We start from the raw sequence: 144,179 nt of genomic DNA on the forward strand, positions 1-144,179 counted from the left end.
CTCGATCTCTGATCTGTAATGGGGAACTAGATATCCTTGGTTTGATCCATCGCTTTTCTGACGCCGGTGACTGCAGCAACCATTATTGGCAAGGTTTCCGGCAACACGCCCTTTGCTTGTGCCTGCTGTCTCACTTTCTGCTTTCCTCGGGCTTTGGTGGATGTAGCATTCGTCTGATAGAAGTTGCTCAAGGCTTGAAAGAAGGAAAGAGCTGCATCGCCATGACCTTGGCTGAGACACTGATAGGCTTGGATTCTGTCTATCCCTGGGAGACGACTAGATTTGCTGGGAGTCCACTGCTGCTGCAGGTAATGTTTCCCACCCAATCTTACATATGTATTTGCTCACATCACTCGGCCCTCAGGCTCGGTTTTTTCTCACAAAACCCTTATCTTACTTTTCTCTCATCGTACACCTCTCTATTCTTTATTCTCTCATTTTTTCATCCCTCTCCCAGGTATGGTTAATGGACAAATTGCAGGTTGTGGACTCTTGCCTGGCCTACTCAGCCCGAGGCTATTTCTTTCAACAGTGCCTAGTCGATGCCCCTGACGAAGGGTGGTGGTTTGACTGGATGTGCAATTTGTCCGCAGATCGCATTGCTTGGCGTTGTCCTTGGCTCAACCTCCCGGCAATGAGCTATAGCATGTCCCGGCTGATCGGGATCCAGTTGATTGGTCTAACCCACTGTATATTCTACTTTCCGTTCCGGTTCTTGCGCCAGTTCGGTCATGATCAGATTTGCCCACCAGAGGGGATTGAGTACCCAGCTGCTTTCCCGGTCCGAGGTGCACAGCTTGCCCGATATGCCACAGCATGGAGGACTAGAGAGCTCCTGGCTCCTGCTCCCACTTTCAATTGCGCTTTGTCTGACGAGTGCTTGGATTGGCTCAACGAGGAGGCACAGGTTGGGCCTAGCTTGGCGTCAGAGGCTTCGACTAGCTCTGGGAGGGGGCGCAGGGATACTTGACTTGACTATGCCCCGAATTTATTGCTTTATTAGTACTTTCAAGTTTTCTTTATGAATGTAATAAAAAGCAACTTCGATTGTATGCAAGAGCAGGAGAACTCTATTTTGAAATCAATGAAATTGAAGATTGTGGTACTGAACATTTTCCGCTTTGGTCCAAAAATGGTCTTAGTTGTAAAGAGATTAATTTGAACAAAGTCAACTTTTATTAAAACTTTTCAAAACCATTTTCGATGTGGATCAGAACTGGACACGCCTAAGATCTATCACTGAGATGCACAACCCCAGATCCCTGCAACTGGAAAGTTGCCCCTAGTTTGAAGAGTACCGTGGCACTGCATGGCAACGGAAAGTTGCCCCTAGTCTGAATCGTACTGCACCGTCGTGGCAACGGAAAGTTGCCCCCAGTCTGAATAGCACTGTACCGGAGATCACGATAAATGCTGATAGATAAAGATGACTGAGATGGTCAAAATGGACAAAGTTGATCGGGGAAAAGTTTATGGCTGAACTTCGAGGTGAAGTTACCTACGTATCCCAAAGATGGGAATCAAGCCTTACGTAGTTCAGGCTTAGGTTCACTCGGGTATTTTCACTCTCCTTTTACGCTCTAACTTTTGCCAAGGTCGCCCTTTGCGAGTTTTCAACCTTGTGAGCTCAGTTTTTATATATTCCAATTTTTTGTGCTCTAACTTTTGCCTAGGTCGCCCTTTCGGGTTTTCGGTCTAGCGAGCCTCTCAGGGGTAATATTTCTTCAACTTGTCCATGTTGATCGGTTGTGAAAACTCTAGGCCATCTAGATCCATCAGAACCACAGCTCCACCTGACCAGATAGCTTTGATGATGTAGGGACCGGTCCAATTGGGTTTGAACTTGCCCCTTGGGTCGTGGATGGGAGCTCGGTTGTCCTTGAGCACCAGATCTCCTTCCTTTAGATTCCTGGACTTAACTTTCTTGTTGAAAGCCCGGGCAATTCTGCGCTGATGGCCTTGAATATGGTACAGTGCTTTCAGTCTTCTCTCGTCAAAAAGCATGAGTTCCTCAAATCTACTCTGCTGCCAATCTGCCTCGGCTATTTGACACTCGGCTAATACTCGTAACGACGGAACCTCAATCTCGATAGGTAGAACAACCCCCATTCCACAAACCAATGAATACGGAGTCGCTCCGGTAGAAGTTGTAATTGAAGTCCTGTAGCCCCACGGAGCAAACGGCAGCTTATCTGGCCAATCTCGGTAGGTTTCCACCATCTTTTGCAGTATGTGTTTGATATTCTTGTTGGCGGCCTCGACTGCTCCGTTGGTTTGCGGCCGGTATGTAGATGACTTATGGAAAGCCACGTTGTATTTCTCCAACAAGTCTATCACTTCCTTCTTGAAGTGGGAGCCATTATCTGAAATTATCTCGTTCGGGACCCCATAACGACAGATGATGTTGTTTCTGATAAACTTTGCAACGTGTGACGCCTTCAACACCGCATACGATTGGGCCTCGACGCATTTCGTGAAATAATCTATCGCAACCAGGATGAACTCATGCCCATTTGACCCCTTCGGAGTGACGGCCCCGATCACATCGATTCCCCAAACTGAAAATGACCATGGCGAAGTCATGTTGTACAACTTCGACGGCGGGGTGTTCATGCGGTTTGCATGAACCTGACACTTGTGGCATTGCCGAACAAAACTAATACAATCCTCCTCCATGGTGGACCAGTAATAACCCTGTCTGAGGATCTTCCGTGCTAGCATTACTCCGTTCATATGCGCACCACATTCTCCTCCATGGATGGCCTCCATCAGGCGCTTCGATTCCTCGGCTTCCACACACAGTTTATGCATTCCCAGATGACCTCTCTTATATAGTTTACCCCCACAGATGATGAACTGAACGGCCATTCTTCTGATTGCCCTCTTATCCTTGGCATTTACCCTTGGCGGGTATGCTTCCTTTTCCAAGAAATTCCAAATGTCATAATACCAGGGGTTTTCGTCCTGAACCTCATCTATAGCAGCAATCGACTCATAGGCTGGCGCAAATTTCTGGTCAATGACGACTGGACGCATCCGGATTCCAAATGGGATGTCTATCATGGAAGATAGAGTTGCTAGAGAATCTGCGAACCTGTTGTTCTCTCTTGGAAGATGAGCAAAGTTTAGCTTTTCAAACCAAGGAATTAACAAGTCCAAGGTCTGGTGGTACATCATCATCTTTTCTTCCTTGACTTTCCAGTCTCCGTTTGCTTGAGATACAACAAGATTTGAATCCCCGATGACGTCCAAACGTCTTGCCCCTAGTTCCAAGGCCGCTTCTAGGCCGGCAATGCACGCTTCATATTCTGCTTCGTTGTTCGAGACTTTGAACCAGAGTTTGAAGGCTAGAGGGATACGGGAATTGTCGGGTGCTATCAGCAACACTCCTATCCCATACCCGTATTGATTTGATGCTCTGTCAAAGTACATCGTCCAATATTCGTCGTCGATGTGCAAAATGGCTTCATCTGGGAACAAGTACTCAACTGCTTCATCTCCTTCGACTGGATGATCGGCCAAGAACTCTACCACTGCTCTTCCTTTGACTGACTTGCGTGTGACATATTTCAGATCGAATTTGGAGAGCAACAGCAGCCAACGAGCTAGCCTACCCGTAAGTGCCGGTTTCTCGAAAAGGTACTTGATGGGATCCAATCGTGAAACCAACATTACGGAGTGAGCTAACAAGTAGTGCCACAGCTTCCTGGTAGCCCATACCAAAGCTAAGCAAGCCTTCTCGAGCGGAGTGTAGCGGGTCTCGTAGTCCAACATCTTCTTGCTCAGATAGTAGATGGCCCTCTCCACCTTATCCTCCGATTCTTGTGCGAGCATGCAGCCCATTGTAGTCTCAGTCATCGAAAGGTACAAAATCAACGGTTTCCCCGGCTCTGGTGGCGACAACACGGGTGGGTTCTGTAGATATTCTTTGATCTGTTCAAACGCAGCTTGGCATCGGCCGTCCCATTGGAATTTCTTGCTTTCTTCAGGAGACCAAAAAGTGGTTCACAAGTCAAAGTTAATTTTGAGATAAACCGTCTTATGAATTACACTTTACCCAGAAAGCCTCGCACCTCCTTTTCAGTCCTTGGTGGTGGCATTTCTAAGATGGCCTTGATCTTTGAAAGGTCGACCTCGATGCCCCTTTGTGTAATCAGAAACCCAAGCATTTTTCTCGTTGTAACACCGAACATGCATTTTTGAGGATTTAGCCGCAACCAGAATTCCCTGATCCTTTGAAAGAACTTTTGCAAGGCGGTGTAGTGGCCCTCTCTTTCCTTGGACTTGACAATCATGTCGTCCACATACACCTCAACCTCTTTGTGGATCATGTCGTGTAATATCGTGGTCGCGGCCCGTTGATAAGTAGCTTCGGCATTCTTCAACCCAAATGGCATTACTCTGTAGCAGTATGTTCCCCACGGGGTGGTAAATGCAGTCTTTTCCCTGTCTTCTGGTGCCATTACTATCTGATTGTACCCTGAGAAGCCGTCCATGAATGAAAGTAAAGCATGCCCTGCTGTGAAGTCCACCAACTCATCAATATGCGGTAAGGGAAAGTCGTCCTTCGGACTAGCTCTGTTCAAATCCCTGAAATCCACGCATACCCGGATCCTGCCATCCTTCTTCGGCACTGGAACGATATTGGCCAACCAAGTCGGGTATTCGGATACCAGCAGGAAGCCTGCGTCGATTTGCTTGGTGACCTTTCTTTGATCTTGAGAGCCCAGTCTGGGCGGATCCTTCGGAGTTTCTGCTTAACAGGTCGGGCTTCAGGGTCAAGGGGGATCCGGTGCTGTACAAACTCAGGATCGATCCCAGGCATGTCTTCGTAGGACCACGCGAAAACATCTTTGAAATCTTTTAATAAAGCGACTAAGCGCTCGCGTTCCTCCGAAGACAGCGTGGACCCGATCTGGACCAGCCGCGGGTCCTCCTCAGTACCAATGTTCACGGTAATGATTTCATCCGTTAAAGGTTTGACAAACCTCTCCTGCTCCTGCTCAATTAAACGTTGTAAAACCGGAGGGATTTCGTCCTCGTCGTTTTCATCAAAGTTTTGAAAGTCTGAATTTATGCAATAAATTAAGGGCACAGAAAAGTACTCAGAAACCACAGTTACTTGATTCTCATTAAGCTCATCCAAATCATCCGAATTCTCGGTTACAACAGACTCAAATGAGAAAGAAAAAGACGACCTAGACACAACTGTGGTATCTGGGTTATCATCCCCAGGATTACCAGACTCAGACTCAGTCGAGCTGGAACTTGACTCCGACTCACAGGACTCGGTGGAATTAGATTCCGGCTCACTACCTGACCCGGTGTTGCTGGACAAAAATCCCTCCTCGTACTGCCAAGTGAGAGAGGGTGCGATAGATGCATCCACGATAGTCGCTGGAAGGCCCGCAGCTGTTTCATCTCCAATCATAGAAACCTAGGAGTTGTCCCCCAAGCACTTTTGGTCTATCGAAGGATCTGAAAGTAGACACGCCAGTGCTACCCCCATCTCAAGTTCGGTGCTCTCAGAATCCACTGCTTTACACTGCTCAACCTCAGCTGATGGGTCTGTCCGCTCTTCAGCAACGTCATCCCCAGGTAGTTGCAAGTCGAAGAAGATCTCGAAACCAGGCACGCGCTTCCTCTCCACGTTCAGCCATGGTTCTGGGAAGCCGCAAAATGGAAAGTCTTCCCCCTCCCGGACGAAGCGTCCGTTTAGGGTACCCCAAATGGGCCTATGCATTAACTCAAAAGGCTTCCCAGCCTTCTTTGCTCTGGCTCTTCCGGCCATCTCTTTACCCTTCCTCACCTAGTCCTCTTTGGTGGGCAGATAACCCAATCCAAAGGTGTGAGGGTTGTGTGGCACTTCGGCCAATGCCGCGACACCTTTCCGGCCGCTTTTTCCCAATCCCATCCTGGGGATGTGTTGTAACTTGTTCATGAGGTAGACAGATTGAGCACTGACGTACACCCCCTCTTTCACAGCCATAACATTTTGTACCACTCGAGCCTCAGCCAAAGTGAACCCTGATAAAAACACATCCTCCGTGCCGTGCTCGATTTCCAAGACATGTGTGGATACTTTCGGCGGCGGATGGATTGATGAATTCCCAAAAACAATTGCTACCCCCTTCCCGTGAGGGTACTTCAGCATCTGATGTAGAGTGGAAGAGACTGCCTTGACCTGGTGCAACCACGGTCGCCCCAAAAGTAGGTTAAAGGTTGTGGGAACGTCCAAGACATGAATTCAATGTTGTGTTGTCCTAGACCAACCTTGGTTTGAATTTTGACAGTCCCCATCACTTCCCTGCTGGTATTATCGTATGCTCTGATTACCTGAGTAGTTGGGACGAAGTCCGCGGGCTTCAACCCGATTGCATACGTTGTTCTGGTCAGGCAGACATTGATAGCAGACCCGGTATCAACAAGTACCACCGGTATCCACTTGTCTCTACATTCCACGAAAATATAGAGGGGTTTGTTATGATTTGTGCCCTAAGGCGGTAGCTCTTTGTCTGAAAAGGTTAATGCCGGGGAACCTCCTCCCGGAAAAACCAGCCCAACCAGCTGCTCTGGTGTAGTATCTATGGAGAGTTTGGACTTGTCCATAGCAGATAGGACAGCTTGCCTATGTACTCGCGATGCCATAAGCAGTCCCCAGATGGAGATGTCTGCTTGTATCTTCTTTAGCTGTTTCAGCACAGCTTCCTCTTCAATCTGCTTCTCTTTCTGTTTCTCCGCTTCTCTATCCTTCCCGGATGCCTCGGGTTGGTCTAGGTGCAGGAGCTTGAAGTACCGCCCGCTTCTTGTCATGTGATCCACCTCATCGAGGTACCAAGTGTCATCCGGTTGATTGCTTCCCCAGTCTTCGTTTGTGTGGGCAAGACATAGGTCATCGTCTTCCCACCACATTCCGCTGGCGTTCAAAAGGCACCCATCAGGTTCGGGCATGTTTGTGCTCACAGCACTTTCAGTCCGCATGCCCACAACATCCTTTGTCCTTGTGCCCGCAACACTTTCGATCCCTTCATGGATCTTGGCTTTTTCGGTTCTCTCAGAACCCCGTGGTTCCACCTACGCCAGTGCAGTTTGTTCAACCTTCGTAATGCTTCCGTCCTGAGCGAAATTCTTCGTACTGGCGCTCTCCGGCAATATAACTTGACTTCCGGCCCTTCCGGCCACAGCTAATACTCTCGCCCCTGCCAGGCCCTATTCTGGTTGGGATTCTCCCATCACATCTGGTTGATCGTCGAGCCATCCAGTGGCCTCTGCCGATTCCTCATAGTCGAACCAGTTGATTGCCGCGTCCCCCGGTTCTTGGTCATCGAAAAATTGCAGGTTGGCAAAGTCCTCCTCTACAGCTGTCAGATCATCTGCCCCTTGTCGAAATCCATCCCCCCGGATCATACAGAGCTCTCTTGTCTCTGGCAATTCTATACCCAGCCCAATCTGGCCTGTTGACAAGATGTACTCGCTTGGATCATAGGCTCCCCCGGCAAAACCCTGTTCAACCCCAGACTCGGCAATCTCATTCTTTCCCGAAGTCTACCCTTCCCCATCTTCGATGGTCACCACCGTCGGCTCTGGTTGGGTTGTGGAGATGTCCAACATGCACAAGGAGTCAGTGCAGTCGGGGAGGAACACCTCCGGCTTAGGTAGGTGGGTGGGAGTAATATAGATGCTAGGATCGTAAGACACGACCCCAGTCTGGATAAGGTTGACTCTTTTGGGAGGTGGAGTTTGGTTGTGTGTAGGGAGGGGGTTGGTTGTGACGTTGGGTTTTTCTGGTGGCAAAATCACATTTTTATCAACGAGGTCTTGAATCTCGTGACGCAGCCTGTAACATTGGTCAGTATCATGGCCGTGCTGCTGGTGATATGCATAGTATTTGGCTGGGCTGTGAGAGGGAGGGAGTGGATTCGGCAATGGCCTCGGCTCTAGGGGTTTTAGGTGCCCCTTCCTGATCAAGACCCCCAGAGCCTTAGACAAAGGCATGTATAGTGGAGTGAAGTTTCTTTGGCCTCTAGGCGGGTATTTAGAGGCTTGAGTATTGCTTCCGGATGCACCGGAGAAGGGTGTGGCTGCCATGGGCCTTGGAAGGGGAGGGGGAATGGTGGTGACCGTACTGACCTCCGAGGCTCTTGCGTTTGTGTAGCACGTCCGCGAGGGACCCCGCGCTACAGTTCGGACTCGATTTGTGTCACGGTTCTTAATCTGAACCAAAGAGTCCAAATCTGGCAAATCGTTTTGAGAAAACAAATTTTAGGAAAGAAGTGCCAAACATGGACTGCTTTGCCAAATACAGAGTCGCCACCTAAATATTTTTTATGGGAAAATTTAGGAAACCCTGACTCGGTGCCGAAGGCCACATGTCCGTCATCACCGGAGTTGTCTCGGCTCGGGAGCTAGGGTACGATCGGGGAAGGTCAGCTATGAGCACCCCCTCTCGCCCGATCCTAAGATCGGCCTCTACTAACCGTGATATCCGTTTTTGAAAACGTTATGTGTTCTTAATCTGGTTATTAGCCTAGAATTACTATGTTGTGTGCACAGCAAACAAGTATAGACCAAACCGCCTAAATTGGAACCAAACATTTCATGCTTGTTTTGAAAATGGTTTGCTACTCGCAAGTAGGCTAAAATGTAGGTTTTGCCACCCTCAAGTGGGTTTTTAGAAAAGATGATTTTGCCACTATCTAGTGGGCTTAAAACTCACAGTTTTAATGAATTATCCTAATTTAAGCAATTCAACCTTCATCCACAAGCATTCAAACAGTTTATCACGTAAGCATCTAGCCACATGGTAAGTATGCTGTCATGATAGCATTCACACGCATGCAATATGCTAAAGCGAAAATACTTACATCGTACTTCGTGCCAAAACAACAAACTAGTTAGCAAACATGCATGTCCTAATTCATGTCAAGTTGACTAATGCAACACATGCAGGATGCAATTAGAGTAGGCTCGGCTAACCTAAATATGGCATGTGAAATGCAACCAATTGATACACGTATTCAATTTGGAATTTGAAATACAAATGCAGTTAGCATGATGTACCGAGCCCGGTGCATGCAGGACAAATGTATGAATGCACGCATGCATCGCATAAGGTATGCTAATTTTAAATATGCCCTAGTCTACCATTATAAGCAGGTAAATAAAAGGGAAGAAAGACGTGAGGTTGGAAGACATGCACACACTCACGCACACTTATTACATAATTGCCCTCACTCGGAGGGGCCAAATGAATATTACAGTCCGAATAATAAACAAATAAATTATTACAGAACTTCTAATTTACTTAATAGGATGAATGTGAAAGGAAGAAATGTGGCCACAGCCCCCTGCCTCAAGATGCGCGTATGATGCATGGTCGAAACCCGGCTCGCCTGGAAAACCCGTACCATACCCCTGCCACCTCTGTTTATACTACCCTGTCTCTCTGAAAATTGCCAAAGCCCTAGGACAGGTTCCTTGCATGCTGCAGAGTACCACCGGCTAGGGGAAATTCCCACCGGCAGTGCAGAATTTCCATCGGCTGTTTTTGGGTTTATCGGCCATTCATCAGTGGCCGGTCGGCACTGAATTATGCCGGTCGGCAAAAGCTTCCTGCAGAAGACAGATTTGACAGCAACAGAGAACAGACAGTATATGGCATGGGATTTCAGGCACATGTGAGCATGGTCATACTTCCCATCATGCTTTGAACTCAGGGAAGCATGGCCCTCGATCCTCGAGCCATCAATGGTGCATGATAGCCCAAGGGATCAAGTTTGCCACTTGATGTAAAGATGCACGCAACACACAAATGAGGACCGAGGCCTTATCATGTTGAAGTCAAAGGCCCCGGTGACCGAGAGTTAAGGCACGTTGCATCACTTATGGTATGAATGCCCCTTAACCCTCACACTTGGTTTGACACCCCAAACCAAGTAATGCAATGCATGTTATACTCACATGGCTCAAAATGCAACATGGTACTAATTATACAAGGCATACTAAATGTCATGCAACTAAGATGGCAAGAATGTAATGTTAGGCATGCAAGATGCCAATGCAATGCAAACATGGACCATTTAAGGAATGGGATCAACATATTACAACACTTAATAAAGCAATCATGCAATGGACATGAGACAAGCATGCAAGAGGGCCTTAAACCGTAAAAGGGCAGACCTTGATCCACCCCAAAACAGTGGCCAAAAGTGTCCAAAAAGTGGACCAAAACTCATGCCAACAAGCAAGCCAATGGCCCTAAGGTTAAGGCACAAAATGAGGCACTTCACTCCCACCAACATGACCACTCATGGCATGACTTGGACAAGCCAAAACAGAATTTTAACATGCAAGAATGGACTACAAAAACCATTAATATGGCAGCTAAAGTGACTCCAAAGAGGTGTGTGCATCAAGGCTCATATCTAGGCATAAAAGGGCACACCCTCAAGGCATAAAAGAAGTCACACATGCACACATATAAACATGATTTATGGACTGAAATGTGGTCCTAAATGATGCCAACTCATGAGGATGATCATGGTTATGCATGCTAGAGGTCAATATGCTCAAAGCTTACAAGCCAAAACATAAAGAGATGACACCAAACAAGGCAAGTATGACTGAAATGAATGGCCAACAGACCTTAAACATGGTGAAATAATGCCAACATCTTCATGGAATCAAGCCAACACATGCAAGAATCATGGTCTAAACACAAGATATAATCCTAGGCTAAATGGAGGAATGTAAAGCAAGTATATTAAGCATGCAAATGGGTACAAATCCGGCCAAAAATAGAGATCACATATGACCTAAAACACCCAAAAAACTTCTGAAATGAGGCAAAAAATGATCAAGCATGCATGTTACCCTTTTAAGCCAAAATACAAGGAAACAAGACAATGAAGGGAGAGGGGTGTCCCTCCCCTATGCAAGACTTCAAACTACCTTCCTCACCACTGAAAATCCACTGGTTTTTAGTGGTGAGAAGACCAAAACACTTAAGCAAACAAAGCCTTACCAAAGAGGCAACAAAAAGGCCAAATCAGGCCTAAGAGGGTGAGTTTGAACTCAAACCATGAAAGACTCTTAATGAAAGTTCTTAAGCATGAAAATACAAGCTTTTTTTATGTTATGCACAAAAACTAAATCAGTAAGTATGATAGGCAAAAAACTAGTGCAAGTTTGGGGAAACTAAAGTAAAATGCTCACCCTTGAAGCACACTTCAAGAACAGCCAAGGTAGCCTCCTTCTTTTGATCAAAAATAGCCCAAAAACTCAAGAATCAACCCTCAAAGTCCTCAATCTCGGAGCAAGGTGTAATAGTGTGTGTATTGGTGCAAAAGTAAGGTAAAATCACACTTTTAGGCCAAGAAACACACACAAAGGAGGAGAGAGAGGGAGATATAGAGATAGGGTGTATCTATAGGTGGAAGCTCTGGTTTTTACCTTCAAAGTTTCTAACCTAGAGCAAAGAGAAGGCCTCTTCTCTTATAGAACTCCCTCTTGCAAAGCTTATACAACAAGCTTGGTTAGAGGGCAATCCCTCCATACACGTGTATGGAGGGAAGCAGAGTTGGTGCCAGTTATCACAGCTGGCACAAAATATCTACATAAAGTAGATGAACAGTGGTCGGTTGCCCAAAAATGTCATTTTGACAAAAAAGAGTGCCGACCGGCAACAAAATGTGCCGACCGGTAGAAAAGATTGCCGATGGAAGCAAAAACCAGCCGGTAGCCTCTAGCCACTGCCGGTGGTATGTGGGGATGCCTCACAAGGCATTCCCTGCCCCTCCAAGGCAAAACACAAGTGTTTGGTGCAAAACTAGACACAAAACGGTCAAGTTTGGAGATCCTGAGGCAGGGCGCGTAGCCGAGACCTCCGGGAACTCCAAACGAACACAAACATGGATGATCACCGAGTGTTCAAGCAGTGACGTCCAAGTCTTGAGGACGGTCAAAAATGGGGTGTCTACAGTTTGCAACGCCACTCGGGCCTACATTGTTGTTACGGTTGAAAGTTCTCCTCAGTTGCTTCCTATCCTGGTCAATCAGACCTTGTTTCATAGCGTCTTCGATTTGCACCCCCCATCTCGTGTAAATCTGAGAAAGTAGGAAAGAGGAGTACAATCATTCTCTGCATCAACTTTGGTTGGAGATTGCGCACAATCATCTGGATTTGGTCCTTATCAGTGGGCCTTAAAGTCATCATCGACGCCTTTGCCCTCCACCGGGTTACAAAGTCTGAGAAGGTTTCCTTGGGCTCCTGCCTTGTCGTTTCGAGTTGTAATCTCGATCTGGGTGTTGTACGAGTATTGCGCGACAAAGGCCTCTGCCATTTCATTCCAACTCTTCTTCACCTCATCTTCTAACTTTGCATACCAGGTGGCGGCCACACCCGACAGGGTTCGGCCGAACAGCGAAAGCTTCTGTGGTCAGGTTAGGCCCATTGGCCGCAGGATGTCTGAGAATACCGAAGATGAACCATGGGGTCCCCGGACCCGTCGAAACGGTCAATTTGCAGCATCTTGAACCTATCGGGCAATGTCACGGCCACGTCGGTATATCCGTCATCGATATCCGGGATAGCCTTTACCCCTTACGATTTCTTGAAGAGTTTCTCAAGTTTGCTCAATTTCAGAGCTGTATGGTCTATCTCGAACTCGAAGGGAGAGTCCGGGTGGTTGACAAGCGTAGGCGCCTTAGACATCTGAGGTAGAATCGAGGGCGGAGCCGGCCCTGCTAGTGCGTCTGTATCTGCTTGAATGTTCTGGGTGTTTGGCAGAGTGTTTTGGGTATTTGGTGTTTGCTCAGGCAGAGGAGCCCCCGGTGGGGGAAGAACTTGATGTGAAGCAGATGCCGCATTCTGCTGTTGCAGTCTGGTAATTAGCTCGGCCTGCTGGGCCATGATTTCGGCCTGTTGCTTGGCGAACTCATCTCGGCGAATAGCATCCTGCTGCATGGCCTGCATGGTTTCTTGCATTTGGCGCATCATCTCCTCAACTCCTGTTGGTGCCGCCATACTGTTTTGATCTATCTGAACTACTGGCAGATCTATCTTTATAGCAACAATGGGGATCTCAATCCGACTGTCCGCTGATTGGGAATACCACTGTTCTGGCGACCTCTGTTCAGACGCACTGCGCTTCCTCGGTTTTCTTCTGACAACGGGGGGTAGAGATTGGAACACTGGCTGTCCGTTGATTAGATCCTCGGATCGATTGAATCGACGACCTCGTGTCCAAAGTGCTTGGGGGGTATCTGCTGGGTTTGAAGCAATTGTGCTAAAACTGCCCTAGCAAAAAGATAAATAAAGCAATAAGGAAATAAATAAACAGATAAACGGACAGCATAACAGCTTAAAATAAATGCATGACACACAGCCGGGCATAACAACACACGGTTGACAAGCTGAATTCGCACTGTCCTCCAACACTGATTATTATCCCTGAATCACTGTCCTCAAAAGTGAATCTGATACCCGCAGATAACTGATTCTCAAATACTGACTGATGCCCGCAGGCCTGATACCCACAATACTGAACTGACGCCCGCAGGCCTGATGCCCGAACCCGGTAAACTGATACATGCATTCGTATGGAGACGCACCCCAAAAGCACATAACAAGTAAGTGAGAACCAAAACACCCCTATGTTGGGGTAGGGTTTCCCTGTCCTATTTTGTCAGGAGCTAGGGTTTCACTACGCACGCAGCGGTTTCAAACAACCTATAAACGGGTAAGCAACCTGTCCTAGTTTGGAATGGTCACTACGGATCCGAATATGCACTAGGTCGAATGGTCAAAAAGGGTGCCCCGGTAAAACCGGGGTTTGTGTTCCCATACTGGCAGAGCCCACAACCGGTCAGCCTTATGGTCATGCCTTGACAAGACAAGCCTCCGGCAAACCGTTCAGGAATAGCAGATGGCAAACACGGTGTTCTAGGCACACCAATGCAAATGCAATGCAAAGAAACATACAAGTGTAGTCAAAAACAGATATCATGAGTTCGAGTCAAGTTCTCTAATCCCCAGCGGAGTCCCCAGACACTGTAGACGTCCCCGAACGCCCCGGGAGGAACGTGCTCCCGTTCTGTTCATTTGGGGTCACTACAGCTCAGGACTCTAAAATTGTCACGGTTCTAAGTCTGAACCAAAGAGTCCAAATCTGGCAAATCGTTTTGAGAAAACAGATTTTTGAAAGAAGTGCCAAACATGGACTGCTTTGCCAGATACAGAGTCGCCACCTAAATATTTTATTTTGGGGAAATTTAGGAAACCCTGACTCGTTTGCCTAAGGCCACGTGTCCGTCATCACCAAAGTTACCTCGGCTCGGGAACTTGGGTACGATTGGGGAAGGTCACTTCGTGAGCACCCCCGCTCGCCCGATCAAAGATCGGCCTCTACTAACCATGATATCAAGTTTTGAAAACATTGTGTGTTCTTATTCCGGTTATTAGCCTAGATTACTATGTGATGCGCACAGCATACAAGTATAGACTGGATCGCCTGAATTGGAACAAAACATTTCCTGTTCGTTTTTGAAAGATGGTTTGCTACTCGCAAGTAGGCTTAGAATGCAGGTTTTGCCACCCTCGGGTGGGCTTAGAAAAGATGGTTTTGCCACTATCTAGTGGGCTTAAAACAAACAGTTGATGATTTATTCCAATCTAAACAACCCAACCTTCACCCACAGGCATTCAAGCAGTTATATCACATAAGCAATTAGCCTCATGGTAAGCATGCTATTCATGGCAGTCACTCACACGCATGCAAGGATGCTAAAGCATAAAACTCACCGAGTACTCCAAGCCAAAACAAAAACTCATTAGAAATCATGCATGAATCCTAAGTATACAGAAATGCCTAATGCAACACATGTAAAAATGCAAACTATAGCAGGCTCGGCTATTCTAAACATGGCATATGGAATGCTACAGCTAACATGTATTCAACTTAGAATTGAAATACAAATGCAGTTAGTATGATGCGCCGAACCCGGTGCATGCAAAACAGATGAATGATGCAAACATGCTATCATACTGTATGCTAATTGAAATATGCCCTAATCTAACCATCATAAGCAGGTAAATAAGAGGGAAGAAAGACGTGGGGTTGGAAGACATACATCACACTCACGCACACTTATTACAACATTGCCCCCCGCGCAGAGGGTTCGAATAAATATACAGTCCCGAATAAAAGAATAGTACAGTCCAAATAAATATTACAGTCCAAATATGTACAAATTCCTAATTAATTAACAAATTAACTAAGAAAGTAAATAAACTGGCATGCAAGCCAAGGACTGCCTTGATTCCATTCCGGATGATGAATGATGCATGCCCGGGTTGCCTTTGCGCGGAAATCCATGACGATGCCCCAATTAGCCTCTGTTTGCACCTATTCTTGAAATGTGTGCCAAGCTCCGAAAAGTTACTGATTCTTCATTTTGCTGCAACAGAGAGCAGGAAAGGGGCATGGCAATGTATTTTCACAAATGTATGCATGTCTCGATCCTCGTGCCACCAATCACGCATATCGATGCATGATGGCCGAGGAGTCGAATTATGCAACTCAATATGGAATGAATGCACACATGAACTCAACTAAAACCTAACTCCATCATGGATAATCCGGAGTGTCGGTGACTGGGGAATTGAGACACGTTCCGTCACTTGGAGTACGAAACGTACCTCGTTTCCCGGGCTCGGGCTAACTCCTATCCTGAACACGATGCAATATGCATGACATGCATGAAATGCAACTAAGATACAATCCTAACATACACAATGTCATGGAATGGCATGCACGCTACACGAGGTAATACACAACCGAGCATACACAATGCTATGGATGAAATGGCATACGCAATGCAATAATGGGCTTACACCAACACGAGAGAGCCTCAGCCACACTCACATAGGAGGCCATCAGATGAAAACAAGACAACTCGAAATGCGTGCACGCGTGCACGCAAACCGAGGATCGACCCTCAGGCACCGAAATGCCACCCTAATGAGGCATGGCAAAGACATGGAATATGGCACACTATAATGCAAAAATCAGAGGTAAAATGAGATGCAAAACAGCCCCAAAACCCGGTAAAATGAAACCCGATGCATGGAACGAGCCCCGAAACATGGATTTTGGTACATGAAATGGCTTATAACTATGCAATACAAACATAATTTGAACATGAGATGAAAATACAGAAGAAAGCCAGCCCCTAGACAAGAATTTTTACAGTTTAAAGCATGGCCAAACAGTGAGCACAAGTTGGGCTAAATTAGCATACAAAAGTGGCTCCGCAAGGGAGGCAATGAAGCAAGTGGTAGATGCAAAGCCCAAACAGAAAAAGACCCTTCTACAACACTGAAGAGGGACCAAAAATATGACTACTTACAGTTTATGGAAGCCCCCAAAACAGCATACAAACATACTCAAAATGCCATGCAAGGTAGGGCCCAAAAGAGGTTATAACACAAAGTATACAAAGAATGCCTCAAACACGAAAAGACTCTTAATGAAACATGACAAGGGGGTCAAAATATTGCCACTTTCAGTTCGGACTAAGGTCCAAAAACAGAGACACAATAGGATAATAAATCATGCAAAAATGGGGACCAAAAAGGGGTATAACGACAAGTGGCACATGGAGGTCCCAAACAGTAATGATCCCTTCTTCAATGTTGAAGAAGGGCTCAAAATAATCTCACTTAAATTTTATAACATGCTCCAAAACAGATTACATATAGGCCAAAAATAACATGCAAGATTAGGTCCTAAAGAAGAGATAAAGAAGGAAGTGCAAGATGGAGACTTCAAATGCCAAAATTCCCTTAATGAAACATGAAATAGAGCTCAAATAAAGGGTATGTTCAGTTTTGGTCGGAGCTCAAAACAGTAAGCAAAATAACTAAAAAAAAGATACAAAGAAAGAGCCAAAAAGAGGGGAAAGGGTGCTTACCCTTGTAGACCAGTCTTTAACAACTTCTTGGACCAAATTTGCTGCCTCTTAGCCTCTGAGAAGACCTCCAAGCTGCTGTAAATGGAAGTGGTGGAGTGGTGCTAGGTGATGGTGTGAAAATGGGGTAGGATTTGGGTGTTTTTTTTCAAGGAAATGAGAGAGGGAGAGGGATATAATGCAAGAGGCTCTTAGGGAAATTTTTGTAACCCTTGGACCAATGCTGGAGGCCAGGTATATAGACCAAAGAGGGGGAGAAATGGAGGGAAAAAGTGGGGGGAAAATGGATCAAGTTTCCCCCCAAAAGTTGTCCCCTCCGGATACAGATTTTTTGGGGGAAAAAAGTATACAGCTGGAATATACACACCCTGAGGAGCAAGGCCGGCCAGTTTTTGGAGCTGCAGGTGGCCGGCCGGCCACCCCCCATGGCCGGTCGGCCAAGGGTCAAAAGGGTCAAAAAGATTTAATGGCCGGCCACCACAAATTGGTGTCCTCCCAGGTGCCCTCAACACAACCCTGTGGTTCAAAATTGTCAACTGTAAAACAGGAGAGAGAATAGGCCATTTTAAGGAAGGGTTCAAAAGGGTCAGGTGGAATTACTGGCCGGCCATCAACTTTTGGTGTCCTCCCATGTGTGTACAACACAAATATGGGGGTTAGGATTGAAGAAAGTGACCATAGGGTGTTCAACATTGGCTTGGAAGTGAGAAAAATGGGCGTCGGAGGGCGCTGGAGGAATATAACTGGTTGCTGAAGCAATTGCTGGCCTCCCACCCTTCTACGGCCTTCCGGGTGATGAAACAGAGGTACCTGCCAAAAATGAACGAAAACCGATGCAAACGAATGTTCAGAGGCCAGAACGCGCAGTTCGGGGCCCCAAAAACTGCCTGTTAAGCACCGAAAGTGGCATTCGACCACGAAGTGGGTCTCTCAGACCTCAGTGTCCCTCAAAAAGGAGCAAATAAGAAGTATGCCGAAAATCGAAGCAAATGGAGGTGGTTAAGCGGTCCCGAAGCGAGGCACACGGCCAACGGCTCCGAAAAACCGGAAACCAGACTCCAAACGGGCAAAATGGCCTACGACCACAAAGCGTAGCCTACGGCCACTGAGAGATGATCTACGAGACCTCTCCCTCCCTTCGCGAAGAGAAAACAGAGAAAACCGAGCCTGGTTTGCAAACCGAGGCAAAGCACAAAAGAGTCCGGAAGTTCGGAGGCAAGGCTCGCAGCCGAGACTCTGAAACTTCTGAACGAGCACAATATGCAACATCACCAAGCGCTCAATCGGTGACATCTGAGTCTTAAGGTCGGTCAAAAATGGGGTGTCTACAACCACCTCTATCACTTCTAAGTTTCTTGATTTTCTTACCAAGTTGATTTTCAACTTCATTCTTATATTGAATGAAAGTTTCCAAAACTTCATCCTTGGTTTGAATTAAATAAACATAACTATATCTAGTATAGTCATCTATAAAAGTGATAAAATATTTTTTCCCACCTCTAGTTTGAATTGATTTAAAATCACAAATGTCACTATGAATTAATTCAAGTGGTTTCGTACTTCTTTTAATTGAATGAAAAGGAGTTTTAGATAATTTTGCCTGAACACAAGTTTCACATTTATGATTTGAATCAATGTCAAATTTAGGTAAACATTCCATATTAATTAATCTACGCAAAGATCCATAATTAACATGTCCTAGTCTACCATGCCATAAATTTGAAGACTCAAGCAAGTAAGAAGAAGATGTAGTATTATTAATAACTGAGAACACAACGGTCATTACATTTAACTTGAAAAGGCTATCAGACATGTAACATTTTCCTACATACATCCCATTCTTAGTAAGTACAAATTTATCACTCTCAAATACTAGCCTAAACCCATTCTTACTCAACAGAGATCCGGAAACAAGATTTTTGCGAATGTCCGGTACATGCAGCACATTGTTGAGAGTGAGTTCCTTTCCTGATGTCATCTTGAGAACAATCTTTCCTTGTCCTTCAACTTTGGAAGTTGAGGAGTTGCCCATAAAAAGTTGTTCACCATTATCCACTGAAGAATAAGATGTGAACATCCTTTTGTCGACACAAATATGGCGAGTAGCACCAGTGTCCACCCACCATTCTTTAGGATTTCCGACAAGATTTGCCTCGGAAACAACTACAGAAAGATTGATGTCATCTACACCATTGGAAATCTTGTCCACTTCAGTCATATGGGCTTGAGCATGCTTCTTGCTTGTTCTTCTTTGGCTTTTGCCTTTGCTACGACAATCTTTGGCCCGATGTCCCTCTTTGTCATAGATGTAACATTTGCCATTAAATTTGTACTTTTTATTTTTTCCCTCTTTAGAGCCTTGTGATGAACTTTCTCTAAAAGACTTTCGTTTCTTGGTTTTTGAAGCATGTTCCACTACATTTGCCTTAGACTCCATAGGATGCTTACCAGCCCCTTTGTCAGAATTACAGTTGTCCTCCTCAATCCTCAAACGCACGATTAATTCTTCCATGGAAATTTCCTTGTGCTTGTGTTTGAGGTAGCTCTTGAATTCCTTTCAGCCTTTTGGTAATTTTTCAATTAAGACTGCAACTTGGAAGGATTCATTGAGAGACATACCTTCTGCGTGAATGTCATGCAGAATGAATTGGAAATCTTGAACTTGGCTGATCACAGTTTTTGAATCAATTATTACAAAATCCAAGAATCTGCCAACCACAAATTTCTTTGAGCTGGCATCTTCCGTTTTGTATTTTTTCTCCAAAGACTCCCAAAGTTCCTTTGTTGTCTTGATAGGACTGTGGACGTTGTATAATGTGTTGTCAAGTTCGTTCAAGATGTAGTTCCGGCAAAGGAAATCGGCATGTTTCTAGGCATCAACCACAGCAACCACTTGCCAGTCGGTTTCATTCTCTTTCAAGATAAGAGCATCTTCACGGACGAAACGAGTCAGGTTCAGAGTTGTAAGATAGAACAACATTTTCTGTTACCATCTTTTAAAGTCAGTTCCTAAGAACTTCTCTGGCTTCTCTCCATGATTTATTGGTACTGTCACCACAGGAGAGGGGGTTGGTGCAATTGCAGCCACCACAGCAGTACTCGTTTGGGCATTAGTTTTCGTAGCCATCAATTCTAATTTATAAAACAAAATTATAATTAAAATTTACACTACACAGAAAATTAAACCAAATTCACAGAATTAAATTCTGTAAAAAATAAAAGAAACACGAATGTAATTTTTATTTTCCAATTAATTTGAAAATAAAATAAAACCTTATTCAACCAAATTAATTCCACACAGAAAATTAAATTCTGTAAAATAAAAGAAATAAGAATATAACTTTTATTTTTCAATTAATTTGGAAATAAAATAAAATTTTATTCAACTAAATTAATTTCACACAGAAAATTTATTTCTGTAACACTTCAATAATTAAAAAACTAAACCAGAATTTTAAGTAATGAAAACTCAAAACATAATTTCTAAAACCGAAAATTAATTTCTAAAAAGATTATACAAAAATATATTATGAATTGTTAATCACACCAGTATCGTACTACTAGTTGTCAAAGAAAATAGACAATATATTACTATTATCTGTCAAATAGCATATAATCACTATTTATTTTTTTAACCAGAATATTATTTTGTAAATCTACAGAAAATAATTTTCTTAAAAGAAGAAAGAGAAAAGGAAATAAACGAAAAATTCTGTAAACAGAATAATTTAAATTTGTCTTAAAATTGTTGCAACAGTTCTGTTCTGTTGTTGATGTTTTGTTGCATAAATGCTGGTTGAGGCTATGGTTGCTGGTTGAAGACATGTATGGTTGTGTTGTCCTATGGCAGTATACAACTAATGTTTGCTGGTGTAAGGGTTGTTGGTGTTTGCTGTTGTTTTTGGCCATAAATTGCTGGTGTTTGTTGGGGTTGGAGTTTGCAGATTTGGAAGCCTGTGGTTGGGTGGTTTTTTTTTTCTCTGTTTTTCGTTATTTTTTTTTGTTTTGAATTGGCTTCTCACCAATCTGTGGGTCTTGTGCTAGTAGATGATTGTGCTTTCTCCTTAGTGTCAACCTAGTTGGGATTGTGGAGTATTAGCTATGATGCTTCTGGCTCTTCCTTCCTTTATTGATGTTACTTGTTTCTTGCTCATCTCATCAATAAAAATTTTTTTTTTTTGCTGATAAAAAAAATGATTATTCAATATTTTTTTAGTGTATATGCGATATTCTAAGAGGATGCAATTTAAACACACTGTAAACTTTATCGTGAACAGCATTCACGTGTAGTCCAAGTTGATGGTCTTTTACTATTAGGATCCTTACAGCTGCTGGTTATATAGATGCATAATAATACATATATATATATATATATATATATATATATATATATATATGTGTATATGAATTTTCTTTTTTCTTTTTTATTTGTAGTTGTACCCCCAATTGAAATACTCCTCGCCAAAAACCTTTTTTTTACTTTGGTCGAATGACATGGATTAATTTCCTTAGAGGCTTCAAGATTTCGTATATATATCAGATTGATTTGATTTTTTTGTGTCAACGATCTACACAAAGTGACTAAAAAGTGAACAATTGAGATAGTCGAAGCGGGACCTGTAGGCTCCATAGGTCCAAATGTGACAATCCAACTCATTTTAATAGATTGTCACCTTATTAGATTTGAAAAATAAATTTAATTTTTGAGTTAAAATAGATTAAAAAAAATTAATGACTAAAATCCTAAAACAAATTAATGATTAATTATTATCTTTTTGGTATCAAATTTTTTGCATAAAAAAATAAACTATTTTGAGTCTATTTATTATTGAAATTTTTGAAATTTTATTGTTAAAAGCCTTATTTTTTTATTTTTCAGGGCGACTTTTTGGCGACTATCTTTACGACGATAGAAATTAGTCCCTAAATGTCTTTTGCAACAAAATTTTCACTTTTAGAGATAAAAAAAATTGGTCTGTAAAACTCTTATATGTTACAGTGTCAGATGGTGAAAATATCATAAAATTAACAAATAATTAAATAACTTAGAAATACAAGAAATGACTTGTCAAAAAATTCTTAGAATATGTTTGGTTTGATTTTTAGAAATTTTTTAAATTTTTTTTAAAAAAATTAAAAATTAATTTGGTTAAGAAATAAAAAATAAAAAATTATTATTGTTTTTATATAATATTATCTTTTGAGTGGTTAGAAATAATTTTTACAAATTAAATATATTTTTTCATATTTATTTTTATTAAATTAGTTTTTTTTTAATTCTGAATTTTTTTCTAAACAATAAATCAAATATGGTTCCAAAAACTTAATTTCGTTTTTCTATCTAACATAATTCTTTTGTAAAATTTGTTGATTTATCAAAGAAATTTCAGCAGGGGCAATATCGTCCATCAATTTATATTTCGGTGATGTCAGTTAACCATTTTTAACGTTTAGTTAATGATAGGGGTTAGATTATTATGTAAATATAAATCTGGAAGGGTAAGATATATTTTTAAAACCTTAGAAAAAATCTATAATTTAGCTAAATCTCAAAAAAAAGTATAGGTAATTGGCCCTTAATTTTAATTTTCCTCCGTCTTTGTCCATTCTTTCATAATAATAGCCGTGCCACTTCTTCTACCTTAAAACAAAGCAAAGAAAAGTGGATTTGGAGAATGTGATGGGCAAACATATGCACCTTAGGTAAAAAGTATATTTTTTTTCACAAAATGTATTAATTTTTTTTTATTGAAAATATATATTTTTTTCTCACAAAATATATAACTTCTCTCATAAATAGTATAATTTTAATTAGGATGTGGCTCCTCTCTAATCCAATACTGTTGGGCTATTTTGGGCCCTAATTTGGATCAATCCGTTCAATATGTAGAGCACATCGAGTACATCATTCCTACAAAAAAATCATGGTGATCAGGTATCAATGGCCACTTGATCAGATCACATTTCTAGAACAATTTATTTGAAAATTATACTTGTCGTTGACGGAAATGTAATATAATGAAATGTCTATCAATATCCAATCAGCATGATTTTAAATAAGGATGATATACTCACCGAGTTCTATACATTGAACGGTTTAGATCATCAAGATAAACCCAACATAGGGCCCACTATAGCTAAACAATACTGTCTAGTCCGATAACGGACTGGAGAGGAACCAGTTCCTTTTAGTTATACATAACTTTTGGGTGCACATCATAATTTTAAAATTCATAACTTTTATCACAAAAATCGTAACTTTCATCTCACAAAATATATACATTCTCTCAAGAAAAGTATTAACTTTTCTTATAATATGCAAGTGCACATTGTAACATCTCTCATAATTTTTCAGAATACCATTGCACTAAAATTATATTTCTTGGAATATAGAAAAATTAATGAAGTCATGATTTGTCTAATATTTCCTGGGTTTTTATTTTTATTTTTTTTGGTTGAAGAAATAGGTAATTAATGATGTTATGGTACGCATCACTTATGTTGCTTCTCTGATCTTGTAGCATTATATTAATATTATGATAGTATTTCATGCCAATAACTTATTGCTGTGTTATTGTAGATTAAGATCTCAGCTCGTAGAGTTGATTAATGAAATAAAGCAGTTAGACAAAACTTCAATGTACTTCATTTAGACATTGTAAAATGGAGTACACCTCTTTTTGAGTACGTCTATAAATTTTTATTTTTTTTTATATTCATTATAAAATGCTATGTACATATAATTTTTATCTTTGGAAAGTCATGTGTGATACATTTCTCTGTTGTGATTCACTAATAGTAAGTCTACTACAATTTTGTTAGGGATTTGAGAGGTAGTAACAGCAACCTAGATAGCCGGGTCATATGCATTTATGATTGGTAAAAGATACCATACGATAGTACCATGTGATATCCCAATATACAATAATTTTTAACATATAAATTGATCATATCCACAATAAATGTGATCCATAAAAATAGTATATATTCTTAAAATAACTTTCCTTGCTTTGTGGTCCATAAAAATAGTATCCGCTAACCAATTTCCACTCTTCCCATAATCGATTTGAAATATGCTAAAATACCAACAACTGGTGCATTTATATACGTGGTCGGCTCAGAGTGTACAAAATCAGCTCGAGAATCGTTATATGAATCATTGATATCAGGGCCTCCAACAATAGCACCTATTAGCAAGTTGGGATTAGGTTGGTTGCTTGCAAAATATGACCTTCCCTCGACACAGTTGATGTGCTCTGGATGTTTATCAATGGAAGGTAATGAGGATCCCCTATGATGGATATACCTAGGGAACTTCTTGCCATATCCCACCATGTATGACATACCTGATGGGTTGTTCCCCAATATATAATCCACCTGCATCAATACATATTGTGTAGATATATTTTCTGAGTACCAACACGTGGCAAGGTGACGCCGACGTGTCAGCCGAGGTGCCACGTGTCCTGGTCGTTATGCCGAGGTTATCTCGGTTAGGTCGAGGTTATCCCCGAAGATATCGGAATCCGAGATAAGCGGATAAAGGATAAGGAACAAAAGTCCTAGAATAAAGAGGAGACTTAGCCAAGATAATGATAAAGCTCTTAGGGAGTTTATCTTTATCTCTTGAGGAGTCCAATGTAAGTACTGAACAGGAATCCATAGAAGTTAGGCTTCTATTGGGATTAGGATTGAGGTAACTATAAAAGAGAGGCACCCCCATGGGTCTAAGGTATGCTTTTTATGCTCAAGCTAGAAAGTTTAGCACTATTGATTATCCTTGAGAGATATTGAGTACTAACTTGATCGTCGGAGTACCCCTGGGTGGCGAACCACCACCGAAGTCTTCTCTTTCTGTTGCAGGTTAGTCAAGTGCCATCTATTCTGCTGGTGCTCTCCAGCTGGATACTAAGATTGCAGTGTGGTCAGAAAATCACTCACACAATTTGGCGCCGTCTGTGGTAAAGAAAGGAGAATAGTTGGCCATCATCATACAAGATCAACGTAGCGGAAACGACGAGTTTAGCAAAGATGGAGAATGTGTCGACATAAACAGAATGAACACCCTTCCAGAAGGGACGCAAAGACAGGGTGCATGAGCGCTCCCAAGGAGATGACATTCGAGTATAGAAGAGCTCAGCCTAAGTGAGCAAATCCCAGATCCCAGATCCTAGAAGACATGATCTCGGCCTAGATGAATAGGTCCGAGAAGAGAAGAGCTCAACCTGAGTGAGCAGATCCAAGATTCCAGAAGACAAGAGCTCGGCACTTAAATCCGAGAAGAGAAGAGTTCAGTGAGCAAAATCTCAGATCTTAGAAGATAAAAAGAAACACACAAAATCTCAGCCTAAGTGAGCAGATCCCAGATTCCAGATCCTGGATCCCGGATCCCAGAAGGCATGATCTCGGCCTAAATAAGTAGGTCCGAGAAGACAAGAGCTCAGCCTAAGTGAGCAGATCTCAGATCCCCGAAGATAAAAAGAAAACATACAAGGTCAGACTACAGTTAGCTAGGTTGAAGACCTTTTATAAGGTCCACAAAAGAGCATGTGAAAGCCATGTAGGGGGCAAAGAGAAGAGAGATTATTGTTTAACACTTGTTGAAATTTGTAGCAATTTACAAGTTGAAGTTAAACCGAGATTATTGTTTAACACTTGTTGAAATTTGTAGCAATTTACAAGTTGAAGTTAAACCGAGATGATGTTTAACGTTTGTTGAAACTTGAGAAAAGTTTACAAGCAGAGTTAAACCGAGATGATGTTTAACGTTTGTTGAAACTTGAGAAAAGTTTACAAGTAGAATTAAACCGAGATGATGTTTAACGCTTGTTGAAACTTGAGAAAAGTTTATAAGCAGAGTTAAACCGAGATGATATTTAACGCTTGTTTAAACTTGAGAAAGGTTTACAAGCAGAGTTAAACCGATATGATGTTTAACGCTTGTTGAAACTTGAGAAAAGTTTACAAGCAGAGTTAACCCGAGATGATGTTTAACGCTTGTCTAAACTTGAGAAAAGTTTACAAGTTAAAGACTAAGGTTTAACACTTGTTTAAACTTGAGAAAAGTTTACAAGTTGAAATTAAGCCGAGATAATGTTTAACACTTGTTTAAACTTGAGAAAAGTTTACAAGCTGAAGTTAAACCGAAACGAAGATTAACACCTGTTGAAATTCTGAGAAAATTTAAAAGTTGAAGTTAAGCCGGAAAAAAAGATTGGTTTAAACACTTGTTGAAATTTTTGATAAAAATTTACAAGTTAAGCCAAGGTTATGTTGAAAGAAGTATCTACATACTTGCCGGGATTACCATATTGCCGAGACTTAGAAGAAATTTAAAGACAGAAGTCTTGCTAAAAATGGAGTATCAAGTTGTAATTAAACACTTGTGAAAATATTATTTTCAAGTGTTAAGCCAAGGCTGGGAAAAACCGATTAGTGGGTACAACCGAGGTATTACACCCCGAGGAGATTGCACAGTTAGAGCGTATTTTGAAGACATGGAAATTATTAAGCCTACAATAGTAAAAAGAAGAACACGCCGGCTTGAAAGGGACTGTGCAACTTATGTTTACATTAGTAGACAGGAAGAAGGAATAAGCAAGGAATGTTAACACTTGTTGAAATTTTTAGCAATTTACAAGTTTGTTATAGCCGAGATTACACCAAAAGACGTTTTCGAAATATAATCATCCAAGATGACCAACTAGCTTGTTAAAAACTCAAAAGGTTGGGAAATGAGAAGCATGTATAAAAGAAGGCAAGTACAAATGAGGAAGCAACACTTGAATACCTCTATTAAAAAGCACACTTGTAGAAATGAAATACCGAGGTTATGTTGATCCGAGGTGTCCACCTGATGATAATTCCGAAGTGATGCTTATCCGAGGTGTACTACCCCGAAGTGATTTGCAGAATATATTCGAAAAAAGTTGAAAAAATTCTAAGTATGGGGAAACATACAGGCAGTCAGCAGAAAAAAACATTCAACATTCAGAAAAACACAAACGTGCATTAGAAAAGGCACTTCGACCTAGTAAAGTGATTCCTTGTTCAAGATCAAAGCAGTAGCACATTGGTCAATGACAGACATTTTTCAGAAGCAAAAAGGTTACATATGCAGAAAAAACAAAAGTACAAAAATGAAGACCCTAAGAACTAGGGACTAAAGCAAGAAAGTCGGAATGATCTGCTTCAACAGTTGACAGTGGTTCAGCCTCGGCAATCAGTTGGAGGAGCTTCTTTACCATTATCTCGGCATCAATTGCAAAAAAGAGACGTGGTTCTAAGACTATACAGAAAACAGAAACGAAGGCAAGAATCTGGAAATACAACAAAAAAAACAAGAAGAGAATATTCAGAATCAAGAAGACAACAAAGTTCAAGAATAAAGCCAAGTGCACAGGCACTAAGTAAGTATGTGAAGAACAAGAAAGTAATGACCCAGACACGATGCTAGCAACAGAAAGTGGATATGGCAAGAACAGTGCCAGGCATTCAAACAATAAACAATTCAAAACTTGAAGACAAACGAAAATAGAAGGCAACAGATGGCAAATAAATAGATTCGAAGTAAAACAGAAGAGTTATGAAAGATTGAGCTTAAAAGCAAGTAAAGAATAGCCAAATTACCAAGTGAAATGAACGCCGATATGAAAATCGCCGGAGTCAAATAGATGACTGGAAATCAGGAGCCCACCAGAGAGTGTGAATGGAGCAGTTGCAAAGCTCTTGGAGTTTACGAATTAATGGAATCAGAACCTCGGTTAGGAGGTACGATCTCAAGCAGCTTGGAAAGCATGAAACTTGATGCTTGACACAAGTGGATAGTAAAGTCCAGGGAACTTTGAGATCGGCGAGTTTGATCTCGGACAGAAGGGCACAAATGGACAAACGATGTAGGTTCCATCACCTCATAATGCCGAGGTAATAGAACCTAGGGGGCAGTTGTGGAGATATATTTTCTGAGTACCAACACATGGCAAGGTGACGCTGACGTGTCAGCCGAGGTGCCACGTATCCTGGTCGTTATGCCGAGGTCATCTCAGTTAGGTCGAGGTTATCTCCGAAGATATCGGAATCTGAGATAAGCGAATAAGGGATAAGGGACAAGAGTCCTAGAATAAAGAGGAGACTTAGCTAAGATAAGGATAAAACTCTTAGGGAGTTTATCTTTATCTCTCGACGAGTCCAAAGTAAGTACTGAATAGGAATCCAAAGAAGTCAGGCTTCTATTGGGATTAGGATTGAGGTAACTATAAAAGAGAGGCACCCCCATGGGTCTAAGGTATGCTTTTTATGCTCAATCTAGAAAGTTTAGCACTATTGATTATCTTTGAGAGCTATTGAGTACTGACTTGATCGTCGAAGTACCCCCGGGTGGCGAAACACCATCGGAGTCTTCTCTTTCTGTTGCAGGTTAGTCAGATGCCATCTATTTTGCCGGTACTCTCCAGCTGAATACTAAGATTGCAGTGTGGTCAAAAAATCACTCACACACATTTATTAACTTTGGTAAGCTTTTTATGTTTGGAAAATTATTTAGTTCTTGCATAGCATCATTGCAACATGAATACGTAGACGAATATGAATGAACACTGCTGGAAAATCGACTTTTAGCAGCGTTTTAAAAACGCCGCTATAGGTACTAAAAACGTCGCTAATTATTTTTGTGACGTTTAGTACCAAACGCTGATGACGCGGCCGTCACTATAGCTTTATGACGTTTGAAAAACGTCGTTATATTAGTATAGGCGGCATTTTTAAAAACGCTGCCAAATGTCCTACCCTAATTGTACTATGACGTCATTATGACATTTAGCGATGTTTTGGAAACGCCGTCATAGACATTTATACATTTTAAAAATCTAACCGTTGGGGTAGGGATATACTGACGTTTAAAAAACGCCGCCATAGCCTTTTTTTAATTTTTTTTTTATTTTTAAAGTTGTGCTAATTTTATATAGTTGAACTAAGAAAATGCCTGTCATAAACAATTATTATGAACTAATAATTGATATTTATTAAAATAATAAATAAACTAAGCTTGAAAACAAAATTAAAAATGAAAAACAATGCAATAAGATGTGATACATGTACAATTACAAGATATATCTAGACACAAAATATATTGGAAATCTGTGAAGATTTATTTACAAAGTTAGCAGGCTTGAAAACTCATGCAGAAAGTAGAAAAGACATCCATATTCCTAATGAAACAATAACGATAGTAGCAAAAGCTTGGCCCAGTTCATAAACAAAATTTTCTTTCTGACTAGGCAAACTTTGCCAATCTGTCCTCCTGCAAAAAGTCACAGTCAGGACCAAATTAGAAAGGTTAATATCAGTACAATAGATTGATACATTAGATTAGAATGGAAAATATTAGATTAAATTAACTTAATGCATCCAAGTGCATACCCCAAATCAGCAATGACGATGCTGACATTATCTTGTGAACGTCGGTCCTGTAATATACATAAATTTGCAGGTTATTAGAACAGCCAAACAATACAAGTATGATCAAGCATTGTGCAAGAAAAATAAACATCTACGCATCCATTAGCAGAGCTGCTCTTCCAAGCGTCTCACAAGCTAACAAAAATCAGAACAAAAGAAGTTAAAACTTTGTAAACCATAACAAAATTAACTGCTTCTAAGCTGAAACAATAGCAAAGTTGACGAGATAATACTCATCTTGTGGTTAATTGAGAAAAATATTAATAAATAACTATCATGCTAATTTAAGATAATTTATAGAATGCAAGTACAAGGTTTAAACAAGAAACCACAAACCTATTCATGTAATCCCATAAGCCATTCGATGCCAATAGTATAAATTCTGCATCTGAGCTAAGAGAAACTTGAAAAATATCAGGAGTTACAGTAACCAAGTCTCCTCTAAATTTTATTCTGGCACAAAACATAATGTGTTTGTTGTCAAAGCAATCTAATACACTCAAAATTAGCTAAGCTGTAAATAGAACTACAAGTCCTGAACTACCCAAGGCAATTGGTTTGTCTTTTGATTGATCTGATACCATTGTATTAGGACAGTAGGAAGATAATAATAAGAGAGTGCACTGCAAATTTATAACCAATGGATTCATGAGGGCATTCTTATGATACAGGAGTGCAAAAAGGATAGATAAACAAAAAATTGAAAATGTTTGAGACAACACACCGAGAAACAAATTTTTGTGACCAGCTCCCTTCCTTAACTCCCTTTGCCAGCATCCTTTTCATGTGAAAACAGAGACAGATCATTAGGAATGTATGTAGTAATGGACCCTCTATTCATTTTAGTAGGAAAGGAAGAGAGAATATACTCATTCTTCTTTGTTTTCAATTTACCTTTGTCAGAAAAGAGCTTCCCACTCTGAACCCTTTCCTGGTCAGCCACTAAGGCCTATGGCTGGCCCGGGATGTAGTCTGATCAAGGTATCAATCCCATGATAATATTAATTGGACAAGTTTGTGTTCATTCCAAAATAAAGCTATACGGTAAAATAAAAAAAAAAGAAAAAAAAAGAGAGAAGAAAAAAGAAGACATTAACAAGTAAAAAAAAGAAAAGAAGGAAATTAAAATCGTTTGCCTATAATAGAACCCAAAAACAACTCTACAACTCATGGAATGGTTGTAAACATCTAAGAGGGTAAGGAGGAAAACTGATCAGTTTGAACAGAATGAAACTGGTGTCTATGTTGCTATGGTTCATCCCCACCAGCAAGTGGAACAGATGGACTAGCTACAGTTATAGTAGCTAGTTCAGATTCCCCTCCTATAGTTGCCACATAAGCAGGAGGTGAATTAGGATGAGAGGAAAACACCGTCAACTGTGGACGACCATGAACAGATGACTGACTCCTTGGGCCATCCCTCCGAGCAATGTGGTGGTGGGCCCTTCCCATTGCAGCAGCAGTAGCCAAGTGCTGGATAATACGCTCTTCAAGTTTAGCATCATTTGCATCAACTGGTAACTGCATTGTAAGAGAACACAAACATAATAAAAAATAGTTATATGAAATTGTGCTTGAAAGTGTGGCAGTTTACGACCTGAACTAGTTGTGCTTGTAACATTCATAAATTTTAGATTACTCAACATTCCATCTGCAAAGTGTTTACCTAAATTTCTTTGTCTATGTCAAGGAAAAAATTCAGATACCACTTTAAATTTCTGTGTCTATGACTTGATACAAGTCCATCGTTTGCTGCATCAGTTAGGAATTGAGCATCATTACTGAAAATAAACCAGAGGTCTTTTGCCAAAACACATCAGGAACTGGAACCAAAACCATAAAGACAACAATATGAACAATGTTAGTCAGCCTAAATCTAGTGTTCTAGAGTAAAGATTAAATTCATTAATAGTGCAATTCTTATCACTGTTATATGTACTTCAAATTAGACGAGTCGCAGTAATTGGACAGTAAAGACATAAGCTTTACAGGGAAGTGTAAATCATGATATATGATTCCGTCTAGGCAAGATAAGTATGTATACTTTCTTTAGATCATTGATTCGTTTCTTGTTCAACTTCAGTCAAGAATTGAATTATGTCTCATCTTAAAAATTTTACGTCAATGTAAAAAAGCCATAAAATATAGATTGCAAAACATAAATGATATAGCAATATACATGTACCAGTTTATGCAATTAGAACATGTGCCTCTTCTGTAGGAAACCCACAAACTGCTGGAGTTGGATGAAGGGAAGACAATACCTCAAACTTGTAACAAAGCAAACTCATGTAAGAGAAACTAAGCAACTAGACATTCATTATCAACATATGAAACATTCAAAATCTAAAGTCAAATAATTATATATATACACACCCACATATAAAACAACATGAATGTTCACAATATATTGGTTCAGGAAGGCAATTTTAGATGGTTATGTAACAAGTTTCCGATACAGAAGACTGTACAGATAAAATTCTGAACTGGAAATCTTATTTATTAAAATAAAAGCTAAACTTAGTTACTAGACATACTGAACTTTACCTCAACATCTTCACTTCTTAACCTCCCCGTCAATCGGGGCCTAAAGATGTTGGACTCTAGGGAGCTTTCGAATTGCCTTCTTTGGTTCAACTGATACCCTGATACATACAGCCTACGAAACAAAATAGAGTCAAAACATAGATGCTGTTCTGGAATTATTCGTGAGGGGTACAAATGATTATAATTTAAGTAGTGAAAAATGCACTAGATTGGCGGTTAGATATTTGTCACGTTGTACACAATATTAGGGAAAGAACTAGAAGAACTGTGAGGGAAAATGAAGGAAGAAAGACCACTCTTTGTTTTTTTATAAAAAATAAAATAAAACTTGAAGAAACAAATCTAGCAACATCTTCTATAGCCAAAACCAAGCTCAGACCCACATTATAAATATGAATGAATAATAGTAAAAACTATTTCTGTGTTCTGAATAGGTTCAAACAACAAACATCACATAAATGCATGGTGACACCATTTGACATAAACTCCAATGCCTCGCTTCAGAATGCAGTAATTCAAAGTAAAAACAAATGAAAAGGAAATACACAAGGACAAAATTTGCAAGATCATTTTGCAAATTTTAAAAAGAAGGCAGTTATTGACATGCCAGATCATTTTGCAAGTTTTCTTCGTACGTATAGCATTACATGCACTTTTTACAGCTCATATCGTTTGGGAACAGGCTAATTTAGTAACTTTTTGGCTATTTGGCTAAAATATGAACTAAAAAAAAACTAGTATGTTTGGGATGACTTTTTGACTTTTTACGAAAAGATGTGCAAAAAGTAGAGACAAAAGAGAATCTTTGACTTTTTGGTATGGGTTGTTGGCTTTTTGACTTTTTTAGCAACTTTTTGGCTTTTTGGCTATACCGGCTAGTCCCCAAACGAGGCCTACAGTTAATAATTTATACCAACAGGAAGAAACCAATGTGTAATGTCACAAGCAAAGATAAATGAATTTTAGTATAATGGTTCAAATAAATAAAACCACTTTCCTCTTTGTCATTTGACGCACTACTATTAGACCTTGAATCAACATCAAGCCAATCCTAAAGAAGTATAGAATCTACTATGGTAAACAACAGAAAAGGGAGACACATATCATTAAGATAAAAGGTACTATATGTAATACCTTGCTCAGAAGATATGCTGTCCAAGTCAACATTGAACCAGTGGTCTCATGCCCAGAAACTAACATTGACAAAAGGTCATCTCGTAATTATATGCTTGATACATGCAACACAGTGGCACAAATGTAGAAACAAAGACCAAAACAATAAGAGCAAAACCTTGCATGTCAATTTAAATGTGAAGAAGCCCATTAAACTGAACAAAATATGTTATCAACCCAGTTAAGCACAAGCATAACCAAATTTGGATGGCAAGATTAACTATTTTTTAGTTTATTTTTGACAAGTATGCCAAGCTTAACTATCAAACATCGCAAAACATGAAATGCTGAAAAATAAGGGCACACTAAAATCAAATGCTTGACTTCATTCCATTTCATTTTTGTCTACTTTGGGGTGTCAAATCTGGGATCAAACAGAAATTTGGGTTTGCTAGCATTACACAGACCTTGTTTTCGTAGTGTTGTGGCTACAAACATAAGTGTTTAGTTATGCTAGAATCTAAAGCACAAGAAACATTTTGCAGTAGTCTTAATTTTAATGAAAAAGAAAATAAATACAAGCCCAGAGAACAGATTATCTGTGCAACTCCTCAAGCATAGGAGACCAACTATTTTCAGCTTGTCATTAGAATTACTACCTCATGTTATTTTAACAGTACATGATTTACGTCTCTGTACAACAACCATCGTCTCTGTTTATTTGTCGTTTCCATCCCCAAGCTTTCATTCATAACATTGCAACAAAAAATAATGGATCCTCCGCAAACCACCTAAATTATAAACGAGTCAGCTTATAAAATGGTGCAACTCCCTTGTTCCCTATAAAATAATGTTCACCATCAAAAAATATGAACACAGAATCACATAGTGTTTAACATATATATATATAGTATGAAGTGAAACCTACTTCTTTAGGTCTTCATATCGACTTAATGCTTCCTCAAATTTAAGCCAAAGAGGACCTGTCTCTTGAAGGTTTATGTTCTTTGGCCCTGCAAGATAAGCCTGAACAACAAACTGTGGGGTCCTTTCCCTGGTTTAGCACCAGATGATAATCATTAAGTCAGTCAAAATATATTCAATCAAAAACACTTGACAAGTAACAGATGGATGGTTTTTGGTAGCAAACAAACTTGCTCCCTTCACATTGTGATAACCAAGCCAAATAGGCAGCGCCGAAGTACAAGGAAACAAAAGGCTTTGTTAGATCATCAACGGACTCTACTATGTAAGCCTGGTGCAGTTTTAAGGAGGCAATGGGATCAAACCATTCCTTTCGGTTCTAGGAAATTTAAAACCAGAACCGGACAGTTAAAACTATGTAACTGAACCATAGAAACTAGTTTGGTTCCACGGTTTTAACCTATTCCAATTCAAAAAAATTTATCAATAGAAGATCAATTAATTGTAGCATAACATAGAAGCAACTATATAAATTTATTACTTAAATACTTGTCAAAAACTAGATTTAAGTCATAATATTTATGTGTATAAGCAAATATTGGTTAAATTAACTTATTAGTGTGAGATTATAACAAATTAAGAACAACTCAGTTGATTGATACCTGTGAAGGTTAAGTTGGAAATCGAAGGTTTGATTTCTCCTCTCAACACCTTAATATTTTTTACTTTACCTACTAAATTTAGCTTATAAAAAATAAAATAAACATAGGGAAAAGTTTGTCTTGGTTGAGTTCACTACGATTCTTTTGAGCCTTAATCCAGGAATCAAACCATAATCAACGGTTCTTGATTATTTAGAATTGGAACCAAATAATCTCCTAAAAAAATTTAGTTTTCTTCTCTTTTGAATTTCCAATCTATTTTTAAAACCAACTTTGTTAACTATTTTTCCTTTTTCTTTTTATGCACCGTTGAAGAGTGCAAAGTGTACTATTATAAAACTTTTCTTCTCCAATTTCTGTTGATGAAATGCAAACTTTTACTTACATAATATTATATTTAAATTTTACACAAAGCATTATATTTTTTGAAATATTTTCACTTGTTTATTATAGTTTAGGCTTATTTTGTGTATATGTTCCAATAAATTTTATTCAAATTAAACTATTATGTAATTTTGTTTTTCGATAAGATCTTATGATCCTTGATCTAATCATGTAAACCCCTTTGTCAATCCAATGTAGCATCCCGATTTTGACAATATGTTCATTACGGCTAGAAAATGGAAAAAAGTATAAAATAAAGTAAGCACGTAAGACCTAAGATCAAAACAACTGTACATTTAAGAAAATGCACCATCATGTAAACCAACAAACAGGAAAACGAAGATACCATGATCACTGAGGAATGAGAAAAGAAAAGAAAAATGCAATTTGAAACATACTTCCATCTCCATCAAACCTATCGTTCTCGATGTGAAATTCTCCAGATTTCAAAAATTCAAGTAAAATGCAGAGGGGGGTAAAAAAAAATCACAAGTAAAACTTGACAACCAAAAAGAAAAACAAGTGATTGCTTTGATCATAAATAGACAAATTAAATTGTATGTATATATGCAGATCTTAAAAGCAAAGAAAGAAAAAAAATCAAATAGAGACAAACTGAAGTGAATCATCGATCATCACCTAATAGTGATTTGAGCAGAACAATAAGCAAAACTAGAAACAAAGAAGATAATGATTAAAGGAAAAAGTGGAAGCAGAGCATAGAAGAAGAGATTCACGGAGCTGAAGAAACATCTAAGAAGACGAAGAGTTCCAAATAGAGCACAGAAGAAATATCTAACCTCTGATCGAAGAAGACGAAGATCACGGATCTGAAGAAGAGTTCCAAATCACGGTGCTCAAAATCAAACATCGAAATCGCAATCACTCTGTGCTCAAGAAGAAGAATCACCGAGTTGAAGAAGAATCACCGACCTGAAGAAGAATCACCGAATCGAGAGAGAGAACTTCATATTGATTCGATCGTCTGAGAGAAAGAGAGTGAGGCAGAGATTCGAACTTTATATGTAAACGGCGGTGCTCAAAATAGGTTTTCAAAATAAAGGTTTGGAGAGACGAGATAGGGTTTGAGGGGAGAGAGGATTTGGAGGTGCTTTTCAAACATCTCCTAGTCACCAAACGGTGCCGTTTTAATTAATAACAATTGCGACGTTTAAAAAATGCCGTTAATTTTTTTAAAAAAAGTGACGTTTAACAAAACGTCGTTAATTACACGCCGTTAAATCTCCGAATTCCTATAGTGGAAACTACTTTTATCTTTTACCATGACCAAAAATTATATAGAATTTGGGGTTAAAATGATATAGAATTTGGGGTTAAAATTATATAGAATTTGAAAAAGTGAGCAACATAGGTAAAACTAACAAAATTTTGAACAGGTCATTATAAGATTATATGAAGTTTGTGGGTTAAGATGCTATCTTCTTTTATAAATACTAAAAATTGTATGGAGACTTAGTGAGATTTTTATTTTTATTTTTATGAAGTCTAGGAGTTCGTAGCTCTGCCTGGACTATCTTATAACTACTAATCTCATTGATTCATGAGTATAATTTTTTATTTATATTTATTTTGATCATCAAAAGTCAATTTTGTGTTAAGTTGGTGCCCTAAAGTCTGTGTTGTGTGAATGGTAATACAATTCTACTACAAACACAATAATCAGTCACATAATCAGACAAAAAACATAAATAATAAATAAACAAGATTTAACAAAATTTGTTCGTGTTTAAAAAAAATTTATCCATCCATATACATTCTCATAAAGTGGCATTGGATACATACTTGGCCTTTCGCAACACGAATGAGCCTAGATGGCTTGACAGCAACATTATCACAATGAACAATAGATATATTGCCATGACCATACAAATAGCGAGAGTAGACGATTAGAAGAAAGGACAGAGTTGTTGCATGTTGCATATTGCTTCCTCCTTGTTTGAACAGAAGTCCACCTATATTACACATATGTTTTCATTCACAAAATATTAAGATAAAAATTCAAAAAACATTTTTCCATGCCATGTGTAATATTAGGTTGTGATGATGGCAATATATTTGAAGAACTTTTTTATCATCGAATGACCCGGAAGACCCTTTTTTTTTTATCTGAATTGACCCAACTGTCAAAATTGACAACTTCATCAAGTAAATTGGTTCCTAAAGGGGCAAATCTAGAGAGCAACAGCTGTGGCAGCATCTGGTTCAGCATCAGCTGCTAGTGGAGTGGCTAGAAGCAAAACTCTGCTTAAAGAGGCTCAGGAAACTATACAAATGGGAAAATTGTTGGGAGTAAACTACAAAGGCAATGAAGAGGAAGTGTTGTCCAAAATTATGGATCTTGAGGCAAAGGATAGAGAAAGAATGGAAGGGGATTTAGTTTCTGCCGCTTAAGTATAGCTTTCAGGGGTCAGTTTTTAGTGTATATAGGTAATGATGAAGCTACTAACATGGAATGTGAGAGATTTGGGAAGGAAGGAAGGAAAAAAGGAGTAAAATAAAGAGTATGTTGAAAGCTAGAAGAACTGATATTGTTCTCTTCTAGGAAACAAAGAAGGCATCTATGTCAGAAAAGGAGATCAAAGAACTCTGGGCTAGGGATAGAATGGAATTCATGACTGTGGATACTGAAGGATCTGCCGGTAGCCTATTATGCATATGGGATCTATGAGTGTTTCAGGTATCAAGTTGCTGCTGTAATAGAAGATTTATTCTTCTCTCTGGTACCTTATTCTTTTCTTTTGATTGTATCTTAATTAATTTGTATGCACCAAATGAAATGAGCCAAAGAGTAAACTATGAGAGTGTCTTTTGAAGCTAAATGAGGAGTTTTCTAATCCCTAGTGTATAGGGGGGATTTTAATGAAATAAGAAATATTGGAGAGAGGAAAAGTTGTTCTAGAAGGGAGAAGGGTATGAAGGAATTGAATGATTTTATTGATAAAAGTGAGGTGAATGACATGCCCTTATTAGGTAGAAGGTACAGATGGTGTAATGCCAGGGAATGGGAGAAATTATGTAGAATTGACATGGTTATGGTGGAACCAAAATGGTTGAAATCTTTTAATCTGAAGTTATGGGGGCTACCTAGAGTAATTTCTGATCATAGTTCTCTACTGTTAATGAAAGATAAGAGAGATTGGGGAATGGTGGAATGGTTGTGGCTTCAAAAATCAAGGCTCAACTGGAATTTGAATGGTGATAAAAACACAAGGTATTTTCATGTGATAGTTAAGTGTAGGCAGGGAAGAAATGAAATTAACTCTCTAACTATTGGGGATGTGGTATTTGATGATCCATGCAAAGTTAAGCAAGAGGTTCAAGCTCATTTTCAAAAACAATTTTCTGAGGATTGGCAATATAGGCCTATATTGGGGGGACCATTCCAGCCAGTAAGGAAAGGCCTTTTTTTGATTTGTTGGAAGCAGAATTCTCTGAGGAAGAGGTATGGTGTGCTGTTAAGGGTTGTGATGGTAATAAGGCTCTAGGTCCATATGGGTTTAACTTGGCTTGTATTCAAAAATTATGGAAGGTAATGAAGACTGATGTGCTTAGTTTCATGACTGAATTTCATAAAAATAGTAAGCTAGTTAAAGGGATTAACAACTCCTTCATCACTTTGGTCCCCAAGAAGGAGAATCCAGTGCGGTTGGCTGACTACAGACCTATCAGTTTGGTTGGGTCATTGTATAAAATCCTTACTAAGGTTTTATCCTCAAGGTTGAAGGCAGTGATTCCTCAGATCATTAGTGAAAACCAATCAACATTTATTGGAGGAAGGAACATTCTTGATGGTGTGTTGGTGGCCAATGAGGTTGTGGATAGTTGGAAGAAATCTAGGAAGAGAGGTTTGATCTTAAAGTTAGATTTTGAGAAAGCTTATGACTCATTGAACTGGGAGTTCCTGCTCTCCATGATGTTAAACTTTGGGTTTGAAGGAAAAGGGATGGAGTAGATTAAGACGTGTATTACTTCTGCTAGATTGTTTGTGCTTGTTAATGGATCTCCAACTGAGGAATTCAGTCCACAAAAAGGGCTTAGACAAGGGGATTCCCTATCCCATTTTTTGTTTAACATAGCTGTCGAGTGTTTGAGCATTTTAATGTCTAGAGCTTTGGATCTGGGGTTGATAAAAGAGGTGAAAATTGGCTCAGATGGGATGGTTCTTACTCACCTTCAGTTTGCAGATGATTCACTAATACTGTGTGAAGCTAATGTATTGGAAGTAAGTAATTTAAAGAAGATACTGAGGTGTTTTGAGATGCTATCAAGTCTGAAGATAAACTACCATAAAAGTGTAGTTAGTGGTGTGGGTGTTCCAGTTGAGGAAATGTATGTGTATGCATCAGTGTTAAATTGTATAGTAAAAATTTTGCCATTTCAGAACCTTGGTCTCCCTTTGGGAGTAAACCCAAGTAGGAAAGCATCATGGAGACCTGTCTTAGACAAATTTAGAAGCAAACTAGATGGCTGGAAAACAAAATTACTATCATATGCTGGGAGACTTACTCTAATTAAATATGTTCTCTACTCTTTGCCCATATACTACTTGTCATTGTATAAATTGCCTCAGGGGGTTGCAAGAGAACTAGACAAGATTCAAGCTTCATTCCTCTGGGGTGGATCTGAATTGAGGAGGATGGTCCACTTAGTAAAATGGAAGGAAGTAGCTAAACCAGTTGAGCGAGGGGGTTTGGGGGTTAAGAAAGTTAAGGAGGTTAACGAATGTCTTTTGTTGAAATGGTGGTGGAGCTTTGGTGTGGAAAACAAAGCTTTGTGGAGAAGAGTCATTTGTAGTAAATATAGGATTGAGGAGGGGAATTGGAGCGCCCTCATGTAAGCCCTAATAATAGGTGTTCTAAAATGTGGAAGGATATATTATTAGATTCTGAACAGAATAGCAGACTGGTGGGGTTTTTTCTAGACAACTGTAAGGTGAAAGTGGGTAATGGCCATAGGATTAAGTTTTGGGTGGATGAGTGGTATGAAAACTTATGTCTCAAAGATGAATTCCCACTCCTGTATAAGTTGGTAGTTGATAAGGGAGAGACTTTATTTGCTATGCTGGCCAGGAAGGAGGAAGCTGGTGAGTGGGTATTCCAGTTTAGAAGGGAATTGTATGATTGGGAAAGAGTGGAGGCAATCAGATATAGGTAGGCCCTGTTATTAGGAACTCCTTAGATGATTCACTAGTTTGGAATGCTTCGAAAACAGGGAGATTTTCAGTTGAATTTGTGTATAAATTTTTGGTAGATGGTTTTAGTAGTTTCAGCCCAATTAGCAAGAGGATTTGGGTAAAATACATTCCACCTAGAGTTCAATTTTTTGGATGGCTTGCATGGAAAGGAAAATTAAAGACTGCAGAATATTTTCTCAGGATTGGTGTTTTGCCTGCTAATACATCTAGAGTCTGCTGCCTATGCAAATCTGGGGATGAATCACTTATCCATGTACTACTATTATGCCCAGTGGCTTGGAGAGTGTGGCTTGCAATGCTAAGGTGGTGAAATGTTCAAGGTGCACTGCCGGTTTCAGTGGAGGCCATTCTTGACTGGTGGGCAAGGGTGAGGCTTAGCAAAAATGAAAGGTTGATGTGGAAAGCTCTCCCTTTAGTTGTAATGTGGTCTCTATGGAATCATCGTAATGAGTGCTTATTTCGGGATGTTGTCCCAAGTGTGGATGGGTTAACAGATCTGATTAAGTTTAGAATTGCTGTTTGGTTTAAGGAAGTATTCAAGGATCATATGTTCTCAGTGCATGACTTCATTTTTAATCTGGAGTGCATCAGATTTTGCTTGAGAGGTGGCTCAAGGGGTGTTCTTTGATGTTACTCAGTGAGTGTGGGTTGGTTGATGTATGTCTGATCATCAAGATTGTGCTAAGGATTGGTGGTGGAATCTGATCTGATGTTGTTGGTCCTATCTGTGGATTAGGGGAGTTGGTGTTAGTCAGTATTGCTGTATGGGGGCCTGCTAGTGAGGGCAGAGATGTAGCTATATGGAATCAGGGCAGAGATGAAGTTCTGTGGCTACCTAGTCTTGGAGTCTTCCTTGAGGTTGTGTGTGTGTGATGGTTAGTCTTTCTGCTAGTCTGCTGATCTACTGACTGATCTGTGGCTGCCTATCTTGGGTTGAAGCTGGTTGCGTATGGCTTGCTCAGCATTGCATTGGCGTAACAATCGAACAAATCTGATCCTGTTGTAATCTGCTCTGCTTCTCTTGGTTGAGCTGATCTGTTAGTTTGTTTTGCTTAACATTGAGGTATGAGAGAAGTTAAGTTGGCCTGCTTCGCCTTGTTCTGCTCAATTGTGGATGCTCTTTTTGGTTGTTTTCCTTGTTGATTTTGTTACTCTTGTTTTGTTTGTTGGTTTCTCACCAACTGGAGCTTGGAGCTTGTGTTAACTCCAAGTTTCTCTTTATTGATGTATTGTATCATATTTAGCATGCTTTCATCAATAAAGATTTTTTTTGCCGATCAAAATAATAATAATAATAATAAAAAAGTGCCCGACAACTTCATAGTGGCCTAAGCCTTTAGTCCAATATGTATATAATTTCACAATTGTCATTTTTTAAAAGACTGCATAGACATTTTTTAGCTTTAAATAAATTCAATTTTGGCTATGTTTGTTTCAAAAGCTTCTTTTTGTTTCTAAAATCTTAATATTTTCTCACCTGATTAGCAATGAATTGCCTTTAAAGATTGTTTTCCAGTAGAATCAAGATTGCTCTTTTTATATATATGGATGTAACCCTTTGGGGCCATTCATTAAATTTTGCAGAACTAATCCTAAAAAATTAATCTACTTAATAATATAACAAACATACATACCTGGAGAATATGTTACGCTTTTGGTCGATGATTTAGGCAATACACTGCGTACAAACTTGTTTGCGTTTGGACGAAACAGACTAGAATCTAACACAAACTGCAACCACAAAAAAATATGAAAGTAAATCAGATTAATCAAAAAATCTTAATTTTGCATACATAAAATGAGTGCATTGACATTGACATGTGTAGGCCCATAAAGGCTATAGCCCACTATGAACAACCCAAGCCTACCATTTAGGGCCCAATGCATAGTTCAACTGATGAGGCCCAACATAGCTGGAAGTCAACATGGCATTAAGAACCAATGATATTCAGACACGCGGTAGGTGAAGGACAAGCCACATAGGCAGATAAAGATCTTGCAAAGTTATTGCCACTGCACATCGCCATTAATGAAGCCCCCTACAGCATTTATTGCGATAACCCCTCTCCGTCGGGACAGAACGACTTCACCATGAACAAGGTGAGCTAGAGCATAGACTTTCGGCCAAGGTGACAGGTCGGAAGGGACAACGAAATGATTACCAGAGGATATAAGAAGACGACGAACACAAGAAGAAGGTTAAGCTTTCTATCTCTAATCCATCCCTACACTTCACTTCTCTTTTCTTTCTAACTTGCTTGTCGGATAGTTCGCTAGGGGACTTCCCGTTTTCCATTGATCTCGTGTGCAGGTCTTCCGGTGGGCTTGGTCATTCGGACGTAAGATTGAGGAGCATGGGTCAGTCCGACCCGTTCCGCCTGGAACGAACAGCATCATCAATTGGCACCATTTGTGGGAAAGTTTTTCTTCCGCGTGCCAGTTGTGTTCATTGTCGCCAGAGACCCTCTCCCTATAACCCCCCCTACCACCTGTGAAGGTGGATGGTCACAACTAGATCCATGGCTTCTCACCCCAATGTTGTCGACCATCAAGCCGACCCTCCCAATCCAAACAACCGACCACAGTATTTCACCAAGCTCACCAACAGCATTAACTGCCTGGCCGAGCAAAACCAAGCCCTGATTAATGCTCTACTCCAAAGAAACCTTCCTATGCCTCCTCCACCACCTCCAGATATCCCACCCAACCAAGAGGGAGCCCCGAGCCATACTATCCAACAGCCTAATCCACCCAACTTGGAAGGCTTGCGACCCTCTCCCCTAGATATAAATCCACCACCCCGAGCCCTACATCCATCGATCCTGACACCAACCCCTGAATGAGAGGCCAGCAGCGTCCAACCCCCGCTGCCCTCCGGTGGTGACAACATTCCTCTCTGGGATACAGAACTCCGAGCCATGAAGCTCCAACTCCAAGGAGTCATGCAGAACATACAGCATAAACCTTCCACGACAGCTAACTCACCATTTGTCGCCTCCATCCGGGACAAACCTCTACCCCCCAAGTTCAAAATGCCCACCATAAACTCTTTGGACGGTACGACGGATCCAGTCTACCACTTGGAGACCTACAGAACCCTCATGATCCTCCATGCATTCCCTGGCGAAATCATGTATCGGGCTTTTCCCGTGACACCCAAGGGGTCAGTTCGACTTTGGTTTAGTCAATTGCCAACAGACTCTGTCTCCACTTTACAGTACCTCAGTGACTCCTTCCTCAGCCATTTCATTGCAGCCCAGCGGTAGGAGCGTCCGGCAACCCAACTCCTCAACATCCGCCAGACCGAGGGGGAGTCGCTGCGCAGTTTCATTACCCGCTTCAACACCGAAGCCTTATAGGTAGCGGAACACGATGACAAGGTCATCCTTACGGCTTTCATGGCTGGTCTACGGTCATCTGACTTCCTTTTCTCCCTCTCTAAAACCCTTCCGACCTCCATGGCAACCTTACTCTCCAAAGCTCAAAAATACATGAACGCCAAAGATTCCCTAGCCGCCCGACAAGATCCTATAACCAAAAACCCGACCCCCGAGAAAAGAGAAAGGATGCAGAAACCAGAAATACCCAGTATAATAACCCAACAAGTCAGTATACCGACCTCCCTTCCTCCCCGAGTAGACCGGTCGGCACCAACCCAACCGCCCGGCCGGTTCGAGCGGTACACACCCCTCAATTCTGCCATGGAACAAGTCCTCAATCAGATCCAGTAGGACTACCCCCTAAAATGGCCCCAACCATCACAGACCCCTTCTAATCGGAGAGACCAGTCCAAATATTGCCGTTTTCACCAGGACCATGGCCATAATACCGAGGAGTGTGTCAACCTCAAAGATCAGGTCGAGGGCTTGATTTGTCAAGGACGTCTCAGTTGATTCACGGATACTCGCCCTCAGCAGAGGCAACAGACTGAACCCATCAGAAACAATCGTCGGCGCACCCCTCCCCGACAACCAGCACAACCTAACCAAGGTCATGATTGCCCTCCACAGCAACCTCGGGCACAAGGTAACCCCGCCCCACCTGTTGGAGAAATCAGAGTTATTTCCGACGGGCATGCTTGTGGAGGACCATCCCGCTCGGCTTAGCGGGCAGAACTCAGAAAAATAAGGTAGGGCTCAGACAAAGAGGTTGCCACATTGGACCGACCCCCCAAACAGCCCAGGCAGTGGACCGAGCCTATCACCTTTATGGAAGCCGACTGCACAGGCATCCGTTACCCCCATGACGACCCTCTCGTCATTTCCGCCCTCCTCTCCAATTACAAGGTCAGATGGGTTCTCGTCGACAACGGCAATTCTTCAGACATCATCTTTCTTAATTGTTTTCGCCAGCTCAAGATCGAAGAAGAAAGTCTGTCTCTTCTCCAAACCCCTTTGGTCGATTTTACTGGCGACCGGGTGACTTCCATCGGCTCCATCGATCTTCCTATCACAATCGGTGAGTACCCGCAACAGACCACAAAGTTGTTCACCTTCCTTGTTGTTGACTACCCCTCTGCCTACAACATCATCCTTGGCTACACCGCTCTAAATGCTTTCTAGGCTATCACATCCACTCACCACCTTGTCATCAAGTTCCCCACCGATCTTGGGGTTGGGACAGTGAGGAGAGAGCAGACCGTGGCCAGAGAATGTTATGTCGCCTCACTTAAAGAAGTCAAGCTGAAGGAGGCTATGATCATTAAAGGACTCGACGTCAGAGACGAGGACGAGCTGGTTAGGCAGGAACCAGTGGAAGAACTTGTCGAGGTCCTCATCGATCCCAACAACCCAGTCAAAACCGCCACGATTGGCAGCCAACTATCCCTCCAGGCCAAGGCCGACCTCACCACCCTCCTGATTGAACACAACGATGTGTTTGCCTGGACTCACTCCGATATGTCGGGTATCGACCCCTCCTTTATTTGCCACCGTCTCAGCATTGAGCCCCATTTCTGACCTATCCGCCAGAAGCAGCGTATTTTTCACCCAGAGCGCAATAACCTTATTGCTTCTGAAGTAGATAAGCTCCTTGAGGCGCAGTTTATCACAAATGTGTACTACCCCAGATGGCTGTTGAATGTGGTTCTGGTTCGTAAAAACAATGGTAAATGGCGGCTCTGTGTTGACTACTCCGACCTCAATCGAGTTTTACCTAAAGACAGCTATCCTCTCCCTCGCATAGATCTGCTAGTTGACGCCACGGCCGGTCATCAAATGCCCAGTTTCATGGATGCCTTCTCTGGATACAACCAAATCCTGATGCACCCGTCTGACCAGGAACACACCTCCTTCATTACCGACTGAAGCACCTACCATTACCCTGTGATGCCATTTGGGTTGAAGAATGCCGAGGCCACTTACCAACGGTTGGTCAATGTTGTCTTCCATCATTAGATAGGCCGTAACATGGAAGTATATGTTGACGACATGCTGGTCAAGAGCAAGCTCTCCACTGATCATCTGGCCGACCTGTGAGAAACCTTCGCCACCCTGCGAAAGTACCAAATGAAGCTCAATCCGGAGAAATGCGCCTTCGACGTAGGATCTGGGAAGTTTTTGGGTTTTATGGTAAGTCAGTGGGGCATTGAAGCTAACCCCGAAAAGATCAAGCCCTTAATCGAAATGCAGTCACCCAGAACAGTTGAGGAGGTTTAGAGGCTTACTGGCCGAGTGGCCGCCCTCAACCGCTTCATTTCCCGAGCAACGGATAAGTGTCTTCCCTTCTTCAAAGTTCTTCGGCAAACTTTTGAATGGACGGCAGAATCCGAAGAGGCCTTTCAGCAGTTGAAACAGTGTATGGCTAACCCCCCCTACTTTCTCATGCAATCACGGGCGAACCCCTCTTTCTCTATCTAGCCGTGTCAAACACTGCAGTCGGTGCAGCACTCATTAGGGAAGACAGCTTTGTCCAATGACCGGTCTATTACATCAGTCGGGCTCTTAAGGGGGTGGAACAGAACTACCCATTGTTAGAAAAAATGTCCTTGGCCTTGGTCACCGCCTCCAGACGACTCCGCCCTTGCTTCCAAGCCCATTCTATAGTGGTCCTCACTGACCAACCATTGAAGAACATAATACAACAACCAAAACTTTCCGGCAGACTTATGCAATGGTCGGTCGAGCTCAGCCAATTTAACATCTCCTACCGGCCTCGAACGGCGATTAAAGGGCAGGCTGTTGCCGATTTCATCCTGGAATTTACTAATCCCACTCCAACCACAGCTCCTCCACCCCCGCCACCCCCTACCGAGCCAGAAGACCCCCACTCTTGGACTCTCAACGTCGACGGATCATCCCGCAAAGAGGGCAGCGAGGCTGGTCTCATCCTCACCGCCCCCGAGGGTGGTTATTTCAAGTGTGCTCTCTGGTTCTTGTTCGATGCAAGCAATAATGAGGCTGAATATGAGGCATTGATAGTAGGTCTCCACCTAGCCCGAGACATTGGTGTCAGCCACATCTGGGTGTTCAGCGATTCCCAGCTTATTATCAGACAAATTATGGGGGAACTCGATGCCAAAGAAGACACAATGTGGCTTATAGGGATATTGCACTCTCCCTTGCTCGACTCTTCAACACCTTCCACATCAAGCACATCCCTCGGACGAAAAACTCCAAGGCAGATGAAATGGCTAAGTTGGCTTCGGCAGACCAGTCAGACCTCAGCCACGGTGTCCTCCTCAAGTACCTAGCCCAACCAGCCATTTCCCCAAACCAGCAGCAAGTCTATTCCCTCCAAAATGAACCCATTCCTTGGGCGGCCGACATCTTTTTATTTCTGACAACGGGGGAACTACCATCCGAAAACAGCAGCCGCCAAAGTGAGGGCCCGGTCGTCCAACTACATTCTTGTCAGCGGCCTCTTGTACAAACGTGGCTTTTCACGCCCGTATTTGCGATGCCTTAATCCAGCTCAAGCAACCTACGTGATGAGGGAAGTCTATGAGGGTATCTGTGGTAATCATTCGGGCGCCCGGTCGCTAGCTCACAAAATACTTTGTACTGGTTATTTCTGGCCTACTCTCAATTAGGATACGACTGACTTTGTGTTCAAATGTGATAAGTGCCAACGCTTTGCCAATATCCCTCATGCTCCTTCTACAGAATTGATCACACTTTGCAGTCCCTACCCATTCGCCAAATGGGAGATCGACCTAGTTGGCCCATTGCCCACTGACCGAGGCCAAACCAAATTCGCCATCGTCGCCATTGATTACTTCACTAAATAGGTGGAGGCAAAACCCCTTGCCACAATTACCGAGCGAAACACAACCAGATTCATCTAGCAGTTGATCATCTACAGATTTGGCATCTCTCAAGCCATCATCTCCGACAACGGCAAACAATTCGACAACGCCAAGTTCCGAAAATTCTGTGCAGAACTTCAAATCCAGCCATGCTTCTCTTCCCCAGGCCATCCCCAAGCCAATGGCCAAGTTGAAGTTACCAACCGTTCTCTTTTGAAGATCATCAAAACTAAGCTGGAAGCCGCTAAGGAACTCTGGGCTGAGGAATTACCAAATGTACTCTGGGTCTACCGTACTACAGCTCGAACCCCCACTAGAGAGACCCCCTTTCGCTTAACATATAGCACTGAGGCAGTCATCCCAGTGGAAATTGGTTTACCTACCCCAAGGGTTCTACATCCTCATCCAGAACTAACTGAAGAGCTGTGTCGGGCAGACCTAGATCTGATCGAAGAGCTCCGAGAAACCGCCGCTATCAGACGGGCCTCATACCAACAGAAAATGAGAACACACTACAACCAAAAAGTCCGACCAAGGGAGTTCGCCGTGGGGGACCTCGTTTTGCGCGAAGCCACTCTTGCTACCAGAAATCCGACAGATGGCAAACTAGCAGCCAAGTGGGAAGGACCTTACGTTGTTAAAGCCAGACCTCGTCCGGGCACTTACCGACTTCAAGACATGGAGGGCCGAGACCTCCCCCATCCGTGGAATGCTGAACACTAGAAGCATTATTTTCAATAAATTCCTATTTTTGTATTGATCAGTTATTGCATTTTCTTTTCGACAATCTACACACTTGAATTTTCTTGTTCTCCTATCACATGATGTAAATTTCTGATCAAATGGGTTGCACCTTACATGACAACAATCTTGTATCTCAATTATCTGTGTGGTATCTCAATAACGTCCTGATCGCAGCACTCAGCTCCAAGCCTCAGCCAGATTGAGCACTACAAGCCTCAGCCAGACTGAGCATTACAAGCCTCAGTCAGACTGAGCACTACATGCCTCAGCCAGACTGAGCATTACAAGCCTCAGCCAGACTGAGCACTACAAGCCTCAACCAGACTGAGCATGAAGAGCTCGGCCAGACCAAATTACTTAAAGTCTCAGCCAAACTCAACATGTAGAGCTCGGCCAGACCGAGTTACTTAAAGTCTCAGCCAGACTGAGCATGAAGAGCTCAGCCAGATTGAGTTACTTAAAGCCTCAGCCAGACTGAGCCACTATTACAACTTTATGATCCTAGCATAGTTGCCATACTTAGTCAAATTCCAGTTTAATGTTTTCCAGATTAGGCTTGCTTCTTGCTGGGTCATGATTCACAACTTCACGTTTTTACACTTCACTTTGCGTTGAGGTTTTATTACATTTTAAACTTCACTTTGCGTTGAGGTTTTCTTACATTTTACACTTCACAATGATTTATACAGAACCCCTGTGCAAGTCATGATTCTCGTTCATTGCAGAATTACAAACATAAAAACAACAGTATGCCAAACATAAGTCATAATTTTATTCATTCACAAACTTGTACATGAGTTTATTACAGTAATTCAAAAAAAAAAAACAAACCACAAGACAAACAAAACACAAAATAACCAAAATTCTAAGTACAAATTTTCTCCACACCACTCACTCCTCTTCATTTGAGGCGAGATCTTCTTCTTCAACGCCCTCGTCTAGGGGGGTCTGGGCCACGTCGTCTTCATCAATCTTGACTCTGCTGAAGTCTAAGTCTGGGAACAGCTCTTCTTCTTTATGCTTGAACATCTTCCACCTGCTGTCCCAAAACTCAGCCATCTCGTGTTTGTAGAAGTCCGACCGCTGGAAGCTCTGGATCACCTCTTCTTCACTCCTGCTCCCAGCAGTCACCCCCGACGGGCCAGCCCCCCCAGCCCCTTCTCTCGCTAGGTTGCTAGCGATCGCAGCATCGATCGCCATCTGAAAGTCAGCAGACCCCTTGAATTGCTCTACTGTTGCGACACACAAATCGAGGTATGCTGCTCTCTCAGAGGCTGACTTGGTTTTCTCTTCCTCCAACTCCTTCTCCAGCATTGCTTTCTCTGCCGCTGCCTTTGGCATGCTCGTCTGCAAGATCCCACTCCAACCCAGCGATTTTTAGGTCTGCTTCTTCCTTTTCTTTGACCCACTGGGCGTACAGATCTTCATTGCTGGTCATGGCCTCTTCAAACCGCTCGTTCGCGATAGTGCAAGCATTTTGGGCATTTTCCAGCTTCTTCTGCTCGCCAGCCAGCTGGAACTCGAGCAACACCACCTTGCGGCATTCGTCCTCCAACTCCAACTTGGCCACGAGCAACTCAGCATGGGCACGATCAGCAACGTTGCTCTGCACCATCGCCAATACCTCCATCTTCTTTGCCTTCTGAGCCTCCTCCAACCCCCTGGCACACGCACTTCGCGCAGCCCTTCTCCAACCTACACTCTCCTTCTTGAAATTTGCAAGTTGGGCCTCCACATGCCCTAACCTCTCCTTCTCCTTCCTCACTTCGCCCTTCACCGCCGCTGCCTTGTTCAGCAGGGCTCCTACCAAGGCGGCTACCTTCATCTGGGTAAAGCATAACCCCTTCATCAGCTCAACCTTAGTAAAACCAGTGACTGAGCGAACGGCTGCGTCTTCCACCACCCCCAAGAGGCGGTCTGCAGCCATTCTGGCTTCTCTCCCTTCTCTTTCTACTTGCCCAGATACCGTAGGGACGTGGTAGAAGGCGGTCTTCAACCTAGGCCCCTCCCCCTCTCCTTGGGGTGTGTAGACGTCCCCGAACGCCCCGGGAGGATGAGTCCCGTTCTGTTCATTTGGGGTTACTACAGTTCGGACTCGACTTGTGTCACGGTTCTTAATCTGAACCAAAGAGTCCAAATCTGGCAAATCGTTTTGAGAAACAGATTTTTGAAAAAGTAGTGCCAAACATGGACTGCTTTGCCTATGCAGAGTCGCCACCTAAATATTTTTAAAATGGGGAAATTTAGGAAACCCTAACTCGGTGCCGAAGGCCACATGTCCGTCATCACCGGAGTTGTCTCGGCTCGGGAGCTTGGGTACGATCGGGGAAGGTCAGCTATGAGCACCCCCTTTCGCCCGGTCCGAAGACCGGCCTCTACTAACCGTGATATCCGTTTTTGAAAACGTTAAGTGTTCTTAAACCAATTATTAGCCTAGAATTACTATGTTATGCGCACAGCAAACAAGTATAGACCAAATTGCCCAAATTGGAACAAAACATTCCATGTTCGTTTTGAAAATGGTTTGCTACTCGCAAGTAGACTAAAATGCAGATTTTGCCACCCTCAAGTGGGTTTTTGGAAAAGACGGTTTTACCACTATCTAGTGGGCTTAAAACAAATATAGTTTTAACGCATTATCCCAATTTAAGCAATTTGACCTCCACCCACAGGCATTCAAGCAATTTATCTCATGTAAACACTTAGCCGCATGGCAAGCATACTATTATGGCAACATTCACACGCATGTTGGATGCTAAAGCATAACCACTTACATTATACTCCGTGCCAAAACAATAAACTAGTTAGCAAATGTGCGTGTCCTAGTTCATGTTACTTTGCCTAATGCGACGCATACAAGATGCAATTTTAGTTAGGCTCGGTTATCCTAAATATGGCATACGATATGCAACCAACTGATTCACGTATTTAATTTTGGAATTTGAAAATACGAATGCGGTTAGTATGATGTACCGAGCCCGGTGCATGTCAACAGATGCATGAATGCACGCATGCATATCATAAGGTATGCTAATTTCAAAAATGCCCTGATCTACCATCATAAGCAGGTAAATAAAAGGGAAGAAAGAAATGGGGATTGGAAGACATACACACACTCACCCACACTTATTACATGTTTACCCTCACTCAGAGGGTCCGAATTAATATTACAGTCCCAAATAATAAACAAATAAAATATTACAAAATTTCCTAATTAATTAAAAGAAAGGAAGCAAAAGAAAGAAGGGGGTGGCCACAGCCTCTGCCTCGGGGTGCACAGATGATGCATGCTCGGAACTTGGCTCGCCCGAAAAACCCGTACCGTACCCCTGCCTCCTCTGTTTGTACTGCCTCGTCTTTCTGAAAATTGCCAAAGCACTGGAGCAAGTTCCCTGCATCCAGCAGAGCACCACCGGCTAGACAGAATTACCACCGGCACTTCTCAATTACCATCGGCACTTTATTGGATTCATTGGCACTCCAGATAGTGCCGGTCGGCACTAAATTCTGCCGGTCGGCAGAAACTTCCTGCAGAAGACAATTTGACAGCAAACAGAGAACAGACAGTGCATGGTATGGAGTTCTTGGACACATGTAAGCATGGTCCTACTTCTTATCATATTTTGAACTCAAAGAAGCATGACCTTCGACCTTTGAGCCATCAATGGTGCATGATGACTCAAGGGATCAAATTTGCCACTTAATGTAAGGATGTATGCAACAAACAACATGAAAACCGAGGCCTTATCAAGTTGGAGTCAAAGGTCCCGATGACCGGGAATCGAGGCACATTGTATCACTTGAAGTATGAATGGTCCTTGATTCCCAAACTTAGTTTGACACCCCAAACCAAGTAAATGCAATTCATGTAATGCTCAACAAGGCTCAAATGTATCATGCCACCAAGATATAAAGCACAACAAGCATTATGCAACCAACATGACAAATGTACAATGCTAAGCATACAAGGTACAAAAATGGTGCAAACGTGGACCAATTTGACCATGGGATTGATAAGCTACAAGGCTTAATGGAACAACTATGCAACAAACATGGAGCAAGCATGCAAGAGGGCTTAAAATGGCAAAGGGGCAGGCCCTCACCCTTCTCAAAACAGTGGCCAAGAGTGCTCAAAATGATGAACAATCAACTCATGGTAACAAGTAAGCTCATGGTCCCAAAGTTAAGGCACAAAAGGAGACAACTCCCCCCCACTAACATGACCTCTCATGGCATGATCAAAACAAGTAAAAAACAGAGTTATTGCATGCAAAATAGGACCCCAAAAACTCCTAATATGGCAGCTAAAGTATCCCCCATGAAACGAATGCGCTAAGGCTCACTCCTAGGCATAAGAGGACACACCCTCAAGGTGTGAAAGAGGCCATGCATGCACACATACAAGCATGATTCTTGGACTAAAATGTGGTCCTTAGATGATGTTAAATCATGAGGATAATCACAAACATACATGTTAGAGGTCAACATGCTCAAAGCTTTTAAGCTAAAATACAAAGCAACCCTAACAAACATGTCAAGCATGACTAAATGGATAACCAATAAACCTTAAGCATGGAAAAACATCACTAAGAACTTCATGGAACTAAACCAACTCTCACAAGAATCATGGCCTAATCATGAGATGTATTTCTAAGCAAGATGGAGCAATACAAAGCAAGTATTACAAGCATACAAGGAGGCCCAAATCCGACCAAAAACAGAGGTTATATATGACCTAAGATGCCTAAAAAAATACTGAAATGAAGCCAAGAAACAACAAGCACACATGCTATCCTTTTGAGCCCAAAAAGCAAGGAAACAAACCATGAAGGGAGAGGGGTGTCCCTCCCCTATGCAAGACTTCAAACCATCCTTTTTTGACACTAAAATACACTGATTTTCAGTGGTCAAAAGACCAAAACACTGAAATGAACAAAACCTTATGAAAGGAGCAACAAAATGGATCAAACAAGACCTATGAGGGTGAGTTTGCACTCAAACCACAAAATGACCTTAATGAAAGTGCTAGAGCAGGAAAATTTAAGCCTTTTTCATGTTATACATAAGAGCTAAAACAGTAAACAAAATAGGTAGAAAACCAATGCAAGTTTGGGAAATAAAAAGGAAGATGCTCACCCTTGAAGAACCCTTGAAGAACAAATGGTCTAGCCTCCTTCTTTGGATCAAAACCAGTCCAAAACTCAAGAAACAACTCCTCCAAGTCCCTCAATCTCGGAGTAAGGTGTAATGGTGTGTGTAATGGTGCAAAAGTAAGGTAAAACACACCTTTTGAGCTAAAAAACACACACAAAGGAGGAGAGGGGGGGGAGGTATAGAGATAATATGTATCTATATTGCTAAGGGCTGGTTTTTGCTTCTGTTTTTCTAACCTAGAACCAAGAGGAAAGCCCCTCTCTTATAGGACTCCCTCTTGCAAAGCTTATACAACAAGCTTGGCTAGAGGGAAATCCCTCCATACACGTGTATGGAGGGGGGAAGAGTTGGTGCCAGCTATCACAGCTGGCACAAAATATCTCCATAAAGTGGATGAACAGTGGTTGGCTGCCCAAAAATGCTATTTCGGAAAAAAACAGTGCCGACCGGCAACATATTATGCCGACCGGCAATAAAGTGTGCCGACCGGCAAACAAAAGTGCCGATGGAAGAAAAAGACCATCCGGTGGCCTCCAGCCACTGCCGGTGGTGTGTGGGGATGCCTCACAAGGCATTCCCTGCCCTTTCAAGGCAAAACACAAGTGTTCGGTGCAAAACCAGACACTAAACGGTCGAGTTCGGGGATCTTGAGGCAAGGCGCGCGAGCCGAGACCTCCGGGAACTCCAAACGAACACAAACAAGGATAATCACCGAGTGTTCAAACGGTGACGTCCAAGTCTTGAGGACGGTCAAAAATGGGGTGTCTACAGGGTGCCAGACCCTCCTTAGGCTGTGGCTCTGCCCTCTTCTCAGTGTCGACCGTGACATTTTGCATTTGTTCCTCAGGGCCAATCGCCCCACTCTTCGCCCCCTTTGCCGCTCCCCCCAACCCCATTTCAGGGGTCCCCTCCGCCGTCACCTCCTTCCTCCTCTTCAAGGCGGGCTCCCCCTCAGTCTGACAAACTCTCTTCTTCTTCTTCAAACCCTCCATCTCCTTTTTGTTCCTCTCCTTCAGAGGATCCACTGGGGGCGGTCGTGGCTCGAAGCTGCCCAGATCCTTCTCCCCCAGTGGCCTGGGGCGCGGTCGGATGCGCTCCCTCGCGATCGGTTTTGGCGCAGTCCCAAGTTGTGTTTCTTTGTACTTGTCCGCTCGGGCAAACAATCTCCTCTTCCACCTTCCTCTGCGCTTCCAGCGCTTCCCTTGCTGGGTCCTCCCCCAACGGTTACGGTCCCAATTTCAAGGCGAACAATGTTGAGGGCAGGACCAGCTCATCCCACCTCACCCCATTCTCTTCTCTCCATTCCCTCACTCTTTTCACTCGATCCTCAGCCGCCTTGTCCAACTTGGGCTCGACCAATTTGGTTGGCACCTTCCACGTTGTGCGAACTCCCTCCCCAGCGTTCGCCGTCACGAAAAACCATCTCGGCCTCCATTCCTTCACCGACGATGGAAGACCTGCCACCAGCCCTCGCCCTGCTACCGCTTGCAAAGTGACCCAAGTCTTCTGCTGACCGGAAGCCTTATAGCAGGAGAAAAACTCCTCTACTATCATTGTTGCCCCTCCGGTCGCCTGAAGCTAGGCACTTGCGTAGGCCATTATTATCTTCCACACGTTCGGCATCAGTTGCCCTAGCGTCGCTTCTAGCTTGTTCAGAATATCCACCACCACTTGGGGGATAGGTAGCCTCGAACCCCCTCGGAATGCCTCATCGTACAAACTGAATTCACCCGGCCACTGTAGACGTCCCCGAACGTCCCAGGAAGGAATCCCGTTTTGTTCATTGGGGCTTACTACAGTTTGGACTCAATGTCACGGTCCTGTATCTAATCTCGCAAAGTGCAATGCAAGACCGATGAATCATCAAAGAGTCTAAATCTGACAAATCGTTTTGAAAAACTAATTTTTAGAAAGAAGTGCCAAACATGGACTCCTTTGCCAGATATAGAGTCGCCACCTAAATATTTTATTTTGGAGAATTTAGGAAACCCTGACTTGTGCCTAAGGCCACGTGTCCGTCATCACCAAAGTTGCCTCGGCTCGAGAATTTGGGTAGGATTGGGGAAGGTCACTTCGTGAGCACCCCCGCTCGCCCAATCAAAGATCGCCCTCTACTAAACATGATATCGAATTTTGAAAACATTATGTGCTCTTATTCCAGTTATTAGCCTAGAATTACTATGTGATGCACACAACATACAAGTATAGACTGGATCGTTTAAGTTAGAACAAAATATTTCATGTTTGTTTATTTGAAAGATGGTTTGATGGTGCTACTCGCAAGTAGGCTAAGACATGGATTTGTCACCCTCAAGTGGGCTGAAGAAAACATGATTTTGTCACTCTCAAGTGGGCTTAAAACTCTCAATTGGTGAATTGTTCCAATTCAAATAACCCAACCTTCACCCACAGGCATTCAGGTAGTTATATCACATAAGCAAATAGCCTCATGGTAAGCATGCTATCATGGCAATCACTCACACGCATACAAGGATGCTAAAGCATAAATACTTACCGAGTACTCCAAGCCAAAGTAAGAAGCTAATTAGAAATCATACATGAATCCTAACTATGCTGAAATGCCTAATGCAACACATGTAAAAATGCAACTAAGATAGGCTCGGCTATTCTAAAATGGCATATGAAATGTAACAACTGATACACGTATTTAACTCGGAATTGAAATACAATGCAGTTAGTATGATGCGCCGAGCCTGGTGCATGCAAGACAGATAAATGGATGCAAACATGCGAGCATAAGTATGCTAATTGAAACGTGCCCTAAACTAACCATCATAAGCTGGTAAATAAAAGGGAGAAAGACGTGGGGTTGAAAGACATGCATCATGCACACATGCACACTTATTACAACATTGCCCTCCTCGGAGGGTCCGAATGAATAGTACAGAATAAACTACCTAACCTAAGCTAATTAAACTAATTATTACACAACATTAATTAATTAACGAATTAACTAAGTAAGTAAGGAAACTAGCATGCAAATTAAACAAAATGGACTGCCTCAGCTCTGTTCCGAATGATAGAGATGCATACATGCTCAAGTCGCCTTGTCGGAAAATCCATCGCGATGCCCCGATTTGCCTCTGTTTGCAACTGGTCCCAGAACACTGTACGAAGCTCCAGAAGGCTGCTGACCAGTTTTTGCTGCTGGTTTCCGGTTTGCTGTAACAGAGAGCGAGAAAGGGACATGGCAAAATATTTTCAACATATGTGTGCATGACCACTCTCTCCATCATTGCACAAGCTCCAGAGAGTGTAGTCCTTGATCCTCGTGCCACCAATCCCGCATCTCGATGCATGATGGCCGAGGAGTCGGACTGCACGACTCGATATAAAATGAATCCACATATAAACACAACAAGGCCTAAACTCCATCATGGATAATCTGGAGTGTCAGCGACCGAGAATCGAGGCACGTTTCGTCACTTGGAGTACGAAACGTCCCTCGTTTCCCGTGTTTGGACTAAACCCTATTCCAAACACAATGCAATATACATGGCATACACAATACGACTAGCATGCAACCCTAAACGCAATGCAACCTAATCATGCTAGCATGCGAGGGATGATATGCAAACATGCAACTAGCATACACAATGTTATGAACTAAGAATGGCATACTCAATGCACATGCACTATATGGCATACGCAATGCACATACGAAGATAGACATGCATGAAGACATGAACAAGGCATACACAATGCGACGATCAAGCATGCGACAACATGGATATGGCATACATAATGCAAGATGGACTTAAACTAAAATGAATGGGCCTCAGTCACACTCAAATCAGTAGCCAAAAATGATGAAATTAGGCAACAAAAACACATGCAAACATGCACAAATGCAAGGGACCAAACCTAAGGCACCAAATGTAACTCTACCAAAGCATGGCAAGGGATGAAATATGGCATACAATCACACATTTTCCAGCTCTGAAATGACATGCTCAATGGCCCCAAAACATGAAAACCCCTCAGTATAAGCATGCAATAGGCTTCAAAACTCTAGGCTAGGCAAGGGTATTACATTACAACCATGCATAGCAAGCATCATTCGACCATGAGGCATAAAAACAGAGCTAAGGCAGTCCAAAGCATGCACAAAATCAGTCTAAGGCATGGCCAAAAAGTGCTAGAATCAAAAACCAAAATAGTATGCAATACAAGCTAGTAAAGAGGGTTTACACTACAAGTATATGAAGCATTCAAGAGGTCACTAAACCAGCAAAATTTAGAGGTATGACATGCCAAATAAAGCCCCAAAACTCATTGAAACATGGTCAATGCATGCAAGAATGACATGCTCCTTTGATAGGCTATGAAGAGGGTTATTCTACACATGCAATATGGACACCCAATATGGAAAAACAAGCTCTGGACAGAGCCTATGCAGGTCCTAAAACTCATCAAAAATGGCCTAAAACATGGCTTGGAAGCATGCAAATAAGGGCTCCTTTGTAAGGCCAGAAATGCTAGAAAACAAAACAAGGAGAGAGAGAGAGGGTCACCCCTCTCTGATTTTGGCACTTAAAACAGCATGCTAGCCACTGAAAATCCGCTTGATTTCAGTGGTCAAAAGGGAAAACAAAGCTCAAAACAAAGGCCTTAATGCATGGCTCAAAGCAAGGTGAAATGAAGCATGCGAGGGGGTAGATGACCCCCAACAGAAAAATGATCTTAAAAAAACTTGTTAAGGACCTCAAAATAAGACTTTTTTCAGTTTACACCAAAGCTCAAAAATGCTTGCAAGTATAGCTAAAAGATGGAGCAAAATAAAACTCAAAAGAGGGAATAGGGTGTTACCTTTGTAGTTCAGCAACTCCAGCAGTTTACAGACCAAAAATGCAGCTCCTTAGGACCTCTCAAGACCCTCCAAGGAGCTTAGGTTGGTGTTGGAGGTGTTAGGCTAACAGGTAGTGTGCAAAGGGGCAAGAACTTAGTACTTTTGAACACAAAAATATAGAGACAATGGGGGGATGTATGTGTATATGCTTCAGCCAAATTCAGAACCCTTGTAAAGGAAGAGGAGGCTTTCCTTTATAGACAAGAGGGACTAAAGCTTCTCCAAGAAGCTTCAAACCAAGGTGGAAGATCCTCCATACACGTGTATGGAAGATCCAGTCTGTGCCTCCCAACTGGCACAGCTGTTATCAACTCACTGAGACAAGACTGGGGGAAGTAGGCCGACCAGTTCAGGTGGTCGGCCGACCAGTTCAAAAGGGTCAACTCAAAGAAAGGTGGTCGGGCAGCCCATTTGGTGGTCTCTCAACTGAATGCAAGCTAGTGGTGTGATGGGAGACCAGCCCCAAAAATGAGGGAGACCAGTTACCTGACAAGAAAATTGGCCGGCGAGGAAAAAGTGGTCTCCAAGGAGAAAATGTGGTCTCCCACCCTTGTACCACCTTCCAAACAATGAAAACAAGGTCCATGCCAAAAATGAACCAAGACGGATGCAAAACGAGGGTTCGGGGGTCAAAACGCGCAGTCGGGTGCCCCGAAAACAGGCTGTTAAGCATCGAAAGTGGCGTACGACCACAAAGGTGGTCTCCCAGGCCACAGTATCCCTCTAGAAAGAGGAAACAAGGTGTGCCAAAAACCGTTCCAAATGGAGAAAGTTAAGCGGTCCCGAACCGAGGCGCGTGGCCAACGGCTCTGAAAATCGAAAACTGGTCTCCAAACGGGAACAGTGGCCTGCGACCACGAAAAGTAGCCTACGACCACTGGGAGATGGTCTACAAGACCTCTTCCTCCCTCCGGGAAGAGAAAGCAAGACCTGGTCCGCAAACCAAGGCAAAGCATAAAAAGGTCCCGAGGTCCGGGGGTAAGGCTCTCAACCGAAATTCCAAAACCTCAGAACGAGAACAACATGCACCATCACCGAGCTCTCAATCGATGACGTCTAAGTCTTAAGGTCGGTCAAAAATGGGATGTCTACAGCCACACATCTGATGCCCTTTCCGTGGTGGTGGGCAATCTCAGCCCTATCTCCAAGGGTATTTAGTGCTTCTTCCTTATTCCCTCAAACTCCTCAGCTGTCAGTACAGATCTATCCGGTTTTGTATGCCAATGGTCTGGCTCCACCTGACTGATAGGCCTCGCGGCCGAAATCATTGTCCTGGGCCGAGGCCACACCGCTTGACTCGCTCCTTCCCCCTCCCTACGCTCCGTTCGGTATTGTTCTGCCAAGTCAACCGCGTCATTGTCGCCTAGGGGATCAACCCTCGCAGTTGTTGCTTCCTCTTGAGCCATCTCTCTCGTATGTCTGCAAATAGCTTCGGATGCAGGCGTAAGAAAATTCAAAAAGTGGTGCAGGGGTGTATCGTTAGCAACGAAGGAGTTTACACTTGGAATGGTTTTGATTTTTTGCAAAAAGGTAGGTAAAACGAATAATACCAAAAGACCAAGGCTTGCCTGTATTTCAAGGGTCACAATTAATTTTCGCCAGTTTGAAAATTTTCTAAATCCGCCCAAACTGTCTTTTCAACACCCTATAATGACCTATCGTTTCACTTCTTGCCCAATGCCTAACCTCCCCCACTGCGAGATCCGGCCACATGTACGACCACGATCCACTGCTCCCTTTCCTCTTCCTTATCTATTCCACTTCGCTTCAGCACGTGTCACGCCGCCTCTCGAGCCCCGCGCCACATCACCCACCCTTAGCGGTCGACCCTCCTCATGATCGGCCCCTCCACTCGGCCACCCTTTGTGATCGGCCCTCCTCACAGTCAGTCCTTCCACTCGGCCAACCTTCGTGGTCGGCCCTCCTCACGGTCGGTCCTTCCACTCGGCTATCTTCACGGTCGGCCCTCCTCATGATCGGCCTCTCCACTCAGCCACCCTTCGTGGTCGGCCCTCCTCATGAGCGGCCTTTCCACTCGACCACCCTTCGCGGTCGACCCTCATCGTGATCGGCCCCTCCATTCGGCCACCCTTCGCGGTCGACCCTCCTCATGGTTGGTCCCTCCACTCGGCCACCCTTCGTAGTCGGCCCCCCTCACGGTCGGTCCTTCCACTCGGCCAACCTTCGCTGTCAGCCCCCCTTTTTTTATTGTCGGTCCCTCCTCTCGGTCGGACCTCACCCTACCGATTTTTTCATTATTCCCTTTGTTTGGCTAAAGCTGCACTTAGGAATGGGGGACTACTGACATGGGTAGGCCCATAAAGGCTATAGCCCACTATGAACAACCCAAGCCTACCATTTAGGGCCCAATGCATAGTTCAACTGATGAGGCCCAACATAGCTGGAAGTCAACATGGCATTAAGAACCAATGATATTCAAACACGTGGTAGGTGAAGGACAAGCCACATAGGTAGACAAAGATCTTCCAAAATTATTGCCACTGCACATCACCATTAACGAAGCCCCTTACAGCATTTATTGCGATAACCTCTCTCCGTCGGGACAGAACGGCTTCACCATGAACAAGGTGAGCTAGAGCATAGACTTTCGGCCAAGGTGACAAGTCGGAAGGGACAACGAAATGATTACCAGAGGATATAAGCAGACGTCGAAGACAGGAAAAAGGTTAAGCTTTCTATCTCTAATCCATCCCTACACTCCACTTCTCTTTCTAACTTGCTCGTCGGAGGGTTCGCGAGGGGACTCCCCGTTCCCCATTGAACTCGTGTGCAAGTCTTCCGGTGGGCTTGGTCATTCGGACGTACAATTGAGGAGCGTGGGTTAGTCCGACCCGTTCCGCCTAGAACGAACAACATCATCAGACATAATTACAAAGAAGTATATTGATTCCAGCGTGATTAGCATCCCATCCAAATTCTGCAAAAACAGAGTCTAAACTATGTATGTTCTGAGTAACATAATTCCAATAGTAAGTTGCTTTAGTGGCATTTGTGTAACTATGCTGCTGCCCATATCAATTCATCCTGTGTTACACATTCTACTTCTTTTAGTAATAAGTCAATTCATAAATGAAAACTTTACTAATTTTTTAATTGTTATTTTTTCAATCATATACAAATTTCATGGGTAAATTATATCAGTAATCCCTGTATTTTGCCCATACTTTTTAATTTTGTATTAATTTAGTCTAATTAATAATGTCAGTTAGAGCTTTTGGCGAAAAATAGTCACTGAGATGGTTAAAGTTGACTTATTTTTTAGTTGAGTGAGCCTATAATTTTATCTTTAAAAACAAAAGGCGTACTATTCATGTGTGCATTTTTTATTTTTTAAAAAAAATGTTAATGGCTATAGTCAATTGGATCAAATAGAGACAAAATAAAAAAATTCAAGATTAAAATCTAGTTAATTGAAATTATATAAATCAAAATGACATAATAGTCAAAATATAGAGACTTGTGATATAATTTACCCAATTTCTTACTTCTTGTATCCATGCATTTTTTGAAACTTTGTAGGATTTTTGCTAATGCTTACCTGATGACCATTGCTACTACAATAAAATGAGCACACTGCTGGCCCAAGACCGTCATTGTAAGATCCTCGAAACTTACCTGCAAATGAAAAAACCTATTCCCCATACAAAGTTAATAGTATTATCAAATTATATAAATTGTCCAGCTTCTCTTCAATTAGGAGTGAGGAATCCCGTCCAATTTGGCTTTGGCAGACCTATAGGCGGTAGGCCGGTCGACGATAAGACCATATAGACTCTCAATTTATTAAAATTTTTTAAAAATTCTTATGGTGGAAAGTCTAAAAACTTTTTAAAAACATTTAGAAAATGTTTGTCTCATTTTCATACTTAGGGCTATTTTGGTAATAATTTAAAATAATTAAAAAGTTATTAAAAAAATTATTTCTTCTTTTTATTTTTGTGCACGGCTTTTTTATAAAAAATTAAAAAATCAACTAAAATAATCAATTTTTAAAGGGTAAATTACAAATACACCTCTTGAAGTTTGTTTAAAATACAAATTACCCCATGTGATTTGAAAAATTATAAATATTTCATTGTCAGAATTTTTTATTTAACAGAAATAATTAAAAAAGTGAAATTTCTAAATGTTCACTTCTACAATAATAAAATTATCTGAATTATTAATTGAAATAAAATGTTAACATTGTTAAAAACTATTAATTAAATTGATGATTTATTAATAAAATGACCTATTTGTTATGAAATTAGAAACTTCAGGAGGCATAATATAATTTCTAAAATCATAAGAATAATTTGTAATTTAAATAAATCTCAAGGGATATTTTTATAATTTATCCATTTTCAAAAAAACCCTTAGTCTGATATCTCCAAAAATCTTCAGCTGCTAATGGGTAGACCCATCATTAAACTCAAATCGATAATTGGATTTTTTATTTTATTTTAAATTTCATTAAATTCAAATTGATTCAATATGTATGTTGACATTATTTCACCATTTTGCCTTTAAAAAATAAACAAATAATATTATCTTAAAAAAACATATATGATAATATTGCCTACAATTATTATACTGATTTGATTATTTCATAAATAATTTACAGAATTTTTTTTATAATAAAATAAATGATTTATCTCAACCCCCCTCCCTCCCCCCTCCCGGCCAAAAAAAAAAAACAAATTTTATTTTTAAAAATGATGCAAAATTTTTTTTTTTTTTGATGTGAGTGGAGATTATTTGTGAAAAAATAAAATTGATTCAATAAATAATCAAATTAATTTATGATATTTATTTGTAAAAAAATAAACTGCCAAATATTAGGATAAATTACAAATATATTTTTGAGATTTATTTAACATACGAATTGTCTCATGTGGTTTAAAAAATTATAAATATTTTCTTGTCAAATTTTTTTATTTAACATAATTAATTGAAAAAAAAAATTAGGTGTTCTCCCATATAAAAAAAAAAAAAAAACATACATGAATTATTAATTAAAATAAATTTCTGATATTATTCAAAATGTTAACTTGATAATTTATTAATAAAATAAGTTGTTTATTATAAAATTAAAAACTTCAAGTGGTGGGATGTAGGTTTTAGAGTCACGAGAGTAATTTATATTTTAAACAAATCTTAAGATATGTTAATAATTTATCCTAAATATTATTTAAAAACTAAACTATCTATTTTTTGATAAACAAATACAATAAATTTACATGATTATGATTATTTAATATGATTTTTATTTTTATTTTTATGAATAATCTAAATAGTGTGATTTAAAAAATTTAATTATTGAAGTGAGATCCATCGTGACCAAACAACATGATTTGAGAGAATCTGGTTCCATAATAATATTATAATTATATCATTCCATGAAAGCAATAAGAGTGTGCTTATTTGGAGGAATTGGAGTGGGGATTGGACGCCGAATGTCTATTAGATCATGGAATCCATTGTTTGGTTGTAAATTCATAGGCTAGATTAGGCGTCTGGATGAACCATCAATCCCACATACGTGGAATTATTATATCCTAGGGAGATATGAGATAGAATTGGTGGGATAACTATCTCATGAGATTAAATGATAAAATGACATATTTGCCCTCCAAGTATTTGATTTAATTATGTATTATATTTAATAAATTTGAATGTCTCAATTTAAAAATAAAATAATTTAATTTAATTTTTATTGATGTTTTATTTATTTAATTTTTTAAGATAATTTTTTATTGAAGTTTTATTTAATTTCATTATTTAAATATGTATTGATGTTTTATTTAATAAATATTATTTTTTAAAATAAATTTATTTAAAAATAACACAAATTTTTATTGATATTTTATTTATTTAATTGAAAAAAATAAATTTATTTACTTTTTAAAAAAATAAAATAAATTTTTATTTAATCTAACCCAAAAAAGTTAAAATATTAATGACATGATATTATTTAGTAAACAATTTAAAATGGCAAAATTGCCTTTTGAACATTTATCCTTCTTTAGAATATCTCAAACAAACATAACATTCAATGGAATAATCATTTCTTTACATCTAATCTCATAACTAAACAAATTTGAGATACACATCTTATCCAACCAAATAGTCCAGGAATTATATATCCTAGGATTAACAATCCCATGGTTTATAATTTCTCCTTATTCAGTTCATCCAAACAAACATGAACGGACTGAATAAGGAATATTGTAATTCACCGGACTGTTAGTCTTAAGATATATTGTCTCTGGACTATTCGGTAAGAAATGATGTGTATCTTATATTTGTTTAGTCATGAGATTAGATGTCTAATTGGACTATTATGTTGAATCATATGTTTGTTTAGTCATGAAATTGTATATCAGGATTGGACTATTCTATTAAATCATATACGTATCATATTTTATTTATTTTTTTACTAGAACTTTTAAAAAAATTAAATAAATAGAACATCAATAAAAATTATATAAATTTATTTTAATTTTTGGTTGAGATTTTTAAATTTTATTTTATTTTACTAGGTATAATTAATATCACATGCTCTCTATTTTAGCAACACAAAAGCACTCACTGGTGGTCTCCCGATCAACTGGTTACTCGACTGGCCAAAAATGTAATTTCAAGTTATCCCAGATTTTATGTCCCACGGTCTTGAAAGAGAACAATTCAACATATTTGTGACTAATAATTCGGATGGTCTATTAATTCGATGCAAAATTTCTAAACCAAATCATAAACTATTTCATCCGCAGAACATGAATCATTTCCCAGGACTGAATCATTCCAAACAAACGTGCTGTAAGTAGAGTAACCCGTTGCTTCAAAACAATTACTAATATTTTATTAACATGGGAACGAATATGAGAGAGAGAGAGAGAGAGAGAGAGTTACATGGAGATCAGAGCCAACAAGAAGAGCGGAGTCCTTTCGCCAAGTGATGCGCTGAGAAGGGGGTAACTTGCCAGACCTTTGTCCTTCAAAGAACAAAAGACTCTTTATCAATGCTTCCCCGTAATCATGTGAATTTGCTACTTTCACTACCATCATCATCACATTTGTTGATACAGTTTATCCCAGTGAATGGAGCGAACTGGTCCAAGCTCCTCATGCCCAAGCCCAAATGATCGAGCCCACCGGATAACCTGCAAACAAGTTCAACGGGGAACGGGGTAGTCCCCCAGTGAACCCTTCGACGAGCAAGTTAGGAAGAGAAGTAGAGTATATGGGGAGAGATTGGAGATAGAAAGCTTAACCTTTTTCTTGTCCTCAACGTTCGCTTATATCCTATGACAATCATTTCGCTATCCCTTCCGACCTGCTCTCCTCGCCGAAAGCCTATGTTGTAGCTTACCTTGCTCAGGGTAAGGGGGTCTTGTTCCGGCGGAGAGGTGTTGTCATAATAAATGCTGTGATGGGCTGCATTAATGGTGATGTGCAGTGGCAATAACTTTGCAGATCTTTGTCTGCTGATGTGGCTCGTCCTTCTCTTGCCGTGTGTCTGAATGTCATTGGCTCTTTATGCCATGTTGGACTCCAGCTGTCCTGGACCTCACCAGCTGGGTTATGCACTGGGCTCCAAGTGATGGGCTTGGATTGTCCATAGGTGATTCGTGGTCTTTATGGGCTTATACATGTCAGTAGTCCCCTATTACCGAGTGCAACTTTAGTCCAACGAAAGGAATATTAATGATGTAGATAAGTGTGTTAGGGATTGGCAGGATGGAGGTCGATCGGAAGGGGTGATCGAGGAGGGTGAACCGACCGGGAGGTGGTCCGACTGCGCAGGGCGACTGAGTGGAAAGGACGATCACGGAGAGGACCGACCACAAGGTTGGCCGAGTGGGATGGTCGACACCAAGGAGGGCCGACCGCGAAGGGTGGGCCGACCGCGGTGGTTGGCCGAGCGGGAGGGCCGACCGTAAGGAGGACCGACCGCGAAGGGTGAGGTGGAGGGGCATGGGGCTCGAGACGCGGCGTGTCACGTGGTGAGTTGAAGTGGAAAAGACAGGGTAAGAGGAGGAGACAGTGGATTGTGGTCGTACACGTGGCAATATCCCGTAGGCGTTGGATCAGAAATGAAACGGTAAGTCATTATGGGTGTTGAAGAGACAGTTTTGGCGGATGATTTTGAAAATTTTTCAAACTGGCAAAAATTAATTGGGATCCTTGGAATATGGGCAAACTGTGGGCTTTTGGCGTTATTCGATTCACCTACTTGCTTACGAAAAATCAAAATATTCCGAGTGTGAATTCCTTTGTTGCTCACAATACACCTCTGTAACACTTTTTTGATTTCCTTGTACCTGCCGCCGAAGCGATTCGCAAACACACCACAAAAATGGTCCAAGAAGGAAATGCGATTGTCAGGGTGGACCCACTTGGAGATAATGATGCAGTGGAGCTAGCGGCGCAGTATAGGACAGAGAGGGTGGGGGAGTCGGTGGTACGATCTCATGGTTCCACCATAATAGCAGCTCCAAAGCCAATCAGACAGGCGGAACCAAATCATTGGCACACGAAGGCTGACAAATCCACGATTACTGCGACGGAGCTGGAGGCTATCCGCGAAAAATACCAGATCCCTGGGGAAGTGGAGTTATTGCTGCTGACATTAACGGAAAGGCCGCTTGACGCCAGGCCAGGAGAGTTTTCCCTTTATGAGGAAGCTTTGAAGGGTGGACTGAGGTTACCACTGCCGCAGGTGGTAGTGGATGTGCTCAACCGTCTGGAGGTAGCACTGGGGCAACTAATGCCCAATGCATGGAAGATCCTGCTGGCCTGTGCAAGTGCGTGGCCGAAGGCGAATGGAGGGGAGGCCATGACGGTAGACGAATTCTTTGCATGTTATAAGGCCTCGGGGCAGCAGGAGACGTGGGTCACTCTGCAGGCAGCAGTGGGGAAAGGGTTGGTGGCAAGGCTGCCGTCGTAGATCAAGGGATGGCGACCACGATGGTTCTACGTGTCTGCCAATGGGGGGCTTCGAGTGCGTACCATTTGCAGTGGGGAAAGGGTTGGTGGCGGGGCTGCCGTCGTCGATCAAGAGATGATGACCACGATGGTTCTACGTGTCTGCCAATGGGGGGCTTAGAGTGCGTACCATTTGGAAAGTGCCCATCAGGTCTATGGAGCCGAAACTGGGAGCAGCCGCGGAGGGGAGGGTGAAGAGGGTGAAGGAGTGGAGGGAGAAAGAAGGGGCCAAATGGGACAAGCTCGTTCAGCCGTCTGCATTTTTGAGGCAGGGTTGGGTCCAAAGCCAAGTAGTGGGGACCTCAACCGAGCAGAGTTGGAGGCGAGGAGAAGGGCTCAAGAGGCGGAGGATCAGGCCATCCTTGTTAAAGCCCAAAAATTCAAAGAGTCCCAGGCTGACCGACCGTCAAAACCGGTTGCGAAGGAGAGGATTTGACCTCGCCCCAAACCCTTGGGAGAGAAAGACTTAGGCAATTTTGTGCCACGGCCGCCCCCAACAGACCCTTTAAAAGAGAGGTCTTTGAAGGAGATGGAGGCGTTGGGCGTGGGGAAGAAGAAGAAGAGGGTGAGGCGGAGTGAGGAAGTGCCTGCCCGGACGAGGAGGGAGACAAGTGTGAAAGACACTAGTGCTGCCAAGGGGGCTGAGGGGGGAGAAGTGGAGGGGACCCTAGGAAGGGTAGGTGGCCCAGAAGCGGTGGATGTTGCTTCAGAGGGCATGAAGGTGGTGCCAGTGGTGGCGGCGATCGCCGCGGGGGTCGCGAGGGCCATCCCGGAAGGACAATGAGAAGATGGGGCAAGCGGCCCTAGCTCAAGAAGAGAAGAGCAACCCCAGGGGGGCCCTACACCCCAAGGAGGGGGAGTTAGTCTGATCACAGCGATCTACCACGCTTGCGCGGTGGCTGGACGGCTGGAGGGAGAAGAAGGCCCAGTTAGGACAGGGGCAAACCACCTGGTGAGAATAGTAGAAGAGGCAGCCCTACGCTCGGCATCCAGATTCAACGAGGCTGAACTGCTGAGGGAGTTATGCTCCACCCAAATGGAGGTAACCACCTTAGCAGGGGCTCTGTTGAGGAAAGCGGGGGCTGCCAAACTCAAGGCAGATGAGGCTAAAGCCCAGCTTGCGAAGTTGGAGAGGGAGAGGGCGAGTTGGAAAGTTGCCCATGCTAATCTGCAGGTAGTTGAGGTAGAGCTGGAGAGCACACGCCGCCAGGTTGTGTCGCTCGAGTTCCAACTTGCTGGCGAGCAGAAGAAGTTGGAGGAGGCCCAAAGAGCCTGCGCCGTCGTGGTCGAGCGACATGAAGAGGCCATAAGTAGTAATGAAGAGCTGGTCAGGCAAAAAGATGAGGCTGATGGCAAAGTGGGCGATCTCCAGAAGGAACTAGAGAGCGAGCGCGCCAAGGTGGTAGAGGAGAAAGGAAGGCTGCAGAAGGAGTTGGAAACAGAGAGAGCGCAGGCGACGACGGAGAAGGAGAGCCTGAAGAAGGAATTTAAGGCGGAAAAGGCAAAGGCTGCGTCGGAAAGGGCAACCTTGCAAAAAGAGCTGGACGAAGAGAGGGTGAAGGCAGCCTCTGAAATGGTGGCTTATCCCAATCTGTGCGTCGTAGCAGTAGAGCAATTCAAAGGGTCTGCCGAATTTCAAATGGCGGTTGATGTCGCGGTCGCGAGCAACCTGACTAGGCAAGAATCTGGGGGGGTAGGCCCATCGAGGACGACTGCTGGAGGCAGAACTGAAGCAGAAGTTATTGAGAGCTTCCAGCAGTCAGACTTTTATAAGCACGAAATAGCTGAGTACTGGGACAGTGGCTGGAAGATGTTCAAACGTAGAGCTGAAGAGCTGCTCCCAGACTTAGACCTTAGTAGTGTAACGATTGGCGAAGACGAAGTGGCCCAAACCCCCCTGGATGAGGGCATTGAAGAAGAAGACCTCCTCTCTAGTGAGGAGGAGTAACTGGGGAGGAGGAGAAGGAGACTGTGCATCGACATTGTTTTTATTGTTTTTTTTTTTTTTTTTTTTGAATTGCTGTAATGAACTTTTGTATAAAGTTGGGGATAAATAAAATTTCAGTTGTGTTGTGCATTTCACTATTTTTGCTTGTGCGTCTGAAATGGATGAAAACATGTGATAAAAACTTGTAGTGAACTTGTGATAAAAGCTGCATTTAGGAATTCCTCAAGACAGAGTGGGATTGAAATTGTAATAAGGACTGGGTAGACTCCTTAAGGCAGAGCGAAATTGGACTTGTAATAAAAACTCAATGCAGAGTAAAGTTAGACTTGTGATAAAAACTCAATGTAGAGTAAGATTAAACTTGTGATAAAAACTCAATGCAGAGTAAAGTTAAACTTGTGATAAAAACTCAATGCAGAGTAAGGTTAAACTTGTGATAAAAACTCAATGCAGAGTAAAGTTAAACTTGTGATAAAAACTCAATGCAGAGTAAAGTTAAAACTTGTAAAATGTAGTAAAATTGCAAGTGTGTGTTTGCCACATTGCTCAAGTAAGTTGGTGGTTCATGGAGGGAGGCATGGTTTGTGAGGAGGAGAGAGCTAACTCGTGAGGGTTTGATTGAAGAGAAAATAACCTGTGTCTGACCCTGGGGCTGTGGCGCTCGGTCTGGCTAAAACTTGTTAGGCAGGCCGAGTGCCTCTTGCTCGGTCTGGCAGAGGCTTTTACTGCTCGGTCTGGGCGAGGTTCTTAGTGCTCGGTCGGGCAGAGGTTTTTGATGCTCAGACTGGCTGAGGCTCTTGTGCTCAGTCTTGTTGAAGCTTTGGATGCTCAAGTGCACATTTGAAATACGCTCGGTCTGGTTGAGGCTTTTGATGCTCAGTCTAGCTGAGGCTTTTGATGCTCAGTCTTGCTGAAGCTTTGGATGCTCAATCTGGCTGAGACTTTTGGTGCTCAGTCTGGCTGAGGCTTTTAGTGCTCAGTCCATTTGAGGCTTTTTCGTGCTCAGTCTGGTTGAGGCTTTTAGTGCTCAGTCTGGCTGAGGCTTTTGATGTTCAATCTGGCTGAGGCTTTTTGGTGCTCAGTCTGGCTGAGGCTTTTAGTGCCTAGTCTGGCTGAGGCTGTTGACGGTCGGTCTAGCTGAGACTTGTAATAAGTGCTGCAAATGAGAATGTTATTGAGACAACACATAAATAGCCAAGGTATAGAATTGTTGTCATGATCAGTGTAATTCAGTCGATATAAGTTTGCATTATGTAACAAAACAAAAAGAAAATACAACAACTGAGCAATACAACAGTAGGGACTTATTGAAAGTAGCGCTTCAGGTGTTCAGCGTTCCAGGGGTGGGGGAGATCTCGACCTTCCATGTCTTGAAGTCGGTAAGTGCCCGGACGCGGTCAGGCCTTCACAACGTAAGGTCCCTCCCATTTGGGTGCCAGTTTACCCTCGGTCGGATTTTTGGTGGCAAGGGTTGCTTCTCTCAAGACAAGGTCTCCTACAGCGAACTCCCTTGGTCAGACTTTGCGGTTGTAGTGTGTTCTCATTTTCTGTTGGTATGAGACCAGTCTGACAGCAGTGGTTTCTCTGAGTTCTTCAATTAGGTCCAGGTCTGCCTGACGGAGCTCTTCCGTTAGTGTTGTATCCGGATGTAAAACTCTAAGGGTAAATAGACCGACTTCTACTGGAATAACCGCCTTAGCGTCATATGTTAAGTGAAAAGGAGTTTTCCCAATGGGAGTCCGTGCTGTAGTTCGGTAAGCCCAAAGTACATTTGGTAGTTCCTCAGCCCAAAGCCCCTTGGCAGCTTCTAGCTTGGTTTTGATGATCTTCAGAAGAGAATGGTTGGTGACCTCAACTTGGCCATTGGCTTGTGGATGTCCGAGGGAAGAAAAACATGGTTGAATTTGGAGGTCCGCACAGAACTTCCTATACTTGGCGTTGTCAAATTGTTTGCCGTTGTCGGAAACAATGGCCTGGGGAATGTCAAATCTGCAAACGATCGACTGCCAGATGAACTTGGTTGTGTTCCGCTCGGTAATGGTGGTAAGGGGTTCTACTTCTACCCACTTAGTAAAATAATTAATGGCGACAATGGCAAATTTGGTCTGGCCTCGGTTGGTGGGTAAGGGGCCAACTAGGTCAATCCCCCACTTGGCGAACGGGTAGGGGCTGCAAAGTGTGATCAATTCGGTAGGAGTGGCACGGGGGATACTGGTAAAACGCTAACACTTATCACATTTGAGCACGAAGTCAGCCGCATCTTGGTTGAGAGTAGGCCAGAAATATCCAATGCGAAGTATCTTGTGGGCCAGGGACCTGCCGCCCGAGTGATTGCTGCAGATACCCTCATGAATTTCTTGCATCACATAAGTTGCTTGAGTCGGATTGAGGCACCGCAGATAAGGGCGTGAGAAATCACATTTGTACAGAATGTCGCTGACGAGGATGTAATTGGACGACCGGGCCCTGACTTTGGCGGCTTGTTGTTGGTCGTCTGGAAGTTCCCCCGTTGTCAGAAATAGAAGGATGTCTGACGCCCAAGGGATGGGCTCATTTTGGAGGAATTACATTTCATGTTGGTCGGGGGAAATGGAGGGGTGGGATAGGTATTCGAGGCGGACACCACTGCTGAGGTCGGAGTGATCTGCGGAAGCCAATTGGGTCATCTCATCTGCCTTAGAGTTCTCCGCCCGAGGAATGTGCTTGATATGGAAGGTATTAAAAAGGCGAACAAGGGGAAGTGTAAGATCCCTGTAAGCCCACATTGTGTCCTCCTTGGCATCGAATTCTCCCATGATTTGTCCGACGATGAGTTGAGAGTCACTGAGCACTCGGATGTGGCTGACACCAATGTCCCTGGCTAGGCGAAGGCCTGCTATCAGTGCCTCCTATTCGGCCTTAGTGCCTGATAAGTACTGCACTGACAGCGGTGTTTGACACAGCTAAGTAGAGGAAGAGGGGCTCGCCCACGATTGCTTGTGAAATGAGGGGAGGGTTGGCCAAGCACTGTTTCAACTGTTGAAAAGCCTCTTCGGATTCAGATGTCCATTCAAAAGTTTGCCGAAGAACTTTGAAAAATGGTAGGCACTTATCTGTGGCGCGGGAAATGAAACGATTGAGGGCTGCAACTTGGCCAGTGAGTCTTTGGACCTCTTTAACCGTTCTGGGTGACTGCATCTCGACCAAGGCCTTGATCTTTTCAGGGTTAGCTTCAATGCCCCGCTGACTGACCATAAAACCCAGAAACTTCTCGGATCCTAAGCCAAAGGCGCACTTCTCTGGGTTGAGCTTCATTTGGTACTTACGTAGGGTGGCGAAGGTCTCCCGCAGGTCGGCCAGATGATCAGTGGAGAGTTTACTCTTGACTAGCATATCGTCGACATATACTTCCATATTCCGACCTATTTGGTAATGGAAGACGGCATTGACCAACCGTTGGTAAGTGGCCCCAGCGTTCTTCAATCCGAATGGCATTACTCGGTAATGGTAGGTACCTCGGTCAGTGATCAAGGATGTATGTTCCCGATCGGACGGGTGCATCAGGATTTGGTTGTAGCCAGAGAAAGCATCCATGAAGCTGAGCATTTGATGACCGGCCGTGGCGTCGACCAGCAAATCTATGCGGGGCAGAGGATAGTTGTCTTTGGGGCAAGCTCGGTTCAAGTCAGAGTAATCGACACAGAGTCGCCATTTGCCATTGTTCTTGCGGACGAGGACTACGTTTGACAACCATTTAGGGTAGTCGACATTTTTGATAAATTGGGCCTCAAGGAGTTTGTCGACCTCTGCGACTATAAGAGTATTGCGCTCCGGATGAAAAATGCGCTGCTTCTGGCGGTAAGGTCGGAAATGAGGTTCAATGCTGAGGTGATGAGTTATGAAAGAAGGGTTGATGCCTGGCATATCTGAATGAGTCCAAGCGAATACATCATTGTGCTCGGTCAGAAGGGCAGTAAGGTCGGCCTTAGCTTGGGGGGATAGTTGGCTGTCGATCTTAGCAGTTTTCATTAGGTTGGTGGAATCGATGGGAATCTCAACGAGCTCCTCCACCGGCTCGCCTCTGACCAGCTCGTCCTCATCTCGGGCGTCAAGTCCTTCGATGATCATGGCCTCCTTCAGTTTGACTTCCTAGAGTGAGGCGACATAACATTCCCTGGCTATGGTCTGCTCTCCTCATACTGTCCCAACGCCTTGGTCGGTGGGAAACTTTATGGCGAGGTGGTAGGTTGAAGTGATAGCTTGAAAAGCGTTGAGGGCGGTGCGACAAAGGATGATGTTGTAGGCAGAGGGACAGTCGACCACAAGGAAAGTGAGCAACTTGGTAACCTGCCGTGGGTATTCACCGATGGTGGTGGGGAGATCGATGGAGCCGATGGAGGTCACCCGGTCACCAGTGAAACTGACCAAGGGGGTTTGGAGGGGAGACAGACTTTCCTCCCCAATTTTGAGCTGGCGGAAGCAGTTGAGGAATATGATGTCTAAAGAACTGCCATTGTCGATGAGAACCCGTCTGACCTTATAGTTGGAGAGAAGGGCAGAAATGACGAGAGGGTCATCATGAGGATAACGGATGCCAGTACAGTCGGCGTCCGTGAAAGTGATGGGCTCTATCCACTACTTGGGCTGTTTGGAGGGTCGGTCTACCGTGTCCACTGCTCTATCCGAGCCTTGCCTTATCTTCCTGAGCTCTGCCCTCTGAGCGGAGTGGGATGGTCCGCCACAAGCAAGGCCGCCAGAAATGACTCGGATTTCACCAACTGGCAGAGGGGGATTACCTGGGGGCCGAGGCTATTGTGGGGGGCATTCATGGCCTTGGTTAGGTTGGGCTGGCTGCCGGGGTGGGGTACGCCGGCGATTGTTTCTGAGGGGCTCGGTTCTTTGTCTCTGTTGTGGGAGGGTGTCCGTGAACCGGCTAAGACGCCCTTGACGAATGAGGGTCTCGACCTGATCCTTGAGGTTGATGCAGTCATCAGTGTTGTGGCCATGGTCCTGGTGGAAACGACAATATTTTGACTGGTCTTTCCGGTTGGAAGGGGTCCGTGAGGGTAGGGGCCATTTGAAGGGGTAATCCCGTTGGATCTGGTGGAGGACTTATTCCATGGGAGAATTAAGGGCGTGTACCACTCGAACCGACCGGGCGGTCGGGCCGTTGCCGACCGGTCAATGCGAGGAGGTCGGTCGGTATATTGGGGTGTTTGGCTGTTATACTGGGTGTTTTTGGGTTCTGAGTCTTTTCTCTTTTCTCTAGAGGTCGGGTTTTTGGATATTGGATCATGCTGAGCGACTAATGAAACTTCGGCATTCATGTATTTCTGGGCTTTGGATAATAGGGCTGCCATGGAGGTCGGGGGGTTTTTGGAGAGGGAGAAGAGGAAATCGGACGATCGTAGCCCGGCCATGAAAGTCGTGAGGATAACCTTATCGTCATTCTCCGCTACTTGTAGGGCTTCGGTGTTGAAGCGGGTAACGAAGCTGCGCAGCGACTCCCCCTCAGTCTGACGGATGTTGAGGAGTTGGGTTGCAGGGCGGGGTTGGCGCTAGGCTCCAATGAAATGGCTGAGGAAAGAGTCACTGAGATGCTGAAAAGTAGAGACAGAGTCCGCTGGTAACTGACTGAACCACAGTCGAGCTGACCCCTTCAGTGTCACGGGGAAAGCCCGACACATGATCTCGTCAGGGAAGGCATGGAGGATCATGAGGGTACGGTAGGTCTCCAGATGGTCGACTGGGTCCGTCGTACAGTCAAAGGAGTCAATGGTGGGCATTTTGAACTTGGCGGGCAAGGGTTTGTCCCGGATGGAGGCAACAAATGGTGAATTTGCCGTGGTAGAGGGCTTATGCTGAATATTCTGCATGACCCCTTGGAGTTGGAGCTTCATTGCTCAGAGGTCAGCGTCCTAGAGGGGAATGTGGTCACCATGGTCAGTCAATGGAGGCTGGACGCTGCTGGCCTCCTCTTCAGGGGCTGGTGCTACGACCGACGGGTGTGGGTGTGGGGGTGGTGGTGGATTTATATGTGGGTGGGGAGGTTGCAAACCTTCCAAGTTAGGTGGATGGAGTTGTGGAGCAGTATGGTTCGGGGCTCTTTCTTGGTTGGAGGGAATATCTGGAGGTGGTGGAGGAGGCATCGAAAGATTTCTTTGGAGTAAAGCATTTATCAAGGCCTGGTTTTGCTCGGCCATGCGGTTAATGCTGTTGGTAAGCTCGATAAAATACTGTGGTGGGTTGTTTGGATTGGGGGATTCGACTTGATGGTCGGCAGCATTATTGTGAGAAGCCATGGATCTAGTCGTGACCATACACTTTGACGCGTAGGAGAAAGAGGTTGTTGGCACGGGGTCTCCGGCGACAGTGAACACAACTGGCGCGAGGAGCAAAGCGTTCCCACAGACGGCGCCAACTGTTGATACAGTTTATCCCAATGAATGGAGCGAACTGGTCCAAGCTCCTCAAGCCCAAGCCCAAATGATCGAGCCCACCGGATAACCTGCAAACAAGTTCAACGGGGAACGGGGTAGTCCCCCAGTGAACCCTCCGACGAGCAAGTTAGGAAGAGAAGTAGAGTATATGGGGAGAGATTGGAGATAGAAAGCTTAACCTTTTTCTTGTCCTCAACGTTCGCTTATATCCTTTGGCAATCATTTCGCTCTCCCTTCCGACCTGCTCTCCTCACCGAAAGCCTATGTTATAGCTTACCTTGCTCAAGGTAAGGGGGTCCTGTTCCGGCGGAGAGGTGTTGTCATAATAAATGCTGTGATGGGCTGCATTAATGGTGATGTGCAGTGGCAATAACTTTGCAGATCTTTGTCTGCTGATGTGGCTCGTCCTTCTCTTGCTGTGTGTCTGAATGTCATTGGCTCTTTATGCCATGCTGGACTCTAGCTGTCCTGGACCTCACCAGCTGAGTTATGCACTAGGCTCCAAGTGATGGGCTTGGATTGTCCATAGGTGATTCGTGGCCTTTATGGGCTTATACATGTCAACATTCATCAATACCACCAACAACATTCTCACTATTTTCCTCATTCTCATCACCATTATCATCTATGCTTTCTCTTCAATATCGCCTTATACATAAATATATATATATATATAGTACTTTGGAAAATGTTAAGCTAAAGAAGGAAATGACATAATAACTATAAAAAAAAATCCTGACTAAGCACAATATGAATCATAATGAAAACAATATCATAATTAAGGAAAAAAATTAGTCATAATTAAAAAAAAATAACATAATTAAAAGTGCACATGATAAAGAGCGTATACATTAGAATTTAACTATCACTTTGTATACACCTCTCTCTCTCTCTCTCTCTTGTTTATGGGGAGGGGAGGGAGATGGATAGTTCACACAAAGATGGAGGCGAGGCGGTGCATGCACTCTCGAAGCCTCAGTGTACGGAATATCAAAAGGTGTGTTCAGTGTACGGAATATCAAAAGGTGTGTTCGGTGTATTTGGCTTAATTCATTTGATTTTTTGTTCGGGTAATATTAGAGATATTAAATTTTTTATTAAATAAATTATCAAATGTCTCACATGAACGTGAGGTTTATATTTTATAGACCCCACACCCGCATAAGAGATTAGATCATTTATTTAATAGAAAATTTAAGACTTATAACATTTTTCTTTTTTATTCATGTGTTCACAAGGATTACTCAAAGGTCCATATTTTTTACTTGCCCTATACCCTTCTTTATTTTGCAGAAATTATTCAATGCTCCTCGAGTCCTACTTTTTTCTACATACAAGTTGACATTTAATATTTTATATTCTAAAATTGTAAAACAAAAGTGGTGAACCCTATAATTTAGACCAATAATTCTTTATTTGGAGCACCATCTAGACTTGCTTCAGAAGCATTGAATAATTTATCTTTTATTACAAAGTGGCATTTTGGAGCATTGAATAATTCTCTTTTATTACAAAGAGGCATTTTGGAAAGTTAGAGCACCTCCACCCGATACTTCAAATATGATGTGACATTCTAACGGTCATATTTTGACATCAAGTATCAATTTCATCTCGTGTGTCAAAAGCTGATGTGACATTTGACATCATCTCTTCATGTCAATTTTGATATATTCCTACTCCATAGCTTTTTTTTAAAATAAAAAAGCTTCCATACAAAATAAAAAAGTTCAAATTTAAAAAATAATAAAACAATATATTTGACATATCGGATGAAACTTCCATATTTCAATTTGCCACTAAAGCCTTCAAAAAAATTTAACATACAAAGTTATGAAGGTTTTGGTGAAGATGCTCTTAGAAATAAACTAGCTTCCTGCTTTATAAGCAAAAAAAACCAACTTTTTTGAGAATATTTGTATTTGGGGAGATAGAAATAAGTCAATCAGTGAAATTGCTGAAATACTCACCTCTTTTTGCATAGTAATTTGGAGAATGTTAGTGGAGGGTAAAATGGTAGTTTCAAAAATATGCACGAGGGTAATATGAGAATTTTACAATTTTTACAAAAGATGTGACATTATATTATTATAATTTCCAGGAAGCAAAAAAACTATTTATATAATACTTTCCAAATGTATTTGTGAAAAAAACAAAAAATAACAAAATAAGCACGCGCGCACAACAAAAAAAAAAAAAAAAAAAAAATGCTCATTTGTCTTTCAAAAAACCCTCAAGCAATGACAATATACAAATAAAAAGGGAATTTTTTTGAATGCACCAAATGAGGTTAATTATAACACACACACACCCAAACTTCCCGATGGCCCTGTTTGGTACAGCTTAATTTCAGCTTATTTCAGTTTTCAGCTTAATTTAAGCTATTTTGATGTATTTGGTTTACCTTATAGCTTATAGCTTATAGCTTTGTGGAAGTCAGAAAACAGCTTATTCTTTGAGTGGGGCAGGAGATGCTTTAAGAATAAGCTGGAAATCAGCTTAAGCTGAAAGTTATAAGCTATAAGCTGTTTAGGCATAAGCTATAAACACTTTCCCACAGCTCTACCAAACAGGACTGATGTGGGAAACCAGCCCACCTTCCCTAGTCAGCAATTGTCTAGGTGAGATTTTCTCGTGGGTCCCGCCTTATTTCCTCATTCGCTCATAATGAGGTTAATTAATCCAACTATCTTTTAAAGTAATAAAGATAATAAATATATGGTTTGTTAGCGAATAAGGTTAATTAATCCAACTATCTTTTAAAGTAATAAAGACAATAAATATATGGTTTGGTTAACAAGTGGAGTAGTTTTATAAATATTAATTAAGCCACATTTGAGAATATATTTTTTTTAGTAATTTTTTAATTTTTTCATTAAAATATGATGTTAAAAAAATTAGTATGTTTGGAATGATTTTTTGATTTTTTACGAAAAATGTGCAACTATCTTTTGGTATAAGTTACAATTTTTTTGATTTTTTTAATAATTTTTTTACTTTAAAACTAAAACAGGCAGTTCCCAAACGAGACCTTAGAGTATTAATTAATACACTAATTAGATAGAATATTAGGTAGGATCATATTAAGTGATGGAAATGTTATATGTACCAATTAGTGTACTAACTAGTGTCATATTGACTCCACCCATTATACAAATTATAAATATCTAAAACTTCTAAAATTATACTATATCATCTGTTAGTACATTAATTGATATACTAATTGGTGAATATAGTATTATTCATTACGAAATAATATTTGTTTTATAGTTTGACTAAAATACACTTTTGACATTTCTCTACATTTTTTATTCTACTTTTTAGGTGACATTTTAATTTTGTTAACATTTTTTTAATTAATAACTTATTAAATCATATGGACAAGACTTTTTGAATAGTTATACAATGAAAAATTATCTCACGATTTATTTAACTAAATAAGTTCAACTTTTTTTTTTAAAAAAAAAAAAAATTCTTTAGATATTATTGAAGTTGCACCAAACAAATTTACATCTTATTTATAAAATTTTTAAGCTAATACAAAAATTTAATTTTTTAATTTATAAATTTCACCGAATGAACTAACTATACAGTCTCATTATCTGGAGCTATTACATGGTCTATGTCAATAAAAAAAATTATTATTGCATTTCGTTAATTTGTGAAAAAATATTATAAAATGTCAAAAAAATAACTTGTAACATGTGTGGAAAATGAAAAAGTCTAGAAAAAGAAAAAAGATAGAAATGTCAAAAGGGTATTTTGGTCTAACTATAAAACAAACATTCTTTAATAGTATACATTTAATATTTTTTTCTACCATCTATAATACTGAGAGGAAGTTAATACTTATTTAATGCATTCACTTGTTAACAAAACCCTCCAAGGCAAATACTAACAAGTGCCCCTAGGTATTCTTTAAGGGAAATGCACTAATAAATCCTAAATGTTAGGATTATGTTCCATATAGTCCCAAAATTTTTCTTGTTTGCCATTTGGTCCTTTTAGTTGTGAATGACACAAGTACCATCTGTGAGAGTGTAGTGAAGCAGAATAGTTGTCTGAGTAATTTGGGGATGTGTGTGTTGGGTAATTTGGGGATGTGTGTGTTGGGTGTCATGTTTTCAAATAGCGCATTAAGGGGTTTATTACTAACCTTTTGTAAGTTGGCGTCTGTTACATGTTTCATAGGGGAGTGTAAAAGTGTCACATTTGAATGAAGTTTACCTAAGGGTTTTTTTATTGCATTCCTTGGGTTGGGACCGGACAAGTGCCATATACAGGCTTGACCCATGTGTACCAACCCATTACGTGATACCAATTTTCCCAAAATTTCCTAAATTGAATGTTGGAAAGCATGTATTGCTAAAAATCCCTAGAATGAAACGATTCCTTGTCCCCTCTGATCGTTTCTTTCATATGTGATTCGGGGGAAATCGTGAGAGATTTCATGAATCATTTGTTTGGTTACATTGCTAAGGGCACATATACGTTGCCCCGGTGTAACGATCTGAATCGAGGTGAAGGACGGCGAAGTTGTGGTGTTACTGTCTCTGATCTCCTGTGCATACCTTGCATCGATGGCAACAAGAGGTAAGCACCATCACATTCTTATTTGTAGTCATATTTTTGGGTTTGTTTGTATTCTAGGGTTTTTGTGTGTTGTCGATTGTGAACTGATGATGTGGCAGTGGTTTATGATTATCATGTTACATTTGTGTCTTGTGGGGGAGGGTTTTGGGGTGTGACATGCAACAAGTATTTGTTTCCCATTGTTGTTATTACGCGTCATTCGTTGTTATTTATTTATTTATTTATTTTTGTTGTTGCCATAATGTAGTATGTATGTGTGTGATGATGTGTGAACTATAGAGGTAGTAGTTTAATTCATAGTAAATACATATGTTGTGGCCCTTGAATGTGACCTTGTTCCCAGATGGGTTTTCATTGTTACCATGTGTATGTGTGTGTCTTTTTGGTCATTACAATGTTTACTTTAGATGCGTGTAGTTAATGTAACAATGTTTACGTGCGTGAGTGTGATGGACAACCCATACAGGGCTGGCCCTGTCCTAAGGCAGGTAAGACTTGTGCCTTAGGTCCTATATTTTGGCCTAAAAATAGGGTTCTCAAATTTAAAAAAATTGTTATAGGTTCAATTTTTTTTTTTTTTTTTTTTAAGATCAATTTAAAGGGCCCCAAATGTTTTATTGGGCCCATGTATAATTTAGCCCATATTTATTTATAAATGTGTTTGGCCCATATTTATTAAAATGAAAATATATAAATAAATAAATAAAAAACAATAGGGCCCTTAAATTTAGTAAAACATATAAACATATAAAACATAGGGCCCCTAAATTTGGCCCAAAAATAGGGCCCCTAAATTTGGTAAAATATTATAGGCTCAATGTTTTTTTTTTTTTTTTGGTTTTAGGATCAATTTAAAGGGGCCCAAAATATTTTTTTGGGTCCATGTATGATTTACTCCATATTTATTTATAAGTGTAGTTTGGTCCATATTTATTAAAATGAAAATATATATTAAAAAAAAAAGTGTTTGGGTTCAAGAAAAATAATACATACAATATATGGGCCCTATTTTTTTTACTTTTTATTTTTTACCGTCTTTATCTATTAGATTTTAGTGGAATAAATAATTTTGCTCAAATTTTTTTACCTAGGTCTTTATCAATTTTAATTGAATAATTTTTTCCTAATTTTTTTGTTCTAATTTTGTTTTATTAAATTGTTTTATTTATAATTTTAATGATTATATGTGTAAGTAAATTTTTTTATGGTTACAAACAAATAAAAAAATTGTAACTTATTGTTTTATTCATGAATTTTTTTTCAATATAAAAGGGCCCCCATTTCCGAAATTCGCCTTAGGCCCCGACAAACTCAGGGCTGACCCTGAACCCATAGCTGTGGGAAAAATTATTGTTTGAAACGGTAATGTAGTGTGTGGAGTAAATAACACATGGAGTGGTTGCATCTCATTACGGGAAGCCCCCCGTGGTGTTAGTTTAGGACCATTGATTGTTTGTGAGACGTATAGGGGATTTTTTTTGTTTTGTAATAATGAACATACTTTACATAGTTCACTGTGTGTCACATTAATTATATATAACTGAGTGCCTTTTTTTAATGTGTCCATATTTTTTTATTCGTTAACTGTGTCGTTCGTTAGGGTGTATGATTATGCATATGCTTATAATGTGATCACCCTTTTCATTTTGTTGTGTAAAAATGTAATAGTCTTAGTTTGCATAAATGACCCGGACTGAGTTGTTGACATATTTTTTGGGTTTATGTTTATGTTTGTGGAACTTAATCATACATGGTCGGCCGGTGTGTGTGTCGTTGATGTATTTTTTGTTATTTGTACTGAATTGTGATTTTAATGGCAATGCAAATGCCAGTAAGAAAGTGAGTTCGTGGACACATTCATGTGAACGGAAATGCCTTAAGGATGCAAGGGTGTCAAAGGCAAACAAAATGCAAGGTTGCATCTTGTTCAAACAAACTAAACTCATTAATCCTGTTGTTTGGCACCAAGTAATAAAGCCCGCCGTCGGTCTGTCATGATAAGCACCCTTGAGGCTGAACTTTCGTTTGAACATGGTAGGCGTTGTTAAGTTAGTCATGACATCAAACTTGAAGGAAGGGCAGTTTTGTAGTTAAAGAGGACCTCTTCTGGATTATGATTGAGGCAATCCAAATCAACCAACTAAACCACAACGAATTCATGAAGTGTGACGAGTTAATTGTGAAAATTATAAGGGCGTACAACCACAAGGATAACATGTTCGACATCGACACATCCAGTATTACTCTTGGCAAAAGTGACACAAGGCTACTGTTCGGAGTCCAATGCGGGAAGAAACATATTGATTTGACCCTCGGCCCAAGGCCTGCCTTCGATTTCATTCAGCGTAAACGAGACCACACGAAAAGAAACTTTCCACCAATGGAACTTATCAGACCAATAGAAAAAACTTCAGACTACTTGAAGTACTTGTTTGTGAGATGAGATTTATTAGTAAATATCACATTGTTTTAATGTTGGGAAGTATATATATATATATACAAATGTCAAAAGGGTATTTTGGTCTAACTTTAAAACAAACATTCTTTAATAGTATAAATTTAATATATTTTCTACCATTTATAATACTGGAGGAAGTTAATACTCATTTAATGTATGCACTTGTTAACAAAACCCTCTTAGGCAAAAATGATAACATGTGCCCCCTACGTATTGTTTAATGTTGGGAAGTATATAAAAAAATATATTTAAAATATGAGAAAATATTAAAAATATATTGATTTTAATAAAAATGCATTGAATTTAGTAAAAAATGTCTTATATTCTTCAATTTTGTTTGTCTTTTACTTATGCCCCAAGGGTGTTAGTAAGACCCTTTTTTTCTAATGTGACTACAATAACCTGATATGTATTTTTTTTTTTTTTTTATCCTTTCACCTCCAGCCCGTGTATTTCTAAATTAATCAATCAAATAGATATTCAATTATTATTTATAATTTTTATATATTTTATTTTAATCTAAACTTAATATTATACTTACATTTCGCTTCAAAATATCCACTTGGTTGTGGTGAAATTTGAGAACAAAAAACTCGGGTTTTCATCACTAAATTGAAAGTTATAAACCATTATAATTATATTATGAAAAATTCAGTAAAGATGTAACAAATCATTTGAAATGAAAAATATTACGAATCAGTTTAATGAAATATTTAAAAATTATAAATATTTGATTGTCAAAAAGTTCATTTTTAAATTTTGGGGAAGTACCAATAAATTTAATTTTCATATCTTAGTAACCAATAAGTCCTCTAAATAATCTAATGAACCCAATAGCTCTGTTTGTGTGAAAATGACCGTATAACCCTACAATTTATACTTGTGAATGCTAGTTAATACTCACAGTTTGAAATTACACATTTGCCTAAAATTTATTGAGGGATTTTTGTACTCTTTTGGAATGTTTGAAAAATTCTACATTTCAAGACATTCGAATTCAAAACTCCACAACTGTACATTTGCTCAAAGTTTATTAAAGGATTTTTGTACTCCTTTTGAAATGTTTGAAAATTTTCATATTTCAAGCCATTCCAAATTAAAACCTCATAGTTTGAAATTATATACTTGTCCAAAACTTACTAAGGGATTTTTGTAATCAAAATCCCACAGTTTTGAAATTACATATTTGCTCAAAACTTATTAAGGGTTTTGTACTACTTTTGAAATGTTTGAAGAGTTTCACATTTCAAATATTCCAAATGAAAAACATTCCCATATCAGGTTGTGTATCATATTTTTTTTCGCACAAAGGAAAAAAAAAAGAAAAAAGGAAACATAATGAAAATAAGGGTATAACCGTAAACTCAATTTTCAAAAGAATATATTAAATCCACATTTTCAAATCAATGGGACTAATTGATTTATAAAAAAAATCTTAATACTGAATGAATCAACATTCCTTAAAAGAGATTTATGATTAAATTTTCCTTACTTTGTCTATGCCAATGAAGATTGTTGGTGTATTGCACCATTAATTGATATTGAATATCTATTTGATTAATTAATTTGAAAAAAAATACACGGTTGGAAAATGAATGGATTGGGAAAAAAATAATAAAAAAGACAAAATGAAGACAAAATATATAAAAAGGTGTGGTAGGAAAGAAACGTGCTATTTAATACAATACACTTATTGCCTTTGTTACTTTCTATTATAATGAGATTAATTAGCTTTACTTAATGTATTCGTTAACAAAATCCATAAAAAAATACAGAATGATATGTCAAATGAATATTTATTCATTTCAAATTAAAAAACTCATAAAAATGACTTAAGATTTTAAGATTTCAATTGATACATCATTTGGATGGGTTTGGGATTGTTGTTGTACGCTATGCACATCAACAATTGTTCCGCACTTAATTGGACCTATTTTATAGCCCAATTTGATAATCTAAACCGTTCACATTTTACAAGATATTAAGCAGAACATACCTACAAAAAATCAAATTAATCAGATATCGACAACCCTTTCATCAAATCACATTTGCATATAGTTTTATATTTTAAATTACATATTTATTTTTTAAAATACAAATGTGATTTAATGAAAAAACTACTAATACTCGATTAACGTAATTTTTTATAAGTATGTTCTACTCGATATTTTATAAAATGTGAATGATTCAGATTATCCAATTGTGCCTTGAAATAAGCCCAATTAGTTGCACAGCAACAACCCCAACTCTCACTCTGATAACCTTATTTGTATAAAAATATAAATTTTGTTTGCAAATTACTTTCTGTGTCTCCCCAACCAATACCCAAAATTATTTTGTTCACTTATAAGGTTGTGAACAAAATATAATTGTGATTAATTAAAATTGTGTGATAGACTCCATAATAGATTCTATTTTATTTAAAGTGGGAGATCTCTCAATTTTAACCCATTACAAATAGAGGTGTAAACAGTTCAATTTGATTAGGGTTGAGAGAAAATTTAGTATTGAGCTGAATGTTCGGTTCTTGTAGAACCTATCACAAAATACCCTTAGAAGGGCTAAGCAGAGCGAAAAGGGTTTTTTCATAAGATGGGAAATGAAAACTATCAGCCCAACACAACGTTTAACATCTAACTGCTTTATATAGCGATCCCGGATTTACCCTTGTTGTATAGTGATCCGGACATGTGTCCGTGGATGTTGGTAGTTGATCATTATCTTGTTTACATCCTTTCTTACTTTGTATTTGAGTTATAGGATGTGTTGGGCAGGTTTGTTACAGGTTGGTTGAGTTTAGAAACCAAAACTAGTTGCCCAGATTTTGGCTTGTCCGCTCGAGCGGGGGTTTTGATGCTCGAGCGGGGAATACACCCATCCAGTGTTTCCTGTGCAGTGTTGGACGCTCGAACGGGGGATTGGCCGCTCGAGCGGAAGGTTGTGAGTGACGCTCGAGCGGGGCTTCGAGCGCTCGAGCGGAGACCTGTTGTGTCGAGATGCTGGGAGAGTGCATCCGGCGCTCGAGCGGGAGTTTGGCCGCTCGAGCGAGAGTCTGTGAGTGACGCTCGAGCGGGGATTTGGACGCTCGAGTGGAGCGACTGGTTTAAGTTCCGAGTTTTGACTTTTCAAATCATTTTTTCACTTTCTCTTCTCTCTCCTACTTTTCCAAAAACACCATTGTTGAGCCTCTCACTCTAGAACTCTACCTTCTCTCTAGGTTTTGATCTAGTAGGAGTGATTTGTTCATCTTTGGCCCTTACAAAAAAGTTGTTGATCGTCGAGGGCTACATTTTAATCTGAAAATTTCGGAATTTAGAGCACGTTGGGTTTTGTCATCTTCTCCCTTGGGGCTCCGGATTTGAGGTAGGGATATCCTACTCCTCTCTATGGATTTTGTCTTTAAATTTTAGTATTTTGAGATGTTGGGGTTGGTTTGGTAATTTTGTGAAAGTTTGGGGCTTTTGTGTAATTTTACGAAAGTTGAGATTTTATTTATAATAAACCTAGATGCATGATTGGCATAGAGAATGGAATAAATGTTGAATCATTGATCAAAATGGAACCTTGAGGGTTGAAATGTTAATTATGGAAAATGCCCTAATTACATTGTTTGATTAATTGGGTTAATTAATCATGAGAAATGAGGTTATGAAATAGGAATGTTGAGATTGGGAATGTATGGGGTTAAAGGGTGTAGTTGAATTATTTATCACTCACCGAAACGAAATGTTGATTGAATATCCGTTTGTGCATTTATTTTCTGTTTAGAAATAACTGCTTTGGACTATCGGTGGAGGATAGTCGTGATTGTTGTAGACAATGCATGATGATTAGGCAAACTAAAACTAATCAATAGAATGTGCCATGAAATTTGACGGTTGATAGAATACATTAACTGTATGTATTGACTGATGGTATATAGAACCAATGTGTTTGTATACGTTATGTGTAGAGGAGGAGATGGCGGATGTACTCCGCGGTTTAGGGGAAGATGGGGGATGTACCTCTAAACCGGATAGTGTTGGGAGGAGATGGGGGATGAACTCCGTAGATACAGCTCATATGCTTGTCTAGAGAAATGAAGATAGAGCTCATATGCTTATCTTTGAGAAGTGTAGATACAGCTCATATGCTTGTCTAGAGAAGTGAAGATAGGGCTAATATGCTTATCTTTGTGAAATGTGGATGTAGCTTATATGCTTATCTGTGAATATGGGATATAGTTCTTATACATATCTGTTGTGATGATGATAGAGCTAATATGCTTATCTGTTGAAAAGGGGAAAATGAAAAGTAACTTGGACTCATAAGTCGTATGACGAAAAAATGTGATTTATGTGGATGTATCAGTGTTGGCCATCTATCAATTGCTAATCTTTTAGTCATTGTTCATGGTTGGTTTAGTGTATTTCTACTGGGCTGTGGCTCACCCGTATGGGAATATCATTTTCAGGTGCAGGTAGCATACCACCTCCAAGGACATAGCTTGGGAGGCTAGATGCGAGCAGATTTTTGCTGTGTAGTTTCTTTGATGTATTACATGTATATTCAAGCCGAGGGCTTAATGTGTAGATGAGTTAGCACTCTTTTGTTGTAACCAAGTGTTAACTTGGAAAGCTGTAAGCCCGTAGGGCACTTTGCTTTTGTTGTTAACATGTAACACTTTTGTAATGAAACTCTGATTAATGGAAGAATGTGGATATTTTGCATGTCAAAGAATGTCTTAATTGATGGTTTAATGTTATTTTTTTGAGGGTGTTACAACTTGGTATCAGAGCATACCGGGTTCGAATACTTTGGGTACGTGGGAAGTGATTAGTATCACAATGGGTTTGTCTCGCTTGGTAGAGACTTAGATGTAGTGTCATATGCTATGTGTTTAATTGATAACATGCTTATGTGTTTATTTGGGTATGGGATTTAATTTCTAGGATGTTGATTGGATCCTTGGGTTTCTAGGAGTCTCGTTGGAAAGGCACTTGATCAATGCCGTTTCTAACCCGAACTCTAGTAACGCCTCAAGACTATCATTATCCGGAAATGAAATTCGTAAGTGCTTATGTGCTTATGTGCTTACGTGGAGTGAATTACAGTTGTCCATGCATTAGGACGTGAGTGTTTAGTTTTGGCACATTTGTGAATGTGCTAACGTTCTGTGCTACCTTTATTAGGATGTCAGGACGAGGAAGAGGTGCTAGGCGTGGTAGACCTGCGAGGCAGGAAGTACCTTTACCGAATGAGATTCCGGCAGTGCAGGAGGGAGTTGGCCAGGCCAATGTGGCCAAGCCAGCGGGTCAGCAGGCCATGGGTGCCTTGGCCAGAGAGATAGCAGGAGCTTTGGGTATTCTTAGAGCTGGGAATCAGGCAGCTGAGGCAGGGCCTTCTTTCTTGAAGAGGGAGTTTTTTCGGTCTAACCCGGATGAGTTTATTGGTGATCCGAAGGAGCTGCTGAAGGCTGATGAGTGGCTAGAGCAAATGAGCAAGACGTTCGAGATGCTTGGCATCGAGGACGGAGCACTGAAAGTGACCTTGGCATCCTTCTAGCTGAAGGGAGATGCGGGTCAATGGTGGAAGTACGAGAAGGCTCGTGTTGGGGGTACATGGGAGGCGTTTGTAAATGCTTTTCAGGAGAGGTTTTTGTTTGCAGCAGCTAGGGAGAAGCTGAGGGATCAGTTTAGCCGGCTTAAACAGCAGGGCTTGTCAGTGGCCGAGTTTGAGGCTACTTTTACCAGTCTGTCCAGGTTTGCACCTGAACTGGTGGCGTCCGAGGAACGCCGTTGCTATGAGTTTGAGCGGAAGTTGAGGCGGGGCCTCAAGTTGAGAGTTGGTGGGTCTTACATCCGAGAGTATAGACACCTGGTAGATGCTGCCGCTCAAATGGAAATTATGATGCAGGAAGAGAAGGAAGAGCAGAGGGGCTCCAAGAGGGGCCAGGATGGCCAGGGTGATGGCAAGAGACAGAGGGGTTATAACCCTCAGCAGCCTCAGGGTGTAGTTTCTAGATCGACCTTTCCAGTGCCGAGTGCAGGCTCGGGGAGAGGCAATCAGGGGGAGTTTGCTTGTTACAAGTGTGGCCAGTTGGGTCACAAGGTTTCAGTTTGCCCGCAGAAGGGTAGGGGTCAGAGAGTTGCTTCCTCTTCAACTAGACCGCAGAGTCAGAGTTTGGGCAGGGGGCAGCCCTTGTCTTGTTATCAGTGTGGACAGCCTGGGCACCTGAAGAGGTTTTGCCCGCAGTTGAGTGCCACTTCGGGAGCGTCTGGTTCCAGGCAAACGCAGAGTTTTCAGCCAGCTCAGTCTGTGCAGGCCTCGAGGGCCAATCCGGGGGCTTCGTCGTCCCAGTCAGTGCAGCAGTCGTATGCTCCTAGAGGTGAGCAGGTAGATCAGGGACCTACAGGGCGCGTGCATGCTGTTACCGCGCAGGATTTAGTACCGGCTCCATCGGTAGTGAGAGGTACATTTCTGTTTTGCAACTCGGTTGCTAGTGTGTTGATTGACACAGGTGCATCTCAATCTTTTGTATCTGCTGCATTTGCATCTGTTTTGGAATTGGAGTTAGCACAGTTAGCATCTCCTATTTGTGTGGTGTCACCTCTTGGGGGTGAACTGATCTTGAAACAAGGTGTTAGAGGTTGTGATATAGAGGTCGCCGACCATAGGCTTCATTTTCCGTTTGTTGTCATGCCCATGAAGGGCTTTGATGTTATTTTGGGTATGGACTGGCTATCGTCATACCGGGCTGTTATCGATTGCTACCGCCAGAGGGTCACGTTATGTACCTTGAGCGGGGAGTGGTTCCATTTCTTGGGAGACCGGGTTGGTAGTGTTTTGCCACCGAGGTTTGATTCGCAAGGGCGAAGTGAGCTTAGTGGTCTACTTGCTAGCTTTGAGAGTGGTGAGACCCAGCTTGTATTGCCGAGGGTGGCTTGTGAGTATTCGGATGTCTTTCCCGAAGACCTTGTTAGTTTGCCACCTCACCGAGAGATAGAGTTCTCTATTGATCTAGTGCCCAGCACGGCGCCGATTTCTATGGCACCTTACCGTTTTGCTCCAGCAGAGTTGATTGAGTTGAAAGTTCAGCTCCAGGAATTGCTAGATAAGGGTTTTGTTCGCCCTAGTGTTTCACCATGGGGAGCACCGACCCTCTTTGCTAAAAAGAAAGATGGTGCCTTGAGATTGTGTATTGACTACCGGAAGTTGAATCGGGCTACGGTCAAGAATAAGTACCCTATGCCCCGTATAGATGATTTGTTTGACCAGTTGAAGGGTTCCCGTTGTTTCTCTAAGATAGACTTGAGATCGGGTTACCACCAGTTGAGGGTCCGGGAGGAGGAGATCCCTAAGACGGCATTCCGAACGCGGTATGGCCATTATGAGTTTCTGGTGATGCCATTTGGGCTTACCAATGCACCGGCAGTCTTTATGGACTTGATGAACCGGATCTTCCGGGAATTCTTAGATCGATTTGTGGTCGTTTTCGTGGACGACATTCTTATCTATTCGCCTTCAGAGGAGGAGCACGAGGAACACTTGAGAGTGGTGCTTGAGTTGCTTAGAGCCCATAGGCTGTATGCCAAGTTTGGGAAGTGTGAGTTCTGGCTAGGAGAGGTGAAATTCTTAGGCCACGTGGTATCCGGGGAAGGAGTGTCTGTTGATACATCCAAGGTAGAGGCAGTGCAAGATTGGGCACAGCCTAAAAGTGTGTTTGAGATCCGCAGTTTTCTGGGATTAGCTAGGTATTACCGTCGGTTTGTGAAGGATTTCTCTAGGCTAGCTTCGCCATTGACTAGATTGACGCGGAAAGGGGTCAAATTTGTGTGGAATGAGACTTGTGAAAAGTCGTTCCAAGAGTTGAAGATTAGATTGACCACTGCTCCGGTTTTGATTATTCTGGAGAGAGGGTTGGGTTATGTGGTTTATTGTGATGCCTCACGAGAGGGTTTGGGTTGTGTGTTGATGCAAGAGGGAAAAGTGGTAGCTTATGGCTCACGTCAGTTGAAAATTCACGAGAAGAATTACCCCACACACGACCTAGAGTTAGCAGCAGTGATCTTTGCCTTGAAGATTTGGAGGCACTACCTTTATGGTGAGAAGTTCGAGGTGTTATCGGACCACAAGAGTTTGAAGTATCTGTTTACACAGAGAGACTTGAATTTGAGGCAGAGGAGATGGATGGAGTTCATTGAGGACTACGACTTTGAGTTGCATTATCACCTGGGAAAGGCCAATGTTGTGGCCGATGCCCTTAGTAGGAAATCCATTAGTGATGTAGCTTGTATTGCCATCTGAGAATGGGAGATGTTGGGAGCTCTTGGCGAGTTTGATTTGCTACTGGACGAATCTGTTGAGGCTGCGACCTTGTTTTCTGTTGTGGCGCAGCCTACACTTGTGGCTAGAGTGTTAGAGGCACAGAGAGGTGACCTTGAGGTAGAGTCCCTCCGAGAGAAAATCTCAGGTGGGAAGGTTGAGAAGGGTTTGACCGTGTATCCCGACCTGAGTGTGAGATACCGAGACCGTTTGTTTGTACCGGAGTCTTGCCGAGAGGGAGTACTCCGAGAATTTCACCATTCACGTCTTGCAGTGCATCCGGGAGGCACTAAGATGTATCGGGATTTGGGTCGCCAGTTTTGGTGGCGGGGTATGAAGAGAGATGTGGCCGTTTTCGTATCGAAGTGCCTTACTTGCCAGCAAGTGAAGGCCGAGCATCAGAGGCCAACGGGTTTGTTGCAACCCTTGCCTATTGCCGAGTGGAAGTGGGAGCATGTCACTATGGACTTCGTTGTAGGTCTTCCGAGGACTCAGCGGGGTAGTGACGCCATTTGGGTGGTTGTAGACAGGTTGACTAAGTCGGCGCACTTCATTCCTATGTGCGTGAGAGATTCGGTAGACCATCTTGCCGACTTGTATATTCGGGACATAGTGAGATTGTATGGGGTCCCAGTGACGATCGTCTCGGATAGAGATCCTCGTTTTACTGCTAGGTTATGGCAGAGTTTGCAGAGTGCCTTGGGTACTAAGTTGACCTTTAGTACGGCTTATCATCCTCAGACTGACGGGCAGTCTGAGCGTACGATTCAAATCCTCGAGGATATGCTTTGGGGTTGTGTCCTGGACTTTAGTGGGACGTGGGAGAGGCACTTACCCTTGGTAGAGTTTGCCTACAACAACAGTTTTCAGTCTAGCATCGGTATGGCACCATTTGAGGCCTTGTATGGCCGACCGTGTAGGTCTCCAGTTTATTGGGCCGAGGTGGGTGATGCACCTTTGTTGGGTCCGGAGTTGGTTAGGGAGACGACGGAGAAAGTTGAACTTATCCGTAGAAGGCTTGTTACAGCCTAGAGTCGTCAGAAATCTTATGCTGACCGTAGGAGGAGGCCTTTGGTGTTTGAGGTAGGTGATCATGTTTTCTTGAAAATATCACCTAGGCAAGGTTTGATGAGGTTTGGGAAGAGCGGAAAGTTATCCCCTCAGTTTATTGGTCCTTTTGAGATCCTTGAGAGGATTGGCGAGGTTGCTTATCGGTTAGCTTTACCGCCGCAGTTGTCCAGAGTTCATGACGTGTTTCATGTGAGTATGCTTCGGAAGTATGAGCCAGATCCATCACATGTATTGGATTGGACCGATTTAGAGGTAGATGAGGATGCCTCGTATGAGGAGAGACCGGTTCGGGTCTTGGATAGGCGGGATCAGGTCCTGCGTGGCAAGACCATTCCTTTGGTGAAAGTCTTGTGGAAACATCACGGAGTGGAGGAAGCCATTTGGGAACGTGAGTTGGAAGTCCGTGAGAAATATCCGAACTTGTTTGTTGATATGTAATCTTGTATTTAGATTTTGAACTATTGTTGAACTTAAGAGCTTTTATATATGTCTTAAGTTGTAAAACATTGAAAATGTTTTGATTTATTGAAAGTATGTTTTGGAACTTGCCTCATATGGAAGTTGAATGTAACATTATATATGTTGAGATATATCGTTGAAATTGGAAAGGAAATGCGTAATGTTGATGCATGTTGAAAGTACATATGTTGCTTACATATTGTGAAATGCCTCTTGATAAGAGATGGGATGACCGGTAATGGGTCGAGTTTTTGAATGTTAAAATGTAACATTGTTAAAAGTGGAGAAAAACCTGTTTTTGAAAACTTGTGTTTAATTTCGGGGACGAAATTCTTTAAGGGGGGGAGGTTATAGCGATCCCGGATTTACCCTTGTTGTATAGTGATCCGGACATGTGTCCGTGGATGTTGGTAGTTGATCATTATCTTGTTTACATCCTTTCTTACTTTGTATTTGAGTTATAAGATGTGTTGGGCAAGTTTGTTACAGGTTGGTTGAGTTTAGAAACCAAAACTAGTTGCCCAGATTTTGGCTTGTCCGCTCGAGCGGGGAATACACCCATCCAGTATTTCCTGTGCAGTGTTGGACACTCGAGCGGGGGATTGGCCGCTCGAGCGGGAGGTTGTGAGTGACGCTCGAGCAGGGCTTCGAGCGCTCGAGCGGAGACCTGTTGTGTCGAGATGCTGGGAGAGTGCATCTGGCGCTCGAGCGGGAGTTTGGCCGCTCGAGCGAGAGTCTGTGAGTGACGCTCGAGCGGGGATTTGGACGCTCGAGCGGGGCGACTGGGTTTAAGTTCCGAGTTTTGACTTTTCAAATCACTTTTTCACTTTCTCTTCTCTTTTCTACTTTTTCAAAAACACCATTGTTGAGCCTCTCACTCTAGAACTCTACCTTCTCTCTAGGTTTTGATCTAGTAGGAGTGATTTGTTCATCTTTGGCTTTTACAAAAAAGTTGTTGATCGTCGAAGGCTACATTTTAATCTGAAAATTTCGGAATTTAGAGCACGTTAGGTTTTGTCATCTTCTCCCTTGGGGCTCCGGGTTTGAGGTAGGGATATCCTACTCCTCTCTATGGATTTTGTCTTTAAATTTTAGTATTTTAAGATGTTGGGGTTGGTTTGATAATTTTGTGAAAGTTTGGGGCTTTTGTGTAATTTTACGAAAGTTGGGGTTTTATTTATAATAAACCTAGATACATGATTGGCATAGAGAAATGGAATAAATGTTGAATCATTGATGAAAATGGGACCTTGAGGGTTGAAATGTTAATTATGGAAAATGCCCTAATTACATTGTTTGATTAATTGGGTTAATTAATCGTGAGAAATGAGGTTATGAAATAGGAATGTTGAGATTGGGAATGTATGGGGTTAAAGGGTGTAGTTGAATTATTTATCACTCACCGAAACGAAATGTTGATTGAATATCCATTTGTGCATTTATTTTCTGTTTAGAAATAACTGCTTTGGACTATCGGTGGAGGATAGTCGTGATTGTTGTAGACAATGCATGATGATTAGGCAAACGAAAACTAATCAATAGAATGTGTCATGGAATTTGACGGTTGATAGAATACATTAACTGTATGTATTGACTGATGGTATATAGAACCAATGTGTTTGTATACGTTATGTGTAGAGGAGGAGATGGCGGATGTACTCCGCGGTTTAGGGGAAGATGGGGGATGTACCTCTAAACCGGATAGTGTTGGGAGGAGATGGGGGAAGAACTCCGTAGATACAGCTCATATGCTTGTCTAGAGAAATGAAGATAGAGCTCATATGCTTATCTTTGAGAAGTGTAGATACAGCTCATATGCTTGTCTAGAGAAGTGAAGATAGGGCTAATATGCTTATCTTTGTGAAATGTGGATGTAGCTTATATGCTTATCTGTGAATGTGGGATATAATTCTTATACATATCTGGTGTGATGATGATAGAGCTAATATGCTTATCTGTTGAAAAGGGGAAAATGAAAAATAACTTGGACTCATAAGTCGTATGACGAAAAAATGTGATTTATATGGATGTATCAGTGTTGGCCATCTATCAATTGCTAATCTTTTAGTCATTGTTCATGGTTGGTTTAGTGTATTTCTACTGGGCTGTGGCTCACCCCTATGGGAATATCATTTTCAGGTGCAGGTAGCATGCCACCTCCAAGGACATAGCTTGGGAGGCTAGATGCGAGCAGATTTTTGCTGTGTAGTTTCTTTGATGTATTACATGTATATTCAAGCCGAGGGCTTAATGTGTAGATGAGTTAGCACTCTTTTGTTGTAACCAAGTGTTAACTTGGAAAGCTGTAAGCCCGTAGGGCACTTTGCTTTTGTTGTTAACATGTAACACTTTTGTAATGAAATTCTGATTAATGGAAGAATGTGGATATTTTGCATGTCAAAGAATGTCTTAATTGATGGTTTAATGTTATTTTTTTGAGGGTGTTACATTTTAGCTCAAGGTCAAAGCTAGCTATCAAAGCCAAGGCAAATAATTAATATCTTTTCATAGTTAGCTTAGTAAATCAGACCTAAATCCCGCAGAAAAAAAAGTCAATCCAGGGGAGAAGGGGTATTAAAAAATGGGAGCATACTTGAGTATAAATGAGTGATTCACATGAGTTTTTAAAAGTAATTGGTAAAGTATTTTTAGCGTGCATGTTTCAATGAAGTATCATTTATATGTACTTCATACTAAATTGAAATCTTTTAAATATTATATTTTATAAATAATTAGTAAACATATATGAATAATTTTGGCATAAGGATATGGGTATGTTGATGTGGCATAGAAGAGACACAAATTTAGAATAAACAGTAATTTTGATACTCTCTCTATATATATATGATATGATGATGATGATATTATTTGAGTAACATTGGCACACAAAGAAAATCTTTATCTTTTACTTTGCACAGTTTTTTTTTTTTACCTCTTGACAATCAATTTAAATGCCATAATATTTAAGATAATCTAAATGTTCTCTGTTTTACTAACTCCTTACATCATTTTCTCATTTTTAAAGATAAAGTAATGATATTTACATTTATAAATACATATGAAACTCACATACTTGTGTCTTGGAGTGAGAAAATAAGATAAGAAATAAGATTATATATAATATTTCTTTAGTAAAAATTGACCGATGATGAATGAGATGTTTTACTTACTATGATAATATCATTTTGTGCGGCATGGTGTAAGAGAAATTGTAATGAAATTTAGCTATCTTAATTATGTGATTTTGTATATTGAAATCATTTGTCTTGACTCTTGACTGATTTTGTGTTGGAAATGGTAGAAAAATTCTGGGTAAAACTAGAATTTTTTCTCAAGTTTGGTCTATTTTTTAAGTGGGCCCCGTGCATCGATTTACACGGTTCAAAGTGGTAACGCGTTCTATGTTGCGTTGTGTTTCACGTGGTATATTTGGTTGCTCAAAACCATTACCAAGTGAATGGGAAATTGAAACCAAAGTGTGCTCCATGGAAATAGAGTTTTGGTGGAAATTCCTTAAGGTTGTAAATTGGCTTGTCCCACATTGATTTGGTGGGAAGTTTTGAAAGGGTTTATAAGGCTTGGGTTAGATACATAGGGTGTGCCCCAAGGGGTACCCAAGTGTTTTAGAGGGAGTGGTTATGGGCAAAATGGGCTAGACCCATTGGACCTAAAAATCACCACGCGCGCCGCCGTTCGTCGGGCTGGGCTGGGCTTGGGTGCGTGGTGTGGGTTGGGCTTGTTCGGCCCGATATTAATCTTTTTGGGTAAAAAACATTTGAATTTAATTTTATTTTTTATTAAAATAAAATTCAGAATTCAAATTAAATTGGTTTGGATTTGCTGTTCATTCAAACAGGGCCCTTCCCGTTTTCAAACAGAATTAAACTGGTTTGGATTTATTGTTCATCCAAACAGAGCCCTTCCCGTTTTTATCTGTTTGAATTATTAACCCAACAGATTCAAAATCTGTTTAAATTCGAAACTAACAGGTTTCATACCTGTTCAATTCAAAACCAAGAGCTACCTTTACATCTATAAATAGACTAGCCTCCCATTTGGATTAATCTCCAATTTTCGTATTCCATCCTCTACTTTAAATCTCTGCATTTGGCTGCATTTTATTTCTGAAAGAAAGAGTGTAAACACTTTGTGTGTTCGACGAACGATTAAATTGTAGTGCTGCTTTTATTCGTTAATAAGATCATTTTATCTTGGGAGATAGACGTCCTAATTCTGAAAGCACCGTAGAGAGGACGAATCTGTCTTAAGGACACAGTGTTAAACACTGGACTTGATCATAAAAGTTATTCAAATAAATTAACCAAGTAAGTTGTTTAATTTTATTCTGTTTTTATTTGTTTATTTAATCAGATTTTATTTTTGTTTTTGTAACAAAATAAAATCTGTGGTTTTATTTATTTATTTATTATTTCGAGTTTGATTTTTGTAATCAAACAAATTCTCTCATTTTCTTTATTTCTTTATATTTTGGTTGTTGTTTAGTACACAACAGAATTTAACTTAATTAAATACAGTGAAGATTGTCCAACAATCTTAAGACAAAATCTTTTTGGTATCTTCATTGTATTTAATTTTCTGTGTTTTCAAAGTAATATTCTGGTTGGAAAAACAAATAGTGATTTATGCTATTTGACAGATAGTAGTAATATACTGTCTCTTTTCTTTGACAACTAGTAGTAATATACTGGTGTCATTAACAATTGCAGAATATTATTTGGTATTACAGAAAATTATTGTGAAATTTTATTTTTCTAGTTTCAGTAACAAAGAAAATAAAATTATTTTGTTGCTATAATTTATTTTCTGGTTTTAGCAACTAGAAAATTAATTTGTGTTTTAATTTTTTCTGATTTTTGTAATCAGAGATTATGGCTACTACAACTGAAACTGCATTTGGCAGTGGTACTCCTATTGTTACACCTACATCGGTCCCTATCCAGAACCATGTTCATGTACCAATCAATCATGAAGAAAAACTGGAAAAATTTAACGGTACCGAGTTTAAGAGATGGCAGCAGAAGATGCTTGTAGACGCGCCCGCGCGGGGCCTCTGCTACAGTTCGGACTCGATTTGTGTCTCGGTTCTTAATCTGAACCAAAGAGTCCAAATCCGGCAAATCGTTTTGAGAAACAGATTTTTTTGAAAAGAAGTGCCAAACATGGACTGCTTTGCCAGATACAGAGTCGCCACCTAAATATTTTTTATGGGGGAATTTAGGAAATCCTGACTCGGTGCCGAAGGCCACATGTCCGTCATCACCAGAGTTGCCTCGGCTCGGGAGCTAGGGTACGATTGGGGAAGGTCAGCTATGAGCACCCCCTTTCGCCCGATCCGAAGATCGGCCTCTACTAACCGTGATATCCGTTTTTGAAAACGTTATGTGTTCTTATTCCAGTTATTAGCTTAGAATTACTATGTTATACGCACAGCAAACAAGTATAGACTAGATTGCCTAATTTGGAAATAAGCATTGCATATCCGTTTGTTTTTGGAAAAATGTTTTGGAATTTGCTACCCGCAAGTAGGCTGAAACACGGATTTCAACGAGTGTTTCCAACTCAGACAATCCAACCTTCACCCACAGACATTCAAACAGTTTATCACATAAGCATCTAGCCACATAGTAAGCATGCTGTCATGATAGCATTCACACGCATGAGATATGCTAAAGCATAAATGCTTACCGAGTACTCCGAGCCAAAACAATAAACTAGTTAGCCAACATGCATGGTCCTAGTTCATGTCAATTTGACTAATGCAACACATGCAGGATGCATTTAGAATAGGCTCGGCGAACCTAAACATGGCATGTGAAAATGCACAAGTAGCATGTATTCAAGTTAGATTTGAAATACTAATGCAGTTAGCATGATACGCCGAGCCCGGTGCATGCAATACTAATGAATGATACACGCATGCATAGCATAAGGTATGCTAAATTAAACATGTCCTATTACTAACCATCAAAGCAGGTAAATAAAAGGGGAAGAAAGACGTGGGGTTGGAAGAAATACACACACTCACGCACACTTATTACATAATTGCCCTCACTCGGAGGGTCCAAATAAATATTACAGTCCGAATAATAAACGCATAAATTATTACAAAATTTCTAATTAATTAACAGAATGAATGCAAAAAGAAAGGTGGCCACAGCCCCCGCCTTGGGATGCGTGAATGATGCATGCTCGAACTCGTCTCGCCCGGAAGGTCCGTACCATACCACTGCCGCCTCTGTTTACACTGCCCTGCTTCTCTGAAAATTGCCAAAGTTCTGGGACAGGTCCTCTGAATACTGTGGAACACCATCGACTGAAGGAAATGTCCACCGGCCATTGAAAATACCCATCGGCTGTTTATGAAGCTATCGCCCCAAAAAGGGTTGCTGGTCGGCACTAAACACCGCCGGTCGGCAGAAACTTCCTGCAGAAGACAGTTTTGACAACAACAGAGGACAGATAGTATATGGCATGGGATTTCAGGCACATGTGAGCATGGTCATGTTCCCCATCATGTATTGAACTTAAGGAAGCATGGCCCTCGATCCTCGAGCCATCAATTGTACATGATAGCCTAAGAGATCAAACTTGCCATTTGATGTAAAAATGCATGCAACACACAAATGAGGACCAAGACCCTATCATGTTGAAGTCAAGGGCCCCGGTGACCGAGAGTTAAGACGCGTTACATCACTTATAGTATGAACGCTCCTTAACCCTCACACTTGGTTTAACACCCCAAACCAAGTAATGCAATGCATGTTATGCAAACATGGCTCAAAGATACAACATGAGATTAAGATGCAAGGCATGCCAAATGCCATGCAACTACCATGGCAAGTATGCGATGCTAGGCATGCAAGATGCAAATGCAATGCAAACATGGACGACTTAAGCAATAGGTTCATCATGTTATAACACCTAATGAAGCAATCATGCAACAAACATGAGACAAGCATGCAATGGTGGACTTAAACCATAAAGGGACAGACCTCAATCCACCTCAAAACAGTGGCCAAAAGTGCCCAAAATAGTGGATAAACACTCATGCCAACATGCAAGCCAATGGACCTAAGGCTAAGGCGCAAAAGGGGGGGCACTTTACTTCTACTAACATGACCATTCATGGCATGAATTAGACAAGCAAAAACAGAATCCTAGCATGCAAAAATGGACTCCAAACCCACTGATATGGCAGCTTAAGTGGCTCCAATGAGATGCATACACCAAAACTCATTTCTAGGCATAAAAGGGCACATCCTCAAAGCATGAAAGAGGTCACATATGCAGACATACAAACATAATTTATGGGCTGAAATATGATCCTAAATGATGCCAAATCATGAGGATGGTCTAAGCTACGTATGCTAGAGGCCAATATATTCAAGGCTTACAAGCCAAAACACAAAAAGATGACACCAAACATGGCAAGCATGGCTGAAACAGATGGCCAACAGGCCTTAAACATGGTAAAGTAATGCCAATACCTTCATGAAATTAGGCTAATACATGCAAGAATTATGACCTAAACACAAGATACATCTCTAGGCCAAATAGAGGAATGTAAAGCAAGTATGTTAAGCATGCAAAAGGGCACAAATCCGACCAAGAACAGAGATAACATGTGACCTAGAGACACCCCAAAACCTCTGAAATAGGGCCAAAATCAATCAAGCATGTATGTCACCCTTTAAGCCAAAAGGCAAGGAAATGAGGCAATGAAGAGAGAGGGGTGTCCCTCCCCTATACAAGACTTCAAACCACCTTCCTCACCACTGAAAATCCACTGGTTTTCAGTGGTGAGAAGACTAAGACACTCAAGCAAACAAAGCCTCACAAAGAAAGTACCAAAAAGACCAAATAAGGCCTAAGAGGATGAGTTTGAACTCAAATCACAAAACACCCTTAATGAAAGTTCTTAAGCATGAAAATATAAGCTTTTTTATGTTATGCACAAAGCCTAAATCAGCAAGCAAGATAGGTAAAAAACTAGTGCAAGTTTGGAGAAACTAAAGCAAAGTGATTACCCTTGAAGAACACCTCAAGAACAGCCAACGCAGCCCTCTTCTTTTGATCAAAATCAGTCCAAAAACTCAAGAATCAACCCTCAAAGCCTCTCAATCTCGGAGCAAGGTGTAATGGTGTGTGTTTTAGTGCAAAAGTAAGGTAAAAATGCACTTTTGGGCTACCAAACACACACTAAGGGAGGAGAGAGAGGGAAATATAGAGAGAGATTATATATCTAGCAGATATATGTATATAAGCTCTGGTTTTTAGGTTTAAAACTCCCAACCTTTAACAATGAAGGAGGAGGGCTCTATATATAGCCTAAGCAAATGGTTCTTGGCTTCTCCAAGAAGCCAAGTGAAAGGGGCAAAGGGTGCAAAGGAGTCTAGGCTTCTTGGAGAAGCTAAAAAAGCTGGCCAAGCTTATCCAAGAAGCTTAGCCAAGGGTTCATCCTTCTAAAAGGAACCAAGGGGTTCAAAGGCTCATACCAGCCAAAACTGCGCGGGGAGGAGTGATGGTGCATTCCAGCTGGCACAGCTGGCATGCACCATGCCTCAAGGGTGCAAAGGAGTCACACCGGCCAGCAAAAGATGTCGCTGGCAAAATAAAGTGCCGGTCGGCAATATATTGTGCCGACCGGCCATTGATTTTAAGAAACCATGGCCGGTGGCACCCCTAAACAGCCGATGATGCTAGGGGAAGGCCGGTGGAATGTGAGGGTGGCCAATAAGCCATTCTCCTCCCTTCAAGGCAAAAACACAAGTGTTTGGTGCCAAAGCCAAACACGGAACAGTCAGGTCGAGAGATCCTGAGGCGAGGCGCGCAGCCAAGACTTCCGAGAACTCAAGACGAACACAAACATAGATAATCACCGAGTGTTCAAACGGTGACGTCCAAGTCTTGAGGACGGTCAAAAATGGGGTGTCTACAATGCTGTTCTATCTTACAACTCTTAATTTGGCCCGGTTTCTCCATGAAGAGGCTCCGGCACTTAAAGAGGGTGAAAGTGATCGGCAAGTTGTTGCCACTGTAGATGCTTGGAAACATTCAAATTTCCTGTGCAGAAACTACATCCTGAATGGCCTTGACAATATGCTGTATAATGTATACAGTCCTCTGAAAACAGCAAAAGAATTGTGGGATTCTTTGGAGAAAAAATACAAGACAGAAGATGCCGGCATGAAGAAATTTGTCGTCGGTAAATTTCTGGATTTTTTTTATGGTAGACTCCCAAACGGTAATATCTCAAGTTCAAAGTTTTCAAATAATTTTGCATGATATTCATTCAGAAGGTATGTCTCTTAGCGAGTCATTCCAAGTCGCTGCTTTAGTGGAAAAGTTACCACCGGTTTGGAAAGATTTCAAAAATTATTTAAAACATAAACGCAAAGAGATGACTATGGATGAATTGATTGTAAGATTAAGAATTGAGGAAGATAACCGAAAGGCTGAAAAGAGGAATGAGAAAAATCTCATTGAGTCCAAGGCTAATGTGGTTGAACAAGTTCATAAACCACATAACAAAAAGAGGAAGTTTACTGGAGATGGTCCTAAACAAGGCGATAGTAGCAAGAAGTTCAAAGGAAAATGCTATAACTGTGGCAAAACTGGACATCGAGCTTCTGACTGCCGTCGCCCTAAGAAGGATCATGGAAGTACAAGTAAGAAGACCACCAATCAGGCCAATGTAACAGAATTGGATTACATCTCTGATGGAGTGAATGACATCAACCTTTCTGCTGTGGTGTCTAAGGCTAACTTGGTTGGAAATCCCAAAGAGTGGTGGGTTGACAATGGAGCAACTTGTCATATATGTGCGGACAAGAAAATGTTCACTACCTACAATGAGGCTGCAAATGGTGAACAACTTTTCATGAGAAATTCTTCTACTTCTACTGTGGCTGGACAAGGAAAAGTTATCTTGAAGATGACATTAGGGAAAGAACTGACCCTCAACAACGTACTGCATGTACCTGACATCCAGAAGAATTTAGTTTCTGGGTCTTTGTTAAGTAAAAATGGTTTTAGACTTGTATTTGAGTCTGATAAATTTGTATTAACAAAGAGTGGTATGTATGTTGGTAAGGGATACATGAGTGATGGTCTCTTTAAGTTGAATGTAATGACAGTTGTACTGAAAGTTGCTATGAATAAGAATAACACATCTTTTATTTATATTCTTGAGTCAAATTTATGGCATGGTAGATTAGGACATGTGAATTTTGATGCTTTGCGTAGATTAATTGGTTTAGATCATATACCAAAGTTTGAAATTAACCCTAATCATAAATGTGAAATTTGTGTAGAAGCGAAATTAACTAAGGCTCCATTTAAATCGGTTGAAAAAAAAACCGAACCTCTAGAATTAATTCATACTGATGTATGTGATTTAAAATTTATTCAAACTAGAGGAGGCAAAAAGTATTTCATAACATTTATCGATGATTGCACAAAATATTGTTATGTTTATTTACTTAGAAGTAAAGATGATGCCTTAGAAATGTTTAAACTCTACAAAACACAAGTTGAAAATCAACTTGGTAAAACCATTAAAATGGTTAGAAGTGATAGGGGTAGTGAATATGATGCACCATTAAATGAATTTTGTGCACAACATGGCATTATTCACCAAACTACAGCCCCTTATTCTCCACAGCAAAACGGAATTGCTGAAAGGAAGAATAGAACCCTAAAAGAAGTGATGAATGCCATGTTACTAAGTTCAGGTTTACCACAGAATTTGTGGGGGGAAGCAATACTGTGTGCTAATTATGTTCTTAATAGAATACCCCACAAGAAAACCAAAAGCATTCCTTATGAATTGTGGAAAGGTCGACCACCTTCCTACAAATACTTAAAAGTGTGGGGGTGTTTGGCAAAAGCTGAAGTACCTGTTCCTAAAAAGACTAAGATTGGACCAAAAATAGTAGATTGTGTGTTTATTGGTTATGCTCAGAATAGTAGTGCATATCGGTTTTTGACTTATAAATCAGAAATACTTGATATAAATGTGAACACTATTATAGAGTCAAGGAATGCTGTATTTTTTGAACATGTCTTTCCTTATAAGAAAGGTCAGGAATTAAGTTCACAGAAAAGAACTTATGATTGTACACAAAGTTAAGAGACCAATGACAATCAAACACAAGAGACTAGTAATGGTCTCGACCAACAGGATTTAATTGATGATGAACCAAGACGAAGTAAGAGAGCGAGAACATCAAAATCCTTTGGTCCAGATTTTCTGACATACTTGTTAGAAAATGAACCTCAAAGCTTTAAGGCAGCAATGACAGGTCCTGAAGCACCTTTGTGGAAAGAGGCTGTTAATAATGAAATTGAGTCCATTATGCAAAATCATACTTGGGAATTGGTGGATCTTCCACCAGGTTCTAAACCTCTTGGATATAAATGGATATTCAAGAGAAAAATGAAAGCAGATGGTTCAATTGACAAGTATAAAGCAAGACTTGTTGTTAAAGGTTACAGACAAAAAGAAGGTCTAGACTATTTTGACACATATTCCCCTGTGACAAGAATAACATCCATTCGCATGCTTATTTCTATAGCAGCGTTGTTTAACTTAGAAATACATCAAATGGATGTTAAGACAACTTTCTTAAACGGTGATCTAAATGAAGAGATCTATATGGAGCAACCCGAAGGGTTTGTAATATCAGGACAAGAAAAGAAAGTTTGTCGACTTGTAAAATCTCTTTATGGATTAAAACAAGCACCTAAGCAATGGCATGAAAAATTTGATCATGCAATGCTGACTAATGGGTTTAAGATAAACGAATGTGACAAATGCGTCTATGTTAAAAACATTGACCAAGGATATGTCATAGTTTGTCTTTATGTGGATGACATGTTGATCATTGGAAGCAGTCAAAACATGATCAAATCAACTAAGCAAATGCTTAACAAAAGATTTAATAGGAAAGATATAGGGGTCGCAGATGTTATATTAGGAATGAAAATTACTAAAACATCTGACGGATATGCATTATCTCAATCTCATTATATTTTGAGAAAATTCTTGATAAATTTTATCAAGGATGATTTGAATTTAGCTAGAACACCTGTAGATATCAGTCTTTATTTATCGAAAAATAAAGGTGATGCAGTGTCTCAGTTAAAATACTCTCAATTCATTGGAAGCCTAATGTACCTAATGAATTGTACTCGTCCTGATATAGCTTATGCTATCAGTAAATTGAGTAGGTACACTAGTAATCCTGTAGAAGACCATTGGAAAGCGATCATTCGGATTCTTAGATATCTAAGATTTACTTGTGATCATGGTTTGAACTTTACTCGATATCCAGCAGTACTCGAAGGTTATTGTGATGCCAATTGGATATCGGATACTAAAGATTCAAAATCCACTAGTGGATATGTCTTTACTCTAGGAGGTGCTGCTGTTTCTTGGAAGTCCACGAAACAAACTTGCATCGCACGATCCACAATGGAATCCGAGTTCATTGCGTTAGACAAAGCAGGTGAAGAAGCAGAATGGCTTCGTCACTTTTTAAAAGACATTCCAATGTGGCCAAAACCTGTGCCAGCTATTTGCATTCATTGTGATAGTCAATCTGCAATAGGCAGGGCACAGAATCACATGTATAACGGTAAGTCACGACATATTCGTTGTCGACATAATACCGTAAGGCAATTGTTGTCAAACGGAATAATCTCAATAGATTATATAAAATCTAAAGAGAATATTGCGGATCCGTTAACAAAAGGTTTGACAAAAGAGCTAGTGTATAGTTCATCAAAGGGGATGAGATTAAAGCCTATTACATAAGAGTTGTCATAATGGTAACCCTACTTATATGACTGGAGATCCCAAGAACTAAGTTCAAAGGGACAACTAAATTATGTATGGCTCTCCAGAAATCACCAACGGATTAAAATTCCTACCCATTCCTATGGTGAGAGTGATATCTGCAACATATGTTGTCTGTAGGGGTATAAGGATAAGCTTTGCTTTTAATGATTACTTATATCTTGATTAAGGCATAAAATCAAGACGAGTATAAGGAGATACTCACAATAAGAATCACCTATATGAGTGTTGAACTGGGGCCGGTTCTATGAGAATGAAAAGGCTAAATTCTCTGGAAACATTTATGAAAACCAGGCGCGTTCAAGGCCAAAATGAACACAACAGTGAGAACCACGATGTGTTAGAAGATATTTTGTGTGAAATCTATTGTCTTGGCTTACACAAATGGCTGAACAATTCAAGGCATTGCGTCCATTGGTTAGCCAGTAAGTCCGATAGGTTATCACTAGGGAAGGTTCAAGGCCGAAAACTACCTATCCTGATGCAAGATATTTTCGACTTATACTCTTTCGTTAAAGTCTGCATATTGTTGCATTTCCGTTGTCATCAAATTACATTCATGTGGGGGATTGTTGGAAATGGTAGAAAAATTCTAGGTAAAACCAGAATTTTTTCTCAAGTTTGGTCTATTTTTTAGATGGGCCCCGTGCATCGATTTACACGGGTCAAAGTAGTAATGCGTCTATGCCGCATTGTGATTCACGTGGTATATTTGGTTGCTCAAAACCATTGCCGAGTGAATGGGAAATTGAAGCCAAAGTGTGTTCCATGGAAATGGAGTTTTGGTGTAAATTCCTTAAGGTTGTAAATTGGCTTGTCCCACATTGATTTGGTGGGAAGTTTTGAAAGGGTTTATAAGGCTTAGGTTAGATACTTGGGGTGTGCCCCAAGGGGTACCCAAGTGTTTTAGAGGGAGAGGTTATTGGCAAAATGGGCTAGACCCATTGGACCCAAAAATCACCACACGCGCGCGCGTGCCACCGCCGCCGTCCGTCCGGTCGGGCTGGGCTGGGCCTGGGCGCGGGTGCGTGGTGTGTGGTTGGGTTGGGTTTGTTCGGCCCGATATTAATCTTTTTGAGTAAAAAATATTTGAATTTAATTTTATTTTTTATTAAAATAAAATCCAAAACTCAAATTAAACTGATTTGGATTTACTGTTCATCCAAACAGGGCCCTTCCTGTTTTCAAACAGAATTAAACTGGTTTGGATTTATTGTTCATCCAAACAGAGCCCTTTCCGTTTTTATCTGTTTGAATTATTAACCCAACAGATTCAAAATCTGTTTAAATTCGAAACTAACAGGTTTCATACCTGTTCAATTCAAAACCAAGAGCCACCTTTACATCTATAAATAGACTAGCTTCCTATTTGGATTAATCTCCAATTTTCGTACTCCATCCTCTGCTTTAAATCTCTGCATTTTGCTGCATTTTATTTCTGAAAGAAAGAGTGTAAACACTTTGTGTGTTCGACGAATGATTAAATTGTAGTGCTGCTTTTATTCGTTGATAAGATCATTTTATCCTGGGAGATAGACGTCTTAATTCTGAAAGCACCGTAGAGAGGACGAATCTGTCTTAAGGACACAGTGTTAAACACTGGACTTGATCAGAAACGTTATTCAAATAAATTAACCAAGTAAGTTGTTTAATTTTATTCTGTTGTTATTTGTTTATTTAATCAGATTTTATTTTTGTTTTTGTAACAAAATAAAATCTGTGGTTTTATTTATTTATTTATTATTTCGGGTTTGATTTTTGTAATCAAACAAATTCTCTCATTTTCTTTATTTCTTTATATTCTGGTTGTTGTTTAGTACACAACAGAATTTAACTTAATTAAATACAGTGAAAATTGTCCAACATTTTGTACATTGGAAGAAATTTTGTAATAAAATTTAGTTTTGAATCAATCTTAAATGATTTTTGAGAACTTTAATATATGATCAAGTTAAATAGTGAAATTAAACTTTTTTCATTCATCTTATGTTAAGATGGCATATTTTTGCATTTTTCAAGAAGAAACTTAGACTATATTCTTAAAATCATATGAAAATTTTAATTTTTTTGTATTTGTTCATATTTTTTCACGTAATTAATTTTTTCATATTTTGATTTTTTTCTGATTATATATTATATGTAAATTTTATATGATTTTGCGAAGTCTTCTATGATTGTATATATATGCATCTATTCAAGTTTGGAGTCTTTTCTTTTTTCTTTTTTTTCTTTTTTTCAACATGAAAAGACAGAAAAAATAGTTGATTTTGATGATGTGGCAAATTGGTCAATCTACCAAACTGCTAAACCTTGTGTCAACTTTGGCACAAGGTATAACATTGTCAAAATTTAACAGTTGCATTGGAGCTGCTCTTAGTTCACCCCAACCCAAAAAACCAAAAAAAACAAAAAACACAAAGGAGTACGTGATAGTTAAACCAACTACCATGTCCATGTACATATTATCACAAGACAGACAAACGCAGCCATATTTCTATGGGCTATAAGTGTCCGTGGGCCGGGTATTATTAAACTAGTACCATGTCCATTATTAAACCCGTAGCCCAGACCAAGATTTTGGCAATCCAAAACATGTCTTCTCAGTCCATCTTTTAAATAATATTTTCAAGTTAATAGTAAAATTTATAAATATTAATAATTAAATTTATGAAGTTTTTCATTAATCTGTAAATATTTTTAAATTTCCCACTGAAGTAAAAGAATTCTTCAAAATATGCCCCTTGAAGAGAGAGAGTCTCTCTGACTTATTTGAGCTCTAGATCTGAACTTTTAACCAATAAACAGCGCGTTTTTTTTTTTATTTATTTTTATTTATTTTATTTTAAATGTAACCATTAAACATGTGATATGAAACTACATGTTAGTTAAAAAAGAAAAAAAATGCAGAAACCATGTGGGAAGTGAATGATATTGTCAGAAATCTAACAGTGGACTACTTAACAATTCCACGATACATCTGCTACAACGAAAGTCAACTTTACACCATCATTAATTAATGCACAATCTCATCCTCTCTAATTTTATTTATTTATTTATTTAGTTTTTGATTTTTTTAAAACTTAATTCGATCAATTTAGTTAAAGAAAATGGTACGTCTTTATATCAAGTGAAAAACTTCAAATATGGATTTAATTAGTTTTCGGATAATTAGGATAATTTAGTCTAACATGATCTGAACCACTCAAAATTTCTCAATAGTATATTGTATTGGTTTGATCAGATATTTCATGATAGATTGAAGCACAACTAATTTCACTTGAATGTTTTATATTTCACTCATTTCATAGTGAATTTATGACCGGTAAGAAAATGATTCTTACCGGTCAAAAAGACATTCAAGGGACATTCGGGAGAAAAAATTGCATGGATGTAGTATTGCTGTAATAAAAAAATGCAAAATCAATATTTTTTGAGGCATTCGTGAAATGCTTTTTTTTTTTTTTCTAAAGAATAAATTACGTTGATCTCTTTTAAAATTTAAAAAAAATACACTAAAGTTCAGAAGTTTGACATAATTTATTATCCCTTATAGTAAGATTAAACTAATTTCAACTAATACATATGGTGTTTGAAAAGAGATGACAATTATTATTATTATTATTATTTTAATCTATATTATTAAATAATTATTGATTGAAGAAATTAAATGTTATGTCAATTAAAATATTAAGAATACTCAATATAATTATATTAAAATTGTGGAGCATAATATGTTTTTATTTTTTTAATTTTATTACTTTTTTTAAAAAAAATTGAAAGAGATTAGTATGATTTATTTGTTATTATTTTTAGGGTAGTGATTCATCCCCCGAAAATGGGGGAGCCCGAATCCCCCTAATTTCCATTTCAGGTAAAAAAAAAAAAAAAAAAAAAAAGAAAAAAGATAGAAAAAAAGAAAACAGTTTCCAAAATTGAAAATTAGGGGATTAGGGGGCAACTTTTTAGGGCTACAAATCATTTCCCTTATTTTTATTAGTAGTCTTACCCAAACTAGCAAGCATGCACATGCATTATCAACAATTAATGGTGTTTGAACTTTGATTGAAAGGATGGATCGTAGCTTTTGATGCACTTTGATAGTCAATGCACTCAAACTCAATAACTAATTAAAAATTATAACTTGGCATCCAATGTGCATAAAAATCAACTTATTGCTTCATATCCATCTGTTTTATATCATTTAAAAAAAAAAATTATTTATCATTACATTTATTTTTAATATGTATTTATTAATACATAGCATGTATATGCGTGACATCATATTTACCAAATGCCAAACTTTATTATACTACATAAGAAATCAAGACTATCGATAAATATTATGATGGTATATAACACTTTAATTACGTAATTGTTATAGTAAATTGCACCAACTTGCTATGAGATTTACAAAAAAATACATTGAGCCCCACAACATTAGCGTAATTACATTGACTTGTGTTAAAATTTTAATTCACATAACACTTAATCTATTTTTATTAGTAATTTGTTAGTCATATGAATGAAAAATAGTATTATTATCGCTTTTATATTAAAATATATATTTTACCTAATTTATCACTGTGTCCACACACTATTTGCACTAATTTTAGTTTTTTTTACCATTATCAAAAAGGAGGCTGTAATTATGTCAAATTTATAAAGTTTAGGCCATGTTTGGGAACAGGTTGTTTTAGAAACTTTTTGACTTTTTGACTAAAATATGAGGTAAAAAAAACTAGTATGTTTGGGGTGACTTTTTGACTTTTTACGAAAAAATGTGCAAAAAATAGAGAGAAAAGAGAATTTTTGATTTTTTAGTATAAGTTATAGGCTTTTTAACTTTTTTAGTAACTTTTTGACTCTTTTACTAAAATGTTAACTTGCCCAGAAAAACACAAAACCCAGAAATAGATCTGCGGTCAGAGGGATCACCAGCCCAGTCGGCATCAGAGAAGATATGCAGATCAAAAGAACCAGGACTGAAATTAAGACCAAAGTGCAGAGTACCCTTAAGATATCTAAGGATCCGTTTGACTGCTGCAAAATCAGTGACAGAAGGCAAATGCATATGTTGACAAGCCATGTTAACAGCAACAGAAAGATCAGGACGAGTAAGAGTGAGGTATTGAAGAGCTCCCACAATGCTGCGATAGAGAGAAGGATTATGAAAGGGCAAGGAATCATCAGCAGAAGAAGAGGAGGAAGGTTTGAGAGACAAAGGAGATGAGTAAGGCTTACAATCAGCAAGACCAGCTTTGAGTAAAATATCAGCAGCATATTTTTGTTGGGATAAAAACAAACCAGTAGGTGTGTGATGGACAGCAATACCTAGAAAGTAACTAACCAGACCAAGATCCTTAAGAGCAAAAACAGAATGCATATGAGAAATGAGAGAATGAATATGAGAAGAGGAGTTGCCAGTAATTAAAATGTCATCAACATAGACAAGAAGATAAGTAATGGAGGAAGCAGTTTTCTGAATGAACAAAGAATGATCACATTGACTATGAACAAATCCTGTGGAAAGAAGATAGGAAGAAAAAGCTGTGTACCAAGCTCGAGGAGCTTGTTTAAGCCCATAGAGAGACTTATTTAGTTTACAAACAAAGGAGGGTTGATTAGGACAAACAAAACCAGGGGGTTGGTGCATAAAAACATCTTCATCAAGAGTACCATGCAAGAAGGCATTTGAGATATCTAACTGCCGAATAGACCAGTTAAAGTGAAGAGCTAAACAAAATAAAATCCGAACAGTAGGTTGTTTAGCAACTGGAGAAAAGGTATCATGAAAATCAACACCTGCTTCTTGCAAGTAACCTTTAGCAACTAATCGGGCCTTGTACCGAGCAATAGTACCATCAGAATGTTTCTTAATGCGAAATACCCATTTACAACCAATAATATGGGTGGCAGTAGAAGGTGGAACTAGAGTCCAAGTATGCTGAGTTTGAAGAGCTTGAAACTCAGTCTGCATAGCGGCCAACCAATGAGGAGACTGAAGAGCTTCTTTATAGGAGGTAGGTTCAATAAGAGATGGAGAAACAGAAGCTGATAAACACCGAGAAGAGGCAGTTTTGGACCGAGTAAGCATAGGATGAGTATTAGAAGAAGAAGAAGGAGGATGAGGAAGAATAGGTATAGATAGATGAATACCAGGATGAGCAGCCAAGGAAGGACATGAAGATGAAGAAGAAGATGATGAAGATTGTGCAGAAGAGATAGGTAATGGAGAAGGAGAAGATGGAGAAGACTGAGAGGGAGAAGAAAGAGGAGTAACAGTTGGAGAAGACCAAAAGAAAGACTGAAGAGTAGACAAAGAAGGAGAAGATGAGGAAGAAGAAGAAACTGTAGCAAAGGGAAATTGAGTTTCATCAAAGATTACATGCCTAGAGACATATACTCGACCAGTAGCAGGATCCAAGCACCTATACCCCTTCATGGAAGAATGATAACCAATGAAGACACAAGGAAGAGATCGAGGCTCAAGTTTGTGAGAGGTATATGGGCGAAGCCAGGGATAACAACAACACCCAAACACTCTCAGAAAATCATAGTCAGGTTGGACACCGAATAACACCTGAAAAGGACTAAGACAAGGAGATTGAGACCTAGGCAATCTATTAATGAGGTAAGCAGCAGTAGAGACTGCTTCAAACCAGAACTTGAGAGGTAAAGAGGAATGATGCAAGAGAGTTATAGCTGTTTCAATAATATGGCGATGTTTTCTTTCGGCCAATCCATTTTGAGATGGAGTATGAGGGCAAGAAAATTGATGAACAAGACCATTTTCAGTGAAAAATTTGTTAAATTTATGAGTAGAATATTCACCACCACCATCGGATCTAAAAATCTTAAGAGAGGTGGAGAATTGTTTTTCCACAAACATTTTAAACTCCAAGAACTTAGTAAAGACCTCACTCTTGTAATGTAAAGGAAACAACCAAGTAAAGCCACTGAAATCATCAATAAAGAGAACATAGTAGCTATATTGAGATTCATCTTGAGTAAACGGACCCCAAACATCACTATGGATGAGGGCAAAAGGTTGATTAACAACAGAAGAAGACAAGGAAAAAGGCAAACGATGACTTTTAGCTACACAACAGTGTGAACAAAGTCCATTAGTATCCTTATTACAAACAATAGGAACAGACTTAGCTATAGTATTGAACTTAGCAATGGATGGATGACCTAATCGCTTATGCCACAAGGTAGAAGAGATGGTTTGAGAAACATAAGCCTTTGGAGGAGTAGAGAACTGGTAAAGACCATTAGAGTGAAAACCTCTAGAAAGCACTGCCTTCGAAGTTTTGTCCTGAACAACAAAGGAATTTTTATCAAAAGTGATGGTACAGTTATTATCTTGAGTGAGCTGATGAACAGAAATAAGATTGGAAGAAATTTGTGGAACATGAAGTAAATTGTTCAACTGAAAACGAAAGGTAGGAGTAGGAAGAATACCAGCTCCACTATGATGAATAGGAAGAGAATCTCCATTTCCTACCACAACCTGATCATGACCTTGATAGGGTTGATACAGCTGCATATGTTGCAAGTCATTAGTGATGTGAGTGGTAGCAGCTGAATCAAGATACCAAGGAGAAGCCTCAGATGAAACAGAAGAAGAAGAACCAGGACCTGCAGCAGAGAAAGCACGAGGAGCTGTAGAAGATGGAGAAGAACCACCAGGATAGAGAGGAGGCAGAGGATAGCCTCCTTGAGTTGGTGAACTAGAAATAGAGCCATACGAAGGTGAATAAGCTGGTACATAAACTGGATTCAGAGCTGGTGTATAAGCTGGATTCATGCGGTTACGACATTCAAGAGCTGTGTGATTGTTTTTGCCACAGATTTGACAAACAAGACCTGAACCACGACGACCTCTGTAGTTAGAAGAATTTGTATATCTACCTCTGCCACGAAAATTGGAACGATTTCCTCTGTAAGTAGAAAAATTTGGCCGATAAGAACCTGACGGAAAATGTTGATGGTGTGAACCTTGAGAAGGCTGATATGATGAAGCTAGGGTTTGAGATGTAGAAGAAGTGCCTTGAACGGCAGAGAAAGCAATATTAGGAGAAGAATGTAGATTGATCTTCTCAATATGGATTGCCTCAGAACATAACAAGGAGGACACTTCTTCCATTGTTACAGCACCAGATCTGGCTCGAATAGCTGTTTTGAATGAGTTATACTCATCAGGAAGGCCATTTAAAACAAGAAGAATAAGATCTTCATCCTCAATAGGTGTAGTAACAAGTGCAATTTGATCTGAAATTTCCTTAAACTGTTGTAGATAGGCCTCCATGGTTTGAGATTTCTTTGAAAGTGATTGAAGTTTGTTCTTGAGTTGATGAATATGTGAGCGTGATAAAGCAGTAAATCTCTTTTCCAGAGCGAGCCATACTTCATGACTATACTGCAGGTGCAATACAGAAGAAAACACTGGTGGTGACAGGGTTGCAGTTAAACAACTCAGAAGATGTGCATCGACAAGCTTCCATTTGCTGAATTCTGGATTGGCGACTGAAATATTCTGTGCATTTATTGTTGTAGAAGAAGGACAAACAACCGATCCATCAAGATAACCAAAAAATTCTGTAGCTCTAAACAAATTCTGAACTTGACTTTTCCAAATTAGATAATTTGATGAGTCAAGTTTGACAGTGACTAACGAATTGAGATTGGAAAGAAGAAGAGAAAGATTTGGCATTGAAGATAATGCCATTGTTGAATGCTCGTTAGAGCTTTATCAGCTCTGATACCATGAAGAAAGTCTGAAAATCTGAAAATGTTTTTGTTGCATATTATTCATCTCACAATTACATTATATACAACTTTACAAATCTGTAACTAATCATCTAACAACCTAACTAATCTAATTAACTAATCTGTAACAAACTAACTGCATACAGTTAAAGGAAATTGTTAACATGTTATACAGCTCATGGTGTGCACTACATCTGCACCTTTCGTGAACTGCTGCTCTGGCCCTTCTGTACACTGTGTGCTCTGCTATCTGGTATAGCTGCAGCTGCGGACTGTTTGAACTGCTGTGATAAGTGGTTGGACTGCTGTGTTAAGTGTTGCTGTGTTGATTTCTGTGTTGAATCTTCATCAGCCATATGAGGCCTTAGTGTCCATTTTTTCAAATCTCAATCCGCAGAATTTATCCTAAACAACATTTTGTTATAAAGGTATTGGCTTGGCGGATGACTCACACTTTTTATGAGATGTGATGCCAATATTCGATATGCAATTTTTCTTTCCTATTCTTCCCATACTAATTGTAGGGAATTAAAAAAAGAAAAAAAAAATCAAGTTCTAATTATTTTTAAAATAACACTAAACATACAGAATTTTCATAAGAAACACTCATATAAAATGATGCAACAAAGACGACTAGGGCATTTGGTTTAGTTATTGTGTAACATTTTTTGTGATGTGAGATATCGGGTTCAACCCTTATGAAGAGGAGTTTGATATCTTTTGTAATGGTTGTTTCTTTTTTCTCTATTGTGGGGTCGTGATGATTGTGGTTGTTTCTTTCTCTCTATTATGGGGGGGATGTGGTGATGATTTATTTGGTTGGTGGATTTGATATATTGGTTGTGTTAGATTTTGTTGACTTTCTAATTATTGTGGACTAGTAATCTATTTAATGATGTAAATATTTCTTATACTTGTAATTATTTTCCTATATTGAATGATATAAATATTTCTCATACTTTTAATTGTTCTCTTATCGATTGACAAAAAAAAAAAAAAAAAAATGATATAGCAAAGACTATTATAATGATGGACTTCTTAATTTTTAATGAATTACTATAAATGAGTCATTAAATATTAATTTTTATACAAATTCAATTTGTTAACAAAATACTGCATACAACAACATTCTAAACATTTAATTCAAGATAAAATTCTTAACAATATATATATATTTTTTATAGTACCTCTACATTCATTGAATTTGTTTAGTCCGGATTCGTCTGAATGAGTTTTTTTTTCAGAAAGTGACTCATTTAAATAAATTTGGACTAAACGAATTCAGGAGACGAATCATTAATTTTTTTTTTTTTTAAGTAACTAGCTTTCGTAATTTAGTAAACAGTAATACTACCATAAAATTTTAAATTGAAACCAAATTCAGGTTAAAATTGACAGTCAACTCCTGATTGAAAATTGCTTGGTGAGCCCCCATCAGCTTCCAATCAAGAGCTGCAAGTTTCTCACTTTTACCAGTAATATTATAAATTCAGAAATTTTATCTCAATTTATTTATTTATTTATTTTATAGAAATATCCATCTATGACTCATATTAATTTTTTAATTAAGATTTCACACTACACCTATCAATTTCTTTCACATGAACACATTAGGGGTAAAAATGTGAGATAATTTTTCTCCATGTATAAATTTGGTACCTTTAACACATCCAAGCTATTTCATGCCACAAAAAAAAAAAAACAAAAAATAAATAAATAAATAAAATAAAATAATAATAATACATGGAAAAATGTTTCAGAATCATCATATAGGTGTAAATATCGGAATCTCGTGATCTTTCATAGTACTCATAGGGGATGTTTGTTTGGGTTTTTTTTGAGCTAGCTTATGGTTTTTGGCTTTTGAAAAGTTATCTTAGACTATTTGGTTAAAACTTATTTCAAACAGTTTCTGATTCTAACAACTTATTTTAAGTTAAAAAAATTGATTTTGAGAAGCTGCTCACTCCTTGCTTCGGTTTATCAGTTTCTGCTGTGGACATGTTAATTTATAGTTATACTATTAGATTTTTTTATTTTTTATTTTTTTTAAATAAAAAAAAGACCCAAATGGACTATAGAATATTATTATTATTTTTATGAGAAATGCAAACAAGTAGTGAATAACAAAAAATAAAAATTAATTGAAAAAGCTACTTAACAGTTTATTTAACAAACACTATTCAGCAACTTAAATCTATAATCCAACAGTTACACCAAACAGATTAACAGCTTCTGATTAAAGTCATAATCTATAATCTGTTAAGTTATAATTTATAATCTGTTTTAATAGTCACACCAAACGAGACCACAATGATGTGATTACATGCTTGATTATGGCTTTATTTAAAACGAGAGTTGAGTTAAAATAACTTATTAAAAAACAAAATAGATTAAAATAATCAGTAAGACAAAATATCAAATTCAATCTTAATTATTTTATTTATTTATTTTTATAACTATCAAATCAATTATAAAAAAAATAAAAAAATAAAAAAGTGATGCTATAGACCACCACAAAAGTTCGATCAAAATGTCTATCAAATGTCATAGATAGGTGTGAGACCCACACTATATGGGTCCTATGTAAGTCCCATACTCATGTGAAATATTTGGTAGAAATTTTGATAAAATTTTCGAGATTTCTAGCATTTTCGATAAAAAAAAAAAATTCAACAAACTTTCCAAACACAACTATTTTAACTAAGTTAAAATAATTAAAAAGTCAAATAATTAATTAAAGTAGCCAACTTTCCAAACAAGGCATTTGTGTGTATATAAAAATATTATTTTAATTTTCAACTAGGGATGAGTAGCGGATATACCGATCTGTCAAAACAGACCAAACCGAATCAATCCGCTGCATTTTGGACGGATGCGTGATGACAAGCGGACGGTTGCGGATTGATTTTCTCCAATCCGCCAATCTGGCGGACGGATGGCAGATTTGAGATTTCTTTGGCCGCAACCGAACCGCCAAACCACGAGCACCCCTAGTAATTTATAAGACTTTGTGTTTTCAGTTTGTTTAAATATTCTGTTTGTGCTTTCAATTAAAAAAACGTTTAAATATTCTGTTGAAAAAAAGATTTCAACTTGAATATCTTTTTTGAATTGAAAAAAATAAACGTATTATTTATCTATATTTTTTGATTTTTAAATCTATCTCTAAAAATAATAAATAGAAAATATGATATATGCTGGTTGGTTTTTGTTTTTAAAAACAGATATAGATGTAACAATACATAGATATACAATCTCTACTGCTGCTCTGTTTGTAGTTTTGGTGGTTTGAATTATTTTTATATTTTAAGAACTACAGATTGGAATACTTTATATGGATGAGACATGCTGTGATTGTGATATTTTAAAGTTTCAAACTTTCTTACTTTAGATGAGGCATGCAGTAATTGTAATATTTTTTTTAAGTCATTGACTGTAATACTTTCTTTCTTTTTTTTTTTTTTTTTTTTTTTTTTTTTTTTTGAGGAAGTGCACTAATTGAATTATGTTGAAAATTTATAAAATTTTAAACCGTGAAACCGATTTGCATCCATCCGCCAATCCGCTCAATCCACATCCGCCGGATTGATGGACGGACGCGGATTGATTTTTTTCAATCCGCCAGTCTAACAGACGAATGACAGATTGAACGTTCCGTGACCGCAACTGACTCACGCCAACGCCTATTTTCAACTGTTTCATTACTCGCATTTCAAACATGCCAACTGTCATGTTAAGTTTCAACCCATCTCCATTCTCTCAATACTATAAAAACAGGAAACCCTCATAGAGATATGAACCCTAATACACCTCAAAAACGCAAATCAAACCAAGACCTAGAAAAACAAAACACACATAAATAATGGCTATGAAGCTAGGTCTAGGCTTGATCTTGCTATTCATATCCTTCTCTTCTTCTTCCTCTCAAGCCCCACTAGCCCAACCTCCTGGCACCACCGGCCGTGACATTGACTACTGGTGCAACACCACACCACACCCCGAAACCTGCAAGGTCTTCATGAGACGTAGCTTGAAATATTTTTCACCGAACTGCACAGCCGAGTTTAGAACAATGGCCGTCCAAGTAGCTATGGATCGAGCCCATCGTGCTCACGGTCACTCAATGGCTCTAGGTCACCAGTGTCGTACCAAGCACGAAAAGCTCGTATGGAGAGACTGTTCAAAACTGTTTGACGACACGGTTTTCCAACTCAACCGAACCCTACAAGGGTTAACGACGAACAAGAATTGTAGCGATTTCGATGCTCAAACTTGGCTTAGCACCGCACTAACCAATTATCAAACTTGTCAAAAAGGATCGCTCGAGCTGAACGTATCGAGCTTCATTTCGCGTATGGTGGCTAATAATGTTTCGGAGTTAATTAGCAACAGTTTGGCCATCAATGCGGGTTTGCTTGGCGAGCAAGAAGCTGTAGGTGATTGGCCGAGTTGGGTTTCGGCTGGGGAGAGAAAGTTGTTACAGTCTTCGTCGTTGGCTTTGCGTGCTAATTACATTGTTGCTCAAGATGGGTCGGGAAATTTTAGATCTATTCAGGAAGCAATTAACCATGCGGTGTCGAAGAGGATTGGGAATACGAGGATAACTATACATGTGAAGAGAGGTGTTTATAGTGAGAATGTTGAGATTACCAACACTATGAACAAGATAACGTTGGTCGGAGATGGGTTGAGAAACACGATAATCACAGGCAGCCGGAGTGTTGCGAATGGGTACACAACTTACAGCTGTGCAACTTTTGGTAAGGAAGTCCTCTCCCTAAACTTGCTGCTTTGCTTCTCCATGACTCTAATTTACATTAAAATTAGGGTTAAAATTTAAATAAATAGAAAAGGTACTTTGTGTTATTTTGATTCAACCATATGTGCCTCAAATCTCCAACATTATTCCATAAAAATTGGGATGCCAATTTGTCCTGCCTTGACCCCTTATCCCTCGTCTTGTTCTGTGCAAATTTTTCCTATCCCAATACAAAAATGGAGAGGGTTGAAATTTGGTTCCCGCAATTCGTTTTTCCCGCCTCGCCCTGGTTTTATTAATTAAAGAATAATACTTGGGACCCCCTTTTGGGGGTCACCCCCTCACCCCCTTTTGCCACGTGGCGGGTGGTGATTGGAGGAGCAGGAAAAAAAAGAAAAAGAAAAAGAAAATGTAACCAATGAGAGAGAGAAGGGGTCAAAGGGGGTGGGAGGAAAAGGGGGATGAATCATTGTTGTTAATTAAATATCCTTTTACGTATATATATAATTTGCTTTGTTAGATATAATAAATGTAAACATTATTTTTAATGTGTATTTTGTCTTTTTGGACTAAAAAATTGAGGAAAAAAATATGGATGTTTGGGTTAACTTTTTAACTTTTTATGAAAAAATGTGTATTAAAAAATTATATAAAGAAGTGTGTAAGAGAAGATTGGAGATGTATGTATGATAGTTGTATAATCTGCAAGCCGAATTGATGCTAAGAAATTATTGGCTACTTTTCGAGCATTGCAATTGAAGGTTTTGTTCGGCCCATGGGGGCCATCACGGGTCTCATTTTGATAATCTGAACCGTTCAATGTGTAGAACTCGTCGATTGCTATATGCTATTAAAAAATCACATTGATTGGATATCGATAGCTATCTAATCAGATTTGTTTTTTTTCAATTGTTAATTATAACACCATCCATTTTTTTTTATACAAAACTAATTTGATCATGTAGTTATCGATATCCGATTAATGTGATTTTTTCTAGACATATAGTACTCGTCGAGTTCTACACATTGACGGTTTAGATTATCAAAATAGGACCCATGATAGGCCCCTACGGGCCGAACAGCAGTGTGTGAAAATTGAACCCAAACTGTGCAATTTTTTGGACAAACGCTGCACAGCGCCAGCTTTTCATGACTGTTGAGTTGTATGGATGTGTGGAAAAGTAATTTTTTAATATTTTTTTTGGGTGAATAGTGATAACTTTTTAACTTTTTAAATAATTTTTTGACTTTTTAAACAGATGCCAAACTTAGCCTTAGTATACCCTCTTTATTTAGGGTGATAATTATTACCCTGCCACCTCCTCGCTTTAGTTCCACCCCTGCAACATTCCCAATTTTTCTTGCCCTGGTCTCGTCCCAAAAGGAACATGGTGGAGACAGGACATAACAAGTCTAACATTACATTGTCTTGGCTCGTTGTCATTCCTACGTCCAATCTAACAGAAACATAAGCATTTTTTTTTTTTTTTTTATAAATTTTGGAAAAATGTTCTCTGGACAGAACTTTCATAGCTGAAAATGATTGGGTAAGGACGTTTTGGAAGTTAAAAGACACAGATAGTTCTTCCTTGTAAAGAAATGGGAGAAAAATGAATCGCATATGAAAAGTTCCATAGAGAGTTCAATTTATTTTTTATTTTTATTTTTTTTGATCAACAAAAAAGAAAGACTTTATTGATGGAAACCATATAGAGAGCTCAATTTATGAAGCACTACTTCTCATAAAAGAATTTTTAATGTCGTATTAAGGGTTGCTTAACCCAAGAACAACACTCAATGATATAGCACATGAAGTTCTCAAAATTGATGGCTAGTTAAAAAAACAGCACATCTGAGGCCAGACAACCCACCAGATTGATTTTTAAAGCAATGGTGTTGAAAGTCGTAACTTTGAGTATTATTGTCCTACCTGTACACAAGTTTTACTTTAAACAAATACTTCCATTTAAAGCTACCCCAACACCATGTCTATTATTACAAATTAAAGGTCAATGTCTTGTTATGTTCTCTAGGCTTTATGACGAGTGATTATTAATCAAAAACACTACCCTCAATGAAAAGGTCACCAAATATATAAATTTTGAACAAGTTTAGAAGTACAGAAATCGAAATTATATATATATATTTTTTTTGACAACCGAGTATCCGGGCCAGCACCCTTTCGGAGTGACGCACCTCGACTAATTTCGGGGCCCTGAGCCGATCGACCGGGCAAAGACGCAGTGGCCCACTAGGAGCCAGCTGGGAGTGGGATTCGAACCTGAGACGTAGAGAGGAAATCGAAATTATATATGATGATTAAGATGCTTTTTAAAAATTAATTTTATCAAAAAATTCTGTCAAACTTTTGTTCATTTATATATATTTTGTATTTATTTTGTGTTTAGTTTATTTTGCATACTCTTCTCTCTTCCTATTTTTTGTAGCAATTTTGTGCATGTAGGAAAGCTGTTCTATATTTTATGATAGGAAACTTGCCAATCACATTAAAATTTATTTTTATGAATGAATATAAGAAACATTAGTTGCATCATTGAAATAATAATACTAAATTATGGCATTAATTTTTTTATACTGAGTTACCAAAATTTAGCTTTTACATTACTATTTTGACATCATTCATTACAAACTTTTCCCACAGTTTCTTATTTAAGATACCTATAATCAACTAAAATAACATGATATCAATCACATCATTTCTGTAAGTTTTATTTGTTTGTATAACACTAATTTTCTACAACCATGCATGACTCCCCAGGAGTTGACGGTGTTGGATTCATCGCTCGTGGTATTACATTTCGCAACACAGCTGGGCCACAAGGTGGTCAAGCTGTGGCTCTTCGATCTGCATCAGATCTCTCAGTCTTTTATTCTTGTGGAATTGAAGGCTACCAAGACACTCTCTTCGTCCTTGCTCAACGACAGTTCTTCAAATCTTGCTACATATATGGCACTGTCGATTTCATCTTTGGGAATGCCGCAGTAGTGTTTCAAAATTGCATTATCTACGTAAGAAAGCCCTTACGGGGCCAACCGAACGTAATAACTGCTCAGGGAAGAGGTGACCCTTTCCAAAACACTGGCATTTCAATCCATAACTCACGTGTCATGGCCGCTACTGACCTTAGCCCTGTGGTTAGGTCATTCAACACGTACTTGGGACGACCATGGCAACAATACTCTCGAACTATTTTCCTTAAAACCTATCTTGGTAGTTTGGTGAATCCGGTGGGTTGGATGGCATGGGAAAACACTAATTTCGCTCAGAGTACTTTGTATTATGGAGAATATAAGAATCTTGGGCCAGGTTCTTCCACAAGAAACAGAGTAAAATGGCCAGGTTATCATGTTATAAGAAGTGCAAATGTTGCATCGCAATTCACTGTTACAAACTTGATTGCTGGTCGGGCATGGTTGCCAGCCACCGGAGTGCCATTTGTTGCTGGTCTGTGATCATGTCTTTTAATATGTTCGATCATGTGTTTATACACAATTATTTTGTTAAATATATTGCTTAATTATCACTTTTGCGTGACAATGAAATTAATCAAAATTATTCGTTTTTCTTACTTTTTATGGAGAAATTAGCAAGAACATGTATAAAATTTGTGCCAAAACAACAGATGCTAACAAGAACAAAATGCCTTGAACACGTAATGAATCTTGAAGTACTATTTCTGTATCTCTTTGACCAAATCCGCCCACATTAGGATTAGGGGTACTTATGTATAGGTCTTAATAAGTGGACTTATTGTCTAATAGGTCATATAGAAAAAAAATTTCATAAAAAAAAGTCACTAATTGTAAATTTTAGCGACAATTTATAAAAATCATGACAAAAAAAGTCACTAATTGTCAATTTTTAGCGATATATATAAAAAATTGTCACAAAAAAATTATTTTTTACTACAATTTTATGAAGACTTATTTTCAATAGGACTTGATGAGAATTAAGTCCAACTGTTAGGACCTAGAGGAATAATATCAATCCCTTGACGTCCATACGATGCATCTGCTATGGTTATTTCGTATCCCTCATTTTCTTTTGATATGATTTTGCTTACTATGCCTATTGCTGTAACATTATAAATTGTATTGTTACTCTTGTCCCGTCGGGATAAATCAGACCTCTTCCCCTGTTTGAACGTAATTATTTGTGGTGTTCAATACATTTTTTATACAAATTGGTAGTTAGTTTGGAGTTCTTGGAAGCACATCGTTCTTGAAATGTGCCAGATCTTAGCTTCAAATGATTGGCAGTCTAGTGGGCTGTCAACCATTAAAAATTGAAGTTGGGTCACCTAACCAATAGATTGGGCCACCCAAACTCACAGGCTTTTTTGTAAGGGAAAACAACCAGGGTTGAATGTTTATTTTGGGAAAGGTTTTTATACTTTTTTTTTTTTTTTGGGTGTCATTTTTTAAGACCACAACTCCTAATTTTAATATATATAAAAAAAATCAAATTTGAAAAAAATTACTAAATCAGTTTCTCTCATAAATCGATTCTATTTCTTCTCAGAGAAATTGATTTACTAGACTTTTTCAAATTTGATTTACTAAATCAGTTTCTCTCATAAATCGATTCTATTTCTTCTCAGAGAAATTGATTTACTGGACTTTTTCAAATTTGATCTAGCTGGTTACAAAACTATTGATGGGATGGACGACCGTCCAACTTCTATATTTTTTCTTTGGATTATACTACTGCCGAAAAATCTATAAACCCATAAAATTGCTCCAAAACATAAAATGTATGGTATATATTCAAATAAAAAATACTTGAGAGCACTAAAAATGGAGCATTAGGGGGATAAATAATGAGTTGGCTTCCCCCATGATGTTGATGGGTGTCTCTCTTGTTTTTTTTTTCTTTTTTTTTTTTTTTGATATTTCCACCTCATTAGAGCTATTAGTGCTCTATTATTTAGAACTCCCAATCACTTCTGATATTCAAATAGTGTGATGTGGGTCACACCTAAATGAATTGAGTTAATTGGTAAAATGTTCATTCCTATGAGGCCATATGTTATTTAGTTCAAGATTTAATTTCTTTTGATAATAAGGATACGTGTCAAAAAGTTGCCGGCGTCGAAAAAGTTGCCGACAACAACGGGTGGTAGTGGCAAGGTGGACAGATAGGTGATTAGATAGATGAACCATGTATAAATATTTACATTTGTACAGATAGTTAGATTGATAAGTGACATGTGTAAAAATATGTGATATTTAAATTGATAGATGGATAGATAAATTTTGAAAATATAATATTCTTTAAGCTAAAAAATATTTTAGTTTGGGCCTATCCCAATAGTTTAAAAAATGGACCTCTGTGTGAATGCCCAAATAATTTTTGATCCATGCATTTCAATTTTTGGGCATTTTTCTATTTATTTTTATTTATTTTTATTGGGCGTGCAGCATTAGTGTGTTGTACTACCTTTACTGGGTCTATCATAACATATAAACAGAAGTTATACTTAGGGAGGCCCATATTGATTAGGAAAATGTTATAAATTTTAAGTAATTTACTAAATTTTTTACTAAACCTTTTAAATGGATGTAAAACTCACACGAATTCACGTGTGTGGGTCTTACACCTATACTAAACCTCTCAAATGTTGTAATGGGTGTTAACTTGCAACAGATTTGACCCATCCAAGGCCCTATTTGGAGAATGAAATTTATAGTGAAATTGTCATATCACTCTTTTTATTTTTTACATAAATTTTTATAAAATATCAAAAAATTAATAAAAATAGTTAATTTTCAAACAGGTCTACAAGTGGCAAATTATCTTCAATGTAACCCACAATTCCATATTATATAAGAAAATTTATTATATGATTTGAAAAATGCATAAGATTATTATTTTTTAAATATACACAACCAATATTGTACTACCCTCTCTAAAAAAGATCAAAGAAAAAAGTGTGTAAATACAAATTTCTTCCTGTGAATTTAAAAAATCTTCTCAAAGCAATTAAAAAACATGCGTCAACATGGCTTCTTTAGGACATTCAGTGAAAAAAATTTGTGTCAATTATTACTCAAAAATCCCTTTTTCTATTTTATGAAGTTATCTTTTTCTAATTCTATTTTATAAAAACTCTTTTATTATCCACCTTCTAATTTTTTTTTTTTTAAAAAAAAGCAGAATAGTAGAACTAAATCTATCAAAAAATTGATAAACTATTGAATAAAACAATGTGAACTGTACCTAAATAAATTGTGTTGGTGTTGTAGTAATTATAAACAGAGTTTGGATTATGGAGAGATACTATTGGGCTTGGTGGACCTATTTCAGGTTGCACCTTAGTAATTGGAACTGTTATTTTTTAAGATTCGTGACCTAGAATATTTATGCAAAAATTTAAAATGGCCATTATTAACAATGTGATCAATTCACTTTTGTCCTAAAAAAGTGGACTGTCTATTTTTAATATTATATTTGCTATTTTTTTTAATACAAATGTGATCTAACATGTAGCTATTATTATTTGATCAAATTTAATTTTTTTATATGAATAATCTTTTGACTGTTCTAGGTTATTGAAGCGGACTTACCAAGCCCAAAGGCACCTCTTCCGTTCGAAGCCGAACTGGTAGGGATGGCAATGAGGGTTAATGGGGTGGATATTAATTCTCCATTCCCATTCTCCTATAATTATTTTTTCCCATTCACCATTCCCCATTTCCCATGGGTACTACCATCCCCATCTTCTAATGGGTTTGGATATTCCCCAACCCAACTTGACCTTTTTTTTTTTTTTTTTTTTTTAAAGATTCACAAGAAAAACTAAATATACATTCAATTTTTATTTATTTATTTATTTATTTATTTTTTTTAAAGATTCATAACCAAAGCTAAATATACAATCAATCTTTTTTTAAAAAAAAAATTATTTTTTTAAAAGGTTCACAACCATTTTTTTTTTTAAGATTCAAAAAGCTAAATATACATTCAATCTTTTTTTTTTCTTTTTTTTTTTAAATTTTGTTTTTTTTAAAGGTTCACAACCATTTTTTTTTTAAGATTCAAAACCAAAGCTAAATATACATTCAATCTTTTTTTTTTCTTTTTTTTTTTTAAATTTTGTCTTTTTTAAGGTTCACAATCATTTTTTTTTTGTTTTTTGTTTTTAAAGATTCACAACCAAAGCTAAATATACATTCAATTTTTATTTTTATTTTTTTTTTAAAATTTTGTTTTTTTTAAGGTTCACAATCATTTTTGTTTTTTGTTTTTTGTTTTTAAAGATTCACAACCAAAGCTAAATATACATTCAATTTTTTTTTTCTTTTTTTTTTAAATTTTGTTTTTTTTAAGGTTCACAACCTTTTTTTTTTTTTTTTTTAATGATTCACAACCAAAGTTAAATATACATTCAATCTTCTTTTTATTATTATTATTATTATTATTATTATTATTATTATTATTATTATTAAAGATTTACAACCAAGCTAAATATACATTCAATCTTTTTTGTTTTTTAAATTTTGTTTTTTTTAAAGGTTCACAACCATTTTTTTTTTTTTAAGATTCACAACCAAAGCTAAATATACATTCAATCTTATTTTATTTTATTTGGCTCAACAACAAAATTAAATACACATTAATTAACATTGTCACATTATTCTTGTGAAATTTTATGTATATCTAGAATTTTTTAAATTTATTTAGAAAAATTCTATTCCTACAAAAAAATTTCATCTTTTTTAATTTTTTTAATTTTTTTTTAAATTTTATGTATCTTCTTCTCCTCTCTATTAATTGATCTTCGATAATCTGAAGATGAGTTATTGCTCTCATTTCCATTTTCTTCTTCTTCTTCTTTTTTCTTTTTTAAATTTTTATTTGCATTTATAGAATAAATTTTCTTATTTCAATATCTTCTGCAATTGTTTTATTGGATTTCTCTCTGATTTGATGGTAACCTTAGATTGAATTTTTCAATTTTCATCTTAACTAGCGATCACCTTAACTAAAATTTTGTATATTTTTGTCTTCAATTTTCATGTTTTGGTGCGTGTTTTTTATCGATAGTCACAATCTTGTCACCGCTAGATTGTTGTCATCGCAAATGACCATTGCTGTAGTAAGAGAATGAGAGAGGGTGAGAATTAGAACTCTAATTGTCAACAAAGTAGGGATGAAAATGGATAACCTACCATGTGGGTATCCATGGAGACCCCATCCAAATACTTGGGTTTTCCCTTTTTTCTTGTCCATCAGGTAGGGTAAGTGATGTTCTTTAACTCTCAACTGGGGATGGGTCGGGGATGCGTACCCACTAATTTCTCCATATTTTTTTTACGTACATCGAAAAATAATTTCTCCATATGTTTTTACTACTTTGTTGACAATTAGAATTTTAATTCTCACTCTCCCTCATCCTCTCACTACAACAATGGGGAATTGCGATGAAGATAATCTAGCGGTGACAAGATAGTGGCTATCGATCAAAAACGCGCAATTAATCATAACCAAAACATGAAAATTGAAGACAAAAATATACAAAATTTTAATTAAGATGATCGCCAGTTAAGATGAAAATGAAAAATTCAATCTAAGGTTACATCAAATCAGAGAGAAATCCAATAAAACAATTGCAGGAAATATTGAAACAAGAAAATTCATTCTATAAATGCAAATAAAAATTTAAAAAAGAAAAAAGAAGAAGAAGAAGATGGAAACGAGAGCAATAACTCGCCTTCAAATTATCGAAGATCAATTAACAGAGAGGAGAAGGAGATACATAAAATTTAAAAAAAATTAAAAATTAAAATAGAAGATGAAATTTTTTTGTAGGAATATAATTTTTCTAAATAAATTAAAAAAATTCTAGATATACATAAAATTTGACAAGACTAATGTGACAATGTTAATTAATGTATATTTGATTTGGTTGTGAATCTTAAAAAAAAAAAAAAAAAAAGTTGTGAACCATAAAAAAAACAAAATTAAAAAAGAAAAAGAAAAAAAGAAGATTGAATGCATATTTAGCTTTGGTTGTGAATCTTAAAAAATAAAAATAAAAAAAGAAGTTGTGAACCTTAAAAAAAAAAAAAAAGAAAAAAAAAAGATTGAATGTCTATTTAGCTTTGGTTGTGAAAAAAAAAAAAAAAAAAAAAGGAAGAAGAAGAAGAAGATTGAATGTGTATTTAGTTTTGGTTGTGAATCTTAAAATAAAAAAAAAATCAAAAAAAAAAAAAACATATAGGGAAATTAGTGGGTACCAATCTCCGACCCCGTGGATATTTAAAGAATATCGCTTACCCTACCCAACAGATAAGAAAAAAGGAAAAAACCCACGTATTTGGGTTGGGTCTCCATGAATACCCACAGGATAGGTTATCCATTACCATCCCTACGAACGGGAGATAAGGCATCTCCTTAGACATAATAGTTGGTTAAGAAATTAGCTTGTTAAGGCTGATGAAAAAATATTTTCATGTTTTACTTCTAATATTTAGTTAAAAAATTATTTTGTTAAGACTGATATGGATGCTTTTAGGGAGATATCAAAAATAATAATTGAGAATACTAAAAAATTAGTAGTGCCATGGTAAATACACACCATGTATTCACTATAACAAATTATACTTTTGAGACTAAATTTGTCGTCTAAAACAATTTAGTCTCCAAAAATTCCACAATAGGTTACTAAAAATACGATTGGTCAGCGTTAATTTAGAATTTATGTTACTAAATATTTTTTAGTCATGGTATAGTAATATTATAAGCAAGTTATTCTTTAAATTGGTGTTAGTAACTGTAGATGTCCCCAAACGTCCCGGGAGGGAAATCCCCCCGTTTTGTTCATTTGAGGCTCACTACAGTTTAGGACTTAAAGTCACGGTCTTGTATCTAATCTCGCAGAGTACAATGTAAGACCGATGAATCGTCAAAGAGTTCAAATCCGGCAAATTGTTTTTGAAAACAGATTTTTTTTTTTTTTAAAGAAGTGCCAAACATGGACTGCTTTGCCAGATACAGAGTCGCCACCTAAATATTTTATTTTGAGGGAAATTTAGGAAACCCTGACTCGTTGCCTAAGGCCACGTGTCCGTCATCACCAAAGTTGCCTCGGCTCGAGAACTTGGGTACGATTGGGGAAGGTCACTTCGTGAGCACCCCCGCTCGCCCGATCAAAGATCGGCCTCTACTAACCATGATATCTAGTTTTGAAAACATTATGCGTTCTTATTCCGGTTATTAGCCTAGATTTACTATGTGATGCGCACAGCATACAAATATAGACCGGATCGCCTGAATTGGAACAAAACATTGCATATCCATTTGTTTTGAAGTTTGCTACTCGCAAGTAGGCTAAAATGTGGATTTCAATGAATTATCCCAATTCAAGTAATCCAACCTTCACCCACAGGCATTCAGGCAGTTTATCACATAAGCATATAGCCACATGGTAAGCATGTTGTCATGTTAACAATCACACTCATGCGAGATGTTAAAGCATAAATACTTATATCGTACTCCGCGTCAAAACAGAGAACTCGTTAGCAATCATGCATGATCCAAGTCCATGTTGGAATGGCTAATGCATTGCAGGCAAAATGCAACAAGAATAGGTTCGGCTAATCTATGGATGACATGTGAAATGCAACAGATGACACGTATTCAAGTTAGATTTGAAATACTATGCAGTTAGTATGATGCGCCGAGCTCGGTGCATGCAATACAGATGAATGAATGCGCACATGCATAGCATAAGGTATGCTAATTGAAATATGCCCTAATTCTAACCATTATAAGCGGTTAAATAAAAGGGAGAAACAAATGGGATTGGAAGACATGCATCACACACACACACACTTATTACAATTGCGCCCTCGCTCGGAGGGTCCGAATGAATAATACAAGCCACCTAATTAACTAGCTAACAAGCTACTTAATTATTGCAGAACCAAATTGAATAACTAGCTATAACTAATTATTACACAACTTAATTAATTAACAAATCAATTAACTAATTAATGAATGACAACAAGCAGGTAGGGAAAGCAGTAAACGGTGCTATTCCAGCTCTGTTTGAAGAAGGGATGCATGCATGCTCGCTTTGGTTCTTCACCTCGAAATGCCTTCCGGTTGCTCTTTAGAGGCTCTGTTTGCAGGGTGTCTTCCAGCGCTTGTTGTTGGTCCTTACCAAAACACTGCAGGGGAAGTCACCAGTGGCTTGCCGGCCATTGAAGGATCACTGCCGACCAAAGGTGGTCCATTGCCGGCCATCAGTGACAAGCTGCCGGCCACTGGCGTGCTGTGACACCAAACTGCAACGAAGCACAAAATAGAGGAAATGGAGGGTCTCCCAGAGACATGTATGCACCATGGCACTCCAAATCACCTCAAAACATCAAGGGAGAGGCCTAGTCGGATCCACGATCATCAATCACGCATCCCGATGCATGATGGCCAAAGATCCAACTTGTGCAAATCAATATGAAAATGAATGCACAAATAAAGCAAGTAAAGCCTAGAACTCTATCATGAATCATGAATGCACAAATAAAGCAAATACTATGCAATTAATATGATGCACTGAGCCCGGTGCGTGCAACACGGATGAATGTATGCAAACATGCTAACATAAGTATGCTAATTGAAACATGACCTAAAACTAACCATCAAAAGCAGGTAAGTAAAAAGGAGAAAGACGTGGGGTTAGAAGACATTCACACACGCACGCACACTTATTACAAATTCGCCCTCTCGACGGAGGGTCCGAATAAATAATACAAACCCAAAGATTAATCAACTATTCTAGCTAATTAATTATTACAAATGCTTAATTAATTAACAAATTAATTACAAAAGGAGGCTGCCGCAGCTCCACCTCGGAATGATTGAATGATGTATGCTCGATCACCTCGCTCGGAAACCCGGTGCCACGCCATATGTTGCCTTTGTTTGCACTATTTTGCTTCTTTGAAAACTACACAAGTCCCAAGGATGTTTCTGAACCACTCTTTAAGCACTGTGGGATGTCACCGGCCAAGAGATGGGACCACCGGCCATTGGAAAATGGTTTTCGACCATTTGTAAGGCTCTCGGCCAGATTTTGGTAGCCGGCCAGCACTGAAGATGGCCGACCGGCCATATCTTCCTGCAGAATGCTGTTTTGCTGCAGTAGAGGATAAACAGAGCATGGCAATGCATTTTCAAGGCAATGTTTGCACAACCACCCTCCCCATGTTACAAACTCAAGGGAGTATGGTTCTCGACCCTCAAACCATCAATCATGCATTCCAATGCATGATGGCCAAAGGAGCCAAGTGTGTAATTCAATATCAAATGAAATGCACAAAAGCACATAAGGGGGCCTCAACCTCCATATTGGTTGATCAAGAGGCAAGGGATGCACATACAATGTTATGCAACCTAAGCATGCAAGCAACTCAAGCATGATGCAAATCCAATGCAACATAAGCATGTTAATGACAATGCCAAACAAAGCTAATGGCGACAAGCATGCCAAATGCATTGTAACCTAAACAAGTATGCAAGATGCAACATGAACATTCAAGCATGCAAGGCATGCAAAGATGGACAAGTATGCAACGACATACAAAATGAGACAAGCATGTGATAACATGATAAAGGGATAACCATGCAACATACTAACATGCAATAACATGCAAGATACTAAATATGCAACAAGCATACGACAACATGCAAGGCAAGCATGCAACAACATGCAAAGGATGAATTTAAACCAAAATGGACAGCTCTCAAATAAGCCCAAATCAGTGGCCAAAATGATGCGACAAAGGCATGAAATATACATACAAACATGCATGCTAACTAACCTAACACTAAGGCATAAAAGGGCGACTTTTAAGCGCACCTAAAAGGGGACAAATATGGACACATGATAAACATGGTAAGCTCTGAAATCATGTTAGGGGATGCCCAATCAATCAAATAATGCAAGTAAGGCATGCAATAAAGCCCAAAACTTGAAACTAGCCAAGGGACTGAAACCAAGGTTACATGAAGCAAGCCCCAAAGGGCCAAGGGACCTAAAACAGTCCCAAGGCAGGTCTAAAAAAGATCAAGAGTGAGCTCAAAACAAGCCAACACAAGCTAGAACACAATGCCAAAACATGAGGCATGCAAGACCACAAAAGAGGTGTTACACTACACCTAACACAACCAAACATGGCATGACTTAATCAACCAAAATTAGAGTTATGGCATGTCAAAGTAAGCCCCAAAACCCACTTAGATGGCATCCCGAAGGCTTAAGCATGATGGCATACACTATGGCATATTCATGAGGCATAAAACACAAACCCTTCAAAACAATAAAGGAGTGACAAATGCAAGTATATGAGCATACTATATGGATTGAAACAGCATAACAAGTGATTCCAAATCACTGAAATGAGCCAAGTAAAGCATGCTGGTGACTTGGACACTCAAAGCTAGCAAGCTAAAATGCATTGCGGCTATACAAAGCATGGCATATATAGTCAAAACAACTCAAATCAGAGCTTAAGCATGTTACAACAAGACTAAAAGCTTCATGGAGTCGAGCCAAAATCATGCTAGAAACATGGCTTAAAGCATGATGCATGTTAAGGCAAATCATGAGATTACAAGACAAGTACATGAAGCATGCATGGTATGTCTAAACCAAGTCAAAACAGTGCTATATCATGGCAAAAAAAAAAGCCTAATATATACTGAAATGAAGCTAAAACAAGCTAAGCACACATGCTACAAACATAAGCCATTTATGCAAGCTTTCAAGACAACAAAGAGAGGGCATGACCCTCTCCTATTTAGGACACCAAAACCACCTCTCCACCACTGAAAATCCTCTGGATTTTAGTGGTGGAAGGGTCATGCAAAGCTCAAAGCAAGGGCCAAAAGGGATGGCCTAAAACAAGGCCTAACAAGGCCTAAAACAAGGCCTAGGAGGGGGGTAAAAAACCCCAAACCTCAAAATGACCTTAAACAAAGATCTAAAGCACACAAAATCAAAACTTTTATCAGTTATAAACTAAGCTTAAAACAGTAAGGAAGAAGGGCTAAAAGCTTAAGCAATAAAGGGGTATCTAAAGTAAGGAACTCACCCTTGTAGAACCTCTTCAAGAACAAAGCTCCAGCAGGTTTTCTGAGTTCAAACCAACCCAAGAACTCTGAAATCAACCTCAAGAGACCTCAGCTCCAAGAGGATGGTGTTCTAGTGTGTGTTTGTGTGCAATAGTAAGACAATACTACACTCTTGAGCACAAAGAAGGATCAAACAAGGGAGTATAGATACAAAACTATATCTAACTCTCCTCACCTCATTTTTCTGAACCTCTGAGGAGGGAGGAGGAACTCCCTTTTATAGAAGTTCAATCCAAAGCTTCTAAGAGAAGCTAATCAAAGGGAGTAAATCCCTCCATACACGTGTATGGAGGGGGTTAATTGTGGATGCCAGCTGGCACAAAAATATCTGCATAAAGCATATGAATAGGGTTCGGCCAGCAAAAATGGTCGATCGACCAACACAATGGTCGGCCGACCAAAAACAGTGTCGATCGGCCAACACACTTGGCCGATGGCAAGAAAACAGGGCCGGTGGCCTCAAATCTAGGCTGGTGGGTTGAGGGCATGGCAAAAAAGCCACTCTCTTCCCTTAGAAGCAAAAACACAAGTATTTGGTTCACAACAAAGCACGAAACAGACAAGTTGAGAGATCTTGAGGCAAGGCGCGTAGCCACGACCTCCGAGAACTCAAAACGAACACGGGCATGGATGATCATCGAGTGTTCAAATGATGACGTTCAAGTCTTGAGTACGGTAAAAAATGGGGTGTCTACAGTTGCCCTTCTTTGACAGAACTCGAAAGTCACAAAGTGACGAGAGTGAATGCCAAAGCCTAGAGACGACCCTTTTTTGACAACGCCGAAGACTCAGACAAACATTCGAGATAACAAAGATATGCGCTTGTAGGCAGGGAAAAGATGCAAATGAAATGCAAAATGCCGGGCATAATTTATGATCATGCAAAGAGAGCTGTAATGAAGCATTTATGCAAAATAAATACAACAATATAAGCAAGCGAATAAGAGATAACGGTCCTACACATTCCAACAGAAAGGATGTAAGAAAATTATGCAATTCTCGCTGCGTCTCACGCGGAGAAGACTAAAAGCAACTACCGAGGACACCCGGAGTCCCAAACACAACATCTCTCAGCGTAGGACACGCAAGAGAGGAAAGGGAGCATCTCTCAGCGTGGCACACGCATGAGAGGAAAGTGAGCATCTCTCAGCATGGCATACGCATGGGGGGAAAGGACTGCGCAAGAAAGCGCGATGCACATAACAGTGCGGGTACGTCTAAACGCGGCACACGAGTGCAGAAAGGGTTATGTCCAAACACGGCATGCGAGTGGAGAAAGGGTTACGTCCAAACGCAGCACGCGAGTGGAGAAAGGGTACGGTCAAACGCAGCACGCGAGTGGAGAAAGGGATAAGTCCAAATGCGGCACGCGAGTAGAGAAAGGGTTACATCCAAACGCGGCACGCGAGTGGAGAAAGGGTTATGTCCAAACGCGGCACGTGAGTGGAGAAAGGATACGTCCAAACGTGGCACGCGAGTGGAGAAAGGGTTACGTCCAAATGCAGCACGCAAGTGGAGAAAGGATACGTCCAAACGCGGCACGCGATTGGAAAAAGGGTTACATCTAAACGCGGCACGCGAATGGAGAAAGGGATACATCCAAACGCGGCACGCGAGTGGAGAAAGGATACGTCCAAACGTGGTACGCGAGTGGAGAAAGGATACGTCCAAACGCAGCACGCGAGTGGAGAAAGGGATACGTCCAAACGCGGCACGCGAGTGGAGATAGGGATACGTCCAAAAGCGGCACGCGAGTGAAGAAAGGGTTACGTCCAAACGCGGCACGCGAGTGGAGAAAGGATACGTCCAAACGCAAGACTCGAGTGGAGAAAGGGATACGTTCAAGCGTGGCATGCGAGTGGAGAAAGGATACGTCCAAACGCGGCATGCGAGTGGAGAAAGGATTACATCCAAACGCGGCATGCGAGTGGAGAAAGGATACGTCCAAACGCGGCACGCGAGTGAAGAAAGGGATACGTCCAAACACCGCACGCGAGTGGAGAAAGGATACGTCCAAATGCGGCACGCGAGTGGAGAAAGGGTTACTTCTAAATGCGGCACGTGAGTGGAGAAAGGGATACGTCTAAACGCGGCATACGAGTGGAGAAAGGATACGTCCAAACGCGGCACGCGAGTGGAGAAAAGGTTACGTCCAAACGTGGCACGCGAGTGGAGAAAGGATACGTTCAAACGCGGCACGTGAGTGGAGAAAGGGATACGTCCAAACGTGGCACGCGAGTGGAGAAAGGGTTACGTCCAAATGCGGCAAGCGAGTGGAGAAAAGGTTACGTCCAAACGTGGCACGCGAGTGGAGAAAGGATACGTTCAAACGCGGCACGTGAGTGGAGAAAGGATACGTCCAAACGTGGCACGCGAGTGGAGAAAGGGTTACGTCCAAATGCAGCACGCAAGTGGAGAAAGGATACGTCCAAACGCGGCACGCGATTGGAGAAAGGGTTACATCCAAACGCGGCACGCGAATGGAGAAAGGGATACATCCAAACGCGGCACGCGAGTGGAGAAAGGATACGTCCAAACGTGGCACGCGAGTGGAGAAAGGATACGTCCAAACGTGGCACGCGAGTGGAGAAAGGATACGTTCAAACGCGGCACGTGAGTGGAGAAAGGGATACGTCCAAACGTGGCACGCGAGTGGAGAAAGGGTTACGTCCAAATGCGGCAAGCGAGTGGAAAAAAGGTTACGTCCAAACGTGGCACGCGAGTGGAGAAAGGATACGTTCAAACGCGGCACGTGAGTGGAGAAAGGATACGTCCAAACGTGGCACGCGAGTGGAGAAAGGGTTACGTCCAAATGCAGCACGCAAGTGGAGAAAGGATACGTCCAAATGCGGCACGCGATTGGAGAAAGGGTTACATCCAAACGCGGCACGCGAATGGAGAAAGGGATACATCCAAACGCGGCACGCGAGTGGAGAAAGGATACGTCCAAACGTGGCACGCGAGTGGAGAAAGGATACGTCCAAACGCAGCACGCGAGTGGAGAAAGGGATACGTCCAAACGCGGCACGCGAGTGGAGATAGGGATACGTCCAAATGCGGCACGCGAGTGAAGAAAGGGTTACGTCCAAACGCAGCACGCGAGTGGAGAAAGGATACGTCCAAACGCAAGACTCGAGTGGAGAAAGGGATACGTTCAAGCGCGGCATGCGAGTGGAGAAAGGATACGTCCAAACGCGGCATGCGAGTGGAGAAAGGATTACATCCAAACGCGGCACGCGAGTGGAGAAAGTTTACGTCCAAACGCGGCATGCGAGTGGAGAAAGGGATACGTCCAAACACCGCACGCGAGTGGAGAAAGGATACGTCCAAACGCGGCACGCGAGTGGAGAAAGGGTTACGTCTAAATGTGGCACGTGAGTGGAGAAAGGGATACGTCTAAACGCGGCATACGAGTGGAGAAAGGATACGTCCAAACGCGGCACGCGAGTGGAGAAAGGATACGTCCAAACGCGGCATGCGAGTAAAGAAAGGGATACGTCCAATCGCGAGTGGAGAAAGGATTACGTCCAAACGCAACACGCGAGTGGAGAAAGGATACGTCGAAACGCAGCACGCGAGTGGAGAAAGGGTACGTTGATACGCGGCACGCGAGTGGAGAAAGGGTACGTCCAAACGCGACACGCGAGTGGAGAAAGGGTGTGTCCAAACGCGGCATACGAGTGAAGAATGGTTATAGTCAGACTGAACCGAAACTTCTCTTGAATGAACCGTACATACAATATCGTGCCTGCAAAAGAAAGAAATTCAATAGGTACAATGTAGTAGAATGTTACGTTCAATGTTAGATCAAGAAATCATTTCAATATGAGATAAACACGAGTATAATAATGCAAGTAGGGCATAACAATGCCAGTAGAACGAGCATAACAATGCAAGTAGGGCCATGCGCGACGATACAAGCAAGGGGTACATAACAATGCAACCTAAGTGTATGCATAACAATGCGAGTGAAATAAGTAGGATAACACATGTAAGTAAAGCATACACAACAACACAAGCAATTTGTGTAACAATGCGAAAGGGTGCATAAACACATGTAAGTAAAGCATGCGTAACAACGCAAGCAATATGTGTAACAATGTGAGAACGGGGTGCATAAACACATGTAAGTAAAGCATACGCGACAACGTATAGCAATATGTATAGCAGGAAAAGCATGAACACATGTAAGTAAAGCATACGCGACAACGTATGCAATGTGTGAAGCAAGGAAAGCATGAACACATGTAAGTAAAGCCTACGCGACAACGTATAGCAATGTGTATAGCAGGAAAAGCATGAACACATGTAAGTAAAGCATACGCGACAACGTATAACAATGTGTGTAACAAGAAAGACCCATGTTCAACATAAGTATGGTGAAGGCACGTCACTCGCGATGTTGAAATGCAACTTCAAAACAAGACGAGGCATTGTTCAATGCAAGACGCGTAACGAGCGTGCTTATTATAGTCATAACAAAGCATTGTAATACAACATATTTAAAGCGATTTGCGGAACTCGCAAGATACAAAAGGATACGAGAAAGGATACTCCTTGCGTGCATCAAGCATCGCACATAGAAGACACAGCTCGAGGTCAACACAAAGGTCGGTTAAGGTTCAAAAGTGCACTTTCTTGCACTATTTTGAGTAATGAAGGTCCCAAACCACATAACTAATCCAAACAAGGGTGTGGGAGGTGCATTGACCACAAGGGGAGTCCACCGGCCATCCATCGGCCAAATATTTGGCCGATTGGCTAACATTTTTGGCCGACCGGCCAAAATGGCAATGTCAGGGCAGTTTTGTCCTTTGGCCACGGGTCTTTAAATATAAGGTTCCAAACCTTATATTTCCACTTCACCCTAGCTTGAAAATCCCTCCTCTCTCTTCCTAGGTGATTTTTCTTCCTTCGATCCGTGTTTTTCTCTTGTTTTCGACCCTTTTCCATCGTCCGATTCGCGAAACCCTTCCCATTTCGCACACTTTGAACTGAACAAATCTTGGTTTCGGTCCCCTTTTCTTGGTTTCCACTACTTGGGGTTTGTTTCCCCCGAGTCATACTTCGATCTTTGTGCTTTTTCTACACTCCGACCTTTTCTCCCATTTTTCACCCTCTCGGGGTTGACTTTTGGGTTGACTTTTCGCATTCTCGCCCATTTTTCGCACTTTCAACCATTTTCGCACCTTTCTTGAGATGGCAGACAACGTTCCAGGCGGTGGGGCTCCCTCGGAGATGGACGTGGACCCCGAGGTCAAACTTCTACCTCTTCGCATCTGACCATTCGACCCGGCAACCTACAGGCCGGCGATTCATGTGCTTCCTCCCGATGGCATCCGTTACTTTAGGAGCTATGCGCGGGGCGCGCCATTGGAGCTTCTACTACGCGAGCCTGAGTCGCATTTGTCCTATGGCGCCGCTGAGGTATATTCTTCCTCTGTTTCATTTTCTGCTATGTAGAACACATAACTGCGATAGTCGATTCTGTTCTTTAACTACTTAGCTCAGACACACTGATGCATCACATGCCGTAGTTCACTGTGAGCACACCCACACCCGATATCTGTTTAAATCTGAACACATGCACATACACTGCATTCTCAACTGAACAATACAAACGTACTGATACATCATATGTTCTAGTTCACTGTGAGCACACTCACACCCAATATCTGTTTAAATCTGAACACATGCACACAAACTGCATTCTCAACTGAACAATTCTGAGCGCATTCAACATTGTATTTCTAACACTACTTCGCAATTGATATATTTTAAACATAGGGAGATTCCCATGCCTTCCGGGGGTATGGGAACACTGTCGCCCGAGGTTGGTAGATGGAGCTGCCCGACGCGGTCCGTCATATTGTCGACCAGGCCGGCTTTGGGGCCTTCTGCATGGGACTCTCGCGTCTCACTGCGAGCAGGCCCCTTCTTGCTGCTTTGGTGGGGAGGTGGTAGGACACCACAGACTCCTTCCACCTTTCTGCCATCGAGGAGATGACGATGACGCCTTTTGACTTCTCTATGCTCATAGGCATCGGAGTAAGGGGTGATCCGATCCCCTTTGATACAGATATGGATGAGTGGGACGCCGCTCAGCTATACTTGCTTGGCACTCAGCCACCTCTTGCCCGGGTAGGATTTGTGAGGTACTCATGGTTCGAGGATCACTTTCGGATCCAGGCGCCTACTACTCGGGAAGAGGAGGAGCAGTATGCTCGTGGCTTCATCATGTTCCTACTGGGGACCATGCTCTTTGCCGACCGGGCGAACACTGTCACCCTTTACTTACTGAGCGCACTTGTGGATGTGACGCGGATCCGCGGCTACGACTGGGGTCGTGCGGGCTTGGCCACCCTTTACGGATACATGAGCTTATCCTCCCGCCTCAGCGGGCAGTTGCTTGGGAGGCTATTGGCGAGCCTGGGAGGTACATTTTCCATTTTCTATCTTTTCAATTCTGCTATACATTATCTGTACATCACACACACTGCGCACACGTAATCTTCTTTACACTGGTTGTACACTACACATACTGCACAACACACTGTACATACTGCACTCTGCTTTATCTGTATACTACTTTATCTGATAAACATACTCATATCTGCTCTGTTGCATTCTGTAGTTGTGGGTGTATACGTACTTTCCTAGGCTCGCTCCAGTGCCGGATGAGGAGATGCCCCCCATGATTCCGTTTTCTCACCGCTTCGATGTGAGATGCGAGCAGAGGCCACGGGAGTCCTTAATGTTCTTCCGTCGCTATTTTGACACCATCACCGCAGCCAAGGTATGTCAAACATTACAGTTCATTTAAGCTTCGCTTTATTTCGTACTCTCAATAATAGTAGATAACAAACTGTGTATGATTTGCAGATCACCTGGCAGCCTTGGGCCCCGTTGCCTGACGCAGTTGGGGAGCGGTATACCGGTGCTCGAGAGACTGCCTGGTTCAGGGTCGTGTTAGAGGGACCAATTTGCCGCGCCTGGTACTTGGGTGAGCGCTTCATGCGGCAGACCCTCGGCTTACCGGAGCAGGTAGTCCTGAGGCCGCCTCCTACCCATATGAGGCATACTAAGAGGTATTCCTTTGAGGAGATGATGGATTATATGATCTGCTGGGACTCGAAGCGCTTTAGAGATGAGGGCGATTACGCCGAGTTCATTCGGGCTTATCTCATGCGGCCTTTGATCGGTGCTCGCTAAGTTGTGAGAGAGAGACCAGCGGCGCCAGCAGCAGTAGGAGCATCGAGGGCGACTCAAGCCCGTGGTAGGAGTGGATCTTGGAGGAGACGGGGGGCTAAGTAGCCAACACTGCCCACGACGATCACATGCTGAGGGCAGGGTGAGGAGACTTTTCAGATCCCTTTCGCTCCTCCTCCTGCTGATTATGAGCTTGTCAGAGTCTATGGCTCAACCCCGGTATGTACTACTAGGCTTTGCATTCTTTACAGTCATTTCAATTCATTTGATATCTCGTAGAATACTAATGACTTCAACACTTTTGCAGGCTTTCGTCGAGTACACTCGCCAGTCCCTGGAGTTGACAGCCTCAGCGGTAGGGATGCTACAGCGATGCATCGACTTGTTGACCATCTACAATATCCCGATAAGTTCTTTCAACCGCAGCCTCAAACTCTACCTAATCTGTTTCACACATAATTTGATGTATCACACTATCAACACGACACTTGATATACAGCACTCACGGCACTGATACATTGTAACCTACATACTGCTCACAGCGTTGCTCACGATATTCATACACTATACTCATACATTGCATTCTGTACTGATATACTGCTTACAACATTCATATATTGTTTTGCGTAGCATGACTGATGCATTTGCTATTTGTCCTTTCCAGGCCCCATTCCAGATTCTGGCTGTGGGAGGTGCTCCAGCTGGACCATTTGTTCCTGCTCGAGGAGGAGGGGGAGCCAGGCGGGGGATGACTATCCACAGCCGAGGCAGACACAATCGCACCCGTGCTGAGAGCAGTTCACGAGAGCCCTCCCCCGATGATTCTGATGAAGAGACAGCGTCGTCCCAGGGTAAGGCCAGAGATAGCTCAGACTCTGACTATGGAGATGGCGGTGGTGATCCTGGACCCTCGTCTAGGAAGAGGACCAGGACCGACTCCCGCACTTGAGACCATTGATGTTGATCCAGACTTTCTGCTGCTTTTCTTCTTATTTGCTTTGCTTTATTTTTCTTTTTACTGGTAGTTTGAGCACATTGTACTACCTCGGGCAGGTTTTATTTTCTCAAAACTATGTACTTTGCAAGAGACATAACGAAATGAAACAACTGTTTTGTTCAAAAAGTGTTACATTTTATGCATTTTATACATTGCATCGCATCGCATTACATAACAATGTAAATGAGATTTGAACTTTTGTTTGAAAATTAAGCACTTGCAACATAATAATCAGGTAGTGAACCGACTAACGGCAAAAACAACTCGATAAGCAACAATAAGACCTTGACAAGTTTACAACTCGATAAGTAAAGAGCAACAACTCGATAAACAAAATCGCGACAACTTGATAAACAAATGGACAACAACTCGATAAACGAATGAGCAACAACTCGATAGACAAATGAGTAATAACTCGATAAACGAATGAGCAACAATTAGACAGACAAATGAGCAACAACTTAATAAGCAAATACATTTTTTTTTAACGCATGAGACAAGCAAAACATATTATATGCAAAATTGAAAGCAAACACATTTTACGCAATAGATAGGTATATCATATGCAATATTGAAAGCATATTCTATGTATGAATCATAACGATGCGCGGCATATGTGCAGCAGAAGCGTAGATGAAAGTGCACATTCTATGCAGTAGAGGGGCATCAAACATGTACTTTGGTGCCTCCGATTCATCTCTCAGAGGGCTTTGCAACACACTCAGCTCAAAAAGGGTACACCCTGTTTATATTGGCAATAACATCTGTATGTGAAAACCATAGGTGCTGCTTGGACTACCATTCTGACTTGAAGCAGGCTTACACTTAGGGTCGAGATACACTCATACTCTCAAGAAAGACGAGGCTTAAGATGGTGCACCTGAAATGCAACCTCGGAATTTGTTGGAGTTGAAACATATTAGGATGCTTCAAATTTTTCCTCTTTTCGTTTGCTTTGCAGTTTGGAACCCATATAGCTTCAGATAGGTCCTGGTTTTACTGTTCTGATGCGACCTGGGTTGGACCCTACAGTTTATGAAAGAACAAATTCTGTTTTGCGCAAATGTGGAGAATGACACAGCACTCTGAGCACAAAACGATTCATTTTTTGAAATTGTAGTGAGAAAATGGTTCTTAATCGGGAATTGAGCCTACGACTGACCACAGTCAAAACAACTCAACAAAGAAAAACAAAAGGTAAACAACCTAAACACATTGAGTAACACTCGAAACGACTCAAAATAAGAATCGAAACAAACAAAACAACAAACACGACAGTCAGACGTGTTCCAAAGGCGAGAGACCTCTCAGTTCATGTAAAGCCAGTTTCTTCGGGTATTTGTTCCCACCCTTTCTCATTTGTGATTCTCACATCACTTGGCCCTCAGGCTCTATTTTTCTAAAAAGCCCTTTTCCTCACTTTTTCTCTCAACGCACATCTCTCTATTCTTCAATCTCTCATTTTTATCCCTCCCCTGGGCGGTTGATGGATAAACAGGAAGTTGTGGGTTTATGCCCAATCATTTTCAGCTCGCGGCTATTTCCTCTGGTGATGTCTAGTCGATGCCCTGGATGAGGGAGTAGAGTATCTCGATCCATTCTAGTTCGTGCTTCGCACTTGGCTTGATACCTCGTTGCTTGGAGGATATTGAGAGCTTTCAGCCCTTTGTTTTTAGCTTCAGTTGTGCCGTTTTTGGCAAATACGGTGCCCTTTTTGGCAAGTATGTTAACAATTGGGAAAATACAGAACACCTGACTCAACTATGCCCCTAGTTCATCATTTTGACCATTTTTTGTTTTTGTTTTCTACTAAAACAATTTTGACCAACATGAGGGTTAGATCAACACACTTATTCGATTTTCTGATTTGAAATCATGCAAGTCAGGCTATGAGCACTGAAATTTTCCTTTTTTGGGTCCAAGAAATGGTCCAGTTTTAGAAAAATGGAATAATTTTTGAAAGAATTAGTCAACCTCAGTAAAAAAAAAATCTCAAAAACTGTTTTTGCAAACAGCCATTGCTCAACGAGCACGGAACCTACTCTTGAGATGCACAACCTGGAATCGGAAGCAATGGAAAATTACCCCTTATCTGAACGGCACTGCATGGCAACGGAAAGTTGCCCCTGGTTTGGATAGCACCGCAGCACACTGTAATCAGTCCTTAAAGTGACGATTACAACCGAACTCTCGGATACAGCAAAGACAAAGATGGTCAAAACCATTACATGGACACAATTGATTTGGAAGTGTTTATGGCTGGACTACAAAATGAAGTTGCCTAGTATCCCAAACATGGGAATCAAGCCTTACGTAGTTCCGGTTAAGGTACACTCGGGTATTAACCTCTCCTTTTACGCTCTAACTTTTGCCAAGGCCGCCCTTCCGGGTTTTCAACCTTGCGAGCTTTGTTTTTCTTTGTTTTTCATTTCTTTTTCTTCATTCTTTTGTTCTTTTCATTTCTTTTCAGAATTTTTCATTCTTTGCATTTTTTTCTTGCTCTAATTTTTGCCTGGGTTGCCCTTCCGAGTTTTCGGCTAGCGAGCCTCTCAAGGGTAAAAATGTAGCTTTGTCCATGTCAAATGGTTTTGAGATCTCGAAGCCATCTGGATCTAGGAGAGTAGCTGTTGTTTACTGATGATAAAGAAATCCATCCAATGGGGGGGCTGAACTTGCCCCTGGTGTTGCAGATAGGAATTCGATCGTCCTTTAACAAAAAACTTTATTTTTTCTTCCCTTCTGGGATTTGGCATTCTTGCCAATCTTCGTTGATTTGCGGAATGATCTATTTTTGGCTCTTCGAGCATAATCTAACATCTTTTGCCCCTAGTTCGAGGGGTGTTCTTGATCTTGCTTCGCAAGCTTCTTTTGATCACAT

General features: G+C 40.2%; 1 protein-coding gene and 1 pseudogene across 1 annotated transcript; one reads left to right on the top strand and one right to left on the bottom strand.

Moving 5' to 3' along the window:
• Positions 1-24,003: 24,003 nt before the first annotated feature.
• Positions 24,004-65,348, bottom strand: LOC145797684 (endoglucanase 8-like; annotated as a pseudogene).
• Positions 65,349-117,917: 52,569 nt separating this feature from the next.
• On the top strand, positions 117,918-122,524 carry LOC114266841 (putative pectinesterase/pectinesterase inhibitor 33). Its single transcript, XM_028207769.2, has 2 exons — positions 117,918-118,935; positions 121,714-122,524. Exons 1-2 carry the CDS (start codon positions 118,038-118,040, stop codon positions 122,406-122,408), a joined length of 1,593 nt encoding a protein of 530 aa, XP_028063570.2. The 5' UTR covers positions 117,918-118,037; the 3' UTR covers positions 122,409-122,524.
• Positions 122,525-144,179: the final 21,655 nt, after the last annotated feature.

This window comes from Camellia sinensis, chromosome 8, assembly GCF_055761805.1.
Source record: "Camellia sinensis isolate YWXY chromosome 8, ASM5576180v1, whole genome shotgun sequence".
NCBI lineage: Eukaryota > Viridiplantae > Streptophyta > Magnoliopsida > Ericales > Theaceae > Camellia > Camellia sinensis.

Excerpts from the sequence above, each read along its gene's own strand:
- LOC114266841 (XM_028207769.2), top strand. The coding sequence starts at position 118,038 with ATGGCTATGAAGCTAGGTCTAGGCTTGATCTTGCTATTCATATCCTTC. Across the intron at positions 118,936-121,713 it reads TTACAGCTGTGCAACTTTTG|GAGTTGACGGTGTTGGATTC; the intron begins GTAAGGAAGTCC and ends ATGACTCCCCAG.